Below are 144179 nucleotides of genomic sequence, written 5' to 3'. Positions count from 1 at the left end.
TCTGTGCATTCAACTAACAGAGTTGAACCTTACTTTTGATTGAGCCGTTCTGAAACACTCTTTCTGTAGAATCTGCAATTGGACATGCTAAGCGCTAAGAGGCCTATATTGGGAAAAAGAATATCTTCAAATAAAAACTACACAGATGCATTCTGTGAAACTTATTTCTGATCTGTAAATTCAGTTAACAGAGATAAAACATATTTTTGATTGAGCAGTTATGAAACACTCTTTTTGTAGAAAATGCAAGTGGAGATTCGGAGCGCTAAGTGGGTAATAGTGGAAAAAGGAATGTCTTCAAATATATACTACACAGAATCATTCGGTGAAACTTCTTTCTGATCTGTGCATTCAGTTAACAGAGTTAAACCATACTTTTGATTGTGCAGATCTGAACACTCTTTCTGTAGAAAATGCAACTGGACATTTGGAGCGCTAAGAGCGTAGTAGTGGAAAAAGGAATATATTCAAATATAAACTACACAGAAGCATTCTGTGAAACTTCTTTCTGATCTGAGCATTCAGCTAACAGAGTTAAACCATACTTTTATTGAGCAGTTTTGAAACACTCTGTCTGTAGAAAATGCAACTGGACATTCGTAGCACTAAGTGGGTAATAGTGGAAAAAAGAATATGTTCAAATATAAACTACACAGAAGCATTGTATGAAACTTCTTTCTGTTCTGTGCATTCAACTAACAGAGTTGAACCTTACTTTTGATTGAGCCGTTCTGAAACACTCTTTCTGTAGAAACTGCAATTGGACATTCTGAGTGCTAAGAGGCCTATATTGGGAAAAAGAATGTCTACAAATAAAAACTACACAGAAGAATTGTGTGAAACTTCTTTCTGTTCTGTTTGTTCAACTAAAAGAGTTGAACCTTAGTTTTGATTGAGCCGTTCTGAAACACTCTTTCTGTAGAAAATGCAAGTGGAGATTCGGAGCGCTAAGAGGGTAATAGTGGAAAAAGGAATTTCTCCAAATATAAACTGCACAGAATCATTCTGTGAAACTTCTTTCTGATCTGTGCATTCAGCTAACAGAGTTAAACCATACTTTTGATTGAGCAGATCTGAACACTCTTTCTGTAGAAAATGCAACTGGACATTTGGAGCGCTAAGAGATTAGTAGTGGAAAAAGGAATATATTCAAATATAAACTACACAGAAGCATTCTGTGAAACTTCTTTCTGATCTGAGCATTCAGCTAACAGAGTTAAACCATACTTTTGATTGAGCAGTTTTGAAACACTCTGTCTGTAGAAAATGCAACTGGACATTCGTAGCGCTAAGTGGGTAATAGTGGAAAAAAGAATATGTTGAAATATAAACTACACAGAAGCATTGTATGAAACTTCTTTCTGTTCTGTGCATTCAACTAACAGAGTTGAACCTGACTTTTGATTGAGCCTTTCTGAAACACTCTTTCTGTAGAAACTGCATTTGGACATTCTGAGCGCTAAGAGGCCTATATTTGGAAAAATAATATCTTCAAATAAAAACTACACAGAAGCATTGTGTGAAACTTATTTCTGATATGTTCATTAAGCTAACAGAGTTAAACCATACTTTTGATTGCGCAGTTCTGAACACTCTTTCTGTAGAAAATGCAAGTGGACATTCGGAGCGCTAAGAGGGTAATAGTGGAAAAAGGAATATATTCAAATATAAACTACACAGTAGCATTCTGTGAAAATTCTTTCTGTTCTGTGCATTCAACTAACAGAGTTGAACCTTACTTTTGATTGAGCCGTTCTGAAACACTCTTTCTGTAGAAACTGCAATTGGACATGCTAAGCGCTAAGAGGCCTACGTTGGGAAAAAGAATATCTTCAAATAAAAACTACACAGATGCATTCTGTGAAACTTATTTCTGATCTGTAAATTCAGTTAACAGAGATAAACCATATTTTTGATTGAGCAGTTATGAAACACTCTTTTTGTAGAAAATGCAAGTGGAGATTCGGAGCGCTAAGAGGGTAATAGTGGAAAAAGGAATGTCTTCAAATATAAACTACACAGAATCATTCGGTGAAACTTCTTTCTGATCCTTGCATTCAGCTAACAGAGTTAAACCATACTTTTGATTGAGCAGATCTGAACACTCTTTCTGTAGAAAATGCAACTGGACATTTGGAGCGCTAAGAGCGTAGTAGTGGAAAAAGGATTATATTCAAATATAAACTACACAGAAGCATTCTGTGAAACTTCTTTCTGATCTGAGCATTCAGCTAACAGAGTTAAACCATACTTTTGATTGAGCAGTTTTGAAACACTCTGTCTGTAGAAAATGCAACTGGACATTCGTAGCGCTAAGTGGGTAATAGTGGAAAAAAGAATATGTTCAAATATAAACTACACAGAAGCATTGTATGAAACTTCTTTCTGTTCTGTGCATTCAACTAACAGAGTTGAACCTGACATTTGATTGAGCCTTTCTGAAACACTCTTTCTGTAGAAACTGCAATTGGACATTCTGAGCGCTAAGAGGCCTATATTGGGAAAAATAATATCTTCAAATAAAAACTACACAGAAGCATTGTGTGAAACTTATTTCTGATATGTTCATTAAGCTAACAGAGTTAAACCATACTTTTGATTGCGCAGTTCTGAACACTCTTTCTGTAGAAAATGCAAGTGGACATTCGGAGCGCTAAGAGGGTAATAGTGGAAAAAGGAATATATTCAAATATAAACTACACAGTAGCATTCTGTGAAAATTCTTTCTGTTCTGTGCATTCAACTAACAGAGTTGAACCTTACTTTTGATTGAGCCGTTCTGAAACACTCTTTCTGTAGAATCTGAAATTGGACATGCTAAGCGCTAAGAGGCCTATATTGGGAAAAAGAATATCTTCAAATAAAAACTACACAGATGCATTCTGTGAAACTTATTTCTGATCTGTAAATTCAGTTAACAGAGATAAAACATATTTTTGATTGAGCAGTTATGAAACACTCTTTTTGTAGAAAATGCAAGTGGAGATTCGGAGCGCTAAGTGGGTAATAGTGGAAGAAGGAATGTCTTCAAATATATACTACACAGAATCATTCGGTGAAACTTCTTTCTGATCTGTGCATTCAGTTAACAGAGTTAAACCATACTTTTGATTGTGCAGATCTGAACACTCTTTCTGTAGAAAATGCAACTGGACATTTGGAGCGCTAAGAGCGTAGTAGTGGAAAAAGGAATATATTCAAATATAAACTACACAGAAGCATTCTGTGAATCTTCTTTCTGATCTGAGCATTCAGCTAACAGAGTTAAACCATACTTTTGATTGAGCAGTTTTGAAACACTCTGTCTGTAGAAAATGCAACTTGACATTCGTAGCACTAAGTGGGTAATAGTGGAAAAAAGAATATGTTCAAATATAAACTACACAGAAGCATTGTATGAAACTTCTTTCTGTTCTGTGCATTCAACTAACAGAGTTGAACCTTACTTTTGATTGAGCCGTTCTGAAACACTCTTTCTGTAGAAACTGCAATTGGACATTCTGAGTGCTAAGAGGCCTATATTGGGAAAAAGAATGTCTACAAATAAAAACTACACAGAAGAATTGTGTGAAACTTCTTTCTGTTCTGTTTGTTCAACTAAAAGAGTTGAACCTTAGTTTTGATTGAGCCGTTCTGAAACACTCTTTCTGTAGAAAATGCAAGTGGAGATTCGGAGCGCTAAGAGGGTAATAGTGGAAAAAGGAATTTCTCCAAATATAAACTGCACAGAATCATTCTGTGAAACTTCTTTCTGATCTGTGCATTCAGCTAACAGAGTTAAACCATACTTTTGATTGAGCAGATCTGAACACTCTTTCTGTAGAAAATGCAACTGGACATTTGGAGCGCTAAGAGATTAGTAGTGTAAAAAGGAATATATTCAAATATAAACTACACAGAAGCATTCTGTGAAACTTCTTTCTGATCTGAGCATTCAGCTAACAGAGATAAACCATACTTTTGATTGAGCAGTTTTGAAACACTCTGTCTGTAGAAAATGCAACTGGACATTCGTAGCGCTAAGTGGGTAATAGTGGAAAAAAGAATATGTTCAAATATAAACTACACAGAAGCATTGTATGAAACTTCTTTCTGTTCTGTGCATTCAACTAACAGAGTTGAACCTGACTTTTGATTGAGCCTTTCTGAAACACTCTTTCTGTAGAAACTGCAATTGGACATTCTGAGCGCTAAGAGGCCTATATTTGGAAAAATAATATCTTCAAATAAAAACTACACAGAAGCATTGTGTGAAACTTATTTCTGATATGTTCATTAAGCTAACAGAGTTAAACCATACTTTTGATTGCGCAGTTCTGAACACTCTTTCTGTAGAAAATGCAAGTGGACATTCGGAGCGCTAAGAGGGTAATAGTGGAAAAAGGAATATATTCAAATATAAACTACACAGTAGCATTCTGTGAAAATTCTTTCTGTTCTGTGCATTCAACTAACAGAGTTGAACCTTACTTTTGATTGAGCCGTTCTGAAACACTCTTTCTGTAGAATCTGCAATTGGACATGCTAAGCGCTAAGAGGCCTATATTGGGAAAAAGAATATCTTCAAATAAAAACTACACAGATGCATTCTGTGAAACTTATTTCTGATCTGTAAATTCAGTTAACAGAGATAAAACATATTTTTGATTGAGCAGTTATGAAACACTCTTTTTGTAGAAAATGCAAGTGGAGATTCGGAGCGCTAAGTGGGTAATAGTGGAAAAAGGAATGTCTTCAAATATATACTACACAGAATCATTCGGTGAAACTTCTTTCTGATCTGTGCATTCAGTTAACAGAGTTAAACCATACTTTTGATTGTGCAGATCTGAACACTCTTTCTGTAGAAAATGCAACTGGACATTTGGAGCGCTAAGAGCGTAGTAGTGGAAAAAGGAATATATTCAAATATAAACTACACAGAAGCATTCTGTGAAACTTCTTTCTGATCTGAGCATTCAGCTAACAGAGTTAAACCATACTTTTATTGAGCAGTTTTGAAACACTCTGTCTGTAGAAAATGCAACTGGACATTCGTAGCACTAAGTGGGTAATAGTGGAAAAAAGAATATGTTCAAATATAAACTACACAGAAGCATTGTATGAAACTTCTTTCTGTTCTGTGCATTCAACTAACAGAGTTGAACCTTACTTTTGATTGAGCCGTTCTGAAACACTCTTTCTGTAGAAACTGCAATTGGACATTCTGAGTGCTAAGAGGCCTATATTGGGAAAAAGAATGTCTACAAATAAAAACTACACAGAAGAATTGTGTGAAACTTCTTTCTGTTCTGTTTGTTCAACTAAAAGAGTTGAACCTTAGTTTTGATTGAGCCGTTCTGAAACACTCTTTCTGTAGAAAATGCAAGTGGAGATTCGGAGCGCTAAGAGGGTAATAGTGGAAAAAGGAATTTCTCCAAATATAAACTGCACAGAATCATTCTGTGAAACTTCTTTCTGATCTGTGCATTCAGCTAACAGAGTTAAACCATACTTTTGATTGAGCAGATCTGAACACTCTTTCTGTAGAAAATGCAACTGGACATTTGGAGCGCTAAGAGATTAGTAGTGGAAAAAGGAATATATTCAAATATAAACTACACAGAAGCATTCTGTGAAACTTCTTTCTGATCTGAGCATTCAGCTAACAGAGTTAAACCATACTTTTGATTGAGCAGTTTTGAAACACTCTGTCTGTAGAAAATGCAACTGGACATTCGTAGCGCTAAGTGGGTAATAGTGGAAAAAAGAATATGTTCAAATATAAACTACACAGAAGCATTGTATGAAACTTCTTTCTGTTCTGTGCATTCAACTAACAGAGTTGAACCTGACTTTTGATTGAGCCTTTCTGAAACACTCTTTCTGTAGAAACTGCATTTGGACATTCTGAGCGCTAAGAGGCCTATATTTGGAAAAATAATATCTTCAAATAAAAACTACACAGAAGCATTGTGTGAAACTTATTTCTGATATGTTCATTAAGCTAACAGAGTTAAACCATACTTTTGATTGCGCAGTTCTGAACACTCTTTCTGTAGAAAATGCAAGTGGACATTCGGAGCGCTAAGAGGGTAATAGTGGAAAAAGGAATATATTCAAATATAAACTACACAGTAGCATTCTGTGAAAATTCTTTCTGTTCTGTGCATTCAACTAACAGAGTTGAACCTTACTTTTGATTGAGCCGTTCTGAAACACTCTTTCTGTAGAAACTGCAATTGGACATGCTAAGCGCTAAGAGGCCTACGTTGGGAAAAAGAATATCTTCAAATAAAAACTACACAGATGCATTCTGTGAAACTTATTTCTGATCTGTAAATTCAGTTAACAGAGATAAACCATATTTTTGATTGAGCAGTTATGAAACACTCTTTTTGTAGAAAATGCAAGTGGAGATTCGGAGCGCTAAGAGGGTAATAGTGGAAAAAGGAATGTCTTCAAATATAAACTACACAGAATCATTCGGTGAAACTTCTTTCTGATCCTTGCATTCAGCTAACAGAGTTAAACCATACTTTTGATTGAGCAGATCTGAACACTCTTTCTGTAGAAAATGCAACTGGACATTTGGAGCGCTAAGAGCGTAGTAGTGGAAAAAGGATTATATTCAAATATAAACTACACAGAAGCATTCTGTGAAACTTCTTTCTGATCTGAGCATTCAGCTAACAGTGTTAAACCATACTTTTGATTGAGCAGTTTTGAAACACTCTGTCTGTAGAAAATGCAACTGGACATTCGTAGCGCTAAGTGGGTAATAGTGGAAAAAAGAATATGTTCAAATATAAACTACACAGAAGCATTGTATGAAACTTCTTTCTGTTCTGTGCATTCAACTAACAGAGTTGAACCTGACATTTGATTGAGCCTTTCTGAAACACTCTTTCTGTAGAAACTGCAATTGGACATTCTGAGCGCTAAGAGGCCTATATTGGGAAAAATAATATCTTCAAATAAAAACTACACAGAAGCATTGTGTGAAACTTATTTCTGATATGTTCATTAAGCTAACAGAGTTAAACCATACTTTTGATTGCGCAGTTCTGAACACTCTTTCTGTAGAAAATGCAAGTGGACATTCGGAGCGCTAAGAGGGTAATAGTGGAAAAAGGAATATATTCAAATATAAACTACACAGTAGCATTCTGTGAAAATTCTTTCTGTTCTGTGCATTCAACTAACAGAGTTGAACCTTACTTTTGATTGAGCCGTTCTGAAACACTCTTTCTGTAGAATCTGAAATTGGACATGCTAAGCGCTAAGAGGCCTATATTGGGAAAAAGAATATCTTCAAATAAAAACTACACAGATGCATTCTGTGAAACTTATTTCTGATCTGTAAATTCAGTTAACAGAGATAAAACATATTTTTGATTGAGCAGTTATGAAACACTCTTTTTGTAGAAAATGCAAGTGGAGATTCGGAGCGCTAAGTGGGTAATAGTGGAAGAAGGAATGTCTTCAAATATATACTACACAGAATCATTCGGTGAAACTTCTTTCTGATCTGTGCATTCAGTTAACAGAGTTAAACCATACTTTTGATTGTGCAGATCTGAACACTCTTTCTGTAGAAAATGCAACTGGACATTTGGAGCGCTAAGAGCGTAGTAGTGGAAAAAGGAATATATTCAAATATAAACTACACAGAAGCATTCTGTGAAACTTCTTTCTGATCTGAGCATTCAGCTAACAGAGTTAAACCATACTTTTGATTGAGCAGTTTTGAAACACTCTGTCTGTAGAAAATGCAACTTGACATTCGTAGCACTAAGTGGGTAATAGTGGAAAAAAGAATATGTTCAAATATAAACTACACAGAAGCATTGTATGAAACTTCTTTCTGTTCTGTGCATTCAACTAACAGAGTTGAACCTTACTTTTGATTGAGCCGTTCTGAAACACTCTTTCTGTAGAAACTGCAATTGGACATTCTGAGTGCTAAGAGGCCTATATTGGGAAAAAGAATGTCTACAAATAAAAACTACACAGAAGAATTGTGTGAAACTTCTTTCTGTTCTGTTTGTTCAACTAAAAGAGTTGAACCTTAGTTTTGATTGAGCCGTTCTGAAACACTCTTTCTGTAGAAAATGCAAGTGGAGATTCGGAGCGCTAAGAGGGTAATAGTGGAAAAAGGAATTTCTCCAAATATAAACTGCACAGAATCATTCTGTGAAACTTCTTTCTGATCTGTGCATTCAGCTAACAGAGTTAAACCATACTTTTGATTGAGCAGATCTGAACACTCTTTCTGTAGAAAATGCAACTGGACATTTGGAGCGCTAAGAGATTAGTAGTGTAAAAAGGAATATATTCAAATATAAACTACACAGAAGCATTCTGTGAAACTTCTTTCTGATCTGAGCATTCAGCTAACAGAGTTAAACCATACTTTTGATTGAGCAGTTTTGAAACACTCTGTCTGTAGAAAATGCAACTGGACATTCGTAGCGCTAAGTGGGTAATAGTGGAAAAAAGAATATGTTCAAATATAAACTACACAGAAGCATTGTATGAAACTTCTTTCTGTTCTGTGCATTCAACTAACAGAGTTGAACCTGACTTTTGATTGAGCCTTTCTGAAACACTCTTTCTGTAGAAACTGCAATTGGACATTCTGAGCGCTAAGAGGCCTATATTTGGAAAAATAATATCTTCAAATAAAAATTACACAGAAGCATTGTGTGAAACTTATTTCTGATATGTTCATTAAGCTAACAGAGTTAAACCATACTTTTGATTGCGCAGTTCTGAACACTCTTTCTGTAGAAAATGCAAGTGGACATTCGGAGCGCTAAGAGGGTAATAGTGGAAAAAGGAATATATTCAAATATAAACTACACAGTAGCATTCTGTGAAAATTCTTTCTGTTCTGTGCATTCAACTAACAGAGTTGAACCTTACTTTTGATTGAGTCGTTCTGAAACACTCTTTCTGTAGAAACTGCAATTGGACATGCTAAGCGCTAAGAGGCCTACATTGGGAAAAAGAATATCTTCAAATAAAAACTACACAGATGCATTCTGTGAAATTTATTTCTGATCTGTAAATTCAGTTAACAGAGATAAACCATATTTTTGATTGAGCAGTTATGAAACACTCTTTTTGTAGAAAATGCAAGTGGAGATTCGGAGCGCTAAGAGGGTAATAGTGGAAAAAGGAATGTCTTCAAATATAAACTACACAGAATCATTCGGTGAAACTTCTTTCTGATCCTTGCATTCAGCTAACAGAGTTAAACCATACTTTTGATTGAGCAGATCTGAACACTCTTTCTGTAGAAAATGCAACTGGACATTTGGAGCGCTAAGAGCGTAGTAGTGGAAAAAGGAATATATTCAAATATAAACTACACAGAAGCATTCTGTGAAACTTCTTTCTGATCTGAGCATTCAGCTAACAGAGTTAAACCATACTTTTGATTGAGCAGTTTTGAAACACTCTGTCTGTAGAAAATGCAACTGGACATTCGTAGCGCTAAGTGGGTAATAGTGGAAAAAAGAATATGTTCAAATATAAACTACACAGAAGCATTGTATGAAACTTCTTTCTGTTCTGTGCATTCAACTAACAGAGTTGAACCTGACATTTGATTGAGCCTTTCTGAAACACTCTTTCTGTAGAAACTGCAATTGGACATTCTGAGCGCTAAGAGGCCTATATTGGGAAAAATAATATCTTCAAATAAAAACTACACAGAAGCATTGTGTGAAACTTATTTCTGATATGTTCATTAAGCTAACAGAGTTAAACCATACTTTTGATTGCGCAGTTCTGAACACTCTTTCTGTAGAAAATGCAAGTGGACATTCGGAGCACTAAGAGGGTAATAGTGGAAAAAGGAATATATTCAAATATAAACTACACAGTAGCATTCTGTGAAAATTCTTTCTGTTCTGTGCATTCAACTAACAGAGTTGAACCTTACTTTTGATTGAGCCGTTCTGAAACACTCTTTCTGTAGAATCTGCAATTGGACATGCTAAGCGCTAAGAGGCCTATATTGGGAAAAAGAATATCTTCAAATAAAAACTACACAGATGCATTCTGTGAAACTTATTTCTGATCTGTAAATTCAGTTAACAGAGATAAAACATATTTTTGATTGAGCAGTTATGAAACACTCTTTTTGTAGAAAATGCAAGTGGAGATTCGGAGCGCTAAGTGGGTAATAGTGGAAAAAGGAATGTCTTCAAATATATACTACACAGAATCATTCGGTGAAACTTCTTTCTGATCTGTGCATTCAGTTAACAGAGTTAAACCATACTTTTGATTGTGCAGATCTGAACACTCTTTCTGTAGAAAATGCAACTGGACATTTGGAGCGCTAAGAGCGTAGTAGTGGAAAAAGGAATATATTCAAATATAAACTACACAGAAGCATTCTGTGAAACTTCTTTCTGATCTGAGCATTCAGCTAACAGAGTTAAACCATACTTTTATTGAGCAGTTTTGAAACACTCTGTCTGTAGAAAATGCAACTGGACATTCGTAGCACTAAGTGGGTAATAGTGGAAAAAAGAATATGTTCAAATATAAACTACACAGAAGCATTGTATGAAACTTCTTTCTGTTCTGTGCATTCAACTAACAGAGTTGAACCTTACTTTTGATTGAGCCGTTCTGAAACACTCTTTCTGTAGAAACTGCAATTGGACATTCTGAGTGCTAAGAGGCCTATATTGGGAAAAAGAATGTCTACAAATAAAAACTACACAGAAGAATTGTGTGAAACTTCTTTCTGTTCTGTTTGTTCAACTAAAAGAGTTGAACCTTAGTTTTGATTGAGCCGTTCTGAAACACTCTTTCTGTAGAAAATGCAAGTGGAGATTCGGAGCGCTAAGAGGGTAATAGTGGAAAAAGGAATTTCTCCAAATATAAACTGCACAGAATCATTCTGTGAAACTTCTTTCTGATCTGTGCATTCAGCTAACAGAGTTAAACCATACTTTTGATTGAGCAGATCTGAACACTCTTTCTGTAGAAAATGCAACTGGACATTTGGAGCGCTAAGAGATTAGTAGTGGAAAAAGGAATATATTCAAATATAAACTACACAGAAGCATTCTGTGAAACTTCTTTCTGATCTGAGCATTCAGCTAACAGAGTTAAACCATACTTTTGATTGAGCAGTTTTGAAACACTCTGTCTGTAGAAAATGCAACTGGACATTCGTAGCGCTAAGTGGGTAATAGTGGAAAAAAGAATATGTTCAAATATAAACTACACAGAAGCATTGTATGAAACTTCTTTCTGTTCTGTGCATTCAACTAACAGAGTTGAACCTGACTTTTGATTGAGCCTTTCTGAAACACTCTTTCTGTAGAAACTGCAATTGGACATTCTGAGCGCTAAGAGGCCTATATTTGGAAAAATAATATCTTCAAATAAAAATTACACAGAAGCATTGTGTGAAACTTATTTCTGATATGTTCATTAAGCTAACAGAGTTAAACCATACTTTTGATTGCGCAGTTCTGAACACTCTTTCTGTAGAAAATGCAAGTGGACATTCGGAGCGCTAAGAGGGTAATAGTGGAAAAAGGAATATATTCAAATATAAACTACACAGTAGCATTCTGTGAAAATTCTTTCTGTTCTGTGCATTCAACTAACAGAGTTGAACCTTACTTTTGATTGAGTCGTTCTGAAACACTCTTTCTGTAGAAACTGCAATTGGACATGCTAAGCGCTAAGAGGCCTACATTGGGAAAAACAATATCTTCAAATAAAAACTACACAGATGCATTCTGTGAAATTTATTTCTGATCTGTAAATTCAGTTAACAGAGATAAACCATATTTTTGATTGAGCAGTTATGAAACACTCTTTTTGTAGAAAATGCAAGTGGAGATTCGGAGCGCTAAGAGGGTAATAGTGGAAAAAGGAATGTCTTCAAATATAAACTACACAGAATCATTCGGTGAAACTTCTTTCTGATCCTTGCATTCAGCTAACAGAGTTAAACCATACTTTTGATTGAGCAGATCTGAACACTCTTTCTGTAGAAAATGCAACTGGACATTTGGAGCGCTAAGAGCGTAGTAGTGGAAAAAGGAATATATTCAAATATAAACTACACAGAAGCATTCTGTGAAACTTCTTTCTGATCTGAGCATTCAGCTAACAGAGTTAAACCATACTTTTGATTGAGCAGTTTTGAAACACTCTGTCTGTAGAAAATGCAACTGGACATTCGTAGCGCTAAGTGGGTAATAGTGGAAAAAAGAATATGTTCAAATATAAACTACACAGAAGCATTGTATGAAACTTCTTTCTGTTCTGTGCATTCAACTAACAGAGTTGAACCTGACATTTGATTGAGCCTTTCTGAAACACTCTTTCTGTAGAAACTGCAATTGGACATTCTGAGCGCTAAGAGGCCTATATTGGGAAAAATAATATCTTCAAATAAAAACTACACAGAAGCATTGTGTGAAACTTATTTCTGATATGTTCATTAAGCTAACAGAGTTAAACCATACTTTTGATTGCGCAGTTCTGAACACTCTTTCTGTAGAAAATGCAAGTGGACATTCGGAGCACTAAGAGGGTAATAGTGGAAAAAGGAATATATTCAAATATAAACTACACAGTAGCATTCTGTGAAAATTCTTTCTGTTCTGTGCATTCAACTAACAGAGTTGAACCTTACTTTTGATTGAGCCGTTCTGAAACACTCTTTCTGTAGAATCTGCAATTGGACATGCTAAGCGCTAAGAGGCCTATATTGGGAAAAAGAATATCTTCAAATAAAAACTACACAGATGCATTCTGTGAAACTTATTTCTGATCTGTAAATTCAGTTAACAGAGATAAAACATATTTTTGATTGAGCAGTTATGAAACACTCTTTTTGTAGAAAATGCAAGTGGAGATTCGGAGCGCTAAGTGGGTAATAGTGGAAAAAGGAATGTCTTCAAATATATACTACACAGAATCATTCGGTGAAACTTCTTTCTGATCTGTGCATTCAGTTAACAGAGTTAAACCATACTTTTGATTGTGCAGATCTGAACACTCTTTCTGTAGAAAATGCAACTGGACATTTGGAGCGCTAAGAGCGTAGTAGTGGAAAAAGGAATATATTCAAATATAAACTACACAGAAGCATTCTGTGAAACTTCTTTCTGATCTGAGCATTCAGCTAACAGAGTTAAACCATACTTTTATTGAGCAGTTTTGAAACACTCTGTCTGTAGAAAATGCAACTGGACATTCGTAGCACTAAGTGGGTAATAGTGGAAAAAAGAATATGTTCAAATATAAACTACACAGAAGCATTGTATGAAACTTCTTTCTGTTCTGTGCATTCAACTAACAGAGTTGAACCTTACTTTTGATTGAGCCGTTCTGAAACACTCTTTCTGTAGAAACTGCAATTGGACATTCTGAGTGCTAAGAGGCCTATATTGGGAAAAAGAATGTCTACAAATAAAAACTACACAGAAGAATTGTGTGAAACTTCTTTCTGTTCTGTTTGTTCAACTAAAAGAGTTGAACCTTAGTTTTGATTGAGCCGTTCTGAAACACTCTTTCTGTAGAAAATGCAAGTGGAGATTCGGAGCGCTAAGAGGGTAATAGTGGAAAAAGGAATTTCTCCAAATATAAACTGCACAGAATCATTCTGTGAAACTTCTTTCTGATCTGTGCATTCAGCTAACAGAGTTAAACCATACTTTTGATTGAGCAGATCTGAACACTCTTTCTGTAGAAAATGCAACTGGACATTTGGAGCGCTAAGAGATTAGTAGTGGAAAAAGGAATATATTCAAATATAAACTACACAGAAGCATTCTGTGAAACTTCTTTCTGATCTGAGCATTCAGCTAACAGAGTTAAACCATACTTTTGATTGAGCAGTTTTGAAACACTCTGTCTGTAGAAAATGCAACTGGACATTCGTAGCGCTAAGTGGGTAATAGTGGAAAAAAGAATATGTTCAAATATAAACTACACAGAAGCATTGTATGAAACTTCTTTCTGTTCTGTGCATTCAACTAACAGAGTTGAACCTGACTTTTGATTGAGCCTTTCTGAAACACTCTTTCTGTAGAAACTGCATTTGGACATTCTGAGCGCTAAGAGGCCTATATTTGGAAAAATAATATCTTCAAATAAAAACTACACAGAAGCATTGTGTGAAACTTATTTCTGATATGTTCATTAAGCTAACAGAGTTAAACCATACTTTTGATTGCGCAGTTCTGAACACTCTTTCTGTAGAAAATGCAAGTGGACATTCGGAGCGCTAAGAGGGTAATAGTGGAAAAAGGAATATATTCAAATATAAACTACACAGTAGCATTCTGTGAAAATTCTTTCTGTTCTGTGCATTCAACTAACAGAGTTGAACCTTACTTTTGATTGAGCCGTTCTGAAACACTCTTTCTGTAGAAACTGCAATTGGACATGCTAAGCGCTAAGAGGCCTACGTTGGGAAAAAGAATATCTTCAAATAAAAACTACACAGATGCATTCTGTGAAACTTATTTCTGATCTGTAAATTCAGTTAACAGAGATAAACCATATTTTTGATTGAGCAGTTATGAAACACTCTTTTTGTAGAAAATGCAAGTGGAGATTCGGAGCGCTAAGAGGGTAATAGTGGAAAAAGGAATGTCTTCAAATATAAACTACACAGAATCATTCGGTGAAACTTCTTTCTGATCCTTGCATTCAGCTAACAGAGTTAAACCATACTTTTGATTGAGCAGATCTGAACACTCTTTCTGTAGAAAATGCAACTGGACATTTGGAGCGCTAAGAGCGTAGTAGTGGAAAAAGGATTATATTCAAATATAAACTACACAGAAGCATTCTGTGAAACTTCTTTCTGATATGAGCATTCAGCTAACAGAGTTAAACCATACTTTTGATTGAGCAGTTTTGAAACACTCTGTCTGTAGAAAATGCAACTGGACATTCGTAGCGCTAAGTGGGTAATAGTGGAAAAAAGAATATGTTCAAATATAAACTACACAGAAGCATTGTATGAAACTTCTTTCTGTTCTGTGCATTCAACTAACAGAGTTGAACCTGACATTTGATTGAGCCTTTCTGAAACACTCTTTCTGTAGAAACTGCAATTGGACATTCTGAGCGCTAAGAGGCCTATATTGGGAAAAATAATATCTTCAAATAAAAACTACACAGAAGCATTGTGTGAAACTTATTTCTGATATGTTCATTAAGCTAACAGAGTTAAACCATACTTTTGATTGCGCAGTTCTGAACACTCTTTCTGTAGAAAATGCAAGTGGACATTCGGAGCGCTAAGAGGGTAATAGTGGAAAAAGGAATATATTCAAATATAAACTACACAGTAGCATTCTGTGAAAATTCTTTCTGTTCTGTGCATTCAACTAACAGAGTTGAACCTTACTTTTGATTGAGCCGTTCTGAAACACTCTTTCTGTAGAATCTGCAATTGGACATGCTAAGCGCTAAGAGGCCTATATTGGGAAAAAGAATATCTTCAAATAAAAACTACACAGATGCATTCTGTGAAACTTATTTCTGATCTGTAAATTCAGTTAACAGAGATAAAACATATTTTTGATTGAGCAGTTATGAAACACTCTTTTTGTAGAAAATGCAAGTGGAGATTCGGAGCGCTAAGTGGGTAATAGTGGAAAAAGGAATGTCTTCAAATATATACTACACAGAATCATTCGGTGAAACTTCTTTCTGATCTGTGCATTCAGTTAACAGAGTTAAACCATACTTTTGATTGTGCAGATCTGAACACTCTTTCTGTAGAAAATGCAACTGGACATTTGGAGCGCTAAGAGCGTAGTAGTGGAAAAAGGAATATATTCAAATATAAACTACACAGAAGCATTCTGTGAAACTTCTTTCTGATCTGAGCATTCAGCTAACAGAGTTAAACCATACTTTTGATTGAGCAGTTTTGAAACACTCTGTCTGTAGAAAATGCAACTTGACATTCGTAGCACTAAGTGGGTAATAGTGGAAAAAAGAATATGTTCAAATATAAACTACACAGAAGCATTGTATGAAACTTCTTTCTGTTCTGTGCATTCAACTAACAGAGTTGAACCTTACTTTTGATTGAGCCGTTCTGAAACACTCTTTCTGTAGAAACTGCAATTGGACATTCTGAGTGCTAAGAGGCCTATATTGGGAAAAAGAATGTCTACAAATAAAAACTACACAGAAGAATTGTGTGAAACTTCTTTCTGTTCTGTTTGTTCAACTAAAAGAGTTGAACCTTAGTTTTGATTGAGCCGTTCTGAAACACTCTTTCTGTAGAAAATGCAAGTGGAGATTCGGAGCGCTAAGAGGGTAATAGTGGAAAAAGGAATTTCTCCAAATATAAACTGCACAGAATCATTCTGTGAAACTTCTTTCTGATCTGTGCATTCAGCTAACAGAGTTAAACCATACTTTTGATTGAGCAGATCTGAACACTCTTTCTGTAGAAAATGCAACTGGACATTTGGAGCGCTAAGAGATTAGTAGTGGAAAAAGGAATATATTCAAATATAAACTACACAGAAGCATTCTGTGAAACTTCTTTCTGATCTGAGCATTCAGCTAACAGAGTTAAACCATACTTTTGATTGAGCAGTTTTGAAACACTCTGTCTGTAGAAAATGCAACTGGACATTCGTAGCGCTAAGTGGGTAATAGTGGAAAAAAGAATATGTTCAAATATAAACTACACAGAAGCATTGTATGAAACTTCTTTCTGTTCTGTGCATTCAACTAACAGAGTTGAACCTGACTTTTGATTGAGCCTTTCTGAAACACTCTTTCTGTAGAAACTGCAATTGGACATTCTGAGCGCTAAGAGGCCTATATTTGGAAAAATAATATCTTCAAATAAAAACTACACAGAAGCATTGTGTGAAACTTATTTCTGATATGTTCATTAAGCTAACAGAGTTAAACCATACTTTTGATTGCGCAGTTCTGAACACTCTTTCTGTAGAAAATGCAAGTGGACATTCGGAGCGCTAAGAGGGTAATAGTGGAAAAAGGAATATATTCAAATATAAACTACACAGTAGCATTCTGTGAAAATTCTTTCTGTTCTGTGCATTCAACTAACAGAGTTGAACCTTACTTTTGATTGAGTCGTTCTGAAACACTCTTTCTGTAGAAACTGCAATTGGACATGCTAAGCGCTAAGAGGCCTACATTGGGAAAAAGAATATCTTCAAATAAAAACTACACAGATGCATTCTGTGAAACTTATTTCTGATCTGTAAATTCAGTTAACAGAGATAAACCATATTTTTGATTGAGCAGTTATGAAACACTCTTTTTGTAGAAAATGCAAGTGGAGATTCGGAGCGCTAAGAGGGTAATAGTGGAAAAAGGAATGTCTTCAAATATAAACTACACAGAATCATTCGGTGAAACTTCTTTCTGATCCTTGCATTCAGCTAACAGAGTTAAACCATACTTTTGATTGAGCAGTTTTGAAACACTCTGTCTGTAGAAAATGCAACTGGACATTCGTAGCGCTAAGTGGGTAATACTGGAAAAAAGAATATGTTCAAATATAAACTACACAGAAGCATTGTATGAAACTTCTTTCTGTTCTGTGCATTCAACTAACAGAGTTGAAACTTACTTTTGATTGAGCCTTTCTGAAACACTCTTTCTGTAGAAACTGCAATTGGACATTCTGAGCGCTAAGAGGCCTATATTGGGAAAAATAATATCTTCAAATAAAAACTTCACAGAAGCATTGTGTGAAACTGATTTCTGATATGTTCATTAAGCTAACAGAGTTAAACCATACTTTTGATTGCGCAGTTCTGAACACTCTTTCTGTAGAAAATGCAAGTGTACATTCGGAGCGCTAAGAGGGTAATAGTGGAAAAAGGAATATATTCAAATATAAATTACACAGTAGCATTCTGTGAAAATTCTTTCTGTTCTGTGCATTCAACTAACAGAGTTGAACCTTACTTTTGATTGAGCCGTTCTTAAACACTCTTTCTGTAGAAACTGCAATTGGACATGCAAAGCGCTAAGAGGCCTTCATTGGGAAAAAGAATATCTTCAAATATAAACTACACAGATGCATTCTGTGAAACTTATTTCTGATCTGTAAATTCAGTTAACACAGATAAAACATATTTTTGATTGAGCAGTTATGAAACACTCTTTTTGTAGAAAATGCAAGTGGAGATTCGGAGCGCTAAGAGGGTAATAGTGGAAAAAGGAATGTCTTCAAATATAAACTACACAGAATCATTCGGTGAAACTTATTTCTGATCTGTGCATTCAGCTAACAGAGTTAAACCATACTTTTGATTGAGCAGATCTGAACACTCTTTCTGTAGAAAATGCAACTGGACATTTGGAGCGCTAAGAGCGTAGTAGTGGAAAAAGGAATATATTCAAATATAAACTACACAGAAGCATTCTGTGAAACTTCTTTCTGATCTGAGCATTCAGCTAACTGAGTTAAACCATACTTTTGATTGAGCAGTTTTGAAACACTCTGTCTGTAGAAAATGCAACTGGACATTCGTAGCGCTAAGTGGGTAATAGTGGAAAAAAGAATATGTTCAAATATAAACTACACAGAAGCATTGTATGAAACTTCTTTCTGTTCTGTGCATTCAACTAACAGAGTTGAACCTTACTTTAGATTGAGCCGTTCTGAAACACTCTTTCTGTAGAAACTGCAATTGGACATTCTGAGCGCTAAGAGGCCTATATTGGGAAAAAGAATGTCTACAAATAAAAACTACACAGAAGAATTGTGTGAAACTTCTTTCTGATCTGTTTGTTCAACTAAAAGAGTTGAACCTTAGTTTTGATTGAGCCGTTCTGAAACACTCTTTGTGTAGAAAATGCAAGTGGAGATTCAGAGCGCTAAGAGGGTTGTTGTGGAAAAAGGAATGTCTCCAAATATAAACTACACAGAATCATTCTGTGAAACTTCTTTCTGATCTGTGCATTCAGCTAACAGAGTTAAACCATACTTTTGATTGAGCAGATCTGAACACTCTTTCTGTAGAAAATGCAACTGGACATTTGGAGCGCTAAGAGAGTAGTAGTGGAAAAAGGAATATATTCAAATATAAACTACACAGAAGCATTCTGTGATACTTCTTTCTGATCTGAGCATTCAGCTAACAGAGATAAACCATACTTTTGATTGAGCAGTTTTGAAACACTCTGTCTGTAGAAAATGCAACTGGACATTCGTAGCGCTAAGTGGGTAATACTGGAAAAAAGAATATGTTCAAATATAAACTACACAGAAGCATTGTATGAAACTCCTTTCTGTTCTGTGCATTCAACTAACAGAGTTGAACCTTACTTTTGATTGAGCCTTTCTGAAACACTCTTTCTGTAGAAACTGCAATTGGACATTCTGAGCGCTAAGAGGCCTATATTGGGAAAAATAATATCTTCAAATAAAAACTACACAGAAGCATTGTGTGAAACTTATTTCTGATATGTTCATTAAGCTAACAGAGTTAAACCATACTTTTGATTGCGCAGTTCTGAACACTCTTTCTGTAGAAAATGCAAGTGGACATTCGGAGCGCTAAGAGGGTAATAGTGGAAAAAGGAATATATTCAAATATAAACTACACAGTAGCATTCTGTGAAAATTCTTTCTGTTCTGTGCATTCAACTAACAGAGTTGAACCTTACTTGTGATTGAGCCGTTCTGAAACACTCTTTCTGTAGAAACTGCAATTGGACATTCTGAGCGCTAAGAGGCCTATATTGGGAAAACGAATGTCTACAAATAAAAACTACACAGAAGAATTGTGTGAAACGCCTTTCTGTTCTGTTTGTTCAACTAAAAGAGTTGAACCTTAGTTTTGATTGAGCCGTTCTGAAACACACTTTCTGTAGAAAATGCAAGTGGAGATTCGGAGCGCTAAGAGGGTAATAGTGGAAAAAGGAATGTCTCCAAATATAAACAACACAGAATCATTCTGTGAAACATCTTTCTGATCTGTGCATTCAGCTAACAGAGTTAAACCATACTTTTGATTGAGCAGATCTGAACACTCTTTCTGTAGAAAATGCAACTGGACATTTGGAGCGCTAAGAGAGTAGTAGTGGAAAAAGGAATATATTCAAATATAAACTACACAGAAGCATTCTGTGAAACTTCTTTCCGATCTGAGCATTCAGCTAACAGAGTTAAACCATACTTTTGATTGAGCAGTTTTGAAACACTCTGTCTGTAGAAAATGCAACTGGACATTCGTAGCGCTAAGTGGGTAATACTGGAAAAAAGAATATGTTCAAATATAAACTACACAGAAGCATTGTATGAAACTTCTTTCTGTTCTGTGCATTCAACAAACAGAGTTGAAACTTACTTTTGATTGAGCCTTTCTGAAACACTCTTTCTGTAGAAACTGCAATTGGACATTCTGAGCGCTAAGAGGCCTATATTGGGAAAAATAATATCTTCAAATAAAAACTTCACAGAAGCATTGTGTGAAACTGATTTCTGATATGTTCATTAAGCTAACAGAGTTAAACCATACTTTTGATTGCGCAGTTCTGAACACTCTTTCTGTAGAAAATGCAAGTGGACATTCGGAGCGCTAAGAGGGTAATAGTGGGAAAAGGAATATATTCAAATATAAATTACACAGTAGCATTCTGTGAAAATTCTTTCTGTTCTGTGCATTCAACTAACAGAGTTGAACCTTACTTTTGATTGAGCCGTTCTTAAACACTCTTTCTGTAGAAACTGCAATTGGACATGCAAAGCGCTAAGAGGCCTTCATTGGGAAAAAGAATATCTTCAAATAAAAACTACACAGATGCATTCTGTGAAACTTATTTCTGATCTTTAAATTCAGTTAACAGAGATAAAACATATTTTTGATTGAGCAGTTATGAAACACTCTTTTTGTAGAAAATGCAAGTGGAGATTCGGAGCGCTAAGAGGGTAATAGTGGAAAAAGGAATGTCTTCAAATATAAACTACACAGAATCATTCGGTGAAACATATTTCTGATCTGTGCATTCAGCTAACAGAGTTAAACCATACTTTTGATTGAGCAGATCTGAACACTCTTTCTGTAGAAAATGCAACTGGACATTTGGAGCGCTAAGAGCGTAGTAGTGGAAAAAGGAATATATTCAAATATAAACTACACAGAAGCATTCTGTGAAACTTCTTTCTGATCTGAGCATTCAGCTAACTGAGTTAAACCATACTTTTGATTGAGCAGTTTTGAAACACTCTGTCTGTAGAAAATGCAACTGGACATTCGTAGCGCTAAGTGGGTAATAGTGGAAAAAAAATATGTTCAAATATAAACTACACAGAAGCATTGTATGAAACTACTTTCTGTTCTGTGCATTCAACTAACAGAGTTGAACCTTACTTTTGATTGAGCCGTTCTGAAACACTCTTTCTGTAGAAACTGCAATTGGACATTCTGAGCGCTAAGAGGCCTATATTAGGAAAAAGAATGTCTACAAATAAAAACTACACAGAAGAATTGTGTGAAACTTCTTTCTGTTCTGTTTGTTCAACTGAAAGAGTTGAACCTTAGTTTTGATTGAGCCGTTCTGAAACACTCTTTCTGTAGAAAATGCAAGTGGAGTTTCGGAGCGCTAAGAGGGTAATAGTGGAAAAAGGAATGTCTCCAAATATAAACTACACAGAATCATTCTGTGAAACTTCTTTCTGATCTGTGCATTCAGCTAACAGAGTTAAACCATACTTTTGATTGAGCAGATCTGAACACTCTTTCTGTAGAAAATGCAACTGGACATTTGGAGCGCTAAGAGAGTAGTAGTGGAAAAAGGAATATATTCAAATATAAACTACACAGAAGCATTCTGTGAAACTTCTTTCTGATCTGAGCATTCAGCTAACAGAGTTAAACCATACTTTTGATTGAGCAGTTTTGAAACACTCTGTCTGTAGAAAATGCAACTGGACATTCGTAGCGCTAAGTGGGTAATACTGGAAAAAAGAATATGTTCAAATATAAACTACACAGAAGCATTGTATGAAACTTCTTTCTGTTCTGTGCATTCAACTAACAGAGTTGAACCTTACTTTTGGTTGAGCCTTTCTGAAACACTCTTTCTGTAGAAACTGCAATTGGACATTCTGAGCGCTAAGAGGCCTATATTGGGAAAAATAATATCTTCAAATAAAAACTACACAGAAGCATTGTGTGAAACTTATTTCTGATATGTTCATTAAGCTAACAGAGTTAAACCATACTTTTGATTGCGCAGTTCTGAACACTCTTTCTGTAGAAAATGCAAGTGGACATTCGGAGCGCTAAGAGGGTAATAGTGGAAAAAGGAATATATTCAAATATAAACTACACAGTAGCATTCTGTGAAAATTCTTTCTGTTCTGTGCATTCAACTAACAGAGTTGAACCTTACTTTTGATTGAGCCTTTCTGAAACACTCTTTCTGTTGAAACTGCAATTGGACATGCTAAGCGCTAAGAGGCCTACATTGGGAAAAAGAATATCTTCAAATAAAAACTACACAGATGCATTCTGTGAAACTTATTTCTGATCTGTAAATTCAGTTAACAGAGATAAAACATATTTTTGATTGAGCAGTTATGAAACACTCTTTTTGTAGAAAATGCAAGTGGAGATTCGGAGCGCTAAGAGGGTAATAGTGGAAAAAGGAATGTCTTCAAATATAAACTACACAGAATCATTCGGTGAAACTTCTTTCTGATCTGTGCATTCAGCTAACAGAGTTAAACCATACTTTTGATTGAGCAGATCTGAACACTCTTTCTGTAGAAAATGCAACTGGACATTTGGAGCGCTAAGAGCGTAGTAGTGGAAAAAGGAATATATTCAAATATAAACTACACAGAAGCATTCTGTGAAACTTCTTTCTGATCTGAGCATTCAGCTAACTGAGTTAAACCATACTTTTGATTGAGCAGTTTTGAAACACTCTGTCTGTAGAAAATGCAACTGGACATTCGTAGCGCTAAGTGGGTAATAGTGGAAAAAAAATATGTTCAAATATAAACTACACAGAAGCATTGTATGAAACTTCTTTCTGTTCTGTGCATTCAACTAACAGAGTTGAACCTTACTTTTGATTGAGCCGTTCTGAAACACTCTTTCTGTAGAAACTGCAATTGGACATTCTGAGCGCTAAGAGGCCTATATTGGGAAAATGAATGTCTACAAATAAAAACTACACAGAAGAATTGTGTGAAACTTCTTTCTGTTCTGTTTGTTCAACTAAAAGAGTTGAACCTTAGTTTTGATTGAGCCGTTCTGTAACACTCTTTCTGTAGAAAATGCAAGTGGAGATTCGGAGCGCTAAGAGGGTAATAGTGGAAAAAGGAATGTCTCCAAATATAAACAACACAGAATCATTCTGTGAAACATCTTTCTGATCTGTGCATTCAGCTAACAGAGTTAAACCATACTTTTGATTGAGCAGATCTGAACACACTTTCTGTAGAAAATGCAACTGGACATTTGGAGTGCTAAGAGAGTAGTAGTGGAAAAAGGAATATATTCAAATATAAACTACACAGAAGCATTCTGTGAAACTTCTTTCCGATCTGAGCATTCAGCTAACAGAGTTAAACCATACTTTTGATTGAGCAGTTTTGAAACACTCTGTCTGTAGAAAATGCAACTGGACATTCGTAGCGCTAAGTGGGTAATACTGGAAAAAAGAATATGTTCAAATATAAACTACACAGAAGCATTGTATGAAACTTCTTTCTGTTCTTTGCATTCAACTAACAGAGTTGAAACTTACTTTTGATTGAGCCTTTCTGAAACACTCTTTCTGTAGAAACTGCAATTGGACATTCTGAGCGCTAAGAGGCCTATATTGGGAAAAATAATATCTTCAAATAAAAACTTCACAGAAGCATTGTGTGAAACTGATTTCTGATATGTTCATTAAGCTAACAGAGTTAAACCATACTTTTGATTGCGCAGTTCTGAACACTCTTTCTGTAGAAAATGCAAGTGGACATTCGGAGCGCTAAGAGGGTAATAGTGGAAAAAGGAATATATTCAAATATAAATTACACAGTAGCATTCGGTGAAAATTCTTTCTGTTCTATGCATTCAACTAACAGAGTTGAACCTTACTTTTGATTGAGCCGTTCTTAAACACTCTTTCTGTAGAAACTGCAATTGGACATGCAAAGCGCAAAGAGGCCTTCATTGGGAAAAAGAATATCTTCAAATAAAAACTACACAGATGCATTCTGTGAAACTTATTTCTGATCTGTAAATTCAGTTAACAGATAAAACATATTTTTGATTGAGCAGTTATGAAACACTCTTTTTGTAGAAAATGCAAGTGGAGATTCGGAGCGCTAAGAGGGTAATAGTGGAAAAAGGAATGTCTTCAAATATAAACTACACAGAATCATTCGGTGAAACTTATTTCTGATCTGTGCATTCAGCTAACAGAGTTAAACCATACTTTTGATTGAGCAGATCTGAACACTCTTTCTGTAGAAAATGCAACTGGACATTTGGAGCGCTAAGAGCGTAGTAGTGGAAAAAGGAATATATTCAAATATAAACTACACAGAAGCATTCTGTGAAACTTCTTTCTGATATGAGCGTTCAGCTAACTGAGTTAAACCATACTTTTGATTGAGCAGTTTTGAAACACTCTGTCTGTAGAAAATGCAACTGGACATTCGTAGCGCTAAGTGGGTAATAGTGGAAAAAAGAATATGTTCAAATATAAACTACACAGAAGCATTGTATGAAACTTCTTTCTGTTCTGTGCATTCAACTAACAGAGTTGAACCTTACATTAGATTGAGCCGTTCTGAAACACTCTTTCTGTAGAAACTGCAATTGGACATTCTGAGCGCTAAGAGGCCTATATTGGGAAAAAGAATGTCTACAAATAAAAACTACACAGAAGAATTGTGTGAAACTTCTTTCTGATCTGTTTGTTCAACTAAAAGAGTTGAACCTTAGTTTTGATTGAGCCGTTCTGAAACACTCTTTGTGTAGAAAATGCAAGTGGAGATTCGGAGCGCTAAGAGGGTAGTTGTGGAAAAAGGAATGTCTCCAAATATAAACTACACAGAATCATTCTGTGAAACTTCTTTCTGATCTGTGCATTCAGCTAACAGAGTTAAACCATACTTTTGATTGAGCAGATCTGAACACTCTTTCTGTAGAAAATGCAACTGGACATTTGGAGCGCTAAGAGAGTAGTAGTGGAAAAAGGAATATATTCAAATATAAACTACACAGAAGCATTCTGTGATACTTCTTTCTGATCTGAGCATTCAGCTAACAGAGATAAACCATACTTTTGATTGAGCAGTTTTGAAACACTCTGTCTGTAGAAAATGCAACTGGACATTCGTAGCGCTAAGTGGGTAATACTGGAAAAAAGAATATGTTCAAATATAAACTACACAGAAGCATTGTATGAAACTCCTTTCTGTTCTGTGCATTCAACTAACAGAGTTGAACCTTACTTTTGATTGAGCCTTTCTGAAACACTCTTTCTGTAGAAACTGCAATTGGACATTCTGAGCGCTAAGAGGCCTATATTGGGAAAAATAATATCTTCAAATAAAAACTACACAGAAGCATTGTGTGAAACTTATTTCTGATATGTTCATTAAGCTAACAGAGTTAAACCATACTTTTGATTGCGCAGTTCTGAACACTCTTTCTGTAGAAAATGCAAGTGGACATTCGGAGCGCTAAGAGGGTAATAGTGGAAAAAGGAATATATTCAAATATAAACTACACAGTAGCATTCTGTGAAAATTCTTTCTGTTCTGTGCATTCAACTAACAGAGTTGAACCTTACTTGTGATTGAGCCGTTCTGAAACACTCTTTCTGTAGAAACTGCAATTGGACATTCTCAGCGCTAAGAGGCCTATATTGGGAAAACGAATGTCTACAAATAAAAACTACACAGAAGAATTGTGTGAAACGCCTTTCTGTTCTGTTTGTTCAACTAAAAGAGTTGAACCTTAGTTTTGATTGAGCCGTTCTGAAACACACTTTCTGTAGAAAATGCAAGTGGAGATTCGGAGCGCTAAGAGGGTAATAGTGGAAAAAGGAATGTCTCCAAATATAAACTACACAGAATCATTCTGTGAAACTTCTTTCTGATCTGTGCATTCAGCTAACAGAGTTAAACCATACTTTTGATTGAGCAGATCTGAACACTCTTTCTGTAGAAAATGCAACTGGACATTTGGAGCGCTAAGAGCGTAGTAGTGGAAAAAGGAATATATTCAAATATAAACTACACAGAAGCATTCTGTGAAACTTCTTTCTGATCTGAGCATTCAGCTAACAGAGTTAAACCATACATTTGATTGAGCAGTTTTGACACACTCTGTCTGTAGAAAATGCAACTGGACATTCGTAGCGCTAAGTGGGTAATAGTGGAAAAAAAATATGTTCAAATATAAACTACACAGAAGCATTGTATGAAACTTCTTTCTGTTCTGTGCATTCAACTAACAGAGTTGAACCTTACTTTTGATTGAGCCGTTCTGAAACACTCTTTCTGTAGAAACTGCAATTGGACATTCTGAGCGCTAAGAGGCCTATATTGGGAAAAAGAATGTCTACAAATAAAAACTACACAGAAGAATTTTGTGAAACTTCTTTCTGTTCTGTTTGTTCAACTGAAAGAGTTGAACCTTAGTTTTGATTGAGCCGTTCTGAAACACTCTTTCTGTAGAAAATGCAAGTGGAGATTCAGAGTGCTAAGAGGGTAATAGTGGAAAAAGGAATGTCTCCAAATATAAACTACACAGAATCATTCTGTGAAACTTCTTTCTGATCTGTGCATTCAGCTAACAGAGTTAAACCATACTTTTGATTGAGCAGATCTGAACACTCTTTCTGTAGAAAATGCAACTGGACATTTGGAGCGCTAAGAGAGTAGTAGTGGAAAAAGGAATATATTCAAATATAAACTACACAGAAGCATTCTGTGAAACTTCTTTCGGATCTGAGCATTCAGCTAACAGAGTTAAACCATACTTTTGATTGAGCAGTTTTGAAACACTCTGTCTGTAGAAAATGCAACTGGACATTCGTAGCGCTAAGTGGGTAATACTGGAAAAAAAATATGTTCAAATATAAACTACACAGAAGCATTGTATGAAACTTCATTCTGTTCTGTGCATTCAACTAACAGAGTTGAACCTTACTTTTGGTTGAGCCTTTCTGAAACACTCTTTCTGTAGAAACTGCAATTGGACATTCTGAGCGCTAAGAGGCCTATATTGGGAAAAATAATATCTTCAAATAAAAACTACACAGAAGCATTGTGTGAAACTTATTTCTGATATGTTCATTAAGCTAACAGAGTTAAACCATACTTTTGATTGCGCAGTTCTGAACACTCTTTCTGTAGAAAATGCAAGTGGACATTCGGAGCGCTAAGAGGGTAATAGTGGAAAAAGGAATATATTCAAATATAAACTACACAGTAGCATTCTGTGAAAATTCTTTCTGTTCTGTGCATTCAACTAACAGAGTTGAAACTTACTTTTGATTGAGCCTTTCTGAAACACTCTTTCTGTTGAAACTGCAATTGGACATGCTAAGCGCTAAGAGGCCTACATTGGGAAAAAGAATATCTTCAAATAAAAACTACACAGATGCATTCTGTGAAACTTATTTCTGATCTGTAAATTCAGTTAACAGAGATAAAACATATTTTTGATTGAGCAGTTATGAAACACTCTTTTTGTAGAAAATGCAAGTGGAGATTCGGAGCGCTAAGAGGGTAATAGTGGAAAAAGGAATGTCTTCAAATATAAACTACACAGAATCATTCGGTGAAACTTCTTTCTGATCTGTGCATTCAGCTAACAGAGTTAAACCATACTTTTGATTGAGCAGATCTGAACACTCTTTCTGTAGAAAATGCAACTGGACATTTGGAGCGCTAAGAGCGTAGTAGTGGAAAAAGGAATATATTCAAATATAAACTACACAGAAGCATTCTGTGAAACTTCTTTCTGATCTGAGCATTCAGCTAACTGAGTTAAACCATACTTTTGATTGAGCAGTTTTGAAACACTCTGTCTGTAGAAAATGCAACTGGACATTCGTAGCGCTAAGTGGGTAATAGTGGAAAAAAAATATGTTCAAATATAAACTACACAGAAGCATTGTATGAAACTTCTTTCTGTTCTGTGCATTCAACTAACAGAGTTGAACCTTACTTTTGATTGAGCCGTTCTGAAACACTCTTTCTGTAGAAACTGCAATTGGACATTCTGAGCGCTAAGAGGCCTATATTAGGAAAAAGAATGTCTACAAATAAAAACTACACAGAAGAATTGTGTGAAACTTCTTTCTGTTCTGTTTGTTCAACTGAAAGAGTTGAACCTTAGTTTTGATTGAGCCGTTCTGAAACACTCTTTCTGTAGAAAATGCAAGTGGAGATTCGGAGCGCTAAGAGGGTAATAGTGGAAAAAGGAATGTCTCCAAATATAAACTACACAGAATCATTCTGTGAAACTTCTTTCTGATCTGTGCATTCAGCTAACAGAGTTAAACCATACTTTTGATTGAGCAGATCTGAACACTCTTTCTGTAGAAAATGCAACTGGACATTTGGAGCGCTAAGAGAGTAGTAGTGGAAAAAGGAATATATTCAAATATAAACTACACAGAAGCATTCTGTGAAACTTCTTTCTGATCTGAGCATTCAGCTAACAGAGATAAACCATACTTTTGATTGAGCAGTTTTGAAACACTCTGTCTGTAGAAAATGCAACTGGACATTCGTAGCGCTAAGTGGGTAATACTGGAAAAAAGAATATGTTCAAATATAAACTACACAGAAGCATTGTATGAAACTTCTTTCTGTTCTGTGCATTCAACTAACAGAGTTGAACCTTACTTTTGATTGAGCCTTTCTGAAACACTCTTTCTGTAGAAACTGCAATTGGACATTCTGAGCGCTAAGAGGCCTATATTGGGAAAAATAATATCTTCAAATAAAAACTACACAGAAGCATTGTGTGAAACTTATTTCTGATATGTTCATTAAGCTAACAGAGTTAAACCATACTTTTGATTGCGCAGTTCTGAACACTCTTTCTGTAGAAAATGCAAGTGGACATTCGGAGCGCTAAGAGGGTAATAGTGGAAAAAGGAATATATTCAAATATAAACTACACAGTAGCATTCTGTGAAAATTCTTTCTGTTCTGTGCATTCAACTAACAGAGTTGAACCTTACTTTTGATTGAGCCGTTCTGAAACACTCTTTCTGTAGAAACTGCAATTGGACATGCTAAGCGCTAAGAGGCCTACATTGGGAAAAAGAATATCTTCAAATAAAAACTACACAGATGCATTCTGTGAAACTTATTTCTGATCTGTAAATTCAGTTAACAGAGATAAAACATATTTTTGATTGAGCAGTTATGAAACACTCTTTTTGTAGAAAATGCAAGTGGAGATTCGGAGCGCTAAGAGGGTAATAGTTGAAAAAGGAATGTCTTCAAATATAAACTACACAGAATCATTCGGTGAAACTTCTTTCTGATCTGTGCATTCAGCTAACAGAGTTAAACCATACTTTTGATTGAGCAGATCTGAACACTCTTTCTGTAGAAAATGCAACTGGACATTTGGAGCGCTAAGAGCGTAGTAGTGGAAAAAGGAATATATTCAAATATAAACTACACAGAAGCATTCTGTGAAACTTCTTTCTGATCTGAGCATTCAGCTAACTGAGTTAAACCATACTTTTGATTGAGCAGTTTTGAAACACTCTGTCTGTAGAAAATGCAACTGGACATTCGTAGCGCTAAGTGGGTAATAGTGGAAAAAAGAATATGTTCAAATATAAACTACACAGAAGCATTGTATGAAACATCTTTCTGTTCTGTGCATTCAACTAACAGAGTTGAACCTTACTTTTGATTGAGCCGTTCTGAAACACTCTTTCTGTAGAAACTGCAATTGGACATTCTGAGCGCTAAGAGGCCTATATTGGGAAAAAGAATGTCTACAAATAAAAACTACACAGAAAAATTGTGTGAAACTACTTTCTGTTCTGTTTGTTCAACTAAAAGAGTTGAACCTTAGTTTTGATTGAGTCGTTCTGAAACACTCTTTCTGTAGAAAATGCAAGTGGAGGTTCGGAGCGCTAAGAGGGTAATAGTGGAAAAAGGAATGTCTCCAAATATAAACTACACAGAATCATTCTGTGAAACTTCTTTCTGATCTGTGCATTCAGCTAACAGAGTTAAACCATATTTTGACTGAGCAGATCTGAACACTCTTTCTGTAGAAAATTCAACTGGACATTTGGAGCGCTAAGAGAGTAGTAGTGGAAAAAGGAATATATTCAAATATAAACTACACAGAAGCATTCTGTGAAACTTCTTTCTGATCTGAGCATTCAGCTAACAGAGATAAACCATACTTTTGATTGAGCAGTTTTGAAACACTCTGTCTGTAGAAAATGCAACTGGACATTCGTAGCGCTAAGTGGGTAATACTGGAAAAAAGAATATGTTCAAATATAAACTACACAGAAGCATTGTATGAAACTTCTTTCTGTTCTGTGCATTCAACTAACAGAGTTGAACCTTACTTTTGATTGAGCCTTTCTGAAACACTCTTTCCGTAGAAACTGCAATTGGACATTCTGAGCGCTAAGAGGCCTATATTGGGAAAAACAATATCTTCAAATAAAAACTACACAGAAGCATTGTGTGAAACTTATTTCTGATATGTTCATTAAGCTAACAGAGTTAAACCATACTTTTGATTGCGCAGTTCTGAACACTCTTTCTGTAGAAAATGCAAGTGGACATTCGGAGCGCTAAGAGGGTAATAGTGGAAAAAGGAATATATTCAAATATAAACTACACAGTAGCATTCTGTGAAAATTCTTTCTGTTCTGTGCATTCAACTAACAGAGTTGAAAATTACTTTTGATTGAGCCGTTCTGAAACACTCTTTCTGTAGAAACTGCAATTGGACATGCTAAGCGCTAAGAGGCCTACATTGGGAAAAAGAATATCTTCAAATAAAAACTACACAGATGCATTCTGTGAAACTTATTTCTGATCTGTAAATTCAGTTAACAGAGATAAAACATATTTTTGATTGAGCAGTTATGAAACACTCTTTTTGTAGAAAATGCAAGTGGAGATTCGGAGCGCTAAGAGGGTAATAGTTGAAAAAGGAATGTCTTCAAATATAAACTACACAGAATCATTCGGTGAAACTTCTTTCTGATCTGTGCATTCAGCTAACAGAGTTAAACCATACTTTTGATTGAGCAGATCTGAACACTCTTTCTGTAGAAAATGCAACTGGACATTTGGAGCGCTAAGAGCGTAGTAGTGGAAAAAGGAATATATTCAAATATAAACTACACAGAAGCATTCTGTGAAACTTCTTTCTGATCTGAGCATTCAGCTAACTGAGTTAAACCATACTTTTGATTGAGCAGTTTTGAAACACTCTGTCTGTAGAAAATGCAACTGGACATTCGTAGCGCTAAGTGGGTAATAGTGGAAAAAAGAATATGTTCAAATATAAACTACACAGAAGCATTGTATGAAACATCTTTCTGTTCTGTGCATTCAACTAACAGAGTTGAACCTTACTTTTGATTGAGCCGTTCTGAAACACTCTTTCTGTAGAAACTGCAATTGGACATTCTGAGCGCTAAGAGGCCTATATTGGGAAAACGAATGTCTACAAATAAAAACTACACACAAAAATTGTGTGAAACTACTTTCTGTTCTGTTTGTTCAACTAAAAGAGTTGAACCTTAGTTTTGATTGAGCCGTTCTGAAACACTCTTTCTGTAGAAAATGCAAGTGGAGATTCGGAGCGCTAAGAGGGTAATAGTGGAAAAAGGAATGTCTCCAAATATAAACAACACAGAATCATTCTGTGAAACATCTTTCTGATCTGTGCATTCAGCTAACAGAGTTAAACCATACTTTTGATTGAGCAGATCTGAACACACTTTCTGTAGAAAATGCAACTGGACATTTGGAGTGCTAAGAGAGTAGTAGTGGAAAAAGGAATATATTCAAATATAAACTACACAGAAGCATTCTGTGAAACTTCTTTCCGATCTGAGCATTCAGCTAACAGAGTTAAACCATACTTTTGATTGAGCAGTTTTGAAACACTCTGTCTGTAGAAAATGCAACTGGACATTCGTAGCGCTAAGTGGGTAATACTGGAAAAAAGAATATGTTCAAATATAAACTACACAGAAGCATTGTATGAAACTTCTTTCTGTTCTTTGCATTCAACTAACAGAGTTGAAACTTACTTTTGATTGAGCCTTTCTGAAACACTCTTTCTGTAGAAACTGCAATTGGACATTCTGAGCGCTAAGAGGCCTATATTGGGAAAAATAATATCTTCAAATAAAAACTTCACAGAAGCATTGTGTGAAACTGATTTCTGATATGTTCATTAAGCTAACAGAGTTAAACCATACTTTTGATTGCGCAGTTCTGAACACTCTTTCTGTAGAAAATGCAAGTGGACATTCGGAGCGCTAAGAGGGTAATAGTGGAAAAAGGAATATATTCAAATATAAATTACACAGTAGCATTCGGTGAAAATTCTTTCTGTTCTATGCATTCAACTAACAGAGTTGAACCTTACTTTTGATTGAGCCGTTCTTAAACACTCTTTCTGTAGAAACTGCAATTGGACATGCAAAGCGCAAAGAGGCCTTCATTGGGAAAAAGAATATCTTCAAATAAAAACTACACAGATGCATTCTGTGAAACTTATTTCTGATCTGTAAATTCAGTTAACAGAGATAAAACATATTTTTGATTGAGCAGTTATGAAACACTCTTTTTGTAGAAAATGCAAGTGGAGATTCGGAGCGCTAAGAGGGTAATAGTGGAAAAAGGAATGTCTTCAAATATAAACTACACAGAATCATTCGGTGAAACTTATTTCTGATCTGTGCATTCAGCTAACAGAGTTAAACCATACTTTTGATTGAGCAGATCTGAACACTCTTTCTGTAGAAAATGCAACTGGACATTTGGAGCGCTAAGAGCGTAGTAGTGGAAAAAGGAATATATTCAAATATAAACTACACAGAAGCATTCTGTGAAACTTCTTTCTGATATGAGCGTTCAGCTAACTGATTTAAACCATACTTTTGATTGAGCAGTTTTGAAACACTCTGTCTGTAGAAAATGCAACTGGACATTCGTAGCGCTAAGTGGGTAATAGTGGAAAAAAGAATATGTTCAAATATAAACTACACAGAAGCATTGTATGAAACTTCTTTCTGTTCTGTGCATTCAACTAACAGAGTTGAACCTTACATTAGATTGAGCCGTTCTGAAACACTCTTTCTGTAGAAACTGCAATTGGACATTCTGAGCGCTAAGAGGCCTATATTGGGAAAAAGAATGTCTACAAATAAAAACTACACAGAAGAATTGTGTGAAACTTCTTTCTGATCTGTTTGTTCAACTAAAAGAGTTGAACCTTAGTTTTGATTGAGCCGTTCTGAAACACTCTTTGTGTAGAAAATGCAAGTGGAGATTCGGAGCGCTAAGAGGGTAGTTGTGGAAAAAGGAATGTCTCCAAATATAAACTACACAGAATCATTCTGTGAAACTTCTTTCTGATCTGTGCATTCAGCTAACAGAGTTAAACCATACTTTTGATTGAGCAGATCTGAACACTCTTTCTGTAGAAAATGCAACTGGACATTTGGAGCGCTAAGAGAGTAGTAGTGGAAAAAGGAATATATTCAAATATAAACTACACAGAAGCATTCTGTGATACTTCTTTCTGATCTGAGCATTCAGCTAACAGAGATAAACCATACTTTTGATTGAGCAGTTTTGAAACACTCTGTCTGTAGAAAATGCAACTGGACATTCGTAGCGCTAAGTGGGTAATACTGGAAAAAAGAATATGTTCAAATATAAACTACACAGAAGCATTGTATGAAACTCCTTTCTGTTCTGTGCATTCAACTAACAGAGTTGAACCTTACTTTTGATTGAGCCTTTCTGAAACACTCTTTCTGTAGAAACTGCAATTGGACATTCTGAGCGCTAAGAGGCCTATATTGGGAAAAATAATATCTTCAAATAAAAACTACACAGAAGCATTGTGTGAAACTTATTTCTGATATGTTCATTAAGCTAACAGAGTTAAACCATACTTTTGATTGCGCAGTTCTGAACACTCTTTCTGTAGAAAATGCAAGTGGACATTCGGAGCGCTAAGAGGGTAATAGTGGAAAAAGGAATATATTCAAATATAAACTACACAGTAGCATTCTGTGAAAATTCTTTCTGTTCTGTGCATTCAACTAACAGAGTTGAACCTTACTTGTGATTGAGCCGTTCTGAAACACTCTTTCTGTAGAAACTGCAATTGGACATTCTGAGCGCTAAGAGGCCTATATTGGGAAAACGAATGTCTACAAATAAAAACTACACAGAAGAATTGTGTGAAACGCCTTTCTGTTCTGTTTGTTCAACTAAAAGAGTTGAACCTTAGTTTTGATTGAGCCGTTCTGAAACACACTTTCTGTAGAAAATGCAAGTGGAGATTCGGAGCGCTAAGAGGGTAATAGTGGAAAAAGGAATGTCTCCAAATATAAACTACACAGAATCATTCTGTGAAACTTCTTTCTGATCTGTGCATTCAGCTAACAGAGTTAAACCATACTTTTGATTGAGCAGATCTGAACACTCTTTCTGTAGAAAATGCAACTGGACATTTGGAGCGCTAAGAGCGTAGTAGTGGAAAAAGGAATATATTCAAATATAAACTACACAGAAGCATTCTGTGAAACTTCTTTCTGATCTGAGCATTCAGCTAACAGAGTTAAACCATACATTTGATTGAGCAGTTTTGACACACTCTGTCTGTAGAAAATGCAACTGGACATTCGTAGCGCTAAGTGGGTAATAGTGGAAAAAAAATATGTTCAAATATAAACTACACAGAAGCATTGTATGAAACTTCTTTCTGTTCTGTGCATTCAACTAACAGAGTTGAACCTTACTTTTGATTGAGCCGTTCTGAAACACTCTTTCTGTAGAAACTGCAATTGGACATTCTGAGCGCTAAGAGGCCTATATTGGGAAAAAGAATGTCTACAAATAAAAACTACACAGAAGAATTGTGTGAAACTTCTTTCTGTTCTGTTTGTTCAACTGAAAGAGTTGAACCTTAGTTTTGATTGAGCCGTTCTGAAACACTCTTTCTGTAGAAAATGCAAGTGGAGATTCAGAGCGCTAAGAGGGTAATAGTGGAAAAAGGAATGTCTCCAAATATAAACTACACAGAATCATTCTGTGAAACTTCTTTCTGATCTGTGCATTCAGCTAACAGAGTTAAACCATACTTTTGATTGAGCAGATCTGAACACTCTTTCTGTAGAAAATGCAACTGGACATTTGGAGCGCTAAGAGAGTAGTAGTGGAAAAAGGAATATATTCAAATATAAACTACACAGAAGCATTCTGTGAAACTTCTTTCGGATCTGAGCATTCAGCTAACAGAGTTAAACCATACTTTTGATTGAGCAGTTTTGAAACACTCTGTCTGTAGAAAATGCAACTGGACATTCGTAGCGCTAAGTGGGTAATACTGGAAAAAAGAATATGTTCAAATATAAACTACACAGAAGCATTGTATGAAACTTCATTCTGTTCTGTGCATTCAACTAACAGAGTTGAACCTTACTTTTGGTTGAGCCTTTCTGAAACACTCTTTCTGTAGAAACTGCAATTGGACATTCTGAGCGCTAAGAGGCCTATATTGGGAAAAATAATATCTTCAAATAAAAACTACACAGAAGCATTGTGTGAAACTTATTTCTGATATGTTCATTAAGCTAACAGAGTTAAACCATACTTTTGATTGCGCAGTTCTGAACACTCTTTCTGTAGAAAATGCAAGTGGACATTCGGAGCGCTAAGAGGGTAATAGTGGAAAAAGGAATATATTCAAATATAAACTACACAGTAGCATTCTGTGAAAATTCTTTCTGTTCTGTGCATTCAACTAACAGAGTTGAAACTTACTTTTGATTGAGCCTTTCTGAAACACTCTTTCTGTTGAAACTGCAATTGGACATGCTAAGCGCTAAGAGGCCTACATTGGGAAAAAGAATATCTTCAAATAAAAACTACACAGATGCATTCTGTGAAACTTATTTCTGATCTGTAAATTCAGTTAACAGAGATAAAACATATTTTTGATTGAGCAGTTATGAAACACTCTTTTTGTAGAAAATGCAAGTGGAGATTCGGAGCGCTAAGAGGGTAATAGTGGAAAAAGGAATGTCTTCAAATATAAACTACACAGAATCATTCGGTGAAACTTCTTTCTGATCTGTGCATTCAGCTAACAGAGTTAAACCATACTTTTGATTGAGCAAATCTGAACACTCTTTCTGTAGAAAATGCAACTGGACATTTGGAGCGCTAAGAGCGTAGTAGTGGAAAAAGGAATATATTCAAATATAAACTACACAGAAGCATTCTGTGAAACTTCTTTCTGATCTGAGCATTCAGCTAACTGAGTTAAACCATACTTTTGATTGAGCAGTTTTGAAACACTCTGTCTGTAGAAAATGCAACTGGACATTCGTAGCGCTAAGTGGGTAATAGTGGAAAAAAAATATGTTCAAATATAAACTACACAGAAGCATTGTATGAAACTTCTTTCTGTTCTGTGCATTCAACTAACAGAGTTGAACCTTACTTTTGATTGAGCCGTTCTGAAACACTCTTTCTGTAGAAACTGCAATTGGACATTCTGAGCGCTAAGAGGCCTATATTAGGAAAAAGAATGTCTACAAATAAAAACTACACAGAAGAATTGTGTGAAACTTCTTTCTGTTCTGTTTGTTCAACTGAAAGAGTTGAACCTTAGTTTTGATTGAGCCGTTCTGAAACACTCTTTCTGTAGAAAATGCAAGTGGAGATTCGGAGCGCTAAGAGGGTAATAGTGGAAAAAGGAATGTCTCCAAATATAAACTACACAGAATCATTCTGTGAAACTTCTTTCTGATCTGTGCATTCAGCTAACAGAGTTAAACCATACTTTTGATTGAGCAGATCTGAACACTCTTTCTGTAGAAAATGCAACTGGACATTTGGAGCGCTAAGAGAGTAGTAGTGGAAAAAGGAATATATTCAAATATAAACTACACAGAAGCATTCTGTGAAACTTCTTTCTGATCTGAGCATTCAGCTAACAGAGATAAACCATACTTTTGATTGAGCAGTTTTGAAACACTCTGTCTGTAGAAAATGCAACTGGACATTCGTAGCGCTAAGTGGGTAATACTGGAAAAAAGAATATGTTCAAATATAAACTACACAGAAGCATTGTATGAAACTTCTTTCTGTTCTGTGCATTCAACTAACAGAGTTGAACCTTACTTTTGATTGAGCCTTTCTGAAACACTCTTTCTGTAGAAACTGCAATTGGACATTCTGAGCGCTAAGAGGCCTATATTGGGAAAAATAATATCTTCAAATAAAAACTACACAGAAGCATTGTGTGAAACTTATTTCTGATATGTTCATTAAGCTAACAGAGTTAAACCATACTTTTGATTGCGCAGTTCTGAACACTCTTTCTGTAGAAAATGCAAGTGGACATTCGGAGCGCTAAGAGGGTAATAGTGGAAAAAGGAATATATTCAAATATAAACTACACAGTAGCATTCTGTGAAAATTCTTTCTGTTCTGTGCATTCAACTAACAGAGTTGAACCTTACTTTTGATTGAGCCGTTCTGAAACACTCTTTCTGTAGAAACTGCAATTGGACATGCTAAGCGCTAAGAGGCCTACATTGGGAAAAAGAATATCTTCAAATAAAAACTACACAGATGCATTCTGTGAAACTTATTTCTGATCTGTAAATTCAGTTCACAGAGATAAAACATATTTTTGATTGAGCAGTTATGAAACACTCTTTTTGTAGAAAATGCAAGTGGAGATTCGGAGCGCTAAGAGGGTAATAGTTGAAAAAGGAATGTCTTCAAATATAAACTACACAGAATCATTCGGTGAAACTTCTTTCTGATCTGTGCATTCAGCTAACCGAGTTAAACCATACTTTTGATTGAGCAGATCTGAACACTCTTTCTGTAGAAAATGCAACTGGACATTTGGAGCGCTAAGAGCGTAGTAGTGGAAAAAGGAATATATTCAAATATAAACTACACAGAAGCATTCTGTGAAACTTCTTTCTGATCTGAGCATTCAGCTAACTGAGTTAAACCATACTTTTGATTGAGCAGTTTTGAAACACTCTGTCTGTAGAAAATGCAACTGGACATTCGTAGCGCTAAGTGGGTAATAGTGGAAAAAAGAATATGTTCAAATATAAACTACACAGAAGCATTGTATGAAACATCTTTCTGTTCTGTGCATTCAACTAACAGAGTTGAACCTTACTTTTGATTGAGCCGTTCTGAAACACTCTTTCTGTAGAAACTGCAATTGGACATTCTGAGCGCTAAGAGGCCTATATTGGGAAAAAGAATGTCTACAAATAAAAACTACACAGAAAAATTGTGTGAAACTACTTTCTGTTCTGTTTGTTCAACTAAAAGAGTTGAACCTTAGTTTTGATTGAGTCGTTCTGAAACACTCTTTCTGTAGAAAATGCAAGTGGAGGTTCGGAGCGCTAAGAGGGTAATAGTGGAAAAAGGAATGTCTCCAAATATAAACTACACAGAATCATTCTGTGAAACTTCTTTCTGATCTGTGCATTCAGCTAACAGAGTTAAACCATATTTTGACTGAGCAGATCTGAACACTCTTTCTGTAGAAAATTCAACTGGACATTTGGAGCGCTAAGAGAGTAGTAGTGGAAAAAGGAATATATTCAAATATAAACTACACAGAAGCATTCTGTGAAACTTCTTTCTGATCTGAGCATTCAGCTAACAGAGATAAACCATACTTTTGATTGAGCAGTTTTGAAACACTCTGTCTGTAGAAAATGCAACTGGACATTCGTAGCGCTAAGTGGGTAATACTGGAAAAAAGAATATGTTCAAATATAAACTACACAGAAGCATTGTATGAAACTTCTTTCTGTTCTGTGCATTCAACTAACAGAGTTGAACCTTACTTTTGATTGAGCCTTTCTGAAACACTCTTTCCGTAGAAACTGCAATTGGACATTCTGAGCGCTAAGAGGCCTATATTGGGAAAAACAATATCTTCAAATAAAAACTACACAGAAGCATTGTGTGAAACTTATTTCTGATATGTTCATTAAGCTAACAGAGTTAAACCATACTTTTGATTGCGCAGTTCTGAACACTCTTTCTGTAGAAAATGCAAGTGGACATTCGGAGCGCTAAGAGGGTAATAGTGGAAAAAGGAATATATTCAAATATAAACTACACAGTAGCATTCTGTGAAAATTCTTTCTGTTCTGTGCATTCAACTAACAGAGTTGAAAATTACTTTTGATTGAGCCGTTCTGAAACACTCTTTCTGTAGAAACTGCAATTGGACATGCTAAGCGCTAAGAGGCCTACATTGGGAAAAAGAATATCTTCAAATAAAAACTACACAGATGCATTCTGTGAAACTTATTTCTGATCTGTAAATTCAGTTAACAGAGATAAAACATATTTTTGATTGAGCAGTTATGAAACACTCTTTTTGTAGAAAATGCAAGTGGAGATTCGGAGCGCTAAGAGGGTAATAGTTGAAAAAGGAATGTCTTCAAATATAAACTACACAGAATCATTCGGTGAAACTTCTTTCTGATCTGTGCATTCAGCTAACAGAGTTAAACCATACTTTTGATTGAGCAGATCTGAACACTCTTTCTGTAGAAAATGCAACTGGACATTTGGAGCGCTAAGAGCGTAGTAGTGGAAAAAGGAATATATTCAAATATAAACTACACAGAAGCATTCTGTGAAACTTCTTTCTGATCTGAGCATTCAGCTAACTGAGTTAAACCATACTTTTGATTGAGCAGTTTTGAAACACTCTGTCTGTAGAAAATGCAACTGGACATTCGTAGCGCTAAGTGGGTAATAGTGGAAAAAAGAATATGTTCAAATATAAACTACACAGAAGCATTGTATGAAACATCTTTCTGTTCTGTGCATTCAACTAACAGAGTTGAACCTTACTTTTGATTGAGCCGTTCTGAAACACTCTTTCTGTAGAAACTGCAATTGGACATTCTGAGCGCTAAGAGGCCTATATTGGGAAAACGAATGTCTACAAATAAAAACTACACAGAAAAATTGTGTGAAACTACTTTCTGTTCTGTTTGTTCAACTAAAAGAGTTGAACCTTAGTTTTGATTGAGTCGTTCTGAAACACTCTTTCTGTAGAAAATGCAAGTGGAGGTTCGGAGCGCTAAGAGGGTAATAGTGGAAAAAGGAATGTCTCCAAATATAAACTACACAGAATCATTCTGTGAAACTTCTTTCTGATCTGTGCATTCAGCTAACAGAGTTAAACCATACTTTTGACTGAGCAGATCTGAACACTCTTTCTGTAGAAAATTCAACTGGACATTTGGAGCGCTAAGAGAGTAGTAGTGGAAAAAGGAATATATTCAAATATAAACTACACAGAAGCATTCTGTGAAACTTCTTTCTGATCTGAGCATTCAGCTAACAGAGTTAAACCATACTTTTGATTGAGCAGTTTTGAAACACTCTGTCTGTAGAAAATTCAACTGGACATTCGTAGCGCTAAGTGGGTAATAGTGGAAAAAAGAATATGTTCAAATATAAACTACACAGAAGCATTGTATGAAACTACTTTCTGTTCTGTGCATTCAACTAACAGAGTTGAACCTTACTTTTGATTGAGCCTTTCTGAAACACTCTTTCTGTAGAAACTGCAATTGGACATTCTGAGCGCTAAGAGGCCTCTATTGGGTAAAATAATATCTTCAAATAAAAACTACACAGAAGCATTGTGTGAAACTTATTTCTGATATGTTCATTAAGCTAACAGAGTTAAACCATACTTTTGATTGCGCAGTTCTGAACACTCTTTCTGTAGAAAATGCAAGTGGACATTCGGAGCGCTAAGAGGGTAATAGTGGAAAAAGGAATATATTCAAATATAAACTACACAGAAGCATTCTGTGAAAATTCTTTCTGTTCTGTGCATTCAACTAACAGAGTTGAACCTTACTTTTGATTGAGCCGTTCTGAAACACTCTTTCTGTAGAAACTGCAATTGGACATGCAAAGCGCTAAGAGGCCTACATTGGGAAAAAGAATATCTTCAAATAAAAACTACACAGATGCATTCTGTGAAACTTATTTCTGATCTGTAAATTCAGTTAACAGAGATAAAACATATTTTTGATTGAGCAGTTATGAAACACACTTTTTGTAGAAAATGCAAGGGGAGATTCGGAGCGCTAAGCGGGTAATAGTGGAAAATGGAATGTCTTCAAATATAAACTACACAGAATCATTCGGTGAAACTTCTTTCTGATCTGTGCATTCAGCTAACAGAGTTAAAACATACTTTTGATTGAGCAGATCTGAACACTCTTTCTGTAGAAAATGCAACTGGACATTTGGAGCGCTAAGAGCGTAGTAGTGGAAAAGGGAATATATTCAAATATAAACTGCACAGAAGCATTCTGTGAAACTTCTTTCTGATCTGAGCATTCAGCTAACAGAGTTAAACCATACTTTTGATTGAGCAGTTTTGAAACACTCTGTCTGTAGAAAATGCAACTGGACATTCGTAGCGCTAAGTGGGTAATAGTGGAAAAAAAATATGTTCAAATATAAACTACACAGAAGCATTGTATGAAACTTCTTTCTGTTCTGTGCATTCAACTAACAGAGTTGAACCTTACTTTTGATTGAGCCGTTCTGAAACACTCTTTCTGTAGAAACTGCAATTGGACATTCTGAGCGCTAAGAGGCCTATATTGGGAAAAAGAATGTCTACAAATAAAAACTACACAGAAGAATTGTGTGGAACTTCTTTCTGTTCTGTTTGTTCAACTAAAAGAGTTGAACCTTAGTTTCCATTGAGCCGTTCTGAAACACTCTTTCTGTAGAAAATGCAACTGGAGATTCGGAGCGCTAAGAGGGTAATAGTGGAAAAAGGAATGTCTCCAAATATAAACTACACAGAATCATTCTGTGAAACTTCTTTCTGATCTGTGCATTCAGATAACAGAGTTAAACGACACTTTTGATTGAGCAGATCTGAACACTCTTTCTGTAGAAAATGCAACTGGACATTTGGAGCGCTAAGAGAGTAGTAGTGGAAAAAGGAATATATTCAGATATAAACTACACAGAAGCATTCTGTGAAACTTCTTTCTGATCTGAGCATTCAGCTAACAGAGTTAAACCATACTTTTGATTGAGCAGTTTTGAAACACTCTGTCTGTAGAAAATGCAACTGGACATTCGTAGCGCTAAGTGGGTAATAGTGGAAAAAAGAATATGTTCAAATATAAACTACACAGAAGCATTGTATGAAACTTCATTCTGTTCTGTGCATTCAACTAACAGAGTTGAACCTTACTTTTGATTGAGCCTTTCTGAAACACTCTTTCTGTAGAAACTGCAATTGGACATTCTGAGCGCTAAGAGGCCTCTATTGGGAAAAATAATATCTTCAAATAAAAACTACACAGAAGCATTGTGTGAAACTTATTTCTGATATGTTCATTAAGCTAACAGAGTTAAACCATACTTTTGATTGCGCAGTTCTGAACACACTTTCTGTAGAAAATGCAAGTGGACATTCGGAGCGCTAAGAGGGTAATAGTGGAAAAAGGAATATATTCAAATATAAACTACACAGTAGCATTCTGTGAAAATTCTTTCTGTTCTGTGCATTCAACTAACAGAGTTGAACCTTACTTTTGATTGAGCCGTTCTGAACCACTCTTTCTGTAGAAACTGCAATTGGACATGGTAAGCGCTAAGAGTCCTACATTGGGAAAAAGAATATCTTCAAATAAAAACTACACAGATGCATTCTGTGAAACTTATTTCTGATCTGTAAATTCAGTTAACAGAGGTAAAACATATTTTTGATTGAGCAGTTATGAAACACTCTTTTTGTAGAAAATGCAAGAGGAGATTCGGAGCGCTAAGAGGGTAATAGTGGAAAAAGGAATGTCTTCAAATATAACTACACAGAATCATTCTGTGAAACTTCTTTCTGATCTGTGCATTCAGCTAACAGAGTTAAACCATACTTTTGATTGAGCAGATCTGAACACTCTTTCTGTAGAAAATGCAACTGGACATTTGGAGCGCTAAGAGCGTAGTAGTGGAAAAAGGAATATATTCAAATATAAACTACACAGAAGCATTCTGTGAAACTTCTTTCTGATCTGAGCATTCAGCTAACAGAGTTAAACCATACTTTTGATTGAGCAGTTTTGAAACACTCTGTCTGTAGAAAATGCAACTGGACATTCGTAGCGCTAAGTGGGTAATAGTGGAAAAAAGAATATGTTCAAATATAAACTACACAGAAGCATTGTATGAAACTTCTTTCTGTTCCGTGCATTCAACTAACAGAGTTGAACCTTACTTTTGATTGAGCCGTACTGAAACACTCTTTCTGTAGAAACTGCAATTGGACATTCTGAGCGCTAAGAGGCCTATATTGGGAAAAAGAATGTCTACAAATAAAAACTACACAGAAGAATTGTGTGAAACTTCTTTCTGTTCAGTTTGTTCAACTAAAAGAGTTGAACCTTAGTTTCCATTGAGCCGTTCTGAAACACTCTTTCTGTAGAAAATGCAAGTGGAGATTCGGAGCGCTAAGAGGGTTATAGTGGAAAAAGGAATGTCTCCAAATATAAACTACACAGAATCATTCTGTGAAACTTCTTTCTGATCTGTGCATTCAGATAACAGAGTTAAACCACACTTTTGATTGAGGAGATCTGAACACTCTTTCTGTAGAAAATGCAACTGGACATTTGGAGCGCTAAGAGAGTAGTAGTGGAAAAAGGAATATATTCAGATATAAACTACACAGAAGCATTCTGTGAAACTTCTTTCTGATCTGAGCATTCAGCTAACAGAGTTAAACCATACTTTTGATTGAGCAGTTTTGAAACACTCTGTCTGTAGAAAATGCAACTGGACATTCGTAGCGCTAAGTGGGTAATAGTGGAAAAAAGAATATGTTCAAATATAAACTACGCAGAAGCATTGTATGAAACTTCTTTCTGTTCTGTGCATTCAACTAACAGAGTTGAACCTTACTTTTGATTGAGCCCTTCTGAAACACTCTTTCTGTAGAAACTGCAATTGGACATTCTGAGCGCTAAGAGGCCTCTATTGGGAAAAATAATATCTTCAAATAAAAACTACACAGAAGCATTGTGTGAAACTTATTTCTGATATGTTCATTAAGCTAACAGAGTTAAACCATACTTTTGATTGCGCAGTTCTGAACACTCTTTCTGTAGAAAATGCAAGTGGACATTCGGAGCGCTAAGAGGGTAATAGTGGAAAAAGGAATATATTCAAATATAAACTACACAGTAGCATTCTGTGAAAATTCTTTCTGTTCTGTGCATTCAACTAACAGAGTTGAACCTTACTTTTGATTGAGCCGTTCTGAAACACTCTTTCTGTAGAAACTGCAATTGGACATGCTAAGCGCTAAGAGGCCTACATTGGGAAAAAGAATATCTTCAAATAAAAACTACACAGATGCATTCTGTGAAACTTATTTCTGATCTGTAAATTCAGTTAACAGAGATAAAACATATTTTTGATTGAGCAGTTATGAAACACTCTTTTTGTAGAAAATGCAAGTGGAGATTCGGAGCGCTAAGAGGGTAATAGTGGAAAAAGGAATGTCTTCAAATATAAACTACACAGAATCATTCGGTGAAACTTCTTTCTGATCTGTGCATTCAGCTAACAGAGTTAAACCATACTTTTGATTGAGCAGATCTGAACACTCTTTCTGTAGAAAATGCAACTGGACATTTGGAGCGCTAAGAGCGTATTAGTGGAAAAAGGAATATATTCAAATATAAACTACACAGAAGCATTCTGTGAAACTTCTTTCTGATGTGAGCATTCAGCTAACAGAGTTAAACCATACTTTTGATTGAGCAGTTTTGAAACACTCTGTCTGTAGAAAATGCAACTGGACATTCGTATCGCTAAGTGGGTAATAGTGGAAAAAAGAATATGTTCAAATATAAACTACACAGAAGCATTGTATGAAACTTCTTTCTGTTCTGTGCATTCAACTAACAGAGTTGAACCTTACTTTTGATTGAGCCTTTCTGAAACACTCTTTCTGTAGAAACTGCAATTGGACATTCTGAGCGCTAAGAGGCCTATGTTGGGAAAAATAATATCTTCAAATAAAAACTACACAGAAGCATTGTGTGAAACTTATTTCTGATATGTTCATTAAGCTAACAGAGTTAAACCATACTTTTGATTGCGCAGTTCTGAACACTCTTTCTGTAGAAAATGCAAGTGGACATTCGGAGCGCTAAGAGGGTAATAGTGGAAAAAGGAATATATTCAAATATAAACTACACAGTAGCATTCTGTGAAAATTCTTTCTGTTCTGTGCATTCAACTAACAGAGTTGAACCTTACTTTTGATTGAGCCGTTCTGAAACACTCTTTCTGTAGAAACTGCAATTGGACACGCTAAGCGCTAAGAGGCCTACATTGGGAAAAAGAATATCTTCAAATAAAAACTACACAGATGCATTCTGTGAAACTTATTTCTGATCTGTAAATTCAGTTAACAGAGATAAAACATATTTTTGATTGAGCAGTTATGAAACACTCTTTTTGTAGAAAATGCAAGAGGAGATTCGGAGCGCTAAGAGGGTAATAGTGAAAAAGGAATGTCTTCAAATATAAACTACACAGAATCATTCGGTGAAACTTCTTTCTGATCTGTGCATTCAGCTAACAGAGTTAAACCATACTTTTGATTGAGCAGATCTGAACACTATTTCTGTAGAAAATGCAACTGGACATTTGGAGCGCTAAGAGCGTAGTAGTGGAAAAAGTAATATATTCAAATATAAACTACACAGAAGCATTCTGTGAAACTTCTTTCTGATCTGAGCATTCAGCTAACAGAGTTAAACCATACTTTTGATTGAGCAGTTTTGAAACCCTCTGTCTGTTGAAAATGCAACTGGACATTCGTAGCGCTAAGTGGGTAATAGTGGAAAAAAGAATATGTTCAAATATAAACTACACAGAAGCATTGTATGAAACTTCTTTCTGTTCTGTGCATTCAACTAACAGAGTTGAACCTTACTTTTGATTGAGCCGTACTGAAACACTCTTTCTGTAGAAACTGCAATTGGACATTCTGAGCGCTAAGAGGCCTATATTGGGAAAAAGAATGTCTACAAATAAAAACTACACAGAAGAATTGTGTGAAACTTCTTTCTGTTCTGTTTGTTCAACTAAAAGAGTTGAACCTTAGTTTTGATTGAGCCGTTCTGAAACACTCTTTCTGTAGAAAATGCAAGTGGAGATTGGGAGCGCTAAGAGGGTAATAGTGGAAAAAGGAATGTCTCCAAATATAAACTACACAGAATCATTCTGTGAAACTTCTTTCTGATCTGTGCATTCAGCTAACAGAGTTAAACCATACTTTTGATTGAGCAGATCTGAACACTCTTTCTGTAGAAAATGCAACTGGACATTTGGAGCGCTAAGAGAGTAGTAGTGGAAACAGGAATATATTCAAATATAAACTACACAGAAGCGTTCTGTGAAACTTCTTTCTGATCTGACCATTCAGCTAACAGAGTTAAACCATACTTTTGATTGAGCAGTTTTGAAACACACTGTCTGTAGAAAATGCAACTGGACATTCGTAGCGCTAAGTGGGTAATAGTGGAAAAAAGAATATGTTCAAATATAAACTACACAGAAGCATTGTATGAAACTTCTTTCTGTTCTGTGCATTCAACTAACAGAGTTGAACCTTACTTTTGATTGAGCCTTTCTGAAACACTCTTTCTGTAGAAACTGCAATTGGACATTCTGAGCGCTAAGAGGCCTCTATTGGGAAAAATAATATCTTCAAATAAAAACTACACAGAAGCATTGTGTGAAACTTATTTCTGATATGTTCATTATCTAACAGAGTTAAACCATACTTTTGATTGCGCAGTTCTGAACACTCTTTCTGTAGAAAATGCAAGTGGACATTCGGAGCGCTAAGAGGGTAATAGTGGAAAAAGGAATATATTCAAATATAAACTACACAGTAGCATTCTGTGAAAATTCTTTCTGTTCTGTGCATTCAACTAACAGAGTTGAACCTTACTTTTGATTGAGCCGTTCTGAAACACTCTTTCTGTAGAAACTGCAATTGGACATGGTAAGCGCTAAGAGTCCTACATTGGGAAAAAGAATATCTTCAAATAAAAACTACACAGATGCATTCTGTGAAACTTATTTCTGATCTGTAAATTCAGTTAACAGAGATAAAACATATTTTTGATTGAGCAGTTATGAAACACTCTTTTTGTAGAAAATGCAAGTGGAGATTCGGAGCGCTAAGAGGGTAATAGTGGAAAAAGGAATGTCTTCAAATATTACTACACAGAATCATTCGGTGAAACTTCTTTCTGATCTGTGCATTCAGCTAACAGAGTTAAACCATACTTTTGATTGAGCAGATCTGAACACTCTTTCTGTAGAAAATGCAACTGGACATTTGGAGCGCTAAGAGCGTAGTAGTGGAAAAAGGAATATATTCAAATATAAACTACACAGAAGCATTCTGTGAAACTTCTTTCTGATCTGAGCATTCAGCTAACAGAGTTAAACCATACTTTTGATTGAGCAGTTTTGAAACACTCTGTCTGTAGAAAATGCAACTGGAAATTCGTAGCGCTAAGTGTGTAATAGTGGAAAAAAGAATATGTTCAAATATAAACTACACAGAAGCATTGTATGAAACTTCTTTCTGTTCTGTGCATTCAACTAACAGAGTTGAACCTTACTTTTGATTGAGCCTTACTGAAACACTCTTTCTGTAGAAACTGCAATTGGACATTCTGAGCGCTAAGAGGCCTATATTGGGAAAAAGAATGTCTACAAATAAAAACTACACAGAAGAATTGTGTGAAACTTCTTTCTGTTCTGTTTGTTCAACTAAAAGAGTTGAACCTTAGTTTTGATTGAGCCGTTCTGAAACACTCTTTCTGTAGAAAATGCAAGTGGAGATTCGGAGCGCTAAGAGGGTAATAGTGGAAAAAGGAATTTCTCCAAATATAAACTGCACAGAATCATTCTGTGAAACTTCTTTCTGATCTGTGCATTCAGATAACAGAGTTAAACCACACTTTTGATTGAGCAGATCTGAACACTCTTTCTGTAGAAAATGCAACTGGACATTTGGAGCGCTAAGAGAGTAGTAGTGGAAAAAGGAATATATTCAGATATAAACTACACAGAAGCATTCTGTGAAACTCCTTTCTGATCTGAGCATTCAGCTAACAGAGTTAAACCATACTTTTGATTGAGCAGTTTTGAAACACTCTGTCTGTAGAAAATGCAACTGGACATTCGTAGCGCTAAGTGGGTAATAGTGGAAAAAAGAATATGTTCAAATATAAACTACGCAGAAGCATTGTATGAAACTTCTTTCTGTTCTGTGCATTCAACTAACAGAGTTGAACCTTACTTTTGATTGAGCCTTTCTGAAACACTCTTTCTCTAGAAACTGCAATTGGACATTCTGAGCGCTAAGAGGCCTCTATTGGGAAAAATAATATCTTCAAATAAAAAATACACAGAAGCATTGTGTGAAACTTATTTCTGATATGTTCATTAAGCTAACAGAGTTAAACCATACTTTTGATTGCGCAGTTCTGAACACTCTTTCTGTAGAAAATGCAAGTGGACATTCGGAGCGCTAAGAGGGTAATAGTGGAAAAAGGAATATATTCAAATATAAACTACACAGTAGCATTCTGTGAAAATTCTTTCTGTTCTGTGCATTCAACTAACAGAGTTGAACCTTACTTTTGATTGAGCCGTTCTGAAACACTCTTTCTGTAGAAACTGCAATTGGACATGCTAAGCGCTAAGAGGCCTACATTGGGAAAAAGAATATCTTCAAATAAAAACTACACAGATGCATTCTGTGAAACTTATTTCTGATCTGTAAATTCAGTTAACAGAGATAAAACATATTTTTCATTGAGCATTTATGAAACACTCTTTTTGTAGAAAATGCAAGTGGAGATTCGGAGCGCTAAGAGGGTAATAGTGGAAAAAGGAATGTCTTCAAATATAAACTACACAGAATCATTCGGTGAAACTTCTTTCTGATCTGTGCATTCAGCTAACAGAGTTAAACCATACTTTCGATTGAGCATATCTGAACACTCTTTCTGTAGAAAATGCAAATGGACATTTGGAGCACTAAGAGCGTAGTAGTGGAAAAAGGAATATATTCAAATATAAACTACACAGAAGCATTCTGTGAAACTTCTTTCTGATCTGAGCATTCAGCTAACAGAGTTAAACCATACTTTTGATTGAGCAGTTTTGAAACACTCTGTCTGTAGAAAATGCAACTGGACATTCGTAGCGCTAAGTGGGTAATAGTGGAAAAAAGAATATGTTCAAATATAAACTACGCAGAAGCATTGTATGAAACTTCTTTCTGTTCTGTGCATTCAACTAACAGAGTTGAACCTTACTTTTGATTGAGCCTTTCTGAAACACTCTTTCTGTAGAAACTGCAATTGGACATTCTGAGCGCTAAGAGGCCTCTATTGGGAAAAATAATATCTTCAAATAAAAACTACACAGAAGCATTTTGTGAAACTTATTTCTGATATGTTCATTAAGCTAACAGAGTTAAACCATACTTTTGATTGCGCAGTTCTGAACACTCTTTCTGTAGAAAATGCAAGTGGACATTCGGAGCGCTAAGTGGGTAATAGTGGAAAAAGGAATATATTCAAATATAAACTACACAGTAGCATTCTGTGAAAATTCTTTCTGTTCTGTGCATTCAACTAACAGAGTTGAACCTTACTTTTGATTGAGCCGTTCTGAAACACTCTTTCTGTAGAAACTGCAATTGGACATGCTAAGCGCTAAGAGGCCTACATTGGGAAAAAGAATATCTTCAAATAAAAACTACACAGATGCATTCTGTGAAACTTATTTCTGATCTGTAAATTCAGTTAACAGAGATAAAACATATTTTTGATTGAGCATTTATGAAACACTCTTTTTGTAGAAAATGCAAGTGGAGATTCGGAGCGCTAAGAGGGTAATAGTGGAAAAAGGAATGTCTTCAAATATAAACTACACAGAATCATTCGGTGAAACTTCTTTCTGATCTGTGCATTCAGCTAACAGAGTTAAACCATACTTTTGATTGAGCAGATCTGAACACTCTTTCTGTAGAAAATGCAACTGGACATTTGGAGCGCTAAGAGCGTAGTAGTGGAAAAAGGAATATATTCAAATATAAACTACACAGAAGCATTCTGTGAAACTTCTTTCTGATCTGAGCATTCAGCTAACAGAGTTAAACCATACTTTTGATTGAGCAGTTTTGAAACACTCTGTCTGTAGAAAATGCAACTGGACATTCGTAGCGCTAAGTGGGTAATAGTGGAAAAAAGAATATGTTCAAATATAAACTACACAGAAGCATTGTATGAAACTTCTTTCTGTTCTGTGCATTCAACTAACAGAGTTGAACCTTACTTTTGATTGAGCCTTTCTGAAACACTCTTTCTGTAGAAACTGCAATTGGACATTCTGAGCGCTAAGAGGCCTATATTGGGAAAAATAATATCTTCAAATAAAAACTACACAGAAGCATTGTGTGAAACTTATTTCTGATATGTTCATTAAGCTAACAGAGTTAAACCATAGTTTTGATTGCGCAGTTCTGAACACTCTTTCTGTAGAAAATGCAAGTGGACATTCGGAGCGCTAAGAGGGTAATAGTGGAAAAAGGAATATATTCAAATATAAACTACACAGTAGCATTCTGTGAAAATCCTTTCTGTTCTGTGCATTCAACTAACAGAGTTGAACCTTACTTTTGATTGAGCCGTTGTGAAACACTCTTTCTGTAGAAACTGCTATTGGACATGCTAAGCGCTAAGAGGCCTACATTGGGAAAAAGAATGTCTACAAATAAAAACTACACAGAAGAATTGTGTGAAACTTCTTTCTGTTCTGTTTGTTCAACTAAAAGAGTTGAACCTTAGTTTTGATTGAGCCGTTCTGAAACAGTCTTTCTGTAGAAAATGCAAGTGGAGATTTGGAGCGCTAAGAGGGTAATAGTGGAAAAAGGAATGTCTCCAAATATAAACTACACAGAATCATTCTGTGAAACTTCTTTCTGATCTGTGCATTCAGATAACAGAGTTAAACCACACTTTTGATTGAGCAGATCTGAACACTCTTTCTGTAGAAAATGCAACTGGACATTTGGAGCGCTAAGAGAGTAGTAGTGGAAAAAGGAATATATTCAGATATAAACTACACAGAAGCATTCTGTGAAACTTCTTTCTGATCTGAGCATTCAGCTAACAGAGTTAAACCATACTTTTGATTGAGCAGTTTTGAAACACTCTGTCTGTAGAAAATGCAACTGGACATTCGTAGCGCTAAGTGGGTAATAGTGGAAAAAAGAATATGTTCAAATATAAACTACACAGAAGCATTGTATGAAACTTCTTTCTGTTCTGTGCATTCAACTAACAGAGTTGAACCTTACTTTTGATTGAGCCGTTCTGAAACACTATTTCTGTAGAAACTGCAATTGGACATTCTGAGCGCTAAGAGGCCTATATTGGGAAAAAGAATGTGTACAAATAAAAACTACACAAAAGAATTGTGTGAAACTTCTTTCTGTTCTGTTTGTTCAACTAAAAGAGTTGAACCTTAGTTTTGATTGAGCCGTTCTGAAACACTCTTTCTGTAGAAAATGCAAGTGGAGATTCGGAGCGCTAAGAGGGTAATAGTGGAAAAAGGAATGTCTCCAAATATAAACTACACAGAATAATTCTGTGAAACTTCTTTCTGATCTGTGCATTCAGCTAACAGAGTTAAACCATACTTTTGATTGAGCAGATCTGAACACTATTTCTGTAGAAAATGCAACTGGACATTTGGAGCGCTAAGAGCGTAGTAGTGGAAAAAGGAATATATTCAAATATAAACTACACAGAAGCATTCTGTGAAACTTCTTTCTGATCTGAGCATTCAGCTAACAGAGTTAAACCATACTTTTGATTGAGCAGTTTTGAAACACTCTGTCTGTTGAAAATGCAACTGGACATTCGTAGCGCTAAGTGGGTAATAGTGGAAAAAAGAATATGTTCAAATATAAACTACACAGAAGCATTGTATGAAACTTCTTTCTGTTCTGTGCATTCAACTAACAGAGTTGAACCTTACTTTTGATTGAGCCGTACTGAAACACTCTTTCTGTAGAAACTGCAATTGGACATTCTGAGCGCTAAGAGGCCTATATTGGGAAAAAGAATGTCTACAAATAAAAACTACACAGAAGAATTGTGTGAAACTTCTTTCTGTTCTGTTTGTTCAACTAAAAGAGTTGAACCTTAGTTTTGATTGAGCCGTTCTGAAACAGTCTTTCTGTAGAAAATGCAAGTGGAGATTTGGAGCGCTAAGAGGGTAATAGTGGAAAAAGGAATGTCTCCAAATATAAACTACACAGAATCATTCTGTGAAACTTCTTTCTGATCTGTGCATTCAGATAACAGAGTTAAACCACACTTTTGATTGAGCAGATCTGAACACTCTTTCTGTAGAAAATGCAACTGGACATTTGGAGCGCTAAGAGAGTAGTAGTGGAAAAAGGAATATATTCAGATATAAACTACACAGAAGCATTCTGTGAAACTTCTTTCTGATCTGAGCATTCAGCTAACAGAGTTAAACCATACTTTTGATTGAGCAGTTTTGAAACACTCTGTCTGTAGAAAATGCAACTGGACATTCGTAGCGCTAAGTGGGTAATAGTGGAAAAAAGAATATGTTCAAATATAAACTACGCAGAAGCATTGTATGAAACTTCTTTCTGTTCTGTGCATTCAACTAACAGAGTTGAACCTTACTTTTGATTGAGCCTTTCTGAAACACTCTTTCTGTAGAAACTGCAATTGGACATTCTGAGCGCTAAGAGGCCTCTATTGGGAAAAATAATATCTTCAAATAAAAACTACACAGAAGCATTCTGTGAAACTTATTTCTGATATGTTCATTAAGCTAACAGAGTTAAACCATACTTTTGATTGCGCAGTTCTGAACACTCTTTCTGTAGAAAATGCAAGTGGACATTCGGAGCGCTAAGTGGGTAATAGTGGAAAAAGGAATATATTCAAATATAAACTACACAGTAGCATTATGTGAAAATTCTTTCTGTTCTGTGCATTCAACTAACAGAGTTGAACCTTACTTTTGATTGAGCCGTTCTGAAACACTCTTTCTGTAGAAACTGCAATTGGACATGCTAAGCGCTAAGAGGCCTACATTGGGAAAAAGAATATCTTCAAATAAAAACTACACAGATGCATTCTGTGAAACTTATTTCTGATCTGTAAATTCAGTTAACAGAGATAAAACATATTTTTGATTGAGCATTTATGAAACACTCTTTTTGTAGAAAATGCAAGTGGAGATTCGGAGCGCTAAGAGGGTAATAGTGGAAAAAGGAATGTCTTCAAATATAAACTACACAGAATCATTCGGTGAAACTTCTTTCTGATCTGTGCATTCAGCTAACAGAGTTAAACCATACTTTTGATTGAGCAGATCTGAACACTCTTTCTGTAGAAAATGCAACTGGACATTTGGAGCGCTAAGAGCGTAGTAGTGGAAAAAGGAATATATTCAAATATAAACTACACAGAAGCATTCTGTGAAACTTCTTTCTGATCTGAGCATTCAGCTAACAGAGTTAAACCATACTTTTGATTGAGCAGTTTTGAAACACTCTGTCTGTAGAAAATGCAACTGGACATTCGTAGCGCTAAGTGGGTAATAGTGGAAAAAAGAATATGTTCAAATATAAACTACACAGAAGCATTGTATGAAACTTCTTTCTGTTCTGTGCATTCAACTAACAGAGTTGAACCTTACTTTTGATTGAGCCTTTCTGAAACACTCTTTCTGTAGAAACTGCAATTGGACATTCTGAGTGCTAAGAGGCCTATATTGGGAAAAATAATATCTTCAAATAAAAACTACACAGAAGCATTGTGTGAAACTTATTTCTGATATGTTCATTAAGCTAACAGAGTTAAACCATAGTTTTGATTGCGCAGTTCTGAACACTCTTTCTGTAGAAAATGCAAGTGGACATTCGGAGCGCTAAGAGGGTAATAGTGGAAAAAGTAATATATTCAAATATAAACTACACAGTAGCATTCTGTGAAAATCCTTTCTGTTCTGTGCATTCAACTAACAGAGTTGAACCTTACTTTTGATTGAGCCGTTGTGAAACACTCTTTCTGTAGAAACTGCTATTGGACATGCTAAGCGCTAAGAGGCCTACATTGGGAAAAAGAATGTCTACAAATAAAAACTACACAGAAGAATTGTGTGAAACTTCTTTCTGTTCTGTTTGTTCAACTAAAAGAGTTGAACCTTAGTTTTGATTGAGCCGTTCTGAAACAGTCTTTCTGTAGAAAATGCAAGTGGAGATTTGGAGCGCTAAGAGGGTAATAGTGGAAAAAGGAATGTCTCCAAATATAAACTACACAGAATCATTCTGTGAAACTACTTTCTGATCTGTGCATTCAGATAACAGAGTTAAACCACACTTTTGATTGAGCAGATCTGAACACTCTTTCTGTAGAAAATGCAACTGGACATTTGGAGCGCTAAGAGAGTAGTAGTGGAAAAAGGAATATATTCAGATATAAACTACACAGAAGCATTCTGTGAAACTTCTTTCTGATCTGAGCATTCAGCTAACAGAGTTAAACCATACTTTTGATTGAGCAGTTTTGAAACACTCTGTCTGTAGAAAATGCAACTGGACATTCGTAGCGCTAAGTGGGTAATAGTGGAAAAAAGAATATGTTCAAATATAAACTACACAGAAGCATTGTATGAAACTTCTTTCTGTTCTGTGCATTCAACTAACAGAGTTGAACCTTACTTTTGATTGAGCCGTTCTGAAACACTATTTCTGTAGAAACTGCAATTGGACATTCTGAGCGCTAAGAGGCCTATATTGGGAAAAAGAATGTGTACAAATAAAAACTACACAGAAGAATTGTGTGAAACTTCTTTCTGTTCTGTTTTTTCAACTAAAAGAGTTGAACCTTAGTTTTGATTGAGCCGTTCTGAAACACTCTTTCTGTAGAAAATGCAAGTGGAGATTCGGAGCGCTAAGAGGGTAATAGTGGAAAAAGGAATGTCTCCAAATATAAACTACACAGAATAATTCTGTGAAACTTCTTTCTGATCTGTGCATTCAGCTAACAGAGTTAAACCATACTTTTGATTGAGCAGATCTGAACACTATTTCTGTAGAAAATGCAACTGGACATTTGGAGCGCTAAGAGCGTAGTAGTGGAAAAAGGAATATATTCAAATATAAACTACACAGAAGCATTCTGTGAAACTTCTTTCTGATCTGAGCATTCAGCTAACAGAGTTAAACCATACTTTTGATTGAGCAGTTTTGAAACACTCTGTCTGTTGAAAATGCAACTGGACATTCGTAGCGCTAAGTGGGTAATAGTGGAAAAAAGAATATGTTCAAATATAAACTACACAGAAGCATTGTATGAAACTTCTTTCTGTTCTGTGCATTCAACTAACAGAGTTGAACCTTACTTTTGATTGAGCCGTACTGAAACACTCTTTCTGTAGATCTGCAATTGGACATTCTGAGCGCTAAGAGGCCTATATTGGGAAAAAGAATGTCTACAAATAAAAACTACACAGAAGAATTGTGTGAAACTTCTTTCTGTTCTGTTTGATCAACTAAAAGAGTTGAACCTTAGTTTTGATTGAGCCGTTCTGAAACAGTCTTTCTGTAGAAAATGCAAGTGGAGATTTGGAGCGCTAAGAGGGTAATAGTGGAAAAAGGAATGTCTCCAAATATAAACTACACAGAATCATTCTGTGAAACTTCTTTCTGATCTGTGCATTCAGATAACAGAGTTAAACCACACTTTTGATTGAGCAGATCTGAACACTCTTTCTGTAGAAAATGCAACTGGACATTTGGAGCGCTAAGAGAGTAGTAGTGGAAAAAGTAATATATTCAGATATAAACTACACAGAAGCATTCTGTGAAACTTCTTTCTGATCTGAGCATTCAGCTAACAGAGTTAAACCATACTTTTGATTGAGCAGTTTTGAAACACTCTGTCTGTAGAAAATGCAACTGGACATTCGTAGCGCTAAGTGGGTAATAGTGGAAAAAAGAATATGTTCAAATATAAACTACGCAGAAGCATTGTATGAAACTTCTTTCTGTTCTGTGCATTCAACTAACAGAGTTGAACCTTACTTTTGATTGAGCCTTTCTGAAACACTCTTTCTGTAGAAACTGCAATTGGACATTCTGAGCGCTAAGAGGCCTCTATTGGGAAAAATAATATCTTCAAATAAAAAATACACAGAAGCATTGTGTGAAACTTATTTCTGATATGTTCATTAAGCTAACAGAGTTAAACCATACTTTTGATTGCGCAGTTCTGAACACTCTTTCTGTAGAAAATGCAAGTGGACATTCGGAGCGCTAAGAGGGTAATAGTGGAAAAAGGAATATATTCAAATATAAACTACACAGTAGCATTCTGTGAAAATCCTTTCTGTTCTGTGCATTCAACTAACAGAGTTGAACCTTACTTTTGATTGAGCCGTTCTGAAACACTCTTTCTGTAGAAACTGCAATTGGACATGCTAAGCGCTAAGAGGCCTACATTGGGAAAAAGAATATCTTCAAATAAAAACTACACAGATGCATTCTGTGAAACTTATTTCTGATCTGTAAATTCAGTTAACAGAGATAAAACATATTTTTCATTGAGCATTTATGAAACACTCTTTTTGTAGAAAATGCAAGTGGAGATTCGGAGCGCTAAGAGGGTAATAGTGGAAAAAGGAATGTCTTCAAATATAAACTACACAGAATCATTCGGTGAAACTTCTTTCTGATCTGTGCATTCAGCTAACAGAGTTAAACCATACTTTCGATTGAGCAGATCTGAACACTCTTTCTGTAGAAAATGCAACTGGACATTTGGAGCACTAAGAGCGTAGTAGTGGAAAAAGGAATATATTCAAATATAAACTACACAGAAGCATTCTGTGAAACTTCTTTCTGATCTGAGCATTCAGCTAACAGAGTTAAACCATACATTTGATTGAGCAGTTTTGAAACACTCTGTCTGTAGCAAATGCAACTGGACATTCGTAGCGCTAAGTGGGTAATAGTGGAAAAAAGAATATGTTCAAATATAAACTACACAGAAGCATTGTATGAAACTTCTTTCTGTTCTGTGCATTCAACTAACAGAGTTGAACCTTACTTTTGATTGAGCCTTTCTGAAACACTCTTTCTGTAGAAACTGCAATTGGACATTCTGAGCGCTAAGAGGCCTATATTGGGAAAAATAATATCTTCAAATAATAACTACACAGAAGCATTGTGTGAAACTTATTTCTGATATGTTCATTAAGCTAACAGAGTTAAACCATACTTTTGATTGCGCAGTTCTGAACACTCTTTCTGTAGAAAATGCAAGTGGACATTCGGAGCGCTAAGAGGGTAATAGTTGAAAAAGGAATATATTCAAATATAAACTACACAGTAGCATTCTGTGAAAATTCTTTCTGTTCTGTGCATTCAACTAACAGAATTGAACCTTACTTTTGATTGAGCCGTTGTGAAACACTCTTTCTGTAGAAACTGCTATTGGACATGCTAAGCGCTAAGAGTCCTACATTGGGAAAAAGAATATCTTCAAATAAAAACTACACAGATGCATTCTGTGAAACTTATTTCTGATCTGTAAATTCAGATAACAGAGATAAAACATATTTTTGATTGAGCATTTATGAAACACTCTTTTTGTAGAAAATGCAAGTGGAGATTCGGAGCGCTAAGAGGGTAATAGTGGAAAAAGGAATGTCTTCAAATATAAACTACACAGAATCATTCGGTGAAACTTCTTTCTGATCTGTGCATTCAGCTAACAGAGTTAAACCATACTTTTGATTGAGCAGATCTGAACACTCTTTCTGTAGAAAATGCAACTGGACATTTGGAGCGCTAAGAGCGTAGTAGTGGAAAAAGGAATATATTCAAATATAAACTACACAGAAGCATTCTGTGAAACTTCTTTCTGATCTGAGCATTCAGCTAACAGAGTTAAACCATACTTTTGATTGAGCAGTTTTGAAACACTCTGTCTGTAGAAAATGCAACTGGACATTCGTAGCGCTAAGTGGGTAATAGTGGAAAAAAGAATATGTTCAAATATAAACTACACAGAAGCATTGTATGAAACTTCTTTCTGTTCTGTGCATTCAACTAACAGAGTTGAACCTTACTTTTGATTGAGCCTTTCTGAAACACTCTTTCTGTAGAAACTGCAATTGGACATTCTGAGCGCTAAGAGGCCTATATTGGGAAAAATAATATCTTCAAATAAAAACTACACAGAAGCATTGTGTGAAACTTATTTCTGATATGTTCATTAAGCTAACAGAGTTAAACCATAGTTTTGATTGCGCAGTTCTGAACACTCTTTCTGTAGAAAATGCAAGTGGACATTCGGAGCGCTAAGAGGGTAATAGTGGAAAAAGGAATATATTCAAATATAAACTACACAGTAGCATTCTGTGAAAATTCTTTCTGTTCTGTGCATTCAACTAACAGAGTTGAACCTTACTTTTGATTGAGCCGTTGTGAAACACTCTTTCTGTAGAAACTGCTATTGGACATGCTAAGCGCTAAGAGGCCTACATTGGGAAAAAGAATGTCTACAAATAAAAACTACACAGAAGAATTGTGTGAAACTTCTTTCTGTTCTGTTTGTTCAACTAAAAGAGTTGAACCTTAGTTTTGATTGAGCCGTTCTGAAACAGTCTTTCTGTAGAAAATGCAAGTGGAGATTCGGAGCGCTAAGAGGGTTATAGTGGAAAAAGGAATGTCTCCAAATATAAACTACACAGAATCATTCTGTGAAACTTCTTTCTGATCTGTGCATTCAGATAACAGAGTTAAACCACACTTTTGATTGAGGAGATCTGAACACTCTTTCTGTAGAAAATGCAACTGGACATTTGGAGCGCTAAGAGAGTAGTAGTGGAAAAAGGAATATATTCAGATATAAACTACACAGAAGCATTCTGTGAAACTTCTTTCTGATCTGAGCATTCAGCTAACAGAGTTAAACCATACTTTTGATTGAGCAGTTTTGAAACACTCTGTCTGTAGAAAATGCAACTGGACATTCGTAGCGCTAAGTGGGTAATAGTGGAAAAAAGAATATGTTCAAATATAAACTACGCAGAAGCATTGTATGAAACTTCTTTCTGTTCTGTGCATTCAACTAACAGAGTTGAACCTTACTTTTGATTGAGCCCTTCTGAAACACTCTTTCTGTAGAAACTGCAATTGGACATTCTGAGCGCTAAGAGGCCTCTATTGGGAAAAATAATATCTTCAAATAAAAACTACACAGAAGCATTGTGTGAAACTTATTTCTGATATGTTCATTAAGCTAACAGAGTTAAACCATACTTTTGATTGCGCAGTTCTGAACACTCTTTCTGTAGAAAATGCAAGTGGACATTCGGAGCGCTAAGAGGGTAATAGTGGAAAAAGGAATATATTCAAATATAAACTACACAGTAGCATTCTGTGAAAATTCTTTCTGTTCTGTGCATTCAACTAACAGAGTTGAACCTTACTTTTGATTGAGCCGTTCTGAAACACTCTTTCTGTAGAAACTGCAATTGGACATGCTAAGCGCTAAGAGGCCTACATTGGGAAAAAGAATATCTTCAAATAAAAACTACACAGATGCATTCTGTGAAACTTATTTCTGATCTGTAAATTCAGTTAACAGAGATAAAACATATTTTTGATTGAGCAGTTATGAAACACTCTTTTTGTAGAAAATGCAAGTGGAGATTCGGAGCGCTAAGAGGGTAATAGTGGAAAAAGGAATGTCTTCAAATATAAACTACACAGAATCATTCGGTGAAACTTCTTTCTGATCTGTGCATTCAGCTAACAGAGTTAAACCATACTTTTGATTGAGCAGATCTGAACACTCTTTCTGTAGAAAATGCAACTGGACATTTGGAGCGCTAAGAGCGTATTAGTGGAAAAAGGAATATATTCAAATATAAACTACACAGAAGCATTCTGTGAAACTTCTTTCTGATGTGAGCATTCAGCTAACAGAGTTAAACCATACTTTTGATTGAGCAGTTTTGAAACACTCTGTCTGTAGAAAATGCAACTGGACATTCGTATCGCTAAGTGGGTAATAGTGGAAAAAAGAATATGTTCAAATATAAACTACACAGAAGCATTGTATGAAACTTCTTTCTGTTCTGTGCATTCAACTAACAGAGTTGAACCTTACTTTTGATTGAGCCTTTCTGAAACACTCTTTCTGTAGAAACTGCAATTGGACATTCTGAGCGCTAAGAGGCCTATGTTGGGAAAAATAATATCTTCAAATAAAAACTACACAGAAGCATTGTGTGAAACTTATTTCTGATATGTTCATTAAGCTAACAGAGTTAAACCATACTTTTGATTGCGCAGTTCTGAACACTCTTTCTGTAGAAAATGCAAGTGGACATTCGGAGCGCTAAGAGGGTAATAGTGGAAAAAGGAATATATTCAAATATAAACTACACAGTAGCATTCTGTGAAAATTCTTTCTGTTCTGTGCATTCAACTAACAGAGTTGAACCTTACTTTTGATTGAGCCGTTCTGAAACACTCTTTCTGTAGAAACTGCAATTGGACACGCTAAGCGCTAAGAGGCCTACATTGGGAAAAAGAATATCTTCAAATAAAAACTACACAGATGCATTCTGTGAAACTTATTTCTGATCTGTAAATTCAGTTAACAGAGATAAAATATATTTTTGATTGAGCAGTTATGAAACACTCTTTTTGTAGAAAATGCAAGTGGAGATTCGGAGCGCTAAGAGGGTAATAGTGGAAAAAGGAATGTCTTCAAATATAACTACACAGAATCATTCGGTGAAACTTCTTTCTGATCTGTGCATTCAGCTAACAGAGTTAAACCATACTTTTGATTGAGCAGATCTGAACACCCTTTCTGTAGAAAATGCAACTGGACATTTGGAGCGCTAAGAGCGTAGTAGTGGAAAAAGGAATATATTCAAATATAAACTACACAGAAGCATTCTGTGAAACTTCTTTCTGATCTGAGCATTCAGCTAACAGAGTTAAACCATACTTTTGATTGAGCAGTTTTGAAACACTCTGTCTGTAGAAAATGCAACTGGAAATTCGTAGCGCTAAGTGTGTAATAGTGGAAAAAAGAATATGTTCAAATATAAACTACACAGAAGCATTGTATGAAACTTCTTTCTGTTCTGTGCATTCAACTAACAGAGTTGAACCTTACTTTTGATTGAGCCGTACTGAAACACTCTTTCTGTAGAAACTGCAATTGGACATTCTGAGCGCTAAGAGGCCTATATTGGGAAAAAGAATGTCTACAAATAAAAACTACACAGAAGAATTGTGTGAAACTTCTTTCTGTTCTGTTTGTTCAACTAAAAGAGTTGAACCTTAGTTTCCATTGAGCCGTTCTGAAACACTCTTTCTGTAGAAAATGCAAGTGGAGATTCGGAGCGCTAAGAGGGTAATAGTGGAAAAAGGAATGTCTCCAAATATAAACTACACAGAATCATTCTGTGAAACTTCTTTCTGATCTGTGCATTCAGATAACAGAGTTAAACCACACTTTTGATTGAGCAGATCTGAACACTCTTTCTGTAGAAAATGCAACTGGACATTTGGAGCGCTAAGAGAGTAGTAGTGGAAAAAGGAATATATTCAGATATAAACTACACAGAAGCATTCTGTGAAACTCCTTTCTGATCTGAGCATTCAGCTAACAGAGTTAAACCATACTTTTGATTGAGCAGTTTTGAAACACTCTGTCTGTAGAAAATGCAACTGGACATTCGTAGCGCTAAGTGGGTAATAGTGGAAAAAAGAATATGTTCAAATATAAACTACGCAGAAGCATTGTATGAAACTTCTTTCTGTTCTGTGCATTCAACTAACAGAGTTGAACCTTACTTTTGATTGAGCCTTTCTGAAACACTCTTTCTGTAGAAACTGCAATTGGACATTCTGAGCGCTAAGAGGCCTCTATTGGGAAAAATAATATCTTCAAATAAAAAATACACAGAAGCATTGTGTGAAACTTATTTCTGATATGTTCATTAAGCTAACAGAGTTAAACCATACTTTTGATTGCGCAGTTCTGAACACTCTTTCTGTAGAAAATGCAAGTGGACATTCGGAGCGCTAAGAGGGTAATAGTGGAAAAAGGAATATATTCAAATATAAACTACACAGTAGCATTCTGTGAAAATTCTTTCTGTTCTGTGCATTCAACTAACAGAGTTGAACCTTACTTTTGATTGAGCCGTTCTGAAACACTCTTTCTGTAGAAACTGCAATTGGACATGCTAAGCGCTAAGAGGCCTACATTGGGAAAAAGAATATCTTCAAATAAAAACTACACAGATGCATTCTGTGAAACTTATTTCTGATCTGTAAATTCAGTTAACAGAGATAAAACATATTTTTCATTGAGCATTTATGAAACACTCTTTTTGTAGAAAATGCAAGTGGAGTTTCGGAGCGCTAAGAGGGTAATAGTGGAAAAAGGAAGGTCTTCAAATATAAACTACACAGAATCATTCGGTGAAACTTCTTTCTGATCTGTGCATTCAGCTAACAGAGTTAAACCATACTTTCGATTGAGCATATCTGAACACTCTTTCTGTAGAAAATGCAAATGGACATTTGGAGCACTAAGAGCGTAGTAGTGGAAAAAGGAATATATTCAAATATAAACTACACAGAAGCATTCTGTGAAACTTCTTTCTGATCTGAGCATTCAGCTAACAGAGTTAAACCATACTTTTGATTGAGCAGTTTTGAAACACTCTGTCTGTAGAAAATGCAACTGGACATTCGTAGCGCTAAGTGGGTAATAGTGGAAAAAAGAATATGTTCAAATATAAACTACGCAGAAGCATTGTATGAAACTTCTTTCTGTTCTGTGCATTCAACTAACAGAGTTGAACCTTACTTTTGATTGAGCCTTTCTGAAACACTCTTTCTGTAGAAACTGCAATTGGACATTCTGAGCGCTAAGAGGCCTCTATTGGGAAAAATAATATCTTCAAATAAAAACTACACAGAAGCATTCTGTGAAACTTATTTCTGATATGTTCATTAAGCTAACAGAGTTAAACCATACTTTTGATTGCGCAGTTCTGAACACTCTTTCTGTAGAAAATGCAAGTGGACATTCGGAGCGCTAAGTGGGTAATAGTGGAAAAAGGAATATATTCAAATATAAACTACACAGTAGCATTCTGTGAAAATTCTTTCTGTTCTGTGCATTCAACTAACAGAGTTGAACCTTACTTTTGATTGAGCCGTTCTGAAACACTCTTTCTGTAGAAACTGCAATTGGACATGCTAAGCGCTAAGGGGCCTACATTGGGAAAAAGAATATCTTCAAATAAAAACTACACAGATGCATTCTGTGAAACATATTTCTGATCTGTAAATTCAGTTAACAGAGATAAAACATATTTTTGATTGAGCATTTATGAAACACTCTTTTTGTAGAAAATGCAAGTGGAGATTCGGAGCGCTAAGAGGGTAATAGTGGAAAAAGGAATGTCTTCAAATATAAACTACACAGAATCATTCGGTGAAACTTCTTTCTGATCTGTGCATTCAGCTAACAGAGTTAAACCATACTTTTGATTGAGCAGATCTGAACACTCTTTCTGTAGAAAATGCAACTGGACATTTGGAGCGCTAAGAGCGTAGTAGTGGAAAAAGGAATATATTCAAATATAAACTACACAGAAGCATTCTGTGAAACTTCTTTCTGATCTGAGCATTCAGCTAACAGAGTTAAACCATACTTTTGATTGAGCAGTTTTGAAACACTCTGTCTGTAGAAAATGCAACTGGACATTCGTAGCGCTAAGTGGGTAATAGTGGAAAAAAGAATATGTTCAAATATAAACTACACAGAAGCATTGTATGAAACTACTTTCTGTTCTGTGCATTCAACTAACAGAGTTGAACCTTACTTTTCATTGAGCCTTTCTGAAACACTCTTTCTGTAGAAACTGCAATTGGACATTCTGAGCGCTAAGAGGCCTATATTGGGAAAAATAATATCTTCAAATAAAAACTACACAGAAGCATTGTGTGAAACTTATTTCTGATATGTTCATTAAGCTAACAGAGTTAAACCATAGTTTTGATTGCGCAGTTCTGAACACTCTTTCTGTAGAAAATGCAAGTGGACATTCGGAGCGCTAAGAGGGTAATAGTGGAAAAAGGAATATATTCAAATATAAACTACACAGTAGCATTCTGTGAAAATCCTTTCTGTTCTGTGCATTCAACTAACAGAGTTGAACCTTACTTTTGATTGAGCCGTTGTGAAACACTCTTTCTGTAGAAACTGCTATTGGACATGCTAAGCGCTAAGAGGCCTACATTGGGAAAAAGAATGTCTACAAATAAAAACTACACAGAAGAATTGTGTGAAACTTCTTTCTGTTCTGTTTGTTCAACTAAAAGAGTTGAACCTTAGTTTTGATTGAGCCGTTCTGAAACAGTCTTTCTGTAGAAAATGCAAGTGGAGATTTGGAGCGCTAAGAGGGTAATAGTGGAAAAAGGAATGTCTCCAAATATAAACTACACAGAATCATTCTGTGAAACTTCTTTCTGATCTGTGCATTCAGATAACAGAGTTAAACCACACTTTTGATTGAGCAGATCTGAACACTCTTTCTGTAGAAAATGCAACTGGACATTTGGAGCGCTAAGAGAGTAGTAGTGGAAAAAGGAATATATTCAGATATAAACTACACAGAAGCATTCTGTGAAACTTCTTTCTGATCTGAGCATTCAGCTAACAGAGATAAACCATACTTTTGATTGAGCAGTTTTGAAACACTCTGTCTGTAGAAAATGCAACTGGACATTCGTAGCGCTAAGTGGGTAATAGTGGAAAAAAGAATATGTTCAAATATAAACTACACAGAAGCATTGTATGAAACTTCTTTCTGTTCTGTGCATTCAACTAACAGAGTTGAACCTTACTTTTGATTGAGCCGTTCTGAAACACTATTTCTGTAGAAACTGCAATTGGACATTCTGAGCGCTAAGAGGCCTATATTGGGAAAAAGAATGTGTACAAATAAAAACTACACAAAAGAATTGTGTGAAACTTCTTTCTGTTCTGTTTGTTCAACTAAAAGAGTTGAACCTTAGTTTTGATTGAGCCGTTCTGAAACACTCTTTCTGTAGAAAATGCAAGTGGAGATTCGGAGCGCTAAGAGGGTAATAGTGGAAAAAGGAATGTCTCCAAATATAAACTACACAGAATAATTCTGTGAAACTTCTTTCTGATCTGTGCATTCAGCTAACAGAGTTAAACCATACTTTTGATTGAGCAGATCTGAACACTATTTCTGTAGAAAATGCAACTGGACATTTGGAGCGCTAAGAGCGTAGTAGTGGAAAAAGGAATATATTCAAATATAAACTACACAGAAGCATTCTGTGAAACTTCTTTCTGATCTGAGCATTCAGCTAACAGAGTTAAACCATACTTTTGATTGAGCAGTTTTGAAACACTCTGTCTGTTGAAAATGCAACTGGACATTCGTAGCGCTAAGTGGGTAATAGTGGAAAAAAGAATATGTTCAAATATAAACTACACAGAAGCATTGTATGAAACTTCTTTCTGTTCTGTGCATTCAACTAACAGAGTTGAACCTTACTTTTGATTGAGCCGTACTGAAACACTCTTTCTGTAGAAACTGCAATTGGACATTCTGAGCGCTAAGAGGCCTATATTGGGAAAAAGAATGTCTACAAATAAAAACTACACAGAAGAATTGTGTGAAACTTCTTTCTGTTCTGTTTGTTCAACTAAAAGAGTTGAACCTTAGTTTTGATTGAGCCGTTCTGAAACAGTCTTTCTGTAGAAAATGCAAGTGGAGATTTGGAGCGCTAAGAGGGTAATAGTGGAAAAAGGAATGTCTCCAAATATAAACTACACAGAATCATTCTGTGAAACTTCTTTCTGATCTGTGCATTCAGATAACAGAGTTAAACCACACTTTTGATTGAGCAGATCTGAACACTCTTTCTGTAGAAAATGCAACTGGACATTTGGAGCGCTAAGAGAGTAGTAGTGGAAAAAGGAATATATTCAGATATAAACTACACAGAAGCATTCTGTGAAACTTCTTTCTGATCTGAGCATTCAGCTAACAGAGTTAAACCATACTTTTGATTGAGCAGTTTTGAAACACTCTGTCTGTAGAAAATGCAACTGGACATTCGTAGCGCTAAGTGGGTAATAGTGGAAAAAAGAATATGTTCAAATATAAACTACGCAGAAGCATTGTATGAAACTTCTTTCTGTTCTGTGCATTCAACTAACAGAGTTGAACCTTACTTTTGATTGAGCCTTTCTGAAACACTCTTTCTGTAGAAACTGCAATTGGACATTCTGAGCGCTAAGAGGCCTCTATTGGGAAAAATAATATCTTCAAATAAAAACTACACAGAAGCATTCTGTGAAACTTATTTCTGATATGTTCATTAAGCTAACAGAGTTAAACCATACTTTTGATTGCGCAGTTCTGAACACTCTTTCTGTAGAAAATGCAAGTGGACATTCGGAGCGCTAAGTGGGTAATAGTGGAAAAAGGAATATATTCAAATATAAACTACACAGTAGCATTATGTGAAAATTCTTTCTGTTCTGTGCATTCAACTAACAGAGTTGAACCTTACTTTTGATTGAGCCGTTCTGAAACACTCTTTCTGTAGAAACTGCAATTGGACATGCTAAGCGCTAAGAGGCCTACATTGGGAAAAAGAATATCTTCAAATAAAAACTACACAGATGCATTCTGTGAAACTTATTTCTGATCTGTAAATTCAGTTAACAGAGATAAAACATATTTTTGATTGAGCATTTATGAAACACTCTTTTTGTAGAAAATGCAAGTGGAGATTCGGAGCGCTAAGAGGGTAATAGTGGAAAAAGGAATGTCTTCAAATATAAACTACACAGAATCATTCGGTGAAACTTCTTTCTGATCTGTGCATTCAGCTAACAGAGTTAAACCATACTTTTGATTGAGCAGATCTGAACACTCTTTCTGTAGAAAATGCAACTGGACATTTGGAGCGCTAAGAGCGTAGTAGTGGAAAAAGGAATATATTCAAATATAAACTACACAGAAGCATTCTGTGAAACTTCTTTCTGATCTGAGCATTCAGCTAACAGAGTTAAACCATACTTTTGATTGAGCAGTTTTGAAACACTCTGTCTGTAGAAAATGCAACTGGACATTCGTAGCGCTAAGTGGGTAATAGTGGAAAAAAGAATATGTTCAAATATAAACTACACAGAAGCATTGTATGAAACTTCTTTCTGTTCTGTGCATTCAACTAACAGAGTTGAACCTTACTTTTGATTGAGCCTTTCTGAAACACTCTTTCTGTAGAAACTGCAATTGGACATTCTGAGTGCTAAGAGGCCTATATTGGGAAAAATAATATCTTCAAATAAAAACTACACAGAAGCATTGTGTGAAACTTATTTCTGATATGTTCATTAAGCTAACAGAGTTAAACCATAGTTTTGATTGCGCAGTTCTGAACACTCTTTCTGTAGAAAATGCAAGTGGACATTCGGAGCGCTAAGAGGGTAATAGTGGAAAAAGGAATATATTCAAATATAAACTACACAGTAGCATTCTGTGAAAATCCTTTCTGTTCTGTGCATTCAACTAACAGAGTTGAACCTTACTTTTGATTGAGCCGTTGTGAAACACTCTTTCTGTAGAAACTGCTATTGGACATGCTAAGCGCTAAGAGGCCTACATTGGGAAAAAGAATGTCTACAAATAAAAACTACACAGAAGAATTGTGTGAAACTTCTTTCTGTTCTGTTTGTTCAACTAAAAGAGTTGAACCTTAGTTTTGATTGAGCCGTTCTGAAACAGTCTTTCTGTAGAAAATGCAAGTGGAGATTTGGAGCGCTAAGAGGGTAATAGTGGAAAAAGGAATGTCTCCAAATATAAACTACACAGAATCATTCTGTGAAACTTCTTTCTGATCTGTGCATTCAGATAACAGAGTTAAACCACACTTTTGATTGAGCAGATCTGAACACTCTTTCTGTAGAAAATGCAACTGGACATTTGGAGCGCTAAGAGAGTAGTAGTGGAAAAAGGAATATATTCAGATATAAACTACACAGAAGCATTCTGTGAAACTTCTTTCTGATCTGAGCATTCAGCTAACAGAGTTAAACCATACTTTTGATTGAGCAGTTTTGAAACACTCTGTCTGTAGAAAATGCAACTGGACATTCGTAGCGCTAAGTGGGTAATAGTGGAAAAAAGAATATGTTCAAATATAAACTACACAGAAGCATTGTATGAAACTTCTTTCTGTTCTGTGCATTCAACTAACAGAGTTGAACCTTACTTTTGATTGAGCCGTTCTGAAACACTCTTTCTGTAGAAACTGCAATTGGACATTCTGAGCGCTAAGAGGCCTATATTGGGAAAAAGAATGTGTACAAATAAAAACTACACAGAAGAATTGTGTGAAACTTCTTTCTGTTCTGTTTGTTCAACTAAAAGAGTTGAACCTTAGTTTTGATTGAGCCGTTCTGAAACACTCTTTCTGTAGAAAATGCAAGTGGAGATTCGGAGCGCTAAGAGGATAATAGTGGAAAAAGGAATGTCTCCAAATATAAACTACACAGAATAATTCTGTGAAACTTCTTTCTGATCTGTGCATTCAGCTAACAGAGTTAAACCATACTTTTGATTGAGCAGATCTGAACACTATTTCTGTAGAAAATGCAACTGGACATTTGGAGCGCTAAGAGCGTAGTAGTGGAAAAAGGAATATATTCAAATATAAACTACACAGAAGCATTCTGTGAAACTTCTTTCTGATCTGAGCATTCAGCTAACAGAGTTAAACCATACTTTTGATTTAGCAGTTTTGAAACACTCTGTCTGTTGAAAATGCAACTGGACATTCGTAGCGCTAAGTGGGTAATAGTGGAAAAAAGAATATGTTCAAATATAAACTACACAGAAGCATTGTATGAAACTTCTTTCTGTTCTGTGCATTCAACTAACAGAGTTGAACCTTACTTTTGATTGAGCCGTACTGAAACACTCTTTCTGTAGAAACTGCAATTGGACATTCTGAGCGCTAAGAGGCCTATATTGGGAAAAAGAATGTCTACAAATAAAAACTACACAGAAGAATTGTGTGAAACTTCTTTCTGTTCTGTTTGTTCAACTAAAAGAGTTGAACCTTAGTTTTGATTGAGCCGTTCTGAAACAGTCTTTCTGTAGAAAATGCAAGTGGAGATTTGGAGCGCTAAGAGGGTAATAGTGGAAAAAGGAATGTCTCCAAATATAAACTACACAGAATCATTCTGTGAAACTTCTTTCTGATCTGTGCATTCAGATAACAGAGTTAAACCACACTTTTGATTGAGCAGATCTGAACACTCTTTCTGTAGAAAATGCAACTGGACATTTGGAGCGCTAAGAGAGTAGTAGTGGAAAAAGGAATATATTCAGATATAAACTACACAGAAGCATTCTGTGAAACTTCTTTCTGATCTGAGCATTCAGCTAACAGAGTTAAACCATACTTTTGATTGAGCAGTTTTGAAACACTCTGTCTGTAGAAAATGCAACTGGACATTCGTAGCGCTAAGTGGGTAATAGTGGAAAAAAGAATATGTTCAAATATAAACTACGCAGAAGCATTGTATGAAACTTCTTTCTGTTCTGTGCATTCAACTAACAGAGTTGAACCTTACTTTTGATTGAGCCTTTCTGAAACACTCTTTCTGTAGAAACTGCAATTGGACATTCTGAGCGCTAAGAGGCCTCTATTGGGAAAAATAATATCTTCAAATAAAAACTACACAGAAGCATTCTGTGAAACTTATTTCTGATATGTTCATTAAGCTAACAGAGTTAAACCATACTTTTGATTGCGCAGTTCTGAACACTCTTTCTGTAGAAAATGCAAGTGGACATTCGGAGCGCTAAGAGGGTAATAGTGGAAAAAGGAATATATTCAAATATAAACTACACAGTAGCATTCTGTGAAAATTCTTTCTGTTCTGTGCATTCAACTAACAGAGTTGAACCTTACTTTTGATTGAGCCGTTCTGAAACACTCTTTCTGTAGAAACTGCAATTGGACATGCTAAGCGCTAAGAGGCCTACATTGGGAAAAAGAATATCTTCAAATAAAAACTACACAGATGCATTCTGTGAAACTTATTTCTGATCTGTAAATTCAGTTAACAGAGATAAAACATATTTTTCATTGAGCATTTATGAAACACTCTTTTTGTAGAAAATGCAAGTGGAGATTCGGAGCGCTAAGAGGGTAATAGTGGAAAAAGGAATGTCTTCAAATATAAACTACACAGAATCATTCGGTGAAACTTCTTTCTGATCTGTGCATTCAGCTAACAGAGTTAAACCATACTTTCGATTGAGCAGATCTGAACACTCTTTCTGTAGAAAATGCAACTGGACATTTGGAGCACTAAGAGCGTAGTAGTGGAAAAAGGAATATATTCAAATATAAACTACACAGAAGCATTCTGTGAAACTTCTTTCTGATCTGAGCATTCAGCTAACAGAGTTAAACCATACATTTGATTGAGCAGTTTTGAAACACTCTGTCTGTAGAAAATGCAACTGGACATTCGTAGCGCTAAGTGGGTAATAGTGGAAAAAAGAATATGTTCAAATATAAACTACACAGAAGCATTGTATGAAACTTCTTTCTGTTCTGTGCATTCAACTAACAGAGTTGAACCTTACTTTTGATTGAGCCTTTCTGAAACACTCTTTCTGTAGAAACTGCAATTGGACATTCTGAGCGCTAAGAGGCCTATATTGGGAAAAATAATATCTTCAAATAATAACTACACAGAAGCATTGTGTGAAACTTATTTCTGATATGTTCATTAAGCTAACAGAGTTAAACCATACTTTTGATTGCGCAGTTCTGAACACTCTTTCTGTAGAAAATGCAAGTGGACATTCGGAGCGCTAAGAGGGTAATAGTTGAAAAAGGAATATATTCAAATATAAACTACACAGTAGCATTCTGTGAAAATTCTTTCTGTTCTGTGCATTCAACTAACAGAATTGAACCTTACTTTTGATTGAGCCGTTGTGAAACACTCTTTCTGTAGAAACTGCTATTGGACATGCTAAGCGCTAAGAGTCCTACATTGGGAAAAAGAATATCTTCAAATAAAAACTACACAGATGCATTCTGTGAAACTTATTTCTGATCTGTAAATTCAGTTAACAGATATAAAACATATTTTTGATTGAGCATTTATGAAACACTCTTTTTGTAGAAAATGCAAGTGGAGATTCGGAGCAATAAGAGGGTAATAGTGGAAAAAGGAATGTCTTCAAATATAAACTACACAGAATCATTCGGTGAAACTTCTTTCTGATCTGTGCATTCAGCTAACAGAGTTAAACCATACTTTTGATTGAGCAGATCTGAACACTCTTTCTGTAGAAAATGCAACTGGACATTTGGAGCGCTAAGAGCGTAGTAGTGGAAAAAGGAATATATTCAAATATAAACTACACAGAAGCATTCTGTGAAACTTCTTTCTGATCTGAGCATTCAGCTAACAGAGTTAAACCATACTTTTGATTGAGCAGTTTTGAAACACTCTGTCTGTAGAAAATGCAACTGGACATTCGTAGCGCTAAGTGGGTAATAGTGGAAAAAAGAATATGTTCAAATATAAACTACACAGAAGCATTGTATGAAACTTCTTTCTGTTCTGTGCATTCAACTAACAGAGTTGAACCTTACTTTTGATTGAGCCTTTCTGAAACACTCTTTCTGTAGAAACTGCAATTGGACATTCTGAGCGCTAAGAGGCCTATATTGGGAAAAATAATATCTTCAAATAAAAACTACACAGAAGCATTGTGTGAAACTTATTTCTGATATGTTCATTAAGCTAACAGAGTTAAACCATAGTTTTGATTGCGCAGTTCTGAACACTCTTTCTGTAGAAAATGCAAGTGGACATTCGGAGCGCTAAGAGGGTAATAGTGGAAAAAGGAATATATTCAAATATAAACTACACAGTAGCATTCTGTGAAAATTCTTTCTGTTCTGTGCATTCAACTAACAGAGTTGAACCTTACTTTTGATTGAGCCGTTGTGAAACACTCTTTCTGTAGAAACTGCTATTGGACATGCTAAGCGCTAAGAGGCCTACATTGGGAAAAAGAATGTCTACAAATAAAAACTACACAGAAGAATTGTGTGAAACTTCTTTCTGTTCTGTTTGTTCAACTAAAAGAGTTGAACCTTAGCTTTGATTGAGCCGTTCTGAAACAGTCTTTCTGTAGAAAATGCAAGTGGAGATTTGGAGCGCTAAGAGGGTAATAGTGGAAAAAGGAATGTCTCCAAATATAAACTACACAGAATCATTCTGTGAAACTTCTTTCTGATCTGTGCATTCAGATAACAGAGTTAAACCACACTTTTGATTGAGCAGATCTGAACACTCTTTCTGTAGAAAATGCAACTGGACATTTGGAGCGCTAAGAGAGTAGTAGTGGAAAAAGGAATATATTCAGATATAAACTACACAGAAGCATTCTGTGAAACTTCTTTCTGATCTGAGCATTCAGCTAACAGAGTTAAACCATACTTTTGATTGAGCAGTTTTGAAACACTCTGTCTGTAGAAAATGCAACTGGACATTCGTAGCGCTAAGTGGGTAATAGTGGAAAAAAGAATATGTTCAAATATAAACTACGCAGAAGCATTGTATGAAACTTCTTTCTGTTCTGTGCATTCAACTAACAGAGTTGAACCTTACTTTTGATTGAGCCTTTCTGAAACACTCTTTCTGTAGAAACTGCAACTGGACATTCTGAGCGCTAAGAGGCCTCTATTGGGAAAAATAATATCTTCAAATAAAAACTACACAGAAGCATTCTGTGAAACTTATTTCTGATATGTTCATTAAGCTAACAGAGTTAAACCATACTTTTGATTGCGCAGTTCTGAACACTCTTTCTGTAGAAAATGCAAGTGGACATTCGGAGCGCTAAGTGGGTAATAGTGGAAAAAGGAATATATTCAAATATAAACTACACAGTAGCATTCTGTGAAAATTCTTTCTGTTCTGTGCATTCAACTAACAGAGTTGAACCTTACTTTTGATTGAGCCGTTCTGAAACACTCTTTCTGTAGAAACTGCAATTGGACATGCTAAGCGCTAAGAGGCCTACATTGGGAAAAAGAATATCTTCAAATAAAAACTACACAGATGCATTCTGTGAAACTTATTTCTGATCTGTAAATTCAGTTAACAGAGATAAAACATATTTTTGATTGAGCAGTTATGAAACACTCTTTTTGTAGAAAATGCAAGTGGAGATTCGGAGCGCTAAGATGGTAATAGTGGAAAAAGGAATGTCTTCAAATATAAACTACACAGAATCATTCGGTGAAACTTCTTTCTGATCTGTGCATTCAGCTAACAGAGTTAAACCATACTTTTGATTGAGCAGATCTGAACACTCTTTCTGTAGAAAATGCAACTGGACATTTGGAGCGCTAAGAGCGTAGTAGTGGAAAAAGGAATATATTCAAATATAAACTACACAGAAGCATTCTGTGAAACTTCTTTCTGATCTGAGCATTCAGCTAACAGAGTTAAACCATACTTTTGATTGAGCTGTTTTGAAACACTCTGTCTGTAGAAAATGCAACTGGACATTCGTAGCGCTAAGTGGGTAATAGTGGAAAAAAGAATATGTTCAAATATAAACTACACAGAAGCATTGTATGAAACTTCTTTCTGTTCTGTGCATTCAACTAACAGAGTTGAACCTTACTTTTGATTGAGCCTTTCTGAAACACTCTTTCTGTAGAAACTGCAATTGGACATTCTGAGCGCTAAGAGGCCTATATTGGGAAAAATAATATCTTCAAATAAAAACTACACAGAAGCATTGTGTGAAACTTATTTCTGATATGATCATTAAGCTAACAGAGTTAAACCATAGTTTTGATTGCGCAGTTCTGAACACTCTTTCTGTAGAAAATGCAAGTGGACATTCGGAGCGCTAAGAGGGTAATAGTGGAAAAAGGAATATATTCAAATATAAACTACACAGTAGCATTCTGTGAAAATTCTTTCTGTTCTGTGCATTCAACTAACAGTGTTGAACCTTAATTTTGATTGAGCCGTTGTGAAACACACTTTCTGTAGAAACTGCTATTGGACATGCTAAGCGCTAAGAGTCCTACATTGGGAAAAAGAATATCTTCAAATAAAAACTACACAGATGCATTCTGTGAAACTTATTTCTGATCTGTAAATTCAGTTAACAGAGATAAAACATATTTTTGATTGAGCAGTTATGAAACACTCTTTTTGTAGAAAATGCAAGCGGAGATTCGGAGCGCTAAGAGGGTAATAGTTGAAAAAGGAATGTCTTCAAATATAAACTACACAGAATCATTCGGTGAAACTTCTTTCTGATCTGTGCATTCAGCTAACAGAGTTAAACCATACTTTTGATTGAGCAGATCTGAACACTCTTTCTGTAGAAAATGCAACTGGACATTTGGAGCGCTAAGAGCGTAGTAGTGGAAAAAGGAATATATTCAAATATAAACTACACAGAAGCATTCTGTGAAACTTCTTTCTGATCTGAGCATTCAGCTAACAGAGTTAAACCATACTTTTGATTGAGCAGTTTTGAAACACTCTGTCTGTAGAAAATGCAACTGGACATTCGTAGCGCTAAGTGGGTAATAGTGGAAAAAAGAATATGTACAAATATAAACTACACAGAAGCATTGTATGAAACTTCTTTCTGTTCTGTGCATTCAACTAACAGAGTTGAACCTTACTTTTGATTGAGCCGTTCTGAAACACTCTTTCTGTAGAAACTGCAATTGGACATTCTGAGCGCTAAGAGGCCTATATTGGGAAAAAGAATGTCTACAAATAAAAACTACACAGAAGAATTGTGTGAAACTTCTTTCTGTTCTGTTTGTTCAACTAAAAGAGTTGAACCTTAGTTTTGATTGAGCCGTTCTGAAACACTCTTTCTGTAGAAAATGCAAGTGGAGTTTCGGAGCGCTAAGAGGGTAATAGTGGAAAAAGGAATGTCTCCAAATATAAACTACACAGAATCATTCTGTGAAACTTCTTTCTGATCTGTGCATTCAGCTAACAGAGTTAAACCATACTTTTGATTTAGCAGATCTGAACACTCTTTCTGTAGAAAATGCAACTGGACATTTGGAGCGGTAAGAGAGTAGTAGTGGAAAAAGGAATATATTCAAATATAAACTACACAGAAGCATTCTGTGAAACTTCTTTCTGATCTGAGCATTCAGCTAACAGAGTTAAACCATACTTTTGATTGAGCAGTTTTGAAACACTCTGTCTGTAGAAAATGCAACTGGACATTCGTAGCGCTAAGTGGGTAATAGTGGAAAAAAGAATATGTTCAAATATAAACTACACAGAATCATTGTATGAAACTTCTTTCTGTTCTGTGCATTCAACTAACAGAGTTGAACCTTACTTTTGATTGAGCCTTTCTGAAACACTCTTTCTGTAGAAACTGCAATTGGACATTCTGAGTGCTAAGAGGCCTCTATTGGGAAAAATAATATCTTCAAATAAAAACTACACAGAAGCATTGTGTGAAACTTATTTCTGATATGTTCATTAAGCTAACAGAGTTAAACCATACTTTTGATTGCGCAGTTCTGAACACTCTTTCTGTAGAAAATGCAAGTGGACATTCGGAGCGCTAAGAGGGTAATAGTGGAAAAAGGAATATATTCAAATATAAACTACAGAGTAGCATTCTGTGAAAATTCTTTCTGTTCTGTGCATTCAACTAACAGAGTTGAACCTTACTTTTGATTGAGCCGTTCTGAAACACTCTTTCTGTAGAAACTGCAATTGGACATGCTAAGCGCTAAGAGGCCTACATTGGGAAAAAGAATATCTTCAAATAAAAACTACACAGATGCATTCTGTGAAACTTATGTCTGATCTGTAAATTCAGTTAACAGAGATAAAACATATTTTTGATTGAGCAGTTATGAAACACTCTTTTTGAAGAAAATGCAAGTGGAGATTCGGAGCGCTAAGAGGGTAATAGTGGAAAAAGGAATGTCTTCAAATATAAACTACACAGAATCATTCGGTGAAACTTGTTTCTGATCTGTGCATTCAGCTAACAGAGTTAAACCATACTTTTGATTGAGCAGATCTGAACACTCTTTCTGTAGAAAATGCAACTGGACATTTGGAGCGCTAAGAGCGTAGTAGTGGAAAAAGGTATATATTCAAATATAAACTACACAGAAGCATTCTGTGAAACTTCTTTCTGATCTGAGCATTCAGCTAACAGAGTTAAACCATACTTTTGATTGAGCAGTTTTGAAACACTTTGTCTGTAGAAAATGCAACTTGACATTCGTAGCGCTAAGTGGGTAATAGTGGAAAAAAGAATATGTTCAGGTATAAACTACACAGAAGCATTGTATGAAACTTCTTTCTTTTCTGTGCATTCAACTAACAGAGTTGAACCTTACTTTTGATTGAGCCGTTCTGAAACACTCTTTCTGTAGAAACTGCAATTGGACCTTCTGAGCGCTAAGAGGCCTATATTGGGAAAAAGAATGTCTACAAATAAAAACTACACAGAAGAATTGTGTGAAATTTCTTTCTGTTCTGTTTGTTCAACTAAAAGAGTTGAACCTTAGTTTTGATTGAGCCGTTCTGAAACACTCTTTCTGCAGAAAATGCAAGTGGAGATTTGGAGCGCTAAGAGGGTAATAGTGGAAAAAGGAATGTCTCCAAATATAAACTACACAGAATCATTCTGTGAACCTTCTTTCTGATCTGTGCATTCAGCTAACAGAGTTAAACCATACTTTTGATTGAGCAGATCTGAACACTCTTTCTGTAGAAAATGCAACTGGACATTTGGAGCGCTAAGAGTGTAGTAGTGGAAAAAGGACTATATTCAAATATAAACTATACAGAAGCATTCTGTGAAACTTCTTTCTGATCTGAGCATTCAACTAACAGAGTTAAACCATACTTTTGATTGAGCAGTTTTGAAACACTCTGTCTGTAGAAAATGCAACTGGATATTCGTAGCGCTAAGTGGGTAATAGTGGAAAAAAGAATATGTTCAAATATAAACTACACAGAAGCATTGTATGAAACTTCTTTCTGTTCTGTGCATTCAACTAACAGAGTTGAACCTTACTTTTGATTGAGCCTTTCTGAAACACTCTTTCTGTAGAAACTGTAATTGGACATTCTGAGCGCTAAGAGGCCTCTATTGGGAAAAATAATATCTTCAAATAAAAACTACACAGAAGCATTGTGTGAATCTTATTTCTGATATGTTCATTAAGCTAACAGAGTTAAACTATACTTTTGATTGCGCCGTTCTGAACACCCTTTCTGTGGAAAATGCAAGTGGACATTCGGAGCGCTAAGAGGGTAATAGTGGAAAAAGTAATATATTCAAATATAAACTACACAGTAGCATTCTGTGAAAATTCTTTCTGTTCTGTGCATTCAACTAACAGAGTTGAACCTTACTTTTGATTGAGCCGTTCTGAAACACTCTTTCTGTAGAAACTGCAATTGGACATGCTAAGCGCTATGAGGCCTACATTGGGAAAAAGAATATCTTCAAATAAAAACTACACAGATGCATTCTGTGAAACTTATTTCTGATCTGTAAATTCAGTTAACAGAGATAAAACATATTTTTGATTGAGCAGTTATGAAACACTCTTTTTGTAGAAAATGCAAGAGGAGATTCGGAGCGCTAAGAGGGTAATAGTGGAAAAAGGAATGTCTTCAAATATAAACTACACAGAATCATTCGGTGAAACTTCTTTCTGATCTGTGCATTCAGCTAACAGAGTTAAACCATACTTTTGATTGAGCAGATGTGAACACTCTTTCTGTAGAAAATGCAACTGGACATTTGGAGCGCTAAGAGCGTATTAGTGGAAAAAGGAATATATTCAAATATAAACTACACAGAAGCATTCTGTGAAACTTCTTTCTGATCTGAGCATTCAGCTAACAGAGTTAAACCATACTTTTGATTGAGCAGTTTTGAAACACTCTGTCTCTAGAAAATGCAACTGGATATTCGTAGCGCTAAGTGGGTAATAGTGGAAAAAAGAATATGTTCAAATATAAACTACACAGAAGCATTGTATGAAACTTCTTTCTGTTCTGTGCATTCAACTAACAGAGTTGAACCTTACTTTGATTGAGCCGTTCTGAAACACTCTTTCTGTAGAAACTGCAATTGGACATGCTAAGCGCTAAGAGGCCTACATTGGGAAAAAGAATATCTTCAAATAAAAACTACACAGATGCATTCTGTGAAACTTATTTCTGATCTGTAAATTCATTTAACAGAGATAAAACATATTTTTGATTGAGCAGTTATGAAACACTCTTTTTGTAGAAAATGCAAGTGGAGATTCGGAGCGCTAAGAGGGTAATAGTGGAAAAAGGAATGTCTTCAAATATAAACTACACAGAATCATTCGGTGAAACTTGTTTCTGATCTGTGCATTCAGCTAACAGAGTTAAACCATACTTTTGATTGAGCAGATCTGAACACTCTTTCTGTAGAAAATGCAACTGGACATTTGGAGCGCTAAGAGCGTAGTAGTGGAAAAAGGAATATATTCAAATATAAACTACACAGAAGCATTCTGTGAAACTTCTTTCTGATCTGAGCATTCAGCTAACAGAGTTAAACCATACTTTTGATTGAGCAGTTTTGAAACACTCTGTCTGTAGAAAATGCAACTGGACATTCGTAGCGCTAAGTGGGTAATAGTGGAAAAAAGAATATGTTCAAATATAAACTACACAGAAGCATTGTATGAAACTTCTTTCTGTTCTGTGCATTCAACTAACAGAGTTGAACCTTACTTTTGATTGAGCCGTTCTGAAACACTCTTTCTGTAGAAACTGCAATTGGACATTCTGATCGCTAAGAGGCCTATATTGGGAAAAAGAATGTCTACAAATAAAAACTACACAGAAGAATTGTGTGAAACTTCTTTCTGTTCTGTTTGTTCAACTAAAAGAGTTGAACCTTAGTTTTGATTGAGCCGTTCTGAAACACTCTTTCTGTAGAAAATGCAAGTGGAGTTTCGGAGCGCTAAGAGGGTAATAGTGGAAAAAGGAATGTCTCCAAATATAAACTACACAGAATCATTCTGTGAAACTTCTTTCTGATCTGTGCATTCAGCTAACAGAGTTAAACCATACTTTTGATTGAGCAGATCTGAACACTCTTTCTGTAGAAAATGCAACTGGACATTTGGAGCGCCAAGAGCGTGGTAGTGGAAAAAGGAATATATTCAAATATAAACTACACAGAATCATTCTGTGAAACTTCTTTCTGATCTGAGCATTCAGCTAACAGAGTTAAACCATACTTTTGATTGAGCAGTTTTGAAACACACTGTCTGTAGAAAATGCAACTGGACATTCGTAGCGCTAAGTGGGTAATAGTGGAAAAAAGAATATGTTCAAATATAAACTACACAGAAGCATTGTATGAAACTTCTTTCTGTTCTGTGCATTCAACTAACAGAGTTGAACCTTACTTTTGATTGAGCCTTTCTGAAACACTCTTTCTGTAGAAACTGCAATTGGACATTCTGAGCGCTAAGAGGCCTCTATTGGGAAAAATAATATCTTCAAATAAAAACTACACAGAAGCATTGTGTGAAACTTATTTCTGATATGTTCATTAAGCTAACAGAGTTAAACCATACTTTTGATTGCGCAGATCTGAACACTCTTTCTGTAGAAAATGCAAGTGGACCTTCGGAGCGCTAAGAGGGTAATAGTGGAAAAAGGAATATATTCAAATATAAACTACACAGTAGCATTCTGTGAAAATTTTTTCTGTTCTGTGCATTCAACCAACAGAGTTGAACCTTACTTTTGATTGAGCCGTTCTGAAACACTCTTTCTGTAGAAACTGCAATTGGACATGCTAAGCGCTATGAGGCCTATATTGGGAAAAAGAATATCTTCAAATAAAAACTACACAGATGCATTCTGTGAAACTTATTTCTGATCTGTAAATTCAGTTAACAGAGATAAAACATATTTTTGATTGAGCAGTTATGAAACACTCTTTTTGTAGAAAATGCAAGTGGAGATTCGGAGCGCTAAGAGGGTAATAGTGGAAAAAGAAATGTCTTCAAATATAAACTACACAGAATCATTCGGTGAAACTTCTTTCTGATCTGTGCATTCAGCTAACAGAGTTAAACCATACTTTTGATTGAGCAGATCTGAACACTCTTTCTGTAGAAAATGCAACTGGACATTTGGAGCGCTAAGAGCGTAGTAGTGGAAAAAGGAATATATTCAAATATAAACTACACAGAAGCATTCTGTGAAACATCTTTCTGATCTGAGCATTCAGCTAACAGAGTTAAACCATACTTTTGATTGAGCAGTTTTGAAACACTCTGTCTGTAGAAAATGCAACTGGACATTCGTAGCGCTAAGTGGGTAATAGTGGAAAAAAGAATATGTTCAAATATAAACTACACAGAAGCATTGTATGAAACTACTTTCTGTTCTGTGCATTCAACTAACAGAGTTGAACCTTACTTTTGATTGAGCCGTTCTGAAACACTCTTTCTGTAGAAACTGCAGTTGGACATTCTGAGCGCTAGGAGGCCTATATTGGGAAAAAGAATGTCTACAAATAAAAACTACACAGAAGAATTGTGTGAAACTTCTTTCTGTTCTGTTTGTTCAACTAAAAGATTTGAACCTTAGTTTTGATTGAGCCGTTCTGAAACACTCTTTCTGTAGAAAATGCAAGTGAAGATTCAGAGCGCTAAGAGGGTAATAGTGGAAAAAGGAATGTCTCCAAATATAAACTACACAGAATAATTCTGTGAAACTTCTTTCTGATCTGTGCATTCAGCTAACAGAGTTAAAGCATACTTTTGATTGAGCAGATCTGAACACTCTTTCTGTTGAAAATGCAACTGGACATTTGGAGCGCTAAGAGAGTAGTAGTGGAAAAAGGAATATATTCAAATATAAACTACACAGAAGCATTCTGTGAAACTTCTTTCTGATCTGAGCATTCAGCTAACAGAGTTAAACCATACTTTTGATTGAGCAGTTTTGAAACACTCTGTCTGTAGAAAATGCAACTGGACATTCGTAGCGCTAAGTGGGTAATAGTGGAAAAAAGAATATGTTCAAATATAAACTACACAGAAGCATTGTATGAAACTTCTTTCTGTTCTGTGCATTCAACTAACAGAGTTGAACCTTACTTTTGATTGAGCCTTTCTGAAACACTCTTTCTGTAGAAACTGCAATTGGACATTCTGAGCGCTAAGAGGCCTCTATTGGGAAAAATAATATCTTCAAATAAAAACTACACAGAAGCATTGTGTGAAACTTATTTCTGATATGTTCATTAAGCTAACAGAGTTAAACCATACTTTTGATTGCGCAGTTCTGAACACTCTTTCTGTAGAAAATGCAAGTGGACATTCGGAGCGCTAAGAGGGTAATAGTGGAAAAAGGAATATATTCAAATATAAACTACACAGTAGCATTCTGTGAAAATTCTTTCTGTTCTGTGCATTCAACCAACAGAGTTGAACCTTACTTTTGATTGAGCCGTTCTGAAACACTCTTTCTGTAGAAACTGCAATTGGACATGCTAAGCGCTAAGAGGCCAACATTGGGAAAAAGAATATCTTCAAATAAAAACTACACAGATGCATTCTGTGAAACTTATTTCTGATCTCTAAATTCAGTTAACAGAGATAAAACATATTTTTGATTGAGCAGTTATGAAACACTCTTTTTGTAGAAAATGCAAGTGGAGATTCGGAGCGCTAAGAGGGTAATAGTGGAAAAAGGAATGTCTTCAAATATAAACTACACAGAATCATTCGGTGAAACTTCTTTCTGATCTGTGCATTCAGCTAACAGAGTTAAACCATACTTTTGATTGAGCAGATCTGAACACTCTTTCTGTAGAAAATGCAAGTGGACATTTGGAGCGCTAAGAGCGTAGTAGTGGAAATAGGAATATATTCAAATATAAACTACACAGAAGCATTCTGTGAAACTTCTTTCTGATCTGAGCATTCAGCTAACAGAGTTAAACCATACTTTTCAGTGAGCAGTTTTGAAACACACTGACTGTAGAAAATGCAACTGGACATTCGTAGCGCTAAGTGGGTAATAGTGGAAAAAAGAATATGTTCAAATATAAACTACACAAAAGCATTGTATGAAACTTCTTTCTGTTCTGTGCATTCAACTACAAGAGTTGAACCTTACTTTTGATTGAGCCGTTCTGAAACACTCTTTCTGTAGAAACTGCAATTGGACATTCTGAGCGCTAAGAGGCCTATATTGGGAAAAATAATATCTACAAATAAAAACTACACAGAAGAATTGTGTGAAACTTCTTTCTGTTCTGTTTGTTCAACTAAAAGAGTTGAACCTTAGTTTTGATTGAGCCGTTCTGAAACACTCTTTCTGTAGAAAATGCAAGTGGAGATTCGGAGCGCTAAGAGGGTAATAGTGGAAAAAGGAATGTCTCCATATATAAACTACACAGAATCATTCTGTGAAACTTCTTTCTGATCTGTGCATTCAGCTAACAGAGTTAAAGCATACTTTTGATTGAGCAGAACTGAACACTCTTTCTGTTGAAAATGCAACTGGACATTTGGAGCGCTAAGAGAGTAATAGTGGAAAAAGGAATATATTCAAATATAAACTACACAGAAGCATTCTGTGAAACTTCTTTCTGATCTGAGCATTCAGCTAACAGAGTTAAACCATACTTTTGATTGAGCAGTTTTGAAACACTCTGTCTGTAGAAAATGCAACTGGACATTCGTAGCGTTAAGTGGGTAATAGTGGAAAAAAGAATATGTTCAAATATAAACTACACAGAAGCATTGTATGAAACTTCTTTCTGTTCTGTGCATTCAACTAACAGAGTTGAACCTTACTTTTGATTGAGCCTTTCTGAAACACTCTTTCTGTAGAAACTGCAATTGGACATTCTGAGCGCTAAGAGGCCTCTATTGGGAAAAATAATATCTTCAAATAAAAACTACACAGAAGCATTGTGTGAAACTTATTTCTGATATGTTCATTAAGCTAACAGAGTTAAACCATACTTTTGATTGCGCAGTTCTGAACACTCTTTCTGTAGAAAATGCAAGTGGACATTCGGAGCGCTAAGAGGGTAATAGTGGAAAAAGGAATATATTCAAATATAAACTACACAGTAGCATTCTGTGAAAATTCTATCTGTTCTGTGCATTCAACCAACAGAGTTGAACCTTACTTTTGATTGAGCCGTTCTGAAACACTCTTTCTGTAGAAACTGCAATTGGACATGCTAAGCGCTAAGAGGCCAACATTGGGAAAAAAAATATCTTGAAATAAAAACTACGCAGATGCATTCTGTGAAACTTATTTCTGATCTGTAAATTCAGTTAACAGAGATAAAACATTTTTTTGATTGAGCAGTTATGAAACACTCTTTTTATAGAAAATGCAAGTGGAGATTCGGAGCACTAAGAGGGTAATAGTGGAAAAAGGAATGTCTTCAAATATAAACTACACAGAATCATTCGGTGAAACTTCTTTCTGATCTGTGCATTCAGCTAACAGAGTTAAACCATACTTTTGATTGAGCAGATCTGAACACTCTTTCTGTAGAAAATGCAACTGGACATTTGGAGCGCCAAGAGCGTGGTAGTGGAAAAAGGAATATATTCAAATATAAACTACACAGAATCATTCTGTGAAACTTCTTTCTGATCTGAGCATTCAGCTAACAGAGTTAAACCATACTTTTGATTGAGCAGTTTTGAAACACACTGTCTGTAGAAAATGCAACTGGACATTCGTAGCGCTAAGTGGGTAATAGTGGAAAAAAGAATATGTTCAAATATAAACTACACAGAAGCATTGTATGAAACTTCTTTCTGTTCTGTGCATTCAACTAACAGAGTTGAACCTTACTTTTGATTGAGCCTTTCTGAAACACTCTTTCTGTAGAAACTGCAATTGGACATTCTGAGCGCTAAGAGGCCTCTATTGGGAAAAATAATACCTTCAAATAAAAACTACACAGAAGCATTGTGTGAAACTTATTTCTGATATGTTCATTAAGCTAACAGAGTTAAACCATACTTTTGATTGCGCAGATCTGAACACTCTTTCTGTAGAAAATGCAAGTGGACCTTCGGAGCGCTAAGAGGGTAATAGTGTAAAAAGGAATATATTCAAATATAAACTACACAGTAGCATTCTGTGAAAATTCTTTCTGTTCTGTGCATTCAACCAACAGAGTTGAACCTTACTTTTGATTGAGCCGTTCTGAAACACTCTTTCTGTAGAAACTGCAATTGGACATGCTAAGCGCTAAGAGGCCAACATTGGGAAAAAGAATATCTTCAAATAAAAACTACGCAGATGCATTCTGTGAAACTTATTTCTGATCTGTAAATTCAGTTAACAGAGATAAAACATTTTTTTGATTGAGCAGTTATGAAACACTCTTTTTGTAGAAAATGCAAGTGGAGATTCGGAGCACTAAGAGGGTAATAGTGGAAAAAGGAATGTCTTCAAATATAAACTACACAGAATCATTCGGTGAAACTTGTTTCTGATCTGTGCATTCAGCTAACAGAGTTAAACCATACTTTTGATTGAGCAGATCTGAACACTCTTTCTGTAGAAAATGCAACTGGACATTTGGAGCGCCAAGAGCGTGGTAGTGGAAAAAGGAATATATTCAAATATAAACTACACAGAATCATTCTGTGAAACTTCTTTCTGATCTGAGCATTCAGCTAACAGAGTTAAACCATACTTTTGATTGAGCAGTTTTGAAACACACTGTCTGTAGAAAATGCAACTGGACATTCGTAGCGCTAAGTGGGTAATAGTGGAAAAAAGAATATCTTCAAATATAAACTACACAGAAGCATTGTATGAAACTTCTTTCTGTTCTGTGCATTCAACTAACAGAGTTGAACCTTACTTTTGATTGAGCCTTTCTGAAAAACTCTTTCTGTAGAAACTGCAATTGGACATTCTGAGCGCTAAGAGGCCTCTATTGGGAAAAATAATATCTTCAAATAAAAACTACACAGAAGCATTGTGTGAAACTTATTTCTGATATGTTCATTAAGCTAACAGAGTTAAACCATACTTTTGATTGCGCAGATCTGAACACTCTTTCTGTAGAAAATGCAAGTGGACCTTCGGAGCGCTAAGAGGGTAATAGTGGAAAAAGGAATATATTCAAATATAAACTACACAGTAGCATTCTGTGAAAATTTTTTCTGTTCTGTGCATTCAACCAACAGAGTTGAACCTTACTTTTGATTGAGCCGTTCTGAAACACTCTTTCTGTAGAAACTGCAATTGGACATGCTAAGCGCTATGAGGCCTATATTGGGAAAAAGAATATCTTCAAATAAAAACTACACAGATGCATTCTGTGAAACTTATTTCTGATCTGTAAATTCAGTTAACAGAGATAAAACATATTTTTGATTGAGCAGTTATGAAACACTCTTTTTGTAGAAAATGCAAGTGGAGATTCGGAGCGCTAAGAGGGTAATAGTGGAAAAAGGAATGTCTTCATATATAAACTACACAGAATCATTCGGTGAAACTTCTTTCCGATCTGTGCATTCAGCTAACAGAGTTAAACCATACTTTTGATTGAGCAGATCTGAACACTCTTTCTGTAGAAAATGCAACTGGACATTTGGAGCGCTAAGAGCGTAGTAGTGGAAAAAGGAATATATTCAAATATAAGCTACACAGAAGCATTCTGTGAAACATCTTTCTGATCTGAGCATTCAGCTAACAGAGTTAAACCATACTTTTGATTGAGCAGTTTTGAAACACTCTGTCTGTAGAAAATGCAACTGGACATTCGTAGCGCTAAGTGGGTAATAGTGGAAAAAAGAATATGTTCAAATATAAACTACACAGAAGCATTGTATGAAACTACTTTCTGTTCTGTGCATTCAACTAACAGAGTTGAACCTTACTTTTGATTGAGCCGTTCTGAAACACTCTTTCTGTAGAAACTGCAGTTGGACATTCTGAGCGCTAGGAGGCCTATATTGGGAAAAAGAATGTCTACAAATAAAAACTACACAGAAGAATTGTGTGAAACTTCTTTCTGTTCTGTTTGTTCAACTAAAAGAGTTGAACCTTAGTTTTGATTGAGCCGTTCTGAAACACTCTTTCTGTAGAAAATGCAAGTGAAGATTCAGAGCGCTAAGAGGGTAATAGTGGAAAAAGGAATGTCTCCAAATATAAACTACACAGAATCATTCTGTGAAACTTCTTTCTGATCTGTGCATTCAGCTAACAGAGTTAAAGCATACTTTTGATTGAGCAGATCTGAACACTCTTTCTGTTGAAAATGCAACTGGACATTTGGAGCGCTAAGAGAGTAGTAGTGGAAAAAGGAATATATTCAAATATAAACTACACAGAAGCATTCTGTGAAACTTCTTTCTGATCTGAGCATTCAGCTAACAGAGTTAAACCATACTTTTGATTGCGCAGATCTGAACACTCTTTCTGTAGAAAATGCAAGTGGACATTCGGAGCGCTAAGAGGGTAATAGTGGAAAAAGGAATATATTCAAATATAAACTACACAGTAGCATTCTGTGAAAATTCTTTCTGTTCTGTGCATTCAACCAACAGAGTTGAACCTTACTTTTGATTGAGCCGTTCTGAAACACTCTTTCTGTAGAAACTGCAATTGGACATGCTAAGCGCTAAGAGGCCAACATTGGGAAAAAGAATATCTTCAAATAAAAACTACACAGATGCATTCTGTGAAACTTATTTCTGATCTGTAAATTCAGTTAACAGAGATAAAACATATTTTTGATTGAGCAGTTATGAAACACTCTTTTTGTAGAAAATGCAAGTGGAGATTCAGAGCGCTAAGAGGGTAATAGTGGAAAAAGGAATGTCTTCAAATATAAACTACACAGAATCATTCGGTGAAACTTCTTTCTGATCTGTGCATTCAGCTAAAAGAGTTAAACCATACTTTTGATTGAGCAGATCTGAACACTCTTTCTGTAGAAAATGCAACTGGACATTTGGAGCGCTAAGAGCGTAGTAGTGGAAAAAGGAATATATTCAAATATAAACTACACAGAAGCATTCTGTGAAACATCTTTCTGATCTGAGCATTCAGCTAACAGAGTTAAACCATACTTTTGATTGAGCAGTTTTGAAACACACTGTCTGTAGAAAATGCTACTGGTCATTCGTAGCGCTAAGTGGGTAATAGTGGAAAAAAGAATATGTTCAAATATAAACTACACAGAAGCATTGTATGAAACTTCTTTCTGTTCTGTGCATTCAACTAACAGAGTTGAACCTTACTTTTGATTGAGCCGTTCTGAAACACTCTTTCTGTAGAAACTGCAATTGGACATTCTGAGCGCTAAGAGGCCTATATTGGGAAAAAGAATGTCTACAAATAAAAACTACACAGAAGAATTGTGTGAAACTTCATTCTGTTCTGTTTGTTCAACTAAAAGAGTTGAACCTTAGTTTTGATTGAGCCGTTCTGAAACACACTTTCTGTTGAAAATGCAAGTGGAGATTCGGAGCGCTAAGAGGGTAATAGTGGAAAAAGGAATGTCTCCAAATATAAACTACACAGAATCATTCTGTGAAACTTCTTTCTGATCTGTGCATTCAGCTAACAGAGTTAAACCATACTTTTGATGGAGCAGATCTGAACACTCTTTCTGTTGAAAATGCAACTGGACATTTGGAGCACTAAGAGAGTAGTAGTGGAAAAAGGAATATATTCAAATATAAACTACACAGAAGCTTTCTGTGAAACTTCTTTCTGATCTGAGCATTCAGCTAACAGAGTTTAACCATACTTTTGATTGAGCAGTTTTGAAACACTCTGTCTGTAGAAAATGCAACTGGACATTCGTAGCGCTAAGTGGGTAATAGTGGAAAAAAGAATATGTTCAAATATAAACTACACAGAAGCATTGTATGAAACTTCTTTCTGTTCTGTGCATTCAACTAACAGTGTTGAACCTTACAATTGATTGAGCCTTTCTGAAAATCTCTTTCTGTAGAAACTGCAATTGGACATTCTGAGCGCTAAGAGGCCTCTATTGGGAAAAATAATATCTTCAAATAAAAACTACACAGAAGCATTGTGTGAAACTTATTTCTGATATGTTCATTAAGCTAACAGAGTTAAACCATACTTTTGATTGCACAGTTCTGAACACTCTTTCTGTAGAAAATGCAAGTGGACATTTGGAGCGCTAAGAGGGTAATAGTGGAAAAAGGAATATATTCAAATATAAACTACACAGTAGCATTCTGTGAAAATTCTTTCTGTTCTGTGCATTCAACCAACAGAGTTGAACCTTACTTTTGATTGAGCCGTTCTGAAACACTCTTTCTGTAGAAACTGCAATTGGACATGCTAAGCGCTAAGAGGCCAACATTGGGAAAAAGAATATCTTCAAATAAAAACTACACAGATGCATTCTGTGAAACTTATTTCTGATCTGTAAATTCAGTTAACAGAGATAAAACATATTTTTGATTGAGCAGTTATGAAACACTCTTTTTGTAGAAAATGCAAGTGGAGATTCGGAGCGCTAAGAGGGTAATAGTGGAAAAAGGAATGCCTTCAAATATAAACTACACAGAATCATTCGGTGAAACTTCTTTCTGATCTGTGCATTCAGCTAACAGAGTTAAACCATACTTTTGATTGAGCAGATCTGAACACTCTTTCTGTAGAAAATGCAACTGGACATTTGGAGCGCTAAGAGCGTAGTAGTGGAAAAAGGAATATATTCAAATATAAACTACACAGAAGCATTCTGTGAAACTTCTTTCTGATCTGAGCATTCAGCTAACAGAGTTAAACCATACTTTTGATTGAGCAGTTTTGAAACACACTGTCTGTAGAAAATGCAACTGCACATTCGTAGCGCTAAGTGGGTAATAGTGGAAAAAAGAATATGTTCAAATATAAACTACACAGAAGCATTGTATGAAACTTCTTTCTGTTCTGTGCATTCAACTAACAGAGTTGAACCTTACTTTTGATTGAGCCGTTCTGAAACACTCTTTCTGTAGAAACTGCAATTGGACATTCTGAGCGCTAAGAGGCCTATATTGGGAAAAAGAATGTCTACAAATAAAAACTACACAGAAGAATTGTGTGAAACTTCTTTCTGTTCTGTTTGTTCAACTAAAAGAGGTGAACCTTAGTTTTGATTGAGCCGTTCTGAAACACTCTTTCTGTAGAAAATGCAAGTGGAGATTCGGAGCGCTAAGAGGGTAATAGTGGAAAAAGGAATGTCTCCAAATATAAACTACACAGAATCATTCTGTGAAACTTCTTTCTGATCTGTGCATTCAGCTAACAGAGTTAAACCATACTTTTGATTGAGCAGATCTGAACACTCTTTCTGTAGAAAATGCAACTGGACATTTGGAGCGCTAAGAGAGTAGTAGTGGAAAAAGGAATATATTCAAATATAAACTACACAGAAGCATTCTGTGAAACTTCTTTCTGATCTGAGCATTCAGCTAACAGAGTTAAACCATACTTTTGATTGAGCAGTTTTGAAACACTCTGTCTGTAGAAAATGCAACTGGACATTCGTAGCGCTAAGTGGGTAATAGTGGAAAAAAGAATATGTTCAAATATAAACTACACAGAAGCATTGTATGAAACTTCTTTCTGTTCTGTGCATTCAACTAACAGAGTTGAACCTTACTTTTGATTGAGCCTTTCTGAAACACTCTTTCTGTAGAAACTGCAATTGGACATTCTGAGCGCTAAGAGGCCTCTATTGGGAAAAATAATATCTTCAAATAAAAACTACACAGAAGCATTGTGTGAAACTTATTTCTGATATGTTCATTAAGCTAACAGAGTTAAACCATACTTTTGATTGCGCAGTTCTGAACACTCTTTCTGTAGAAAATGCAAGTGGACATTCGGAGCGCTAAGAGGGTAATAGTGGAAAAAGGAATATATTCAAATATAAACTACACAGTAGCATTCTGTGAAAATTCTTTCTGTTCTGTGCATTCAACCAACAGAGTTGAACCTTACTTTTGATTGAGCCATTCTGAAACACTCTTTCTGCAGAAACTGCAATTGGACATGCTAAGCGCTAAGAGGCCAACATTGGGAAAAAGAATATCTTCAAATAAACACTACACAGATGCATTCTGTGAAACTTATTTCTGATCTGTAAATTCAGTTAACAGAGATAAAACATATTTTTGATTGAGCAGTTATGAAACACTCTTTTTGTAGAAAATGCAAGTGGAGATTCGGAGCGCTAAGAGGGTAATAGTGGAAAAAGGAATGTCTTCAAATATAAACTACACAGAATCATTCGGTGAAACTTCTTTCTGATCTGTGCATTCAGCTAACAGAGTTAAACCATACTTTTGATTGAGCAGATCTGAACACTCTTTCTGTAGAAAATGCAACTGGACATTTGGAGCGCTAAGAGCGTAGTAGTGGAAAAAGGAATATATTCAAATATAAACTACACAGAAGCATTCTGTGAAACTTCTTTCTGATCTGAGCATTCAGCTAACAGATTTAAACCATACTTTTGATTGAGCAGTTTTGAAACACACTGTCTGTAGAAAATGCAACTGGACATTCGTAGCGCTAAGTGGGTAATAGTGGAAAAAAGAATATGTTCAAATATAAACTACACAGAAGCATTGTATGAAACTTCTTTCTGTTCTGTGCATTCAACTAACAGAGTTGAACCTTACTTTTGATTGAGCCGTTCTGAAACACTCTTTCTGTAGAAACTGCAATTGGACATTCTGAGCGCTAAGAGGCCTATATTGGGAAAAAGAATGTCTACAAATAAAAACTACACAGAAGAATTGTGTGAAACTTCTTTCTGTTCTGTTTGTTCAACTAAAAGAGTTGAACCTTAGTTTTGATTGAGCCGTTCTGAAACACTCTTTCTGTAGAAAATGCAAGTGGAGATTCGGAGCGCTAAGAGGGTAATAGTGGAAAAAGGAATGTCTCCAAATATAAACTACACAGAATCATTCTGTGAAACTTCTTTCTGATCTGTGCATTCAGCTAACAGAGTTAAACCATACTTTTGATTGAGCAGATCTGAACTCTCTTTCTGTAGAAAATGCAACTGGACATTTGGAGCGCTAAGAGCGTAGTAGTGGAAAAAGGAATATATTCAAATATAAACTACACAGAAGCATTCTGTGAAACTTCTTTCTGATCTGAGCATTCAGCTAACCGTGTTAAACCATACTTTTGATTGAGCAGTTTTGAAACACTCTGTCTGTAGAAAATGCAACTTGACATTCGTAGCGCTAAGTGGGTAATAGTGGAAAAAAGAATATGTTCAAATATAAACTACACAGAAGCATTGTATGAAACTTCTTTCTGTTCTGCGCATTCAACTAACAGAGTTGAACCTTACTTTTGATTGAGCCTTTCTGAAACACTCTTTCTGTAGAAACTGCAATTGGACATTCTGAGCGCTAAGAGGCCTCTATTGGGAAAAATAATATCTTCAAATAAAAACTACACAGAAGCATTGTGTGAAACTTATTTCTGATATGTTCATTAAGCTAACAGAGTTAAACGATACTTTTGATTGCGCAGTTCTGAACACTCTTTCTGTAGAAAATGCAAGTGGACATTTGGAGCGCTAAGAGGGTAATAGTGGAAAAAGGAATATATTCAAATATAAACTACACAGTAGCATTCTGTGAAAATTCTTTCTGTTCTGTGCATTCAACCAACAGAGTTGAACCTTACTTTTGATTGAGCCGTTCTGAAACACTCTTTCTGTAGAAACTGCAATTGGACATGCTAAGCGCTAAGAGGCCAACATTGGGAAAAAGAATATCTTCAAATAAAAACTACACAGATGCATTCTGTGAAACTTATTTCTGATCTGTAAATTCAGTTAACAGAGATAAAACATATTTTTGATTGAGCAGTTATGAAACACTCTTTTTGTAGAAAATGCAAGTGGAGATTCGGAGCGCTAAGAGGGTAATAGTGGAAAAAGGAATGCCTTCAAATATAAACTACACAGAATCATTCGGTGAAACTTCTTTCTGATCTGTGCATTCAGCTAACAGAGTTAAACCATACTTTTGATAGAGCAGATCTGAACACTCTTTCTGTAGAAAATGCAACTGGACATTTGGAGCGCTAAGAGCGTAGTAGTGGAAAAAGGAATATATTCAAATATAAACTACACAGAAGCATTCTGTGAAACATCTTTCTGATCTGAGCATTCAGCTAACAGAGTTAAACCATACTTTTGATTGAGCAGTTTTGAAACACACTGTCTGTAGAAAATGCTACTGGTCATTCGTAGCGCTAAGTGGGTAATAGTGGAAAAAAGAATATGTTCAAATATAAACTACACAGAAGCATTGTATGAAACTTCTTTCTGTTCTGTGCATTCAACTAACAGAGTTGAACCTTACTTTTGATTGAGCCGTTCTGAAACACTCTTTCTGTAGAAACTGTAATTGGACATTCTGAGCGCTAAGAGGCCTATATTGGGAAAAAGAATGTCTACAAATAAAAACTACACAGAAGAATTGTGTGAAACTTCATTCTGTTCTGTTTGTTCAACTAAAAGAGTTGAACCTTAGTTTTGATTGAGCCGTTCTGAAACACTCTTTCTGTTGAAAATGCAAGTGGAGATTCGGAGCGCTAAGAGGGTAATAGTGGAAAAAGGAATGTCTCCAAATATAAACTACACAGAATCATTCTGTGAAACTTCTTTCTGATCTGTGCATTCAGCTAACAGAGTTAAACCATACTTTTGATGGAGCAGATCTGAACACTCTTTCTGTTGAAAATGCAACTGGACATTTGGAGCACTAAGAGAGTAGTAGTGGAAAAAGGAATATATTCAAATATAAACTACACAGAAGCATTCTGTGAAACTTCTTTCTGATCTGAGCATTCAGCTAACAGAGTTTAACCATACTTTTGATTGAGCAGTTTTGAAACACTCTGTCTGTAGAAAATGCAACTGGACATTCGTAGCGCTAAGTGGGTAATAGTGGAAAAAAGAATATGTTCAAATATAAACTACACAGAAGCATTGTATGAAACTTCTTTCTGTTCTGTGCATTCAACTAACAGAGTTGAACCTTACAATTGATTGAGCCTTTCTGAAAATCTCTTTCTGTAGAAACTGCAATTGGACATTCTGAGCGCTAAGAGGCCTCTATTGGGAAAAATAATATCTTCAAATAAAAACTACACAGAAGCATTGTGTGAAACTTATTTCTGATATGTTCATTAAGCTAACAGAGTTAAACCATACTTTTGATTGCACAGTTCTGAACACTCTTTCTGTAGAAAATGCAAGTGGACATTTGGAGCGCTAAGAGGGTAATAGTGGAAAAAGGAATATATTCAAATATAAACTACACAGTAGCATTCTGTGAAAATTCTTTCTGTTCTGTGCATTCAACCAACAGAGTTGAACCTTACTTTTGATTGAGCCGTTCTGAAACACTCTTTCTGTAGAAACTGCAATTGGACATGCTAAGCGCTAAGAGGCCAACATTGGGAAAAAGAATATCTTCAAATAAAAACTACACAGATGCATTCTGTGAAACTTATTTCTGATCTGTAAATTCAGTTAACAGAGATAAAACATATTTTTGATTGAGCAGTTATGAAACACTCTTTTTGTAGAAAATGCAAGTGGAGATTCGGAGCGCTAAGAGGGTAATAGTGGAAAAAGGAATGTCTTCAAATATAAACTACACAGAATCATTCGGTGAAACTTCTTTCTGATCTGTGCATTCAGCTAACAGAGTTAAACCATACTTTTGATTGAGCAGATCTGAACACTCTTTCTGTAGAAAATGCAACTGGACATTTGGAGCGCTAAGAGCGTAGTAGTGGAAAAAGGAATATATTCAAATATAAACTACACAGAAGCATTCTGTGAAACTTCTTTCTGATCTGAGCATTCAGCTAACAGAGTTAAACCATACTTTTGATTGAGCAGTTTTGAAACACACTGTCTGTAGAAAATGCAACTGCACATTCGTAGCGCTAAGTGGGTAATAGTGGAAAAAAGAATATGTTCAAATATAAACTACACAGAAGCATTGTATGAAACTTCTTTCTGTTCTGTGCATTCAACTAACAGAGTTGAACCTTACTTTTGATTGAGCCGTTCTGAAACACTCTTTCTGTAGAAACTGCAATTGGACATTCTGAGCGCTAAGAGGCCTATATTGGGAAAAAGAATGTCTACAAATAAAAACTACACAGAAGAATTGTGTGAAACTTCTTTCTGTTCTGTTTGTTCAACTAAAAGAGTTGAACCTTAGTTTTGATTGAGCCGTTCTGAAACACTCTTTCTGTAGAAAATGCAAGTGGAGATTCGGAGCGCTAAGAGGGTAATAGTGGAAAAAGGAATGTCTCCAAATATAAACTACACAGAATCATTCTGTGAAACTTCTTTCTGATCTGTGCATTCAGCTAACAGAGTTAAACCATACTTTTGATTGAGCAGATCTGAACTCTCTTTCTGTAGAAAATGCAACTGGACATTTGGAGCACTAAGAGCGTAGTAGTGGAAAAAGGAATATATTCAAATATAAACTACACAGAAGCATTCTGTGAAACTTCTTTCTGATCTGAGCATTCAGCTAACCGTGTTAAACCATACTTTTGATTGAGCAGTTTTGAAACACTCTGTCTGTAGAAAATGCAACTTGACATTCGTAGCGCTAAGTGGGTAATAGTGGAAAAAAGAATATGTTCAAATATAAACTACACAGAAGCATTGTATGAAACTTCTTTCTGTTCTGCGCATTCAACTAACAGAGTTGAACCTTACTTTTGATTGAGCCTTTCTGAAACACTCTTTCTGTAGAAACTGCAATTGGACATTCTGAGCGCTAAGAGGCCTCTATTGGGAAAAATAATATCTTCAAATAAAAACTACACAGAAGCATTGTGTGAAACTTATTTCTGATATGTTCATTAAGCTAACAGAGTTAAACGATACTTTTGATTGCGCAGTTCTGAACACTCTTTCTGTAGAAAATGCAAGTGGACATTTGGAGCGCTAAGAGGGTAATAGTGGAAAAAGGAATATATTCAAATATAAACTACACAGTAGCATTCTGTGAAAATTCTTTCTGTTCTGTGCATTCAACCAACAGAGTTGAACCTTACTTTTGATTGAGCCGTTCTGAAACACTCTTTCTGTAGAAACTGCAATTGGACATGCTAAGCGCTAAGAGGCCAACATTGGGAAAAAGAATATCTTCAAATAAAAACTACACAGATGCATTCTGTGAAACTTATTTCTGATCTGTAAATTCAGTTAACAGAGATAAAACATATTTTTGATTGAGCAGTTATGAAACACTCTTTTTGTAGAAAATGCAAGTGGAGATTCGGAGCGCTAAGAGGGTAATAGTGGAAAAAGGAATGCCTTCAAATATAAACTACACAGAATCATTCGGTGAAACTTCTTTCTGATCTGTGCATTCAGCTAACAGAGTTGAACCTTACTTTTGATTGAGCCGTTCTGAAACACTCTTTCTGTAGAAACTGCAATTGGACATTCTGAGCGCTAAGAGGCCTATATTGGGAAAAAGAATGTCTACAAATAAAAACTACACAGAAGAATTGTGTGAAACTTCATTCTGTTCTGTTTGTTCAACTAAAAGAGTTGAACCTTAGTTTTGATTGAGCCGTTCTGAAACACTCTTTCTGTTGAAAATGCAAGTGGAGATTCGGAGCGCTAAGAGGGTAATAGTGGAAAAAGGAATGTCTCCAAATATAAACTACACAGAATCATTCTGTGAAACTTCTTTCTGATCTGTGCATTCAGCTAACAGAGTTAAACCATACTTTTGATTGAGCAGATCTGAACACTCTTTCTGTTGAAAATGCAACTGGACATTTGGAGCACTAAGAGAGTAGTAGTGGAAAAAGGAATATATTCAAATATAAACTACACAGAAGCATTCTGTGAAACTTCTTTCTGATCTGAGCATTCAGCTAACAGAGTTTAACCATACTTTTGATTGAGCAGTTTTGAAACACTCTGTCTGTAGAAAATGCAACTGGACATTCGTAGCGCTAAGTGGGTAATAGTGGAAAAAAGAATATGTTCAAATATAAACTACACAGAAGCATTGTATGAAACTTCTTTCTGTTCTGTGCATTCAACTAACAGAGTTGAACCTTACAATTGATTGAGCATTTCTGAAAATCTCTTTCTGTAGAAACTGCAATTGGACATTCTGAGCGCTAAGAGGCCTCTATTGGGAAAAATAATATCTTCAAATAAAAACGACACAGAAGCATTGTGTGAAACTTATTTCTGATATGTTCATTAAGCTAACAGAGTTAAACCATACTTTTGATTGCACAGTTCTGAACACTCTTTCTGTAGAAAATGCAAGTGGACATTTGGAGCGCTAAGAGGGTAATAGTGGAAAAAGGAATATATTCAAATATAAACTACACAGTAGCATTCTGTGAAAATTCTTTCTGTTCTGTGCATTCAACCAACAGAGTTGAACCTTACTTTTGATTGAGCCGTTCTGAAACACTCTTTCTGTAGAAACTGCAATTGGACATGCTAAGCGCTAAGAGGCCAACATTGGGAAAAAGAATATCTTCAAATAAAAACTACACAGATGCATTCTGTGAAACTTATTTCTGATCTGTAAATTCAGTTAACAGAGATAAAACATATTTTTGATTGAGCAGTTATGAAACACTCTTGTTGTAGAAAATGCAAGTGGAGATTCGGAGCGCTAAGAGGGTAATAGTGGAAAAAGGAATGTCTTCAAATATAAACTACACAGAATCATTCGGTGAAACTTCTTTCTGATCTGTGCATTCAGCTAACAGAGTTAAACCATACTTTTGATTGAGCAGATCTGAACACTCTTTCTGTAGAAAATGCAACTGGACATTTGGAGCGCTAAGAGCGTAGTAGTGGAAAAAGGAATATATTCAAATATAAACTACACAGAAGCATTCTGTGAAACTTCTTTCTGATCTGAGCATTCAGCTAACAGAGTTAAACCATACTTTTGATTGAGCAGTTTTGAAACACACTGTCTGTAGAAAATGCAACTGCACATTCGTAGCGCTAAGTGGGTAATAGTGGAAAAAAGAATATGTTCAAATATAAACTACACAGAAGCATTGTATGAAACTTCTTTCTGTTCTGTGCATTCAACTAACAGAGTTGAACCTTACTTTTGATTGAGCCGTTCTGAAACACTCTTTCTGTAGAAACTGCAATTGGACATTCTGAGCGCTAAGAGGCCTATATTGGGAAAAAGAATGTCTACAAATAAAAACTACACAGAAGAATTGTGTGAAACTTCTTTCTGTTCTGTTTGTTCAACTAAAAGAGTTGAACCTTAGTTTTGATTGAGCCGTTCTGAAACACTCTTTCTGTAGAAAATGCAAGTGGAGATTCGGAGCGCTAAGAGGGTAATAGTGGAAAAAGGAATGTCTCCAAATATAAACTACACAGAATCATTCTGTGAAACTTCTTTCTGATCTGTGCATTCAGCTAACAGAGTTAAACCATACTTTTGATTGAGCAGATCTGAACACTCTTTCTGTAGAAAATGCAACTGGACATTTGGAGCGCTAAGAGAGTAGTAGTGGAAAAAGGAATATATTCAAATATAAACTACACAGAAGCATTCTGTGAAACTTCTTTCTGATCTGAGCATTCAGCTAACAGAGTTAAACCATACTTTTGATTGAGCAGTTTTGAAACACTCTGTCTGTAGAAAATGCAACTGGACATTCGTAGCGCTAAGTGGGTAATAGTGGAAAAAAGAATATGTTCAAATATAAACTACACAGAAGCATTGTATGAAACTTCTTTCTGTTCTGTGCATTCAACTAACAGAGTGGAACCTTACTTTTGATTGAGCCTTTCTGAAACACTCTTTCTGTAGAAACTGCAATTGGACATTCTGAGCGCTAAGAGGCCTCTATTGGGAAAAATAATATCTTCAAATAAAAACTACACAGAAGCATTGTGTGAAACTTATTTCTGATATGTTCATTAAGCTAACAGAGTTAAACCATACTTTTGATTGCGCAGTTCTGAACACTCTTTCTGTAGAAAATGCAAGTGGACATTCGGAGCGCTAAGAGGGTAATAGTGGAAAAAGGAATATATTCAAATATAAACTACACAGTAGCATTCTGTGAAAATTCTTTCTGTTCTGTGCATTCAACCAACAGAGTTGAACCTTACTTTTGATTGAGCCATTCTGAAACACTCTTTCTGTAGAAACTGCAATTGGACATGCTAAGCGCTAAGAGGCCAACATTGGGAAAAAGAATATCTTCAAATAAACACTACACAGATGCATTCTGTGAAACTTATTTCTGATCTGTAAATTCAGTTAACAGAGATAAAACATATTTTTGATTGAGCAGTTATGAAACACTCTTTTTGTAGAAAATGCAAGTGGAGATTCGGAGCGCTAAGAGGGTAATAGTGGAAAAAGGAATGTCTTCAAATATAAACTACACAGAATCATTCGGTGAAACTTCTTTCTGATCTGTGCATTCAGCTAACAGAGTTAAACCATACTTTTGATTGAGCAGATCTGAACACTCTTTCTGTAGAAAATGCAACTGGACATTTGGAGCGCTAAGAGCGTAGTAGTGGAAAAAGGAATATATTCAAATATAAACTACACAGAAGCATTCTGTGAAACTTCTTTCTGATCTGAGCATTCAGCTAACAGATTTAAACCATACTTTTGATTGAGCAGTTGTGAAACACACTGTCTGTAGAAAATGCAACTGGACATTCGTAGCGCTAAGTGGGTAATAGTGGAAAAAAGAATATGTTCAAATATAAACTACACAGAAGCATTGTATGAAACTTCTTTCTGTTCTGTGCATTCAACTAACAGAGTTGAACCTTACTTTTGATTGAGCCGTTCTGAAACACTCTTTCTGTAGAAACTGCAATTGGACATTCTGAGCGCTAAGAGGCCTATATTGGGAAAAAGAATGTCTACAAATAAAAACTACACAGAAGAATTGTGTGAAACTTCTTTCTGTTCTGTTTGTTCAACTAAAAGAGTTGAACCTTAGTTTTGATTGAGCCATTCTGAAACACTCTTTCTGTAGAAAATGCAAGTGGAGATTCGGAGCGCTAAGAGGGTAATAGTGGAAAAAGGAATGTCTCCAAATATAAACTACACAGAATCATTCTGTGAAACTTCTTTCTGATCTGTGCATTCAGCTAACAGAGTTAAACCATACTTTTGATTGAGCAGATCTGAACTCTCTTTCTGTAGAAAATGCAACTGGACATTTGGAGCGCTAAGAGCGTAGTAGTGGAAAAAGGAATATATTCAAATATAAACTACACAGAAGCATTCTGTGAAACTTCTTTCTGATCTGAGCATTCAGCTAACCGTGTTAAACCATACTTTTGATTGAGCAGTTTTGAAACACTCTGTCTGTAGAAAATGCAACTTGACATTCGTAGCGCTAAGTGGGTAATAGTGGAAAAAAGAATATGTTCAAATATAAACTACACAGAAGCATTGTATGAAACTTCTTTCTGTTCTGCGCATTCAACTAACAGAGTTGAACCTTACTTTTGATTGAGCCTTTCTGAAACACTCTTTCTGTAGAAACTGCAATTGGACATTCTGAGCGCTAAGAGGCCTCTATTGGGAAAAATAATATCTTCAAATAAAAACTACACAGAAGCATTGTGTGAAACTTATTTCTGATATGTTCATTAAGCTAACAGAGTTAAACGATACTTTTGATTGCGCAGTTCTGAACACTCTTTCTGTAGAAAATGCAAGTGGACATTCGGAGCGCTAAGAGGGTAATAGTGGAAAAAGGAATATATTCAAATATAAACTACACAGTAGCATTCTGTGAAAATTCTTTCTGTTCTGTGCATTCAACCAACAGAGTTGAACCTTACTTTTGATTGAGCCGTTCTGAAACACTCTTTCTGTAGAAACTGCAATTGGACATGCTAAGCGCTAAGAGGCCAACATTGGGAAAAAGAATATCTTCAAATAAAAACTACACAGATGCATTCTGTGAAACTTATTTCTGATCTGTAAATTCAGTTAACAGAGATAAAACATATTTTTGATTGAGCAGTTATGAAACACTCTTTTTGTAGAAAATGCAAGTGGAGATTCGGAGCGCTAAGAGGGTAATAGTGGAAAAAGGAATGCCTTCAAATATAAACTACACAGAATCATTCGGTGAAACTTCTTTCTGATCTGTGCATTCAGCTAACAGAGTTAAACCATACTTTTGATAGAGCAGATCTGAACACTCTTTCTGTAGAAAATGCAACTGGACATTTGGAGCGCTAAGAGCGTAGTAGTGGAAAAAGGAATATATTCAAATATAAACTACACAGAAGCATTCTGTGAAACTTCTTTCTGATCTGAGCATTCAGCTAACAGAGTTAAACCATACTTTTGATTGAGCAGTTTTGAAACACACTGTCTGTAGAAAATGCACCTGGACATTCGTAGCGCTAAGTGGGTAATAGTGGAAAAAAGAATATGTTCAAATATAAACTACACAGAAGCATTGTATGAAACTTCTTTCTGTTCTGTGCATTCAACTAACAGAGTTGAACCTTACTTTTGATTGAGCCGTTCTGAAACACTCTTTCTGTAGAAACTGCAATTGGACATTCTGAGCGCTAAGAGGCCTATATTGGGAAAAAGAATGTCTACAAATAAAAACTACACAGAAGAATTGTGTGAAACATCTTTCTGTTCTGTTTGTTCAACTAAAAGAGTTGAACATTAGTTTTGATTGAGCCGTTCTGAAACACTCTTTCTGTAGAAAATGCAAGTGGAGATTCGGAGCGCTAAGAGGGTAATAGTGGAAAAAGGAATGTCTCCAAATATAAACTACACAGAATCATTCTGTGAAACTTCTTTCTGATCTGTGCATTCAGCTAACAGAGTTAAACCATACTTTTGATTGAGCAGATCTGAACACTCTTTCTGTTGAAAATGCAACTGGACATTTGGAGCGCTAAGAGAGTAGTAGTGGAAAAAGTAATATATTCAAATATAAACTACACAGAAGCATTCTGTGAAACTTCTTTCTGATCTGAGCATTCAGCTAACAGAGTTAAACCATACTTTTGATTGAGCAGTTTTGAAACACTCTGTCTGTAGAAAATGCAACTGGACATTCGTAGCGCTAAGTGGGTAATAGTGGAAAAAAGAATATGTTCAAATATAAACTACACAGAAGCATTGTATGAAACTTCTTTCTGTTCTGTGCATTCAACTAACAGAGTTGAAACTTACTTTTGATTGAGCCTTTCTGAAACACTCTTTCTGTAGAAACTGCAATTGGACATTCTGAGCGCTAAGAGGCCTCTATTGGGAAAAATAATATCTTCAAATAAAAACTACACAGAAGCATTGTGTGAAACTTATTCCTGATATGTTCATTAAGCTAACAGAGTTAAACCATACTTTTGATTGCGCAGTTCTGAACACTCTTTCTGTAGAAAATGCAAGTGGACATTCGGAGCGCTAAGAGGGTAATAGTGGAAAAAGGAATATATTCAAATATAAACTACACAGTAGCATTCTGTGAAAATTCTTTCTGTTCTGTGCATTCAACTAACAGAGTTGAACCTTACTTTTGATTGAGCCGTTCTGAAACACTCTTTCTGTAGAAACTGCAATTGGACATGCTAAGCGCTAAGAGGCCAACATTGGGAAAAAGAATATATTCAAATAAAAACTACACAGATGCATTCTGTGAAACTTATTTCTGATCTGTAAATTCAGTTAACAGAGATAAAACATATTTTTGATTGAGCAGTTATGAAACACTCTTTTTGTAGAAAATGCAAGTGGAGATTCGGAGCGCTAAGAGGGTAATAGTGGAAAAAGGAATGTCTTCAAATATAAACTACACAGAATCATTCGGTGAAACTTCTTTCTGATCTGTGCATTCAGCTAACAGAGTTAAACCATACTTTTGATTGAGCAGATCTGAACACACCTTCTGTAGAAAATGCAACTGGACATTTGGAGCGCTAAGAGCGTAGTAGTGGAAAAAGGAATATATTCAAATATAAACTACACAGAAGCATTCTGTGAAACTTCTTTCTGATCTGAGCATTCAGCTAACAGAGTTAAACCATACTTTTGATTGAGCAGTTTTGAAACACACTGTTTGTAGAAAATGCAACTGGACATTCGTAGCGCTAAGTGGGTAATAGTGGAAAAAAGAATACGTTCAAATATAAACTACACAGAAGCATTGTATGCAACTTCTTTCTGTTCTGTGCATTCAACTAACAGAGTTGAACCTTACTTTTGATTGAGCCGTTCTGAAACACTCTTTCTGTAGAAACTGCAATTGGACATTCTGAGCGCTAAGAGGCCTATATTGGGAAAAAGAATGCCTACAAATAAAAACTACACAGAAGAATTGTGTGAAACTTCTTTCTGTTCTGTTTGTTCAACTAAAAGAGTTGAACCTTAATTTTGATTGAGCCGTTCTGAAACACTCTTTCTGTAGAAAATGCAAGTGGAGATTCGGAGCGCTAAGAGGGTAATAGTGGAAAAAGGAATGTCTCCAAATATAAACTACACAAAATCATTCTTTGAAACTTCTTTCTGATCTGTGCATTCAGCTAACAGAGTTAAACCATACTTTTGATTGAGCAGATCTGAACACTCTTTCTGTTGAAAATGCAACTGGACATTTGGAGCGCTAAGAGAGTAGTAGTGGAAAAAGGAATATATTCAAATATAAACTACACAGAAGCATTCTGTGAAACTTCTTTCTGATCTGAGCATTCAGCTAACAGAGTTAAACCATACTTTTGATTGAGCAGTTTTGAAACACTCTGTCTGTAGAAAATGCAACTGGACATTCATAGCGCTAAGTGGGTAATAGTGGATAAAAGAATATGTTCAAATATAAACTACACAGAAGCATTGTATGAAACTTCTTTCTGTTCTGTGCATTCAACTAACAGAGTTGGACCTTACTTTTGATTGAGCCTTTCTGAAACACTCTTTCTGTAGAAACTGCAGTTGGACATTCTGAGCGCTAAGAGGCCTCTATTGGGAAAAATAATATCTTCAAATAAAAACTACACAGAAGCATTGTGTGAAACTTATTTCTGATATGTTCATTAAGCTAACAGAGTTAAACCATACTTTTGATTGCGCAGTTCTGAACACTCTTTCTGTAGAAAATGCAAGTGGACATTCGGAGCGCTAAGAGGGTAATAGTGGAAAAAGGAATATATGCAAATATAAACTACACAGTAGCATTCTGTGAAAATTCTTTCTGTTCTGTGCATTCAACCAACAGAGTTGAACCTTACTTTTGATTGAGCCGTTCTGAAACACTCTTTCTGTAGAAACTGCAATTGGACATGCTAAGCGCTAAGAGGCCTATATTGGGAAAAAGAATATCTTCAAATAAAAACTACACAGATGCATTCTGTGAAACTTATTTCTGATCTGTAAATTCAGTTAACAGAGATAAAACATATTTTTGATTGAGCAGTTATGAAACACTCTTTTTGTAGAAAATGCAAGTGGAGATTCGGAGCGCTAAGAGGGTAATAGTGGAAAAAGGAATGTCTTCAAATATAAACTACACAGAATCATTCGGTGAAACTTCTTTCTGATCTGTGCATTCAGCTAACAGAGTTAAACCATACTTTTGATTGAGCAGATCTGAACACTCTTTCTGTAGAAAATGCAACTGGACATTTGGAGCGCTAAGAGCGTAGTAGTGGAAAAAGGAATATATTCAAATATAAACCACACAGAAGCATTCTGTGAAACATCTTTCTGATCTGAGCATTCAGCTAACAGAGTTAAACCATACTTTTGATTGAGCAGTTTTGAAACACTCTGTCTGTAGAAAATGCAACTGGACATTCGTAGCGCTAAGTGGGTAATAGTGGAAAAAAGAATATGTTCAAATATAAACTACACAGAAGCATTGTATGAAACTACTTTCTGTTCTGTGCATTCAACTAACAGAGTTGAACCTTACTTTTGATTGAGCCGTTATGAAACACTCTTTCTGTAGAAACTGCAGTTGGACATTCTGAGCGCTAGGAGGCCTATATTGGGAAAAAGAATGTCTACAAATAAAAACTACACAGAAGAATTTTGTGAAACTTCTTTCTGTTCGGTTTGTTCAACTAAAAGAGTTGAACCTTAGTTTTGATTGAGCCGTTCTGAAACACTCTTTCTGTAGAAAATGCAAGTGGAGATACGGAGCGCTAAGCGGGTAATAGTGGAAAAAGGAATGTCTCCAATTATAAACTACACAGAATCATTCTGTGAAACTTCTTTCTGATCTGTGCATTCAGCTAACAGAGTTAAACCATACTTTTGATTGAGCAGATCTGAACACTCTTTCTGTTGAAAATGCAACTGGACATTTGGAGCGCTAAGAGAGTAGTAGTGGAAAAAGGAATATATTCAAATATAAACTACACAGAAGCATTCTGTGAAACTTCTTTCTGATCTGAGCATTCAGCTAACAGAGTTAAACCATACTTTTGATTGAGCAGTTTTGAAACACTCTGTCTGTAGAAAATGCAACTGGACATTCGTAGCGCTAAGTGGGTAATAGTGGAAAAAAGAATATGTTCAAATATAAACTACACAGAAGCATTGTATGAAACTACTTTCTGTTCTGTGCATTCAACTAACAGAGTTGAACCTTACTTTTGATTGAGCCTTTCTGAAACACTCTTTCTGTAGAAACTGCAATTGGACATTCTGAGCGCTAAGAGGCCTCTATTGGGAAAAATAATATCTTCAAATAAAAACTACACAGAAGCATTGTGTGAAACTTATTTCTGATATGTTCATTAAGCTAACAGAGTTAAACCATACTTTTGATTGCGCAGTTCTGAACAATCTTTCTGTAGAAAATGCAAGTGGACATTCGGAGCGCTAAGAGGGTAATAGTGGAAAAAGGAATATATTCAAATATAAACTACACAGTAGCATTCTGTGAAAATTCTTTCCGTTCTGTGCATTCAACCAACAGAGTTGAACCTTACTTTTGATTGAGCCGTTCTGAAACACTCTTTCTGTAGAAACTGCAATTGGACATGCTAAGCGCAAAGAGGCCAACATTGGGAAAAAGAATATCTTCAAATAAAAACTACACAGATGCATTCTGTGAAACTTATTTCTGATCTGTAAATTCAGTTAACAGAGATAAAACATATTTTTGATTGAGCAGTTATGAAACACTCTTTTTGTAGAAAATGAAAGTGGAGATTCGGAGCGATAAGAGGGTAATAGTGGAAAAAGGAATGTCTTCAAATATAAACTACACAGAATCATTCGGTGAAACTTCTTTCTGATCTGTGCATTCAGCTAACAGAGTTAAACCATACTTTTGATTGAGCAGATCTGAACACTCTTTCTGTAGAAAATGCAACTGGACATTTGGAGCGCTAAGAGCGTAGTAGTGGAAAAAGGAATATATTCAAATATAAACCACACAGAAGCATTCTGTGAAACATCTTTCTGATCTGAGCATTCAGCTAACAGAGTTAAACCATACTTTTGATTGAGCAGTTTTGAAACACTCTGTCTGTAGAAAATGCAACTGGACATTCGTAGCGCTAAGTGGGTAATAGTGGAAAAAAGAATATGTTCCAATATAAACTACACAGAAGCATTGTATGAAACTACTTTCTGTTCTGTGCATTCAACTAACAGAGTTGAACCTTACTTTTGATTGAGCCGTTCTGAAACACTCTTTCTGTAGAAACTGCAGTTGGACATTCTGAGCGCTAGGAGGCCTATATTGGGAAAAAGAATGTCTACAAATAAAAACTACACAGAAGAATTGTGTGAAACTTCTTTCTGTTCTGTTTGTTCAACTAAAAGAGTTGAACCTTAGTTTTGATTGAGCCGTTCTGAAACACTCTTTCTGTAGAAAATGCAAGTGGAGATTCGGAGCGCTAAGCGGGTAATAGTGGAAAAAAGAATGTCTCCAGTTATAAACTACACAGAATCATTCTGTGAAACTTCTTTCTGATCTGTGCATTCAGCTAACAGAGTTAAACCATACTTTTGATTGAGCAGATCTGAACACTCTTTCTGTTGAAAATGCAACTGGACATTTGTAGCGCTAAGAGAGTAGTAGTGGAAAAAGGAATATATTCAAATATAAACTACACAGAAGCATTCTGTGAAACTTCTTTCTGATCTGAGCATTCAGCTAACAGAGTTAAACCATACTTTTGATTGAGCAGTTTTGAAACACTCTGTCTGTAGAAAATGCAACTGGACATTCGTAGCGCTAAGTGGGTAATAGTGGAAAAAAGAATATGTTCAAATATAAACTACACAGAAGCATTGTATGAAACTTCTTTCTGTTCTGTGCATTCAACTAACAGAGTTGAACCTTACTTTTGATTGAGCCTTTCTGAAACACTCTTTCTGTAGAAACTGCAATTGGACATTCTGAGCGCTAAGAGGCCTCTATTGGGAAAAATAATATCTTCAAATAAAAACTACACAGAAGCATTGTGTGAAACTTATTTCTGATATGTTCATTAAGCTAACAGAGTTAAACCATACTTTTGATTGCGCAGTTCTGAACACTCTTTCTGTAGAAAATGCAAGTGGACATTCGGAGCGCTAAGAGGGTAATAGTGGAAAAAGGAATATATTCAAATATAAACTACACAGTAGCATTCTGTGAAAATTCTTTCTGTTCTGTGCATTCAACCAACAGAGTTGAACCTTACTTTTGATTGAGCCGTTCTGAAACACTCTTTCTGTAGAAACTGCAATTGGACATGCTAAGCGCTAAGAGGCCTATATTGGGAAAAAGAATATCTTCAAATAAAAACTACACAGATGCATTCTGTGAAACTTATTTCTGATCTGTAAATTCAGTTAACAGAGATAAAACATATTTTTGATTGAGCAGTTATGAAACACTCTTTTTGTAGAAAATGCAAGTGGAGATTCGGAGCGCTAAGAGGGTAATAGTGGAAAAAGGAATGTCTTCAAATATAAACTACACAGAATCATTCGGTGAAACTTCTTTCTGATCTGTGCATTCAGCTAACAGAGTTAAACCATACTTTTGATTGAGCAGATCTGAACACTCTTTCTGTAGAAAATGCAACTGGACATTTGGAGCGCTAAGAGCGTAGTAGTGGAAAAAGGAATATATTCAAATATAAACCACACAGAAGCATTCTGTGAAACATCTTTCTGATCTGAGCATTCAGCTAACAGAGTTAAACCATACTTTTGATTGAGCAGTTTTGAAACACTCTGTCTGTAGAAAATGCAACTGGACATTCGTAGCGCTAAGTGGGTAATAGTGGAAAAAAGAATATGTTCAAATATAAACTACACAGAAGCATTGTATGAAACTACTTTCTGTTCTGTGCATTCAACTAACAGAGTTGAACCTTACTTTTGATTGAGCCGTTATGAAACACTCTTTCTGTAGAAACTGCAGTTGGACATTCTGAGCGCTAGGAGGCCTATATTGGGAAAAAGAATGTCTACAAATAAAAACTACACAGAAGAATTTTGTGAAACTTCTTTCTGTTCGGTTTGTTCAACTAAAAGAGTTGAACCTTAGTTTTGATTGAGCCGTTCTGAAACACTCTTTCTGTAGAAAATGCAAGTGGAGATACGGAGCGCTAAGCGGGTAATAGTGGAAAAAGGAATGTCTCAAATTATAAACTACACAGAATCATTCTGTGAAACTTCTTTCTGATCTGTGCATTCAGCTAACAGAGTTAAACCATACTTTTGATTGAGCAGATCTGAACACTCTTTCTGTTGAAAATGCAACTGGACATTTGGAGCGCTAAGAGAGTAGTAGTGGAAAAAGGAATATATTCAAATATAAACTACACAGAAGCATTCTGTGAAACTTCTTTCTGATCTGAGCATTCAGCTAACAGAGTTAAACCATACTTTTGATTGAGCAGTTTTGAAACACTCTGTCTGTAGAAAATGCAACTGGACATTCGTAGCGCTAAGTGGGTAATAGTGGAAAAAAGAATATGTTCAAATATAAACTACACAGAAACATTGTATGAAACTTCTTTCTGTTCTGTGCATTCAACTAACAGAGTTGAAACATACTTTTGATTGAGCCTTTCTGAAACACTCTTTCTGTAGAAACTGCAATTGGACATTCTGAGCGCTAAGAGGCCTCTATTGGGAAAAATAATATCTTCAAATAAAAACTACACAGAAGCATTGTGTGAAACTTATTTATGATATGTTCATTAAGCTAACAGAGTTAAACCATACTTTTGATTGCGCAGTTCTGAACACTCTTTCTGTAGAAAATGCAAGTGGACATTCGGAGCGCTAAGAGGGTAATAGTGGAAAAAGGAATATATGCAAATATAAACTACACAGTAGCATTCTGTGAAAATACTTTCCGTTCTGTGCATTCAACCAACAGAGTTGAACCTTACTTTTGATTGAGCCGTTCTGAAACACTCTTTCTGTAGAAACTGCAATTGGACATGCTAAGCGCTAAGAGGCCAACATTGGGAAAAAAATATCTTCAAATAAAAACTACACAGATGCATTCTGTGAAACTTATTTCTGATCTGTAAATTCAGTTAACAGAGATAAAACATATTTTTGACTGAGCAGTTATGAAACACTCTTTTTGTAGAAAATGCAAGTGGAGATTCTGAGCGATAAGAGGGTAATAGTGGAAAAAGGAATGTCTTCAAATATAAACTACACAGAATCATTCGGTGAAATTTCTTTCTGATCTGTGCATTCAGCTAACAGAGTTAAACCATACTTTTGATTGAGCAGATCTGAACACTCTTTCTGTAGAAAATGCAACTGGACATTTGGAGCGCTAAGAGCGTAGTAGTGGAAAAAGGAATATATTCAAATATAAACCACACAGAAGCATTCTGTGAAACATCTTTCTGATCTGAGCATTCAGCTAACAGAGTTAAACCATACTTTTGATTGAGCAGTTTTGAAACACTCTGTCTGTAGAAAATGCAACTGGACATTCGTAGCGCTAAGTGGGTAATAGTGGAAAAAAGAATATGTTCAAATATAAACTACACAGAAGCATTGTATGAAACTACTTTCTGTTCTGTGCATTCAACTAACAGAGTTGAACCTTACTTTTGATTGAGCCGTTCTGAAACACTCTTTCTGTAGAAACTGCAGTTGGACATTCTGAGCGCTAGGAGGCCTATATTGGGAAAAAGAATGTCTACAAATAAAAACTACACAGAAGAATTGTGTGAAACTTCTTTCTGTTCTGTTTGTTCAACTAAAAGAGTTGAACCTTAGTTTTGATTGAGCCGTTCTGAAACACTCTTTCTGTAGAAAATGCAAGTGGAGATTCGGAGCGCTAAGCGGGTAATAGTGGAAAAAAGAATGTCTCCAATTATAAACTACACAGAATCATTCTGTGAAACTTCTTTCTGATCTGTGCATTCAGCTAACAGAGTTAAACCATACTTTTGATTGAGCAGATCTGAACACTCTTTCTGTTGAAAATGCAACTGGACATTTGGAGCGCTAAGAGGGTAGTAGTGGAAAAAGGAATATATTCAAATATAAACTACACAGAAGCATTCTGTGAAACTTCTTTCTGATCTGAGCATTCAGCTAACAGAGTTAAACCATACTTTTGATTGAGCAGTTTTGAAACACTCTGTCTGTAGAAAATGCAACTGGACATTCGTAGCGCTAAGTGGGTAATAGTGGAAAAAAGAATATGTTCAAATATAAACTACACAGAAGCATTGTATGAAACTTCTTTCTGTTCTGTGCATTCAACTAACAGAGTTGAACCTTACTTTTGATTGAGCCTTTCTGAAACACTCTTTCTGTAGAAACTGCAATTGGACATTCTGAGCGCTAAGAGGCCTCTATTGGGAAAAATAATATCTTCAAATAAAAACTACACAGAAGCATTGTGTGAAACTTATTTCTGATATGTTCATTAAGCTAACAGAGTTAAACCATACTTTTGATTGCGCAGTTCTGAACACTCTTTCTGTAGAAAATGCAAGTGGACATTCGGAGCGCTAAGAGGGTAATAGTGGAAAAAGGAATATATGCAAATATAAACTACACAGTAGCATTCTGTGAAAATTCTTTCCGTTCTGTGCATTCAACCAACAGAGTTGAACCTTACTTTTGATTGAGCCGTTCTGAAACACTCTTTCTGTAGAAACTGCAATTGGACATGCTAAGCGCTAAGAGGCCTATATTGGGAAAAAGAATATCTTCAAATAAAAACTACACAGATGCATTCTGTGAAACTTATTTCTGATCTGTAAATTCAGTTAACAGAGATAAAACATATTTTTGATTGAGCAGTTATGAAACACTCTTTTTGTAGAAAATGCAAGTGGAGATTCGGAGCGATAAGAGGGTAATAGTGGAAAAAGGAATGTCTTCAAATATAAACTACACAGAATCATTCGGTGAAACTTCTTTCTGATCTGTGCATTCAGCTAACAGAGTTAAACCATACTTTTGATTGAGCAGATCTGAACACTCTTTCTGTAGAAAATGCAACTGGACATTTGGAGCGCTAAGAGCGTAGTAGTATAAAAAGGAATATATTCAAATATAAACCACACAGAAGCATTCTGTGAAACATCTTTCTGATCTGAGCATTCAGCTAACAGAGTTAAACCATACTTTTGATTGAGCAGTTTTGAAACACTCTGTCTGTAGAAAATGCAACTGGACATTCGTAGCGCTAAGTGGGTAATAGTGGAAAAAAGAATATGTTCAAATATAAACTACACAGAAGCATTGTATGAAACTACTTTCTGTTCTGTGCATTCAACTAACAGAGTTGAACCTTACTTTTGATTGAGCCGTTCTGAAACACTCTTTCTGTAGAAACTGCAGTTGGACATTCTGAGCGCTAGGAGGCCTATATTGGGAAAAAGAATGTCTACAAATAAAAACTACACAGAAGAATTGTGTGAAACTTCTTTCTGTTCTGTTTGTTCAACTAAAAGAGTTGAACCTTAGTTTTGATTGAGCCGTTCTGAAACACTCTTTCTGTAGAAAATGCAAGTGGAGATTCGGAGCGCTAAGCGGGTAATAGTGGAAAAAAGAATGTCTCCAGTTATAAACTACACAGAAGCATTCTGTGAAACTTCTTTCTGATCTGAGCATTCAGCTAACAGAGTTAAACCATACTTTTGATTGAGCAGTTTTGAAACACTCTTTCTGTTGAAAATGCAACTGGACATTCGTAGCGCTACGTGGGTAATAGTGGAAAAAAGAATATGTTCAAATATAAACTACACAGAAGCATTGTATGAAACTTCTTTCTGTTCTGTGCATTCAACTAACAGAGTTGAACCTTACTTTTGATTGAGCCTTTCTGAAACACTCTTTCTGTAGAAACTGCAATTGGACATTCTGAGCGCTAAGAGGCCTCTATTGGGAAAAATAATATCTTCAAATAAAAACTACACAGAAGCATTGTGTGAAACTTATTTCTGATATGTTCATTAAGCTAACAGAGTTAAACCATACTTTTGATTGCGCAGTTCTGAACACTCTTTCTGTAGAAAATGCAAGTGGACATTCGGAGCGCTAAGAGGGTAATAGTGGAAAAAGGAATATATGCAAATATAAACTACACAGTAGCATTCTGTGAAAATTCTTTCCGTTCTGTGCATTCAACCAACAGAGTTGAACCTTACTTTTGATTGAGCCGTTCTGAAACACTCTTTCTGTAGAAACTGCAATTGGACATGCTAAGCGCTAAGAGGCCAACATTGGGAAAAAGAATATCTTGAAATAAAAACTACACAGATGCATTCTGTGAAACTTATTTCTGATCTGTAAATTCAGTTAACAGAGATAAAACATATTTTTGATTGAGCAGTTATGAAACACTCTTTTTGTAGAAAATGCAAGTGGAGATTCGGAGCGATAAGAGGGTAATAGTGGAAAAAGGAATGTCTTCAAATATAAACTACACAGAATCATTCGGTGAAACTTCTTTCTGATCTGTGCATTCAGCTAACAGAGTTAAACCATACTTTTGATTGAGCAGATCTGAACACTCTTTCTGTTGAAAATGCAACTGGACATTTGGAGCGCTAAGAGAGTAGTAGTGGAAAAAGGAATATATTCAAATATAAACTACACAGAAGCATTCTGTGAAACTTCTTTCTGATCTGAGCATTCAGCTAACAGAGTTAAACCATACTTTTGATTGAGCAGTTTTGAAACACTCTGTCTGTAGAAAATGCAACTGGACATTCGTAGCGCTAAGTGGGTAATAGTGGAAAAAAGAATATGTTCAAATATAAACTACACAGAAGCATTGTATGAAACTACTTTCTGTTCTGTGCATTCAACTAACAGAGTTGAACCTTACTTTTGATTGAGCCTTTCTGAAACACTCTTTCTGTAGAAACTGCAATTGGACATTCTGAGCGCTAAGAGGCCTCTATTGGGAAAAATAATATCTTCAAATAAAAACTACACAGAAGCATTGTGTGAAACTTATTTCTGATATGTTCATTAAGCTAACAGAGTTAAACCATACTTTTGATTGCGCAGTTCTGAACAATCTTTCTGTAGAAAATGCAAGTGGACATTCGGAGCGCTAAGAGGGTAATAGTGGAAAAAGGAATATATTCAAATATAAACTACACAGTAGCATTCTGTGAAAATTCTTTCCGTTCTGTGCATTCAACCAACAGAGTTGAACCTTACTTTTGATTGAGCCGTTCTGAAACACTCTTTCTGTAGAAACTGCAATTGGACATGCTAAGCGCAAAGAGGCCAACATTGGGAAAAAGAATATCTTCAAATAAAAACTACACAGATGCATTCTGTGAAACTTATTTCTGATCTGTAAATTCAGTTAACAGAGATAAAACATATTTTTGATTGAGCAGTTATGAAACACTCTTTTTGTAGAAAATGAAAGTGGAGATTCGGAGCGATAAGAGGGTAATAGTGGAAAAAGGAATGTCTTCAAATATAAACTACACAGAATCATTCGGTGAAACTTCTTTCTGATCTGTGCATTCAGCTAACAGAGTTAAACCATACTTTTGATTGAGCAGATCTGAACACTCTTTCTGTAGAAAATGCAACTGGACATTTGGAGCGCTAAGAGCGTAGTAGTGGAAAAAGGAATATATTCAAATATAAACCACACAGAAGCATTCTGTGAAACATCTTTCTGATCTGAGCATTCAGCTAACAGAGTTAAACCATACTTTTGATTGAGCAGTTTTGAAACACTCTGTCTGTAGAAAATGCAACTGGACATTCGTAGCGCTAAGTGGGTAATAGTGGAAAAAAGAATATGTTCCAATATAAACTACACAGAAGCATTGTATGAAACTACTTTCTGTTCTGTGCATTCAACTAACAGAGTTGAACCTTACTTTTGATTGAGCCGTTCTGAAACACTCTTTCTGTAGAAACTGCAGTTGGACATTCTGAGCGCTAGGAGGCCTATATTGGGAAAAAGAATGTCTACAAATAAAAACTACACAGAAGAATTGTGTGAAACTTCTTTCTGTTCTGTTTGTTCAACTAAAAGAGTTGAACCTTAGTTTTGATTGAGCCGTTCTGAAACACTCTTTCTGTAGAAAATGCAAGTGGAGATTCGGAGCGCTAAGCGGGTAATAGTGGAAAAAAGAATGTCTCCAGTTATAAACTACACAGAATCATTCTGTGAAACTTCTTTCTGATCTGTGCATTCAGCTAACAGAGTTAAACCATACTTTTGATTGAGCAGATCTGAACACTCTTTCTGTTGAAAATGCAACTGGACATTTGGAGCGCTAAGAGAGTAGTAGTGGAAAAAGGAATATATTCAAATATAAACTACACAGAAGCATTCTGTGAAACTTCTTTCTGATCTGAGCATTCAGCTAACAGAGTTAAACCATACTTTTGATTGAGCAGTTTTGAAACACTCTGTCTGTAGAAAATGCAACTGGACATTCGTAGCGCTAAGTGGGTAATAGTGGAAAAAAGAATATGTTCAAATATAAACTACACAGAAGCATTGTATGAAACTTCTTTCTGTTCTGTGCATTCAACTAACAGAGTTGAACCTTACTTTTGATTGAGCCTTTCTGAAACACTCTTTCTGTAGAAACTGCAATTGGACATTCTGAGCGCTAAGAGGCCTCTATTGGGAAAAATAATATCTTCAAATAAAAACTACACAGAAGCATTGTGTGAAACTTATTTCTGATATGTTCATTAAGCTAACAGAGTTAAACCATACTTTTGATTGCGCAGTTCTGAACACTCTTTCTGTAGAAAATGCAAGTGGACATTCGGAGCGCTAAGAGGGTAATAGTGGAAAAAGGAATATATGCAAATATAAACTACACAGTAGCATTCTGTGAAAATTCTTTCTGTTCTGTGCATTCAACCAACAGAGTTGAACCTTACTTTTGATTGATCCGTTCTGAAACACTCTTTCTGTAGAAACTGCAATTGGACATGCTAAGCGCTAAGAGGCCTATATTGGGAAAAAGAATATCTTCAAATAAAAACTACACAGATGCATTCTGTGAAACTTATTTCTGATCTGTAAATTCAGTTAACAGAGATAAAACATATTTTTGATTGAGCAGTTATGAAACACTCTTTTTGTAGAAAATGCAAGTGGAGATTCGGAGCGCTAAGAGGGTAATAGTGGAAAAAGGAATGTCTTCAAATATAAACTACACAGAATCATTCGGTGAAACTTCTTTCTGATCTGTGCATTCAGCTAACAGAGTTAAACCATACTTTTGATTGAGCAGATCTGAACACTCTTTCTGTAGAAAATGCAACTGGACATTTGGAGCGCTAAGAGCGTAGTAGTGGAAAAAGGAATATATTCAAATATAAACCACACAGAAGCATTCTGTGAAACATCTTTCTGATCTGAGCATTCAGCTAACAGAGTTAAACCATACTTTTGATTGAGCAGTTTTGAAACACTCTGTCTGTAGAAAATGCAACTGGACATTCGTAGCGCTAAGTGGGTAATAGTGGAAAAAAGAATATGTTCAAATATAAACTACACAGAAGCATTGTATGAAACTACTTTCTGTTCTGTGCATTCAACTAACAGAGTTGAACCTTACTTTTGATTGAGCCGTTATGAAACACTCTTTCTGTAGAAACTGCAGTTGGACATTCTGAGCGCTAGGAGGCCTATATTGGGAAAAAGAATGTCTACAAATAAAAACTACACAGAAGAATTTTGTGAAACTTCTTTCTGTTCGGTTTGTTCAACTAAAAGAGTTGAACCTTAGTTTTGATTGAGCCGTTCTGAAACACTCTTTCTGTAGAAAATGCAAGTGGAGATACGGAGCGCTAAGCGGGTAATAGTGGAAAAAGGAATGTCTCAAATTATAAACTACACAGAATCATTCTGTGAAACTTCTTTCTGATCTGTGCATTCAGCTAACAGAGTTAAACCATACTTTTGATTGAGCAGATCTGAACACTCTTTCTGTTGAAAATGCAACTGGACATTTGGAGCGCTAAGAGAGTAGTAGTGGAAAAAGGAATATATTCAAATATAAACTACACAGAAGCATTCTGTGAAACTTCTTTCTGATCTGAGCATTCAGCTAACAGAGTTAAACCATACTTTTGATTGAGCAGTTTTGAAACACTCTGTCTGTAGAAAATGCAACTGGACATTCGTAGCGCTAAGTGGGTAATAGTGGAAAAAAGAATATGTTCAAATATAAACTACACAGAAACATTGTATGAAACTTCTTTCTGTTCTGTGCATTCAACTAACAGAGTTGAAACATACTTTTGATTGAGCCTTTCTGAAACACTCTTTCTGTAGAAACTGCAATTGGACATTCTGAGCGCTAAGAGGCCTCTATTGGGAAAAATAATATCTTCAAATAAAAACTACACAGAAGCATTGTGTGAAACTTATTTATGATATGTTCATTAAGCTAACAGAGTTAAACCATACTTTTGATTGCGCAGTTCTGAACACTCTTTCTGTAGAAAATGCAAGTGGACATTCGGAGCGCTAAGAGGGTAATAGTGGAAAAAGGAATATATGCAAATATAAACTACACAGTAGCATTCTGTGAAAATACTTTCCGTTCTGTGCATTCAACCAACAGAGTTGAACCTTACTTTTGATTGAGCCGTTCTGAAACACTCTTTCTGTAGAAACTGCAATTGGACATGCTAAGCGCTAAGAGGCCAACATTGGGAAAAAAATATCTTCAAATAAAAACTACACAGATGCATTCTGTGAAACTTATTTCTGATCTGTAAATTCAGTTAACAGAGATAAAACATATTTTTGACTGAGCAGTTATGAAACACTCTTTTTGTAGAAAATGCAAGTGGAGATTCTGAGCGATAAGAGGGTAATAGTGGAAAAAGGAATGTCTTCAAATATAAACTACACAGAATCATTCGGTGAAATTTCTTTCTGATCTGTGCATTCAGCTAACAGAGTTAAACCATACTTTTGATTGAGCAGATCTGAACACTCTTTCTGTAGAAAATGCAACTGGACATTTGGAGCGCTAAGAGCGTAGTAGTGGAAAAAGGAATATATTCAAATATAAACCACACAGAAGCATTCTGTGAAACATCTTTCTGATCTGAGCATTCAGCTAACAGAGTTAAACCATACTTTTGATTGAGCAGTTTTGAAACACTCTGTCTGTAGAAAATGCAACTGGACATTCGTAGCGCTAAGTGGGTAATAGTGGAAAAAAGAATATGTTCAAATATAAACTACACAGAAGCATTGTATGAAACTACTTTCTGTTCTGTGCATTCAACTAACAGAGTTGAACCTTACTTTTGATTGAGCCGTTCTGAAACACTCTTTCTGTAGAAACTGCAGTTGGACATTCTGAGCGCTAGGAGGCCTATATTGGGAAAAAGAATGTCTACAAATAAAAACTACACAGAAGAATTGTGTGAAACTTCTTTCTGTTCTGTTTGTTCAACTAAAAGAGTTGAACCATAGTTTTGATTGAGCCGTTCTGAAACACTCTTTCTGTAGAAAATGCAAGTGGAGATTCGGAGCGCTAAGCGGGTAATAGTGGAAAAAAGAATGTCTCCAATTATAAACTACACAGAATCATTCTGTGAAACTTCTTTCTGATCTGTGCATTCAGCTAACAGAGTTAAACCATACTTTTGATTGAGCAGATCTGAACACTCTTTCTGTTGAAAATGCAACTGGACATTTGGAGCGCTAAGAGGGTAGTAGTGGAAAAAGGAATATATTCAAATATAAACTACACAGAAGCATTCTGTGAAACTTCTTTCTGATCTGAGCATTCAGCTAACAGAGTTAAACCATACTTTTGATTGAGCAGTTTTGAAACACTCTGTCTGTAGAAAATGCAACTGGACATTCGTAGCGCTAAGTGGGTAATAGTGGAAAAAAGAATATGTTCAAATATAAACTACACAGAAGCATTGTATGAAACTTCTTTCTGTTCTGTGCATTCAACTAACAGAGTTGAACCTTACTTTTGATTGAGCCTTTCTGAAACACTCTTTCTGTAGAAACTGCAATTGGACATTCTGAGCGCTAAGAGGCCTCTATTGGGAAAAATAATATCTTCAAATAAAAACTACACAGAAGCATTGTGTGAAACTTATTTCTGATATGTTCATTAAGCTAACAGAGTTAAACCATACTTTTGATTGCGCAGTTCTGAACACTCTTTCTGTAGAAAATGCAAGTGGACATTCGGAGCGCTAAGAGGGTAATAGTGGAAAAAGGAATATATGCAAATATAAACTACACAGTAGCATTCTGTGAAAATTCTTTCCGTTCTGTGCATTCAACCAACAGAGTTGAACCTTACTTTTGATTGAGCCGTTCTGAAACACTCTTTCTGTAGAAACTGCAATTGGACATGCTAAGCGCTAAGAGGCCTATATTGGGAAAAAGAATATCTTCAAATAAAAACTACACAGATGCATTCTGTGAAACTTATTTCTGATCTGTAAATTCAGTTAACAGAGATAAAACATATTTTTGATTGAGCAGTTATGAAACACTCTTTTTGTAGAAAATGCAAGTGGAGATTCGGAGCGATAAGAGGGTAATAGTGGAAAAAGGAATGTCTTCAAATATAAACTACACAGAATCATTCGGTGAAACTTCTTTCTGATCTGTGCATTCAGCTAACAGAGTTAAACCATACTTTTGATTGAGCAGATCTGAACACTCTTTCTGTAGAAAATGCAACTGGACATTTGGAGCGCTAAGAGCGTAGTAGTATAAAAAGGAATATATTCAAATATAAACCACACAGAAGCATTCTGTGAAACATCTTTCTGATCTGAGCATTCAGCTAACAGAGTTAAACCATACTTTTGATTGAGCAGTTTTGAAACACTCTGTCTGTAGAAAATGCAACTGGACATTCGTAGCGCTAAGTGGGTAATAGTGGAAAAAAGAATATGTTCAAATATAAACTACACAGAAGCATTGTATGAAACTACTTTCTGTTCTGTGCATTCAACTAACAGAGTTGAACCTTACTTTTGATTGAGCCGTTCTGAAACACTCTTTCTGTAGAAACTGCAGTTGGACATTCTGAGCGCTAGGAGGCCTATATTGGGAAAAAGAATGTCTACAAATAAAAACTACACAGAAGAATTGTGTGAAACTTCTTTCTGTTCTGTTTGTTCAACTAAAAGAGTTGAACCTTAGTTTTGATTGAGCCGTTCTGAAACACTCTTTCTGTAGAAAATGCAAGTGGAGATTCGGAGCGCTAAGCGGGTAATAGTGGAAAAAAGAATGTCTCCAGTTATAAACTACACAGAATCATTCTGTGAAACTTCTTTCTGATCTGTGCATTCAGCTAACAGAGTTAAACCATACTTTTGATTGAGCAGATCTGAACACTCTTTCTGTTGAAAATGCAACTGGACATTTGGAGCGCTAAGAGAGTAGTAGTGGAAAAAGGAATATATTCAAATATAAACTACACAGAAGCATTCTGTGAAACTTCTTTCTGATCTGAGCATTCAGCTAACAGAGTTAAACCATACTTTTGATTGAGCAGTTTTGAAACACTCTGTCTGTAGAAAATGCAACTGGACATTCGTAGCGCTACGTGGGTAATAGTGGAAAAAAGAATATGTTCAAATATAAACTACACAGAAGCATTGTATGAAACTTCTTTCTGTTCTGTGCATTCAACTAACAGAGTTGAACCTTACTTTTGATTGAGCCTTTCTGAAACACTCTTTCTGTAGAAACTGCAATTGGACATTCTGAGCGCTAAGAGGCCTCTATTGGGAAAAATAATATCTTCAAATAAAAACTACACAGAAGCATTGTGTGAAACTTATTTCTGATATGTTCATTAAGCTAACAGAGTTAAACCATACTTTTGATTGCGCAGTTCTGAACACTCTTTCTGTAGAAAATGCAAGTGGACATTCGGAGCGCTAAGAGGGTAATAGTGGAAAAAGGAATATATGCAAATATAAACTACACAGTAGCATTCTGTGAAAATTCTTTCCGTTCTGTGCATTCAACCAACAGAGTTGAACCTTACTTTTGATTGAGCCGTTCTGAAACACTCTTTCTGTAGAAACTGCAATTGGACATGCTAAGCGCTAAGAGGCCAACATTGGGAAAAAGAATATCTTGAAATAAAAACTACACAGATGCATTCTGTGAAACTTATTTCTGATCTGTAAATTCAGTTAACAGAGATAAAACATATTTTTGATTGAGCAGTTATGAAACACTCTTTTTGTAGAAAATGCAAGTGGAGATTCGGAGCGATAAGAGGGTAATAGTGGAAAAAGGAATGTCTTCAAATATAAACTACACAGAATCATTCGGTGAAACTTCTTTCTGATCTGTGCATTCAGCTAACAGAGTTAAACCATACTTTTGATTGAGCAGATCTGAACACTCTTTCTGTTGAAAATGCAACTGGACATTTGGAGCGCTAAGAGAGTAGTAGTGGAAAAAGGAATATATTCAAATATAAACTACACAGAAGCATTCTGTGAAACTTCTTTCTGATCTGAGCATTCAGCTAACAGAGTTAAACCATACTTTTGATTGAGCAGTTTTGAAACACTCTGTCTGTAGAAAATGCAACTGGACATTCGTAGCGCTAAGTGGGTAATAGTGGAAAAAAGAATATGTTCAAATATAAACTACACAGAAGCATTGTATGAAACTACTTTCTGTTCTGTGCATTCAACTAACAGAGTTGAACCTTACTTTTGATTGAGCCGTTCTGAAACACTCTTTCTGTAGAAACTGCAGTTGGACATTCTGAGCGCAAGGAGGCCTATATTGGGAAAAAGAATGTCTACAAATAAAAACTACACAGAAGAATTGTGTGAAACTTCTTTCTGTTCTGTTTGTTCAACTAAAAGAGTTGAACCTTAGTTTTGATTGAGCCGTTCTGAAACACTCTTTCTGTAGAAAATGCAAGTGGAGATTCGGAGCGCTAAGCGGGTAATAGTGGAAAAAAGAATGTCTCCAATTATAAACTACACAGAATCATTCTGTGAAACTTCTTTCTGATCTGTGCATTCAGCTAACAGAGTTAAACCATACTTTTGATTGAGCAGATCTGAACACTCTTTCTGTTGAAAATGCAACTGGACATTTGGAGCGCTAAGAGAGTAGTAGTGGAAAAAGGAATATATTCAAATATAAACTACACAGAAGCATTCTGTGAAACTTCTTTCTGATCTGAGCATTCAGCTAACAGAGTTAAACCATACTTTTGATTGAGCAGTTTTGAAACACTCTGTCTGTAGAAAATGCAACTGGACATTCGTAGCGCTAAGTGGGTAATAGTGGAAAAAAGAATATGTTCAAATATAAACTACACAGAAGCATTGTATGAAACTTCTTTCTGTTCTGTGCATTCAACTAACAGAGTTGAACCTTACTTTTGACTGAGCCTTTCTGAAACACTCTTTCTGTAGAAACTGCAATTGGACATTCTGAGCGCTAAGAGGCCTCTATTGGGAAAAATAATATCTTCAAATAAAAACTACACAGAAGCATTGTGTGAAACTTATTTCTGATATGTTCATTAAGCTAACAGAGTTAAACCATACTTTTGATTGCGCAGTTCTGAACACTCTTTCTGTAGAAAATGCAAGTGGACATTCGGAGCGCTAAGAGGGTAATAGTGGAAAAAGGAATATATTCAAATATAAACTACACAGTAGCATTCTGTGAAAATTCTTTCCGTTCTGTGCATTCAACCAACAGAGTTGAACCTTACTTTTGATTGAGCCGTTCTGAAACACTCTTTCTGTAGAGACTGCAATTGGACATGCTAAGCGCTAAGAGGCCAACATTGGGAAAAAGAATATCTTCAAATAAAAACTACACAGATGCATTCTGTGAAACTTATTTCTGATCTGTAAATTCAGTTAACAGAGATAAAACATATTTTTGATTGAGCAGTTATGAAACACTCTTTTTGTAGAAAATGCAAGTGGAGATTCGGAGCGATAAGAGGGTAATAGTGGAAAAAGGAATGTCTTCAAATATAAACTACACAGAATCATTCGGTGAAACTTCTTTCTGATCTGTGCATTCAGCTAACAGAGTTAAACCATACTTTTGATTGAGCAGATCTGAACACTCTTTCTGTAGAAAATGCAACTGGACATTTGGAGCGCTAAGAGCGTAGTAGTGGAAAAAGGAATATATTCAAATATAAACCACACAGAAGCATTCTGTGAAACATCATTCTGATCTGAGCATTCAGCTAACAGAGTTAAACCATACTTTTGATTGAGCAGTTTTGAAACACTCTGTCTGTAGAAAATGCAACTGGACATTCGTAGCGCTAAGTGGGTAATAGTGGAAAAAAGAATATGTTCAAATATAAACTACACAGAAGCATTGTATGAAACTACTTTCTGTTCTGTGCATTCAACTAACAGAGTTGAACCTTACTTTTGATTGAGCCGTTCTGAAACACTCTTTCTGTAGAAACTGCAGTTGGACATTTTGAGCGCTAGGAGGCCTATATTGGGAAAAAGAATGTCTACAAATAAAAACTACACAGAAGAATTGTGTGAAACTTCTTTCTGTTCTGTTTGTTCAACTAAAAGAATTGAACCTTAGTTTTGATTGAGCCGTTCTGAGACACTCTTTCTGTAGAAAATGCAAGTGGAGATTCGGAGCGCTAAGCGGGTAATAGTGGAAAAAAGAATGTCTCCAATTATAAACTACACAGAATCATTCTGTGAAACTTCTTTCTGATCTGTGCATTCAGCTAACAGAGTTAAACCATACTTTTGATTGAGCAGATCTGAACACTCTTTCTGTTGAAAATGCAACTGGACATTTGGAGCGCTAAGAGAGTAGTAGTGGAAAAAGGAATATATTCAAATGTAAACTACACAGAAGCATTCTGTGAAACTTCTTTCTGATCTGAGCATTCAGCTAACAGAGTTAAACCATACTTTTGATTGAGCAGTTTTGAAACACTCTGTCTGTAGAAAATGCAACTGGACATTCGTAGCGCTAAGTGGGTAATAGTGGAAAAAAAATATGTTCAAATATAAACTACACAGAAGCATTGTATGAAACTTCTTTCTGTTCTGTGCATTCAACTAACAGAGTTGAACCTTACTTTTGATTGAGCCTTTCTGAAACACTCTTTCTGTAGAAACAGCAATTGGACATTCTGAGCGCTAAGAGGCCTCTATTGGGAAAAATAATATCTTCAAATAAAAACTACACAGAAGCATTGTGTGAAACTTATTTCTGATATGTTCATTAAGCTAACAGAGTTAAACCATACTTTTGATTGCGCAGTTCTGAACACTCTTTCTGTAGAAAATGCAAGTGGACATTCGGAGCGCTAAGAGGGTAATAGTGGAAAAAGGAATATATTCAAATATAAACTACACAGTAGCATTCTGTGAAAATTCTTTCTGTTCTGTGCATTCAACCAACAGAGTTGAACCTTACTTTTGATTGAGCCGTTCTGAAACACTCTTTCTGTAGAAACTGCAATTGGACATGCTAAGCGCTAAGAGGCCAACATTGGGAAAAAGAATATCTTCAAATAAAAACTACACAGATGCATTCTGTGAAACTTATTTCTGATCTGTAAATTCAGTTAACAGAGATAAAACATATTTTTGATTGAGCAGTTATGAAACACTCTTTTTGTAGAAAATGCAAGTGGAGATTCGAAGCGCTAAGAGGGTAATAGTGGAAAAAGGAATGTCTTCAAATATAAACTACACAGAATCATTCGGTGAAACTTCTTTCTGATCTGTGCATTCAGCTAACAGAGTTAAACCATACTTTTGATAGAGCAGATCTGAACACTCTTTCTGTAGAAAATGCAACTGGACATTTGGAGCGCTAAGAGCGTAGTAGTGGAAAAAGGAATATATTCAACTATAAACTACACAGAAGCATTCTGTGAAACTTCTTTCTGATCTGAGCATTCAGCTAAGAGAGTTAAACCATACTTTTGATTGAGCAGTTTTGAAACACACTGTCTGTAGAAAATGCAACTGGACATTCGTAGCGCTAAGTGGGTAATAGTGGAAAAAAGAATATGTTCAAATATAAACTACACAGAAGCATTGTATGAAACTTCTTTCTGTTCTGTGCATTCAACTAACAGAGTTGAACCTTACTTTTGATTGAGCCGTTCTGAAACACTCTTTCTGTAGAAACTGCAATTGGACATTCTGAGCGCTAAGAGGCCTATATTGGGAAAAAGAATGTCTACAAATAAAAACTACACAGAAGAATTGTGTGAAACTTCTTTCTGTTCTGTTTGTTCAACTAAAAGAGTTGAACCTTAGTTTTGATTGAGCCGTTCTGAAACACTCTTTCTGTAGAAAATGCAAGTGGAGATTCGGAGCGCTAAGAGGGTAATAGTGGAAAAAGGAATGTCTCCAAATATAAACTACACAGAATCATTCTGTGAAACTTCTTTCTGATCTGTGCATTCAGCTAACAGAGTTAAAACATACTTTTGATTGAGCAGATCTGAACACTCTTTCTGTAGAAAATGCAACTGGACATTTGGAGCGCTAAGAGCGTAGTAGTGGAAAAAGGAATATATTCAAATATAAACTACACAGAAGCATTCTGTGAAACTTCTTTCTGATCTGAGCATTCAGCTAACAGAGTTAAACCATACTTTTGATTGAGCAGTTTTGAAACACTCTGTCTATAGAAAATGCAACTGGACATTCGTAGCGCTAAGTGGGTAATAGTGGAAAAAAGAATATTTTCAAATATAAACTACACAAAAGCATTGTATGAAACTTCTTTCTGTTCTGTGCATTCAACTAACAGAGTTGAACCTTACTTTTGATTGAGCCTTTCTGAAACACTCTTTCTGTAGAAACTGCAATTGGACATTCTGAGCGCTAAGAGGCCTCTATTGGGAAAAATAATATCTTCAAATAAAAACTACACAGAAGCATTGTGTGAAACTTATTTCTGATATGTTCATTAAGCTAACAGAGTTAAACCATACTTTTGATTGCGCAGTTCTGAACACTCTTTCTGTAGAAAATGCAAGTGGACATTCGGAGCGCTAAGAGGGTAATAGTGGAAAAAGGAATATATTCAAATATAAACTACACAGTAGCATTCTGTGAAAATTCTTTCTGTTCTGTGCATTCAACCAACAGAGTTGAACCTTACTTTTGATTGAGCCGTTCGGAAACACTCTTTCTGTAGAAACTGCAATTGGACATGCTAAGCGCTAAGAGGCCAAAATTGGGAAAAAGAATACCTTCAAATAATAACTACACAGATGCATTCTGTGAAACTTATTTCTGATCTGTAAATTCAGTTAACAGAGATAAAACATATTTTTGATTGAGCAGTTATGAAACACTCTTTTTGTAGAAAATGCAAGTGGAGATTCGGAGCGCTAAGAGGGTAATAGTGGAAAAAGGAATGTCTTCAAATATAAACTACACAGAATCATTCGGTGAAACTTCTTTCTGATCTGTGCATTCAGCTAACAGAGTTAAACCATACTTTTGATTGAGCAGATCTGAACACTCTTTCTGTAGAAAATGCAACTGGACATTTGGAGCGCTAAGAGCGTAGTAGTGGAAAAAGGAATATATTCAACTATAAACTACACAGAAGCATTCTGTGAAACTTCTTTCTGATCTGAGCATTCAGCTAAGAGAGTTAAACCATACTTTTGATTGAGCAGTTTTGAAACACACTGTCTGTAGAAAATGCAACTGGACATTCGTAGCGCTAAGTGGGTAATAGTGGAAAAAAGAATATGTTCAAATATAAACTACACAGAAGCATTGTATGAAACTTCTTTCTGTTCTGTGCATTCAACTAACAGAGTTGAACCTTACTTTTGATTGAGCCGTTCTGAAACACTCTTTCTGTAGAAACTGCAATTGGACATTCTGAGCGCTAAGAGGCCTATATTGGGAAAAAGAATGTCTACAAATAAAAACTACACAGAAGAATTGTGTGAAACTTCTTTCTGTTCTGTTTGTTCAACTAAAAGGGTTGAACCTTAGTTTTGATTGAGCCGTTCTGAAACACTCTTTCTGTAGAAAATGCAAGTGGAGATTCGGAGCGCTAAGAGGGTAATAGTGGAAAAAGGAATGTCTCCAAATATAAACTACACAGAATCATTCTGTGAAACTTCTTTCTGATCTGTGCATTCAGCTAACAGAGATAAAACATACTTTTGATTGAGCAGATCTGAACACTCTTTCTGTAGAAAATGCAACTGGACATTTGGAGCGCTAAGAGCGTAGTAGTGGAAAAAGGAATATATTCAAATATAAACTACACAGAAGCATTCTGTGAAACTTCTTTCTGATCTGAGCATTCAGCTAACAGAGTTAAACCATACTTTTGATTGAGCAGTTTTGAAACACTCTGTCTATAGAAAATGCAACTGGACATTCGTAGCGCTAAGTGGGTAATAGTGGAAAAAAGAATATTTTCAAATATAAACTACACAAAAGCATTGTATGAAACTTCTTTCTGTTCTGTGCATTCAACTAACAGAGTTGAACCTTACTTTTGATTGAGCCTTTCTGAAACACTCTTTCTGTAGAAACTGCAATTGGACATTCTGAGCGCTAAGAGGCCTCTATTGGGAAAAATAATATCTTCAAATAAAAACTACACAGAAGCATTGTGTGAAACTTATTTATGATATGTTCATTAAGCTAACAGAGTTAAACCATACTTTTGATTGCGCAGTTCTGAACACTCTTTCTGTAGAAAATGCAAGTGGACATTCGGAGCGCTAAGAAGGTAATAGTGGAAAAAGGAACATATTCAAATATAAACTACACAGTAGCATTCTGTGAAAATTCTTTCTGTTCTGTGCATTCAACCAACAGAGTTGAACCTTACTTTTGATTGAGCCGTTCTGAAACACTCTTTCTGTAGAAACTGCAATTGGACATGCTAAGCGCTAAGAGGCCTACATTGGGAAAGAGAATATCTTCAAATAATAACTACACAGATGCATTCTGTGAAACTTATTTCTGATCTGTAAATTCAGTTAACAGAGATAAAACATATTTTTGATTGAGCAGTTATGAAACACTCTTTTTGTAGAAAATGCAAGTGGAGATTCGGAGCGCTAAGAGGGTAATAGTGGAAAAAGGAATGTCTTCAAATATAAACTACACAGAATCATTCGGTGAAACTTCTTTCTGATCTGTGCATTCAGCTAACAGAGTTAAACCATACTTTTGATTGAGCAGATCTGAACACTCTTTCTGTAGAAAATGCAACTGGACATTTGGAGCGCTAAGAGCGTAGTAGTGTAAAAAGGAATATATTCAAATATAAACTACACAGAAGCATTCTGTGAAACTTCTTTCTGATCTGAGCATTCAGCTAACAGAGTTAAACCATAGTTTGATTGAGCAGTTTTGAAACACTCTGTCTGTAGAAAATGCAACTGGACATTCGTAGCGCTAAGTGGGTAATAGTGGAAAAAAGAATATGTTCAAATATAAACTACACAGAAGCATTGTATGAAACTTCTTTCTGTTCTGTGCATTCAACTAACAGAGTTGAACCTTACTTTTGATTGATCCGTTCTGAAACACTCTTTCTGTAGAAACTGCAATTGGACATTCTGAGCGCTAAGAGGCCTATATTGGGAAAAAGAATGTCTACAAATAAAAACTACACAGAAGAATTGTGTGAAACTTCTTTCTGTTCTGTTTGTTCAACTAAAAGAGTTGAACCTTAGTTTTGATTGAGCCGTTCTGAAACACTCTTTCTGTAGAAAATGCAAGTGGAGATTCGGAGCGCTAAGAGGGTAATAGTGGAAAAAGGAATGTCTCCAAATATAAACTACACAGAATCATTCTGTGAAACTTCTTTCTGATCTGTGCATTCAGCTAACAGAGTTAAAACATACTTTTGATTGAGCAGATCTGAACACTCTTTCTGTAGAAAATGCAACTGGACATTTGGAGCGCTAAGAGTGTAGTAGTGGAAAAAGGAATATATTCAAATATAAACTACACAGAAGCATTCTGTGAAACTTCTTTCTGATCTGAGCATTCAGCTAACAGAGTTAAACCATACTTTTGATTGAGCAGTTTTGAAACACTCTGTCTATAGAAAATGCAACTGGACATTCGTAGCGCTAAGTGGGTAATAGTGGAAAAAAGAATATTTTCAAATATAAACTACACAAAAGCATTGTATGAAACTTCTTTCTGTTCTGTGCATTCAACTAACAGAGTTGAACCTTACTTTTGATTGAGCCTTTCTGAAACACTCTTTCTGTAGAAACTGCAATTGGACATTCTGAGCGCTAAGAGGCCTCTATTGGGAAAAATAATATCTTCAAATAAAAACTACACAGAAGCATTGTGTGAAACTTATTTATGATATGTTCATTAAGCTAACAGAGTTAAACCATACTTTTGATTGCGCAGTTCTGAACACTCTTTCTGTAGAAAATGCAAGTGGACATTCGGAGCGCTAAGAAGGTAATAGTGGAAAAAGGAACATATTCAAATATAAACTACACAGTAGCATTCTGTGAAAATTCTTTCTGTTCTGTGCATTCAACCAACAGAGTTGAACCTTACTTTTGATTGAGCCGTTCTGAAACACTCTTTCTGTAGAAACTGCAATTGGACATGCTAAGCGCTAAGAGGCCTACATTGGGAAAGAGAATATCTTCAAATAATAACTACACAGATGCATTCTGTGAAACTTATTTCTGATCTGTAAATTCAGTTAACAGAGATAAAACATATTTTTGATTGAGCAGTTATGAAACACTCTTTTTGTAGAAAATGCAAGTGGAGATTCGGAGCGCTAAGAGGGTAATAGTGGAAAAAGGAATGTCTTCAAATATAAACTACACAGAATCATTCGGTGAAACTTCTTTCTGATCTGTGCATTCAGCAACAGAGTTAAACCATACTTTTGATTGAGCAGATCTGAACACTCTTTCTGTAGAAAATGCAACTGGACATTTGGAGCGCTAAGAGCGTAGTAGTGTAAAAAGGAATATATTCAAATATAAACTACACAGAAGCATTCTGTGAAACTTCTTTCTGATCTGAGCATTCAGCTAACAGAGTTAAACCATAGTTTGATTGAGCAGTTTTGAAACACTCTGTCTGTAGAAAATGCAACTGGACATTCGTAGCGCTAAGTGGGTAATAGTGGAAAAAAGAATATGTTCAAATATAAACTACACAGAAGCATTGTATGAAACTTCTTTCTGTTCTGTGCATTCAACTAACAGAGTTGAACCTTACTTTTGATTGAGCCTTTCTGAAACACTCTTTCTGTAGAGACTGCAATTGGACATTCTGAGCGCTAAGAGGCCTCTATTGGGAAAAATAATATCTTCAAATAAAAACTACACAGAAGCATTGTGTGAAACTTATTCCTGATATGTTCATTAAGCTAACAGAGTTAAACCATACTTTTGATTGAGCAGTTCTGAACACTCTTTCTGTAGAAAATGCAAGTGGACATTCGGAGCGCTAAGAGGGTAATAGTGGAAAAAGGAATATATTCAAATATAAACTACACAGTAGCATTCTGTGAAAATTCTTTCTGTTCTGTGCATTCAACCAACAGAGTTGAACCTTACTTTTGATTGAGCCGTTCTGAAACACTCTTTCTGTAGAAACTGCAATTGGACATGCTAAGCGCTAAGAGGCCAACATTGGGAAAAAGAATATCTTCAAATAAAAACTACACAGATGCATTCTGTGAAAATTATTTCTGATCTGTAAGTTCAGTTAACAGAGATAAAACATGTTTTTGATTGAGCAGTTATGAAACACTCTTTTTGTAGAAAATGCAAGTGGAGATTCGGAGCGCTAAGAGGGTACTAGTGGAAAAAGTAATGTCTTCAAATATAAACTACACAGAATCATTCGGTGAAACTTATTTCTGATCTGTGCATTCAGCTAACAGAGTTAAACCATACTTTTGATAGAGCAGATCTGAACACTCTTTCTGTAGAAAATGCAACTGGACATTTGGAGCGCTAAGAGCGTAGTAGTGGAAAAAGGAATATATTCAAATATAAACTACACAGAAACATTCTGTGAAACTTCTTTCTGATCTGAGCATTCAGCTAACAGAGTTAAACCATACTTTTGATTGAGCAGTTTTGAAACACACTGTCTGTAGAAAATGCAACTGGACATTCGTAGCGCTAAGTGGGTAATAGTGGAAAAAAGAATATGTTCAAATATAAACTACACAGAAGCATTGTATGAAACTCCTTTCTGTTCTGTGCATTCAACTAACAGAGTTGAACCTTACTTTTGATTGAGCCTTTCTGAAACACTCTTTCCGTAGAAACTGCAATTGGACATTCTGAGCGCTAAGAGGCCTCTATTGGGAAAAATAATATCTTCAAATAAAAACTACACAGAAGCATTGTGTGAAACTTATTTCTGATATGTTCATTAAGCTAACAGAGTTAAACCATACTTTTGATTGCGCAGTTCTGAACACTCTTTCTGTAGAAAATGCAAGTGGACATTCGGAGCGCTAAGAGGGTAATAGTGGAAAAAGGAATATATTCAAATATAAACTACACAGTAGCATTCTGTGAAAATTCTTTCTGTTCTGTGCATTCAACCAACAGAGTTGAACCTTACTTTTGATTGAGCCGTTCTGAAACACTCTTTCTGTAGAAACTGCAATTGGACATGCTAAGCGCTAAGAGGCCAACATTGGGAAAAAGAATATCTTCAAATAAAAACTACACAGATGCATTCTGTGAAACTTATTTCTGATCTGTAAATTCAGTTAACAGAGATAAAACATGTTTTTGATTGAGCAGTTATGAAACACTCTTTTTGTAGAAAATGCAAGTGGAGATTCGGAGCGCTAAGTGGGTACTAGTGGAAAAAGGAATGTCTTCAAATATAAACTACACAGAATCATTCGGTGAAACTTCTTTCTGATCTGTGCATTCAGCTAACAGAGTTAAACCATACTTTTGATAGAGCAGATCTGAACACTCTTTCTGTAGAAAATGCAACTGGACATTTGGAGCGCTAAGAGCGTAGTAGTGGAAAAAGGAATATATTCAAATATAAACTACACAGAAGCATTCTGTGAAACTTCTTTCTGATCTGAGCATTCAGCTAACAGAGTTAAACCATACTTTTGATTGAGCAGTTTTGAAACACACTGTCTGTAGAAAATGCAACTGGACATTCGTAGCGCTAAGTGGGTAATAGTGGAAAAAAGAATATGTTCAAATATAAACTACACAGAAGCATTGTATGAAACTTCTTTCTGTTCTGTGCATTCAACTAACAGAGTTGAACCTTACTTTTGATTGAGCCGTTCTGAAACACTCTTTCTGTGGAAAATGCAATTGGACATTCTGAGCGCTAAGAGGCCTATATTGGGAAAAAGAATGTCTACAAATAAAAACTACACAGAAGAAATGTGTGAAACTACTTTCAGTTCTGTTTGTTCAACTAAAAGAGTTGAACCTTAGTTTTGATTGAGCCGTTCTGAAACACTCTTTCTGTAGAAAATGCAAGTGGAGATTCGGAGCGCTAAGAGGGTAATAGTGGAAAAAGGAATGTCTCCAAATATAAACTACACAGAATCATTCTGTGAAACTTCTTTCTGATCTGTGCATTCAGCTAACAGAGTTAAACCATACTTTTGATTGAGCAGATCTGAACACTCTTTCTGTAGAAAATGCAACTGGACACTTGGAGCGCTAAGAGAGTAGTAGTGGAAAAAGGAATATATTCAAATATAAACTACACAGAAGCATTCTGTGAAACTTCCTTCTGATCTGAGCATTCAGCTAACAGAGTTAAACCATACTTTTGATTGAGCAGTTTTGAAACACTCTGTCTGTAGAAAATGCAACTGGACATTCGTAGCGCTAAGTGGGTAATAGTGGAAAAAAGAATATGTTCAAATATAAACTACACAGAAGCATTGTATGAAACTTCTTTCTGTTCTGTGCATTCAACTAACAGAGTTGAACCTTACTTTTGATTGAGCCTTTCTGAAACACTCTTTCTGTAGAAACTGCAATTGGACATTCTGAGCGCTAAGAGGCCTCTATTGGGAAAAATAATATCTTCAAATAAAAACTACAGAGAAGCATTGTGTGAAACTTATTCCTGATATGTTCATTAAGCTAACAGAGTTAAACCATACTTTTGATAGCGCAGTTCTGAACACTCTTTCTGTAGAAAATGCAAGTGGACATTCGGAGCGCTAAGAGGGTAATAGTGGAAAAAGGAATGTATTCAAATATAAACTACACAGTAGCATTCTGTGAAAATTCTTTCTGTTCTGTGCATTCAACTAACAGAATTGAACCTTACTTTTGATTGAGCCGTTCTGAAACACTCTTTCTGTAGAAACTGCTATTGGACATGCTAAGCGCTAAGAGGTCTACATTGGGAAAAAGAATATCTTCAAATAAAAACTACACAGATGCATTCTGTGAAACTTATTTCTGATCTGTAAATTCAGTTAACAGAGATAAAACATATTTTTGATTGAGCAGTTATGAAACACTCTTTTTGTAGAAAATGCAAGTGGAGATTCGGAGCGCTAAGAGGGTAATACTGGAAAAAGGAATGTCTTCATATATAAACTACACAGAATCATTCGGTGAAACTTCTTTCTGATCTGTGCATTCAGCTAACAGAGTTTAACCATACTTTTGATTGAGCAGATCTGAACACTCTTTCTGTAGAAAATGCAACTGGACATTTGGAGCGCTAAGAGCGTAGTAGTGGAAAAAGGAATATATTCAAATATAAACTACACAGAAGCATTCTGTGAAACTTCTTTCTGATCTGAGCATTCAGCTAACAGAGTTAAACCATACTTTTGATTGAGCAGTTTTGAAACACTCTGTCTGTAGAAAATGCAACTGGACATTCGTAGCGCTAAGTGGGTAATAGTGGAAAAAAGAATATGTTCAAATATAAACTACACAGAAGCATTGTATGAAACTTCTTTCTGTTCTGTGCATTCAACTAACAGAGTTGAACCTTACTTTTGATTGAGCCGTTCTGAAACACTCTTTCTGTAGAAACTGCAATTGGACATTCTGAGCGCTAGGAGGCCTATATTGGGAAAAAGAATGTCTACAAATAAAAACTACACAGAAGAATTGTGTGAAACTTCTTTCTGTTCTGTTTGTTCAACTAAAAGATTTGAACCTTAGTTTTGATTGAGCCGTTCTGAAACACTCTTTCTGTAGAAAATGCAAGTGGAGATTCGGAGCGCTAAGAGGGTAATAGTGGAAAAAGGAATGTCTCCAAATATAAACTACACAGAATCATTCTGTGAAACTTCTTTCTGATCTGTGCATTCAGCTAACAGAGTTAAACCATACTTTTGATTGAGCAGATCTGAACACTCTTTCTGTAGAAAATGCAACTGGACATTTGGAGAGCTAAGAGAGTAGTAGTGGAAAAAGGAATATATTCAAATATAAACTACACAGAAGCATTCTGTGAAACTTCTTTCTGATCTGAGCATTCAGCTAACAGAGTTAAACCATACTTTTGATTGAGCAGTTTTGAAACACTCTGTCTGTAGAAAATGCAACTGGACATTCGTAGCGCTAAGTGGGTAATAGTGGAAAAAAGAATATGTTCAAATATAAACTACACAGAAGCTTTGTATGAAACTTCTTTCTGTTCTGTGCATTCAACTAACAGAGTTGAACCTTACTTTTGATTGAGCCTTTCTGAAACACTCTTTCTGTAGAAACTGCAATAGGACATTCTGAGCGCTAAGAGGCCTCTATTGGGAAAAATAATATCTTCAAATAAAAAATACACAGAAGCATTGTGTGAAACTTATTCCTGATATGTTCATTAAGCTAACAGAGTTAAACCATACTTTTGATTGCGCAGTTCTGAACACTCTTTCTGTAGAAAATTCAAGTGGACATTCGGACCGCTAAGAGGGTATTAGTGGAAAAAGGAATATATTCAAATATAAACTACACAGTAGCATTCTGTGAAAATTCTTTCTGTTCTGTGCATTCAGCCAACAGAATTGAACCTTACTTTTGATTGAGCCGTTCTGAAACACTCTTTCTGTAGAAACTGCAATTGGACATGCTAAGCGCTAAGAGGCCTACATTGGGAAAAAGAATATCTTCAAATAAAAACTACACAGATGCATTCTGTGAAACTTATTTCTGATCTGTAAATTCAGTTAACAGATATAAAACATATTTTTGATTGAGCAGTTATGAAACACACTTTTTGTAGAAAATGCAAGTGGAGATTCGGAGCGCTAAGAGGGTAATAGTGGAAAAAGGAATGTCTTCAAATATAAACTACACAGAATCATTCGGTGAAACTTCTTTCTGATCTGTGCATTCAGCTAACAGAGTTAAACCATACTTTTGATTGAGCAGATCTGAACACTCTTTCTCTAGAAAATGCAACTGGACATTCGTAGCGCTAAGTGGGTAATAGTGGAAAAAAGAATATGTTCAAATATAAACTACACAGAAGCATTGTATGAAACTTCTTTCTGTTCTGTGCATTCAACTAACAGAGTTGAACCTTACTTTTGATTGAGCCGTTCTGAAACACTCTTTCTGTAGAAACTGCAATTGGACATTCTGAGCGCTAAGAGGCCTATATTGGGAAAAAGAATGTCTACAAATAAAAACTACACAGAAGAAATGTGTGAAACTTCTTTCTGTTCTGTTAGTTCAACTAAAAGAGTTGAACCTTAATTTTGATTGAGCCGTTCTGAAACACTCTTTCTGTAGAAAATGCAAGTGGAGATTCGGAGCGCTAAGAGGGTAATAGTGGAAAAAGGAATGTCTCCAAATATAAACTACACAGAATCATTCTGTGAAACTTCTTTCTGATCTGTGCATTCAGCTAACAGAGTTAAACCATACTTTTGATTCAGCAGATCTGAACACTCTTTCTGTAGAAAATGCAACTGGACATTTGGAGCGCTAAGAGAGTAGTAGTGGAAAAAGGAATATATTCAAATATAAACTACACAGAAGCATAATGTGAAACTTCTTTCTGATCTGAGCATTCAGCTAACGGAGTTAAACAATACTTTTGATTGAGCAGTTTTGAAACACTCTGTCTGTAGAAAATGCAACTGGACATTCGTAGCGCTAAGTGGGTAATAGTGGAAAAAAGAATATGTTCAAATATAAACTACACAGAAGCATTGTATGAAACTATTTTCTGTTCTGTGCATTCAACTAACAGAGTTGAACCTTACTTTTGATTGAGCCTTTCTGAAACACTCTTTCTGTAGAAACTGCAATTGGACATGCTAAGCGCTAAGAGGACTACATTGGGAAAAAGAATATCTTCAAATAAAAACTACACAGATGCATTCTGTGAAACTTATTTCTGATCTGTAAATTCAGTTAACAGATATAAAACATATTTTTGATTGAGCAGTAATGAAACACTCTTTTTGTAGAAAATGCAAGTGGAGATTCGGAGCGCTAAGAGGGTAATAGTGGAAAAAGGAATGTCTTCAAATATAAACTACACAGAATCATTCGGTGAAACTTCTTTCGGATCTGTGCATTCAGCTAACAGAGTTAAACCATACTTTTGATTGAGCAGATCTGAACACTCTTTCTCTAGAAAATGCAACTGGACATTCGTAGCGCTAAGTGGGTAATAGTGGAAAAAAGAATATGTTCAAATATAAACTACACAGAAGCATTGTATGAAACTTCTTTCTGTTCTGTGCATTCAACTAACAGAGTTGAACCTTACTTTTGATTGAGCCGTCCTGAAACTCTCTTTCTGTAGAAACTGCAATTGGACATTCTGAGCGCTAAGAGGCCTATATTGGGAAAAAGAATGTCTACAAATAAAAACTACACAGAAGAAATGTGTGAAACTTCTTTCTGTTCTGTTTGTTCAACTAAAAGAGTTGAACCTTAGTTTTGATTGAGCCGTTCTGAAACACTCTTTCTGTAGAAAATGCAAGTGGAGATTCGGAGCGCTAAGAGGGTAATAGTGGAAAAAGGAATGTCTCCAAATATAAACTACACAGAATCATTCTGTGAAACTTCTTTCTGATCTGTGCATTCAGCTAACAGAGTTAAACCATACTTTTGATTGAGCAGATCTGAACACTCTTTCTGTAGAAAATGCAACTGGACATTTGGAGCGCTAAGAGAGTAGTAGTGGAAAAAGGAATATATTCAAATATAAACTACACAGAAGCATAATGTGAAACTTCTTTCTGATCTGAGCATTCAGCTAACGGAGTTAAACCATACTTTTGATTGAGCAGTTTTGAAACACTCTGTCTGTAGAAAATGCAACTGGACATTCGTAGCGCTAAGTGGGTAATAGTGGAAAAAAGAATATGTTCAAATATAAACTACACAGAAGCATTGTATGAAACTTCTTTCTGTTCTGTGCATTCAAATAACAGAGTTGAAGCTTACTTTTGATTGAGCCTTTCTGAAACACTCTTTCTGTAGAAACTGCAATTGGACATTCTGAGCGCTAAGAGGCCTCTATTGGGAAAAATAATATCTTCAAATAAAAACTACACAGAAGCATTGTGTGAAACTTATTTCTGATATGTTCATTAAGCTAACAGAGTTAAACCATACTTTTGATTGCGCAGATCTGAACACTCTTTCTGTAGAAAATGCAAGTGGACATTCGGAGCGCTAAGAGGGTAATAGTGGAAAAAGGAATATATTCAAATATAAACTACATAGTAGCATTCTGTGAAAATTCTTTCTTTTCTGTGCATTCAACTTACAGAGTTGAACCTTACTTTTGATTGAGCCGTTCTGAAACACTCTTTCTGTAGAAACTGCAATTGGACATGCTAAGCGCTAAGAGGCCTATATTGGGAAAAAGAATATCTTCAAATAAAAACTACACAGATGCATTCTGTGAAACTTATTTCTGATCTGTAAATTCAGTTAACAGAGATAAAACATATTTTTGATTGAGCACTTATGAAACACTCTTTTTGTAGAAAATGCAAGTGGAGATTCGGAGCGCTAAGAGGGTAATAGTGGAAAAAGTAATGTCTTCAAATATAAACTACACAGAATCATTCGGTGAAACTTCTTTCCGATCTGTGCGTTCAGCTAACAGAGTTAAACCATACTTTTGATTGAGCAGATCTGAACACTCTTTCTGTAGAAAATGCAACTGGACATTTGGAGCGCTAAGAGCGTAGTAGTGGAAAAAGGAATATACTCAAATATAAACTACACAGAAGCATTCTGTGAAACTTCTTTCTGATCTGAGCATTCAGCTAACAGAGTTAAACCATACTTTTGATTGAGCAGTTTTGAAACACTGTCTGTAGAAAATGCAACTGGACATTCGTAGCGCTAAGTGGGTAATAGTGGAAAAAAGAATATGTTCAAATATAAACTACACAGAAGCATTGTATGAAACTACTTTCTGTTCTGTGCATTCAACTAACAGAGTTGAACCTTACTTTTGATTGAGCCGTTCTGAAACACTCTTTCTGTAGAAACTGCAATTGGACATTCTGAGCGCTAGGAAGCCTATATTGGGAAAAAGAATGTCTACAAATAAAAACTACACAGAAGAATTGTGTGAAACGTCTTTCTGTTCTGTTTGTTCAACTAAAAGAGTTGAACCTTAGTATTGATTGAGCCGTTCTGAAACACTCTTTCTGTAGAAAATGCAAGTGGAGATTTGGAGCGCTAAGAGGGTAATAGTGGAAAAAGGAATGTCTTCAAATATAAACTACACAGAATCATTCGGTGAAACTTCTTTCTGATCTGTGCATTCAGCTAACAGAGTTAAACCATACTTTTGATTGAGCAGACCTGAACACTCTTTCTGTAGAAAATGCAACTGGACATTTGGAGCGCTAAGAGCGTAGTAGTGGAAAAAGGAATATATACAAATATAAACTACACAGAAGCATTCTGTGTAACTTCTTTCTGATCTGAGCATTCAGCTAACAGAGTTAAACCATACTTTTGATTGAGCAGTTTTGAAACACTCTGTCTGTAGAAAATGCAACTGGACATTCGTAGCGCTAAGTGGGTAATAGTGGAAAAAAGAATATGTTCAAATATAAACTACACAGAAGCATTGTATGAAACTTCTTTCTGTTCTGTGCATTCAACTAACAGAGTTGAACCTTACTTTTGATTGAGCCGTTCTGAAACACTCTTTCTGTAGAAACTGCAATTGGACATGCTAAGCGCTAAGAGGACTACATTGGGAAAAAGAATATCTTCAAATAAAAACTACACAGATGCATTCTGTGAAACTTATTTCTGATCTGTAAATTCAGTTAACAGATATAAAACATATTTTTGATTGAGCAGTAATGAAACACTCTTTTTGTAGAAAATGCAAGTGGAGATTCGGAGCGCTAAGAGGGTAATAGTGGAAAAAGGAATGTCTTCAAATATAAACTACACAGAATCATTCGGTGAAACTTCTTTCGGATCTGTGCATTCAGCTAACAGAGTTAAACCATACTTTTGATTGAGCAGATCTGAACACTCTTTCTCTAGAAAATGCAACTGGACATTCGTAGCGCTAAGTGGGTAATAGTGGAAAAAAGAATATGTTCAAATATAAACTACACAGAAGCATTGTATGAAACTTCTTTCTGTTCTGTGCATTCAACTAACAGAGTTGAACCTTACTTTTGATTGAGCCGTCCTGAAACACTCTTTCTGTAGAAACTGCAATTGGACATTCTGAGCGCTAAGAGGCCTATATTGGGAAAAAGAATGTCTACAAATAAAAACTACACAGAAGAAATGTGTGAAACTTCTTTCTGTTCTGTTTGTTCAACTAAAAGAGTTGAACCTTAGTTTTGATTGAGCCGTTCTGAAACACTCTTTCTGTAGAAAATGCAAGTGGAGATTCGGAGCGCTAAGAGGGTAATAGTGGAAAAAGGAATGTCTCCAAATATAAACTACACAGAATCATTCTGTGAAACTTCTTTCTGATCTGTGCATTCAGCTAACAGAGTTAAACCATACTTTTGATTGAGCAGATCTGAACACTCTTTCTGTAGAAAATGCAACTGGACATTTGGAGCGCTAAGAGAGTAGTAGTGGAAAAAGGAATATATTCAAATATAAACTACACAGAAGCATAATGTGAAACTTCTTTCTGATCTGAGCATTCAGCTAACGGAGTTAAACCATACTTTTGATTGAGCAGTTTTGAAACACTCTGTCTGTAGAAAATGCAACTGGACATTCGTAGCGCTAAGTGGGTAATAGTGGAAAAAAGAATATGTTCAAATATAAACTACACAGAAGCATTGTATGAAACTTCTTTCTGTTCTGTGCATTCAAATAACAGAGTTGAACCTTACTTTTGATTGAGCCTTTCTGAAACACTCTTTCTGTAGAAACTGCAATTGGACATTCTGAGCGCTAAGAGGCCTCTATTGGGAAAAATAATATCTTCAAATAAAAACTACACAGAAGCATTGTGTGAAACTTATTTCTGATATGTTCATTAAGCTAACAGAGTTAAACCATACTTTTGATTGCGCAGATCTGAACACTCTTTCTGTAGAAAATGCAAGTGGACATTCGGAGCGCTAAGAGGGTAATAGTGGAAAAAGGAATATATTCAAATATAAACTACATAGTAGCATTCTGTGAAAATTCTTTCTTTTCTGTGCATTCAACTTACAGAGTTGAACCTTACTTTTGATTGAGCCGTTCTGAAACACTCTTTCTGTAGAAACTGCAATTGGACATGCTAAGCGCTAAGAGGCCTATATTGGGAAAAAGAATATCTTCAAATAAAAACTACACAGATGCATTCTGTGAAACTTATTTCTGATCTGCAAATTCAGTTAACAGAGATAAAACATATTTTTGATTGAGCACTTATGAAACACTCTTTTTGTAGAAAATGCAAGTGGAGATTCGGAGCGCTAAGAGGGTAATAGTGGAAAAAGTAATGTCTTCAAATATAAACTACACAGAATCATTCGGTGAAACTTCTTTCCGATCTGTGCGTTCAGCTAACAGAGTTAAACCATAATTTTGATTGAGCAGATCTGAACACTCTTTCTGTAGAAAATGCAACTGGACATTTGGAGCGCTAAGAGCGTAGTAGTGGAAAAAGGAATATACTCAAATATAAACTACACAGAAGCATTCTGTGAAACTTCTTTCTGATCTGAGCATTCAGCTAACAGAGTTAAACCATACTTTTGATTGAGCAGTTTTGAAACACTGTCTGTAGAAAATGCAACTGGACATTCGTAGCGCTAAGTGGGTAATAGTGGAAAAAAGAATATGTTCAAATATAAACTACACAGAAGCATTGTATGAAACTACTTTCTGTTCTGTGCATTCAACTAACAGAGTTGAACCTTACTTTTGATTGAGCCGTTCTGAAACACTCTTTCTGTAGAAACTGCAATTGGACATTCTGAGCGCTAGGAAGCCTATATTGGGAAAAAGAATGTCTACAAATAAAAACTACACAGAAGAATTGTGTGAAACGTCTTTCTGTTCTGTTTGTTCAACTAAAAGAGTTGAACCTTAGTATTGATTGAGCCGTTCTGAAACACTCTTTCTGTAGAAAATGCAAGTGGAGATTTGGAGCGCTAAGAGGGTAATAGTGGAAAAAGGAATGTCTTCAAATATAAACTACACAGAATCATTCGGTGAAACTTCTTTCTGATCTGTGCATTCAGCTAACAGAGTTAAACCATACTTTTGATTGAGCAGACCTGAACACTCTTTCTGTAGAAAATGCAACTGGACATTTGGAGCGCTAAGAGCGTAGTAGTGGAAAAAGGAATATATTCAAATATAAACTACACAGAAGCATTCTGTGTAACTTCTTTCTGATCTGAGCATTCAGCTAACAGAGTTAAACCATACTTTTGATTGAGCAGTTTTGAAACACTCTGTCTGTAGAAAATGCAACTGGACATTCGTAGCGCTAAGTGGGTAATAGTGGAAAAAAGAATATGTTCAAATATAAACTACACAGAAGCATTGTATGAAACTTCTTTCTGTTCTGTGCATTCAACTAACAGAGTTGAACCTTACTTTTGATTGAGCCGTTCTGAAACACTCTTTCTGTAGAAACTGCAATTGGACATTCTGAGCGCTAAGAGGCCTATATTGGGAAAAAGAATGTCTACAAATAAAAACTACACAGAAGAAATGTGTGAAACTACTTTCTGTTCTGTTTGTTCAACTAAAAGAGTTGAACCTTAGTTTTGATTGAGCCGTTCTGAAACACTCTTTCTGTAGAAAATGCAAGTGGAGATTCGGAGCGCTAAGAGGGTAATAGTGGAAAAAGGAATGTCTCCAAATATAAACTACACAGAATCATTCTGTGAAACTTCTTTCTGATCTGTGCATTCAGCTAACAGAGTTAAACCATACTTTTGATTGAGCAGATCTGAACACTCTTTCTGTAGAAAATGCAACTGGACATTTGGAGCGCTAAGAGAGTAGTAGTGGAAAAAGGATTATATTCAAATAAAAACTACACAGAAGGATTGTGTGAAACTTATTCCTGATATGTTCATTAAGCTAACAGAGTTAAACCATACTTTTGATTGCACAATTCTGAACACTCTTTCTGTAGAAAATGCAAGTGGACATTCGGAGCGCTAAGAGGGTAATAGTGGAAAAAGGAATATATTCAAATATAAACTACACAGTAGCATTCTGTGAAAATACTTTCTTTTCTGTGCATTCAACTAACAGAGTTGAACCTTACTTTTGATTGAGCCATTCTGAAACACTCTTTCTGTAGAAACTGCAATTGGACATGCTAAGCGCTAAGAGGCCTTCATTGGGAAAAAGAATATCTTCAAATAAAAACTACACAGATGCATTCTGTGAAACTTATTTCTGATCTGTAAATTCAGTTAACAGAGATAAAACATATTTTTGATTGAGCAGTTATGAAACACTCTTTTTGTAGAAAATGCAAGTGGAGATTCGGAGCGCTAAGAGTTTAATAGTGGAAAAAGGAATGTCTTCAAATATTAACTACACAGAATCATTCGGTGAAACTTCTTTCTGATCTGTGCATTCAGCTAACAGAGTTAAACCATACTTTTGATTGAGCAGATCTGAACACTCTTTCTGTAGAATATGCAACTGGACATTTGGAGCGCTAAGAGCGTAGTAGTGGAAAAAGGAATATATTCAAATATAAACTTCACAGAAGCATTCTGTGAAACTTCTTTCTGATCTGAGCATTCAGCTAACAGAGTTAAACCATACTTTTGATTGAGCAGTTTTGAAACACTCTGTCTGTAGAAAATGCAACTGGACATTCGTAGCGCTAAGTGGGTAATAGTGGAAAAAAGAATATGTACAAATATAAACTACACAGAAGCATTGTATGAAACTACTTTCTGTTCTGTGCATTCAACTAACAGAGTTGAACCTTACTTTTGATTGAGCCGTTCTGAAACACTCTTTCTGTAGAATCTGCAATTGGACATTCTGAGCGCTAGGAGGCCTATATTGGGAAAAAGAATGTCTACAAATAAAAACTACACAGAAGAATTGTGTGAAACTTCTTTCTCTTCTGTTTGTTCAACAAAAAGAGTTGAACCTTAGTTTTGATTGAGCCGTTCTGAAACACTCTTTCTGTAGAAAATGCAAGTGGAGATTCGGAGTGCTAAGAGGGTAATAGTGGAAAAAGGAATGTCTCCAAATATAAACTACACAGAATCATTCTGTGAAACTTCTTTCTGATCTGTGCATTCAGCTAACAGAGTTAAACAATACTTTTGATTGAGCAGATCTGAACACTCTTTCTGTAGAAAATGCAACTGGACATTTGGAGCGCTAAGAGAGTAGTAGTGGAAAAAGGAATATATTCAAATATAAACTACACAGAAGCATTCTGTGAAACTTCTTTCTGATCTGAGCATTCAGCTAACAGAATTAAACCATACTTTTGATTGAACAGTTTTGAAACACTCTGTCTGTAGAAAATGCAACTGGACATTCGTAGCGCTAAGTGGGTAATAGTGGAAAAAAGAATATGTTCAAATATAAACTACACAGAAGCATTGTATGAAACTACTTTCTGTTCTGTGCATTCAACTAACAGAGTTGAACCTTACTTTTGATTGAGCCTTTCTGAAACACTCTTTCTGTAGAAACTGCAATTGGACATTCTGAGCGCTAAGAGGCCTCTATTGGGAAAAAAAATATCTTCAAATAAAAACTACACAGAAGCATTGTGTGAAACATATTCCTGATATGTTCATTAAGCTAACAGAGATAAACCATACTTTTGATTGCGCAGCTCTGAACACTCTTTCTGTAGAAAATGCAAGTGGACATTCGGAGCACTAAGAGTGTAATAGTGGAAAAAGGAATATATTCAAATATAAACTACACAGTAGCATTCTGTGAAAATTCTTTCTGTTCTGTGCATTCAACTAACAGAGTTGAACCTTACTTTTGATTGAGCCGTTCTGAAACACTCTTTCTGTAGAAACTGCAATTGGACATGCTAAGCGCTAAGAGGCCTACATTGGGAAAAAGAATATCTTCAAATAAAAACTACACAGAAGCATTGTGTGAAACTTATTCCTGATATGTTCATTAAGCTAACAGAGTTAAACCATACTTTTGATTGCACAATTCTGAACACTCTTTCTGTAGAAAATGCAAGTGGACATTCGGAGCGCTAAGAGGGTAATAGTGGAAAAAGGAATATATTCAAATATAATCTACACAGAAGCATTCTGTGAAAATACTTTCTTTTCTGTGCATTCAACTAACAGAGTTGAACCTTACTTTTGATTGAGCCGTTCTGAAACACTCTTTCTGTAGAAACTGCAATTGGACATGCTAAGCGCTAAGAGGCCTACATTGGGAAAAAGAATATCTTCAAATAAAAACTACACAGATGAATTCTGTGAAACTTATTTCTGATCTGTAAATTCAGTTAACAGAGATAAAACATATTTTTGATTGAGCAGTTATGAAACACTCTTTTTGTAGAAAATGCAAGTGGAGATTCGGAGCGCTAAGAGTTTAATAGTGGAAAAAGGAATGTCTTCAAATATAAACTACACAG

The sequence above is a fragment of the Symphalangus syndactylus genome, chromosome 16 (assembly GCF_028878055.3).
Source record: "Symphalangus syndactylus isolate Jambi chromosome 16, NHGRI_mSymSyn1-v2.1_pri, whole genome shotgun sequence".
NCBI lineage: Eukaryota > Metazoa > Chordata > Mammalia > Primates > Hylobatidae > Symphalangus > Symphalangus syndactylus.
This window is presented reverse-complemented; position numbering follows the sequence as displayed.